A 144,179-nucleotide genomic window follows, 5' to 3' on the forward strand; every position below is an offset into this window, starting at 1 on the left:
AGCCGGTGCCAGGTTTTGGGGCGAGAGTAAACCAACCCAGCTCCTCCACCTGTGTGATGCTGCAGTTAATAAACTCTGTTCGAATGGCAGGGCTGTGATCCCTCTTACCTTGAACGTGAACTCACAGGCGGATTAAAGTGAAATAAAACTTACCATTTGAGTCACATTCTCAGATGATTGGAAACATGCATTACCTCCCCATGACCGGGCTGTGAGAAGGGAAGTTATTATCTTTCTTCAGAGTTTGTAAACTCTTTATGGCTGAGGCAGCTTTAATCCTGCTGGAAAAAAAAAAAAAATGATCCGGGAATAAATTGCTCTCATTTACCTTTGTTTTCCAATCACATGCTCCAGTGGGAACAAAACATCCTAAGTGAGGGGATGTGGGAAGCAAGGTGATCCCAGACAGAAGAGTTTAATTATTTTTTTCTTTAGGCACATGAGTTGAAAGTGCTTTCCAGTGCCGTTTGGCATGGGGCTCGCTCCACAAAAACGTGCACTCCTGCGCGATGCCAGTACTCCTCAGCTCTTAGTCTTCTCTGCCTCTTTTCCCCACAGCACCCACTTCTTTGGCGCTGGGGGGGGGGGGGAGGGTGGGAATTGCAGCTACGATGCCCAGCTCCAGGCATTTGGAACGGCCAGGAAGGAGTCTGAGAAAGGACAGATGTGAATAAAAATGAAATCACAGCCCTGGAAGGAAGAAGAGACCTTGGGGTTTGTGTTTCTGGAGGGGTTTTCTTTCCTCCTTTGTTATTTCTGTTCCCTAACCCAGAGCTTACATAGAGCAGATCCCAAGCAAAGCCACCAGGTCGCCCACTCGAACTGCTGGAGGGAGCCCAGCTGAGACGTCTGCCTGCTTTCCTTTAAAGGTGCAGAGGCAGGGGTTGGGGTGGGGAATCTTCAGAAGAAAGCAGAGACTGGGGCCTTTGGAGGGAGAGCTCAGTCAGGCAGCCATCCCTGGGGTTTTCATAATTGCATCTCCGAGCCTGATAACATTCTTCCAGTCACCTGCAGTTTGCTGGGCTAAGAAAATGGACCCTATTTCATCACCTTGCTTGGGGGGTGGGGGTGGTGTATCAGTCAGGAAAACAAAAATCACTCTAAGTATTTCAAAAGTTTAATTCAGGGCATTGGGTACACAGGTGATGGTGTCACTCAGAAGCCACACAGACAATGCAGTTCAGAGATCAGCCAGAAGAGGAAGTTGTTATCCTTGCCCATTCCCACCCCTGGGGCTGCAGGGGCAATTGAGAGAGGCGGTGGCCCTCGGAGGCAGAGGCCCGTCCAGGGGGAGCTGGTGCAGCTGCTGCCAGAGGCTTTCCGAGGCAGAGAGAGAGAGGGAGACAGAGAGAGAGAGAGAAATACCCTGGCCTCTCCCCTGCCCCACACCCCAGTGGGCTCCTATTGGCTGAGCCAGCCAGAAGGCAGCTAACAAACAGCCTAGGCAATGCAGCCTGGAGGTGGGCTCCCCTGCAGTCCAGAGCAGAGGAGGGAAGGGAGAGTGATGGGTCAGAGGGTGAACAGTCAAAGCCAGCATAGGGAGTAATCTCACTTCAGTGACCCTCAGCCCCCACCTGGGGCCCTGGGGTGGCCACCCAACATAGAGAGGGGGGCACAGTGTAGAGGACTCCACAGCCCCGAGGCCTCCTGAAGACAATAGGCCAACACAGATTTTCCCTCCACCAAGGACATCCCAACCCATGTGACCTTCGGTGCCCCCTACAAGGACAAGTGCCATGCAGTGAGGTACAGAGGAGAGCTGGGTGCACGCTGGCCTAGCCCACACAGCCCCTCCCACTGGGACACCTGCTTTGAAAGCCCCTCCCCTCACTTCAGAGATGGAGCAGCGGAGCAGGACCATATCCCCTCTGCTCTCAACTTACTGACTCAGGAACAGCCTTCATCTCCTGAGCCCCTGCTCCTTGTGTATTAAATGGGGACACTACTAGTTCCCACCGCGCCTCTCGAAGACCGAAGCACACCTTGCAAGAAGGAACTCCATGTGTGCACCTTGGAAATGCTCAATAAACACTAGCCATTCACCTTAACCACCACCCATCCCCAAACGTTCCTCCCTCCAGGACGCTTCCCTGACTTTTTCCACGAAGGAGCCGCTCCCTCTTAGCTCTAAGCCAGTGTTGGGATACTCGGATTTCCAGCCAGTGATCCAGGGGACAAAAGTTTCCCTTGGCTGGGAATTTGTGTTCTTGCTGTGTGCTCCGCGCCATGCTGGAACCTCCCACGAGCAGCGCCCCTGCAAGGAAGAAATTGTCGTGGACTTGGCTGGAGCAGCCACCTGGCACCCAGTAGGTCCTCAGTAAGGGTCTGTTGACTGAATCACAAGACACTGAGTTAAGAGAAAGAATTTGAGTGGTGTGATAGCAGACCTTTAGGAGGGAGGCTTTGGGAAGAAGCTCAAACCACAACAAAGCTCCTGGTTAAAAAGTTAAAATGCACTTTAAACAACTAATTGCTCAGGGTGAGAAGAGGCCAGAGTGAGTGATTTGCTCAGTGAATGGACTCACTATATGCCAGGACCGTGAGCCCAGAAGCCAAGGACAAATCCCAGGAGAACCATGCAAGGCCCACACTCCCGATTCACCATCCACCAACAGTTTTCCTGTTTTCAGATGTGTCCTGCCTCCATGATGCAGCATGACCACCCAGCCCTTCACCACTCAGAAACCCACGCACAAGGTGCAGAGCTCCCAGACTTGGAGCTCTGCCCTGGGAGGCTGGATGCTTGAGATCGAAGGCTTCCACAACCAGCGCGGGGCCTCATTATTGAGGAACACATGGTCCCCTGGGGACACTCGTTGGAAGCCAATCAGGGAAGCTAATAATCCGGAGGTTCCATCTTTCAGCTTTACGCTCCTCTTCCCCTAGGCCTGTGGTTGCTATGCAGATTTCAAGTTGAAACACCAGGAAAGCCTCATGTGGTCTGACTTCTCCTTCCCCACCCCCTCACCCCCAGCACACCAACATGCACATGCGCGCGCGCGCATACACACACACACACACACACACACACACACATGCTTGCCTCTAGGCTCTGTCAAGCACCCCAGGTAAAGTGCCGGCTAGAAAACCACAGGGTAATTATGAGCTGTGAGATTTGCTCCTCAGTTACAGAAAGAAAATAGCTCCACTTGAGATTCTCAGCACGCTTTACAAACCAGAGGGAATGTTTTGGCTCAGCTCAGGGGAAAAATAGAAGCCTGGGAGAGATCTCATTAGAGGAATGGTGGGGGGCATTTGGAGGAAGCCAGAGTGTTCTGAATAAAGAAACACCATACACCCTGGAAACAAGATCCTGGGAATGCTGGGACAGCTCTGGCGTAGTGTTTACTGATTTCCAACTTCGGTGGTGTAAATTCTCCCACCATGGTCAATTTCAAGGCACCAAGATGACATCACTGAACTTGGAGTTGGAAAGAGATGCACAGTGATCACACCATTACAGAGCATTTCCACCATACAGATATGCATGTAAACATGGGAAAGACCTCAAGAGCACAGATATGATAAAATATAGGAAAATAACTAGGAAGCTGTGAGTTTTGATTATTTATTAACTTTGTACTTTATATAATTTAACTGTAAGTTTACGCAATTTAGTTTTTAATAATGGATTGTTTAACCATCAGTTCTTACAAGACAGTGTGAGATAGCCCCAGCACACCACGGCATTGAAAAAGTCGCAGCACCTTGTGCAAAATAACCAATGTGGAAATGAAGGTGGTGCCTGCACAGAAGCCCTGGAGAGGTCAGAGTAACCATTCTAAGAAACACACACATATTTGTATGATATTTTGTTATTTAGAAGTGAATGTGTTTATATTTATAACATTAGAGATTCAAAATAACCTTATGAGGATGTTAAACCATCCCATACTACAGATAAGGGAACCAAGGCCCAGAGCGGGAAAGCACGCCCAGATTCACTCAGCCTGTAAGTGGGGGACCCGGCAGGTGATTTATGCTAGATCCTCGCTCTTTTCCTCACCCCTTCTACAAGTGCACACCTGGTGAGGAGCGGCCTACTGGCTCTGGCTAAACTTGGGTTGCAGAGCCCCACTGTCAATGCCCATCTAGAGATGTTACCAGGTAACAGTTCACAACTGGAGTGCTTGTACTTGGTCCCTGGAATCAGTCCTCTGACTTAAAACATGCAACAGGGGAAATAAGTAAGAGACCACACCCACCTTTTTCCGGGGACCTCTCTCTCTCAGAGCTAGGGGCAGTGACAGGTCACCTGGCATTTCGAGGCCACCTTCCTTCTCATAAGGAATGAAAGCACAGCTCTCTGGGCCCACCCCATCTCTCTGCCCGCTTGCACATGGGATGTTGGAATCTCTGATAAACTGGGAGCAGACAGGCTTTCAACTCAATCAGTGAGCCATAGCCAAACCCCAAGTTCTCCTGGACACTGAGAACAGAGCAGTCCCTGCTTGACCACCCAGGCTTTGTGTGAGCATTACCCAGAAGCCTCTCGGGGAGCCCCTAATAGGCCCCCTCCCCACAGCCTGGAGCAACTGGCATTGGATTCCAGACAAGAACAGAACTCCTGCCTGAGGCTTGGATCCCATACCCCAAACTCACATGTGGCTAGAAACCAGTCCCTAGAAAATTCTCCAGTGCAAAGTGAGCCCCTCTTCCACCTCCCAGTGTCCCTCAGCTTGGTGATTACCCTTCTGGCTTATGGGTCAGAGACACCCCAATGCCCAGGTCACATCCCCTCAGTCCTGTGGCATTTCAAATTTTCTGGCATATAGGTTTGGTATGCTTGGCTCTTTTATACATCACGCTTTATGGTCTTTTGCAGTGTAATTTTGTTCCTGTCCTGCCATTCAATTTGAATTAAATATCAAACAGATGTGAGTCTTTTTTCCCCCTCTTTTTAAAGAAAAGGTTTAATATTAGGGAGCATGCCCTCCTATATGATCAGGAAAGCCATTCTGAGAAATAAGCCCTTTCAAATTAAAAAAGAATCACATTGGTTAACTTTAAGATGCTTTCAAGTGATACATTTCGAAGTGCTAAGGGAAGGTGTTTCCAGCAAGCTATAAAGCAGCCAGGAGAAAAGAGGAAAAGATATACGGCCCTAGGCTGATGGGGAAATTGCAGCTCAGAGAGGGGCACCCCCACCTGGGGAGGAAGCTCTAAACTTGGAGATGAGGTTCACAGATGATGGTTGGGGGAGCCATCTTCCCCGAAGGCCTGGGGGGACTGCTCTCTGCAGCCTGTGGTGTCAGGGTGGGAGGAGAATCAAGAGGAGCTCCATTCTGTCTCAAGAGCCAACCTGACCTGCATCCCCATTCCTCACCCTCACATACTTGCACGGCCCGGTACATCTTCCCCAGCCAGCAGTCCTAAGGGTGATCTCGGATATTTGGACATGCTGAATGGCTTAATCCCCTGGTTCCTGCTGCAGGCTCTTGAGTAGTGGGGTCTTTCACCTTTTGTGAGTCTTGGACACCTGAAAATGCAGAGAAAGCGATGGCTCCTCTTTGGACACAGAAACATGCATAAACTTGCATACAATCTCAGGGGCACATGTCCCCCCCCCCCCCCCAAGATAGCCATAGCATAGAGCATTTCATCACCCAGACAGCCCAAACAACTGAGGCCCTTCTCTCACATGCCCAGCACCGTGCAGGGCCTTTGCGTGGCTGGGGGAGCTGGTCAGCCTCCATACCTCTCTGGCTTCTTGGCAATACGCATGCCTGGAGCTCAGCGTTATTGGACCTGCCGCCATTCATGGCTATGAGCCAGGGCTCCTCCAGCGCTGGCTCAGGCTAAAGTGTTTCCATGTGGTCCTTTGACTCACTGAACCTAAAAGGCAGCCCTCTTACTACAGCCAACTGACTATAAATGACATTTCCATGTGACAGGGAAAGAGGCCAGAACGCCTCTGATTCCAGGTGGTTCTGGACACTCTGGACCCTGAGATGAGGCTCTGTACACTCAAGCTTTGCCTCTAGAGATGATGTGCAAATGCCCAGAGACCCTGCTCCATGGGGAGCACAAGGCCCAGCTGATGAGAAGCAGAACTAACACTTCCTAGAATTCCGCAGACAAAGGAGAAGGCTGAGCAGAGGGAATTAGAGCAAAGAAAAGCCTAGACTTCAGAGTCAGACAGTTGAAGTCTGGATCCCAGCTCTACCACTTACTAGCTCAGTGACCTTGGGCGAGAGACCAACCTCTCCCAGCCTTGGTTTCTCCTCTCTGGCAAGCAGGGATATTGCCTGTCTCTAGGGTGTTTGGGAGGATGAAATGTGATGATGCATGTGCAGTACTTAGCACAGAGGACCTACAGCAAGGGCTCAATGTTTGGAAGTTCCCTTCCTTTGCCCTTCCCTCCAGGATGACAAGCCCCCGATCTGATGTGCTGTGGGGCCTGGGGAGCTAGGTGTTGGGTAAGAGCCAGGCTTACCCTTGGAAGTAACCACACTGATAACCACACGAGGAACAGGAGATGCAGCAGGACGGATGTGAGTTACTGTCTCAAAATCCCTGTCAGGGAGGAGTAGGGAGGAATGCAACAGAAATATCTGCAAGTGGTTTTAGAAGAGGAATTGACAGCCTGGTGGAGGGAGGGGGTGCAGCAGAGAAAGGGTGAGGCCCTGTCCCTATTCTCTAGGGACTTAGGACTACATCTAGATTCTAGAGGGGCTCTGAGCTCAGAGCAGCAAGGGCTGGGCTGGTCAGAAGAGGTTTCTGGCAGGAGGAGGACGAAGCTGTGCCTTGAATGATGGGAAGGCTGTTGAGGGAGAGGTGCCCACCCTATATGCCTTGTTGCCCAAGGCAGGGGTCTGAGGACAAGTCAGCCTGCTCTCAGGAGGCTCAATTTAGACCCCCTCCACCTCCCAACCTACACAGCCACACGCAGCCGCCATTCAATCATGCTTCGAGAAGAGCAAGAGGTCCTTTCTATAGTGCTGTTCAGGTGCTCAGCCTTGGAACTCCTCACAACAATGAAAACACTTTTCTCTCACTCTACAGCTAGATACCCCCCTCAGGGGCTCAGTTCAGAGGGAGTATGCTGGACAGAGGGAGGATGTGGGGTCATGGGCTATGACCAGCGTTCAGCCCCATTTCCCCCCAGGATATCCTACAATACCCTGGAACCTCACTGGGTTGGCACCCTCACTCTGATGACCCTGCTTCTATGTCCCCCCAGGGGCAGGGTCCCAGTCACAGGTTTTCCTCCAGCCTCTGGGACCACATAAACCCTGTCTTAGATCAATGACACAGATTCTCTCTCATCCTAGTAGGAATTTCATAACTTAGACATATTCATATCTATCTCTATTATTGAATTTTCATTTTTAATTATGCATTTAAATATCAAATAATTTAAAGAAATAATTACTTACATCTCCCTTCATCGGGATATACATTTTCCCACAGTTGTGATCAGGGTGCATAGATTTTTCAGTTATTTCCTGGGCATTTTACATGGCTTTAAACTTGTCATATTGATTTTATTAGTTATTCACTGTGACATCAAGGATACCCCTCAGTCTATAACTAATTGGTGGGCATTTTCATTTGGTTACAATTATTTTTGCTGTGTTTAAATTTATACCCTAAACCAGTGGTCGGCAAACTCATTAGTCAACAGAGCCAAATATCAACAGTACAACGATTGAAATTTCTTTTGAGAGCCAACTTTTTTAAACTTTAACTTCTTCTAACGCCACTTCTTCAAAATAGACTCGCCCAGGCCGTGGTATTTTGTGGAAGAGCCACATTCAAGAGGCCAAAGAGCCACATGTGGCTCATGAGCCACAGTTTGCCGACCACTGCCCTAAACTATTCATAAAATAATTTTTCTTTTGAGCAATTCCCTTGAGATGTTCCCAGGAGCTGGATGCCCAGTTGAGAGCTATGTGAAGATTCTTTGTGTGGGCCCAGTGTTTTAGAGATGGTATCCCATTTTTGTGTGCCAAGCCAGTAGTGTTCATTCCTATGGTTCCCATTTTACAGATGAGAAAATTGAGGTGGGTGGGGTTGGGGGTGGACATTTGCCCAGAGCCCCCCTATGTGGCTCTCTGTGCCATTTCTCAGCATGCCCCCCCTCCCTCCAGGTACTCTATGGGTTTAACAGGAGCCCAGGGCAGTGAATAACAAATGGTAGAAATGCTCTGATGGCAGTACCGGGATATTATGGGATGAGGGAAGCTACTTCTTTAGCCTCTGAAACAAGCCCTGCAGATGGCCATCTCAGACCAAGCCTAAGGCTGCCCTCCATAACCTCTCTAGAGACCCTTTAAGCAGGAAGGGCATGCTTTTTGGATCTCTAAGCCCTTCAGAAGATGTGAAAATGGGGGCAGGTCAGCCACATGAAGTGCCAGCTACAATGTGTAAACACTACCTCAGGGCGCTGCTAATCTCCCAGGTCAGGCCCTGGCGCCACTAGCTGCCCACTGCAGGCACGGAGGCTGCGGTGGCCTCGCCCAGTGGCCTGTACAATCTTGTGTCAGTGGCAGATGCTCATTGGGTTCCCGGGGCTAGGCAGGGGGCCATTTGTTGGTACCTCTGTCTGTCCTGTCATAGCCTGAGTGCCCTGCCCAGCATTCTCTAGATGCAAAGCTGTGGCAGCTGCAGGGCCAGAGAGGCCCTGAGCTCACACAGGCATCCCTGGCCCCCAGTTGTGCCCCTGGGCGAGGTGCATGGGGCTAACCAGAAACACCTGTGTACATGGAATTTCCTGCCCCAGTTCAGCCTTCATTTCCTCCGCCAGTAAAAACCCAAGGCGTGTGAAGGTGAAAGAAACCAGCCAGTCAATCACCCAGACGACGGCCACCAGGGCCGCAGAGACAGGACTTTCTAAATTAAATTTTAATTCCCACCCGATGGCCTGGCCTGGACAGCCATGATTCAAAATGTGCAACCGGTCGCCTTGGCCAGGCAGATTCCGCCCCGGTTCTTGCAGGAATTAACCTTCCCACTGGGCCAGCGGACAGTGGTGTCTGCCTTGGCCATCAGATTGTGGAATGAGACCTAAGAATAAAAGGGACCCCTTTCCCTTCAACCTCATTGTGCAGCTGCAAGGGCTGCCCAGCTGATTAGCTGCTCACTACCCCAGGCTATTTGAATTATTAGGTGCTGGAGAGATCAGAGCCCGCCAGTGACTCGGGGACATTTACCAAGACAACATCAAAGCCGGGGGCACCGGGGGTCCAAAGCGTAGGAAAACGGTCAGAGCCCCAGGGTCTGCGCTCTGTCCTGGCCCAGCACGTTTAGGTGAGGAGAGAGTCGTAAAAGTGCCTCCGTTTTTTCCAGAACATTTTCCCAGAGATTTCTGCTGGTTAGAGGAGGTGGGGCCTAGAGCAAAAAGAAGAAAAATACTGAATTGTCCATTTTCTGGTCAAACCAACTAAGGCATAGTCTGTGATAATGACTTGCTTGACCACACAGCTGGCTGAGTCCATCACTGGAAACTCAGTCATGACCCCCACCTCCCCATCTCAGCCAGCGATGGGAGGGGCAGGGAGGTGGCCTTGAGAGGCGAAACTGGGTCACAGAGATCAGGGCTTAAAGCCCAGCTTGTGCCCTTTTGCAAATTAACTTCTCTCAGTCTCAGTCTCATAGTGCCTAAGATGGGAGCCCGTGGAAGCCCCTCCTTTATAAGGTTGTTATGAAGAATAAACAAGGACATTATATTAAGGAATGTGACAACCAGGGGACCAGATGAGGCAGCCTTTGTGGGAAAACTTCTGTTTCTCTGCCAGGGGCATGTCAGCAACCATCACCATGAGAACATCCTTCCTTCCGGGAGGGTCAAGAGGTGAAGACCCTGGCTTCAGGAGGACCTGACCCACCCTGGACACAGCCCCACTTCCTGGTCAGCCGTGTGCAAGATGCACACATGCCCCCCTCTGCCTGTCTATTGGTCTCCTCATCAAGGGGCTCAACCACAAATACCCATCAGGGGTGAGCCAGGGGTTGGTGGAATCAGTACAGATCCTTCCTCTTCCTGGAGAGGCAACTGGGAGAGGCCAGGCAACCTGGCTAGAGGCCAGGACCAGCTCCCCAGCAGGACTGGAGTGCACTCATCGGGAAATGGAAAGCATCCCGGTTTTTAATAGCTGCCATCTGCCATCTTTTAAAAATAGCTTTATGATGTTAAAAGTAATATATGCTCATTATGATATACTACAACTCCACACCATAACATAGATGAATCTCACCGACAACGCTGAGCAAAAGAAGCCAGACACAAAAGAGTTCACATGACATGATTCCATTTATATATAAAGTTTTTAAATGGGCAAATGGAATCTCTGGAAATGGATCATCCTTGGAGGGAGAGGGTGACTGTAAGGGGACACAAGGGGAACTTCTAGGAGGGCTGGTAATGTCCTGTTTCTTTTAAAAATATATATATATATTTTAATGATTTCAAAGAGGAAGGGAGAGGGAAAGAGAGAGATAGAAATATCAATGATGAGAGAGGATCATTGATCGGCTGCCTCCCGCATGCTCCCTACTGGGAATCGAGCCTGCAACCCAGGACCGGAATCATACCCAGGACCATTCAGTCCGCAGGCCAATGCTCTATCCACTGAACCAAACCAGTTAGGGCTGATGTCCTGTTTCTTGATCTGCATGTGGTTACACAGGTATGCCCACTTAGTGAAAATACACTGAGCTGTACATTTAAAACATGTGTACTTTTCTGTGTGTATATTATATTAAAAAATAAATTTTCTTAAAGTAAATTTTTGGATCCACAGCAACACTGTATGTAAAAACAAATAAAACTTGTGCACACATCCTTAATAATTCTAGAAAACTCTCCCATGACTCCAATCTGCCCCCATATGGATATAATGCTTTAACCTAGTGCTTCACAACCAGTCGGTTTTGCTCCTCCCTCAGGGCATTTTGCAATGTTTGGAGACATTTTTGGTTGTCATAGTTTGTGGGGAGTGGTGACTACTGGCATCTAGTGGAGAGAGGCCAGGGTGCTAAACATCCCACAATGCCCTGGACAGACTCCACAACAAAGAATTATCCTACCCCAATGTCAAAGGTGTTGAGGCTGAGAATCTATATATATAAAACCCTAATGTACAAATAGACCGAACAGTGGAACAACCGAACAACCGGTTGCTATGATGTGCCCTGACCACCAGGGGGCGCGTGTGAAACATGGCGGGCATCAGCAGCGGCTGTGGCGGGATGATGGAGCAGGTGTGTGGGGGTGCCAGACCAAAGTGGGGCGCTGGTTGCTGTCATCGGGGCAAACCTCTGGTGGTTACTGAAAATTCTTTGCTCCCACACACCGTAGTCCTGCCTGGTGCTCACACCTGCTGCCGGCGTCGCCTGGCCCCACTCACATCCGCTGCTGGTTTCCCGGCTCTGACCCTGATCACTTGGTGCCATCAGCGGGTGCCAGCAGTGGCTGCTGTCCCAAATCGCCCCTCAGGGCTTCTCCACCTCCCCCTGCTCCTGAGGGGTGATCAGGGCTGGCAGCCACCTCTTGCACCTGCTGCCAGTGCTTGAGCTATCACTCGCACCCACTGTTGGCACCGGCCCTGCTCCCACCCGCACCCGGTGCCCAGCGCTGGTCCCGATTGCTCGGCACCGTCAGTGGGTGTGAGTGGCAGCTGCCAGCCCCGATCACCCAAGGGCTTCTCTACCTCCCACTGCTTCTGAGGGGCGATTGGGGCCGGCAGCTGCTGCTTGCACCTGCTGCTGGTGCCGGCCCCAATGGCTCCACTCTGTCATTGGGTGCAAGCAGGGTCAGTGCCATCAGTGTGTGGGAGCGGTGGCCGCGGGAAGGGGGCTGCCGGCAGATAGGGGCCTCGGCGGGAGGGGCCGACCAGGGGCCTCAGCAGGAGGGGCCTGGCCAGGGCACAGAGGATGGGCCGAGATCCACCCCTGTGCCCAGCACAGCCTTGCAGCCCACAGTTCATTTCAAGGTGCACAAATTCATGCACTGGGCCCCTAGTCCATATGTAATCATATCCTTATTGTTATTCATGCAAGCTACTCTCAGCTTTTCCTATTATTAATAAGGTAACAACAAACCTCCTAGATAAAGCGTTCTGTGAATCTTCAATTCTCTCCTTAGCATTGGTTTCTGCAGGCAAGCTTAATGTTAAAGCCACTTTAAAGCTTTTTACATACAGCTAGACTATCTTCCAGAAAGTGGTCTCTGTTTACCCTCCACCCCCAGTCCTTCCCCCTCCTTCTCCAGGGACGGGCTCTGGCCCCTCAGCCTTTTAGAGGCTCAAGGACCTCCCATCCCTGAAGACACTCTTCTTTACCTGGACCCTCTCTGTCTCATGCTTTCTCCATGGAGCTTCCTGAAGAGCTGTGCATCCCCCCACCCCCCGCATCGCCCTGGGCACCGCAGGACTCCCACCACTCCACTGACACAGCCTCAGAGCTGCTACAGGGCGCCCTGAACAAAACGTCAAGGTTGTTTGTCACTGCTTGACCTGCCCTCAGCCACATCTGCCACAGGCAAGCTCCCATCTCTCAGAAGGCTGCCAAGGACCTGTGTCCCCACCCCTCGGGGATTGCCACCTCAGGGTCAGACCCCACCCTTTTCTCACCCAGGAAGATAGATATGATTTGAGCCCAGCATGCTTTCCTGAACTCCAGACCCAAGTTTCCAACTAAAACAATGTAACTTGGCCTATCTTCCAAGCCAGGAGATGAGCCTTCCTGACTTCACCTTCTCTGGTGCTCTTCCTAAAACAAAAATCACAAATGCAGTATGTGTTTCTTAGCCTCTATCACCAAGTTCATACAAATCAATCTTGAAACAAATGCATTTGGGGGATGACCAGGGAAATTTGAATATGAACTTGGTGATAGAGGCTAAGAAATTACTGTTAACTATGTGAGGTGTGATAATTAATGGTAGTATAGTTGTATAAAAAAAATAGAATCCTTGTTTGTAAAGCATGTAGTCTGAAGTTTCTAGAGGGGAATGGTTAGGATATCTAGATTTGCCTTAAAATATTTTAGATAGAAAGAAATACATTAAGCAAACTTGAAAAAACATTAGTAATTATTTAATTTAATTTTGGGTTCATAGATGTTCACTTTTTTTTTTAACCCTCACCTGGGGATATTTTTCCCAATGGATTTTTAGAGAGAGTAGGAGGGAGGAGGAGAGGGGGAGAGAGAGAGAAAGAGAGACACATTGGTTGGTTGTCTCCTGAACTTGCCCTGATAGCAGTTGGGGATTAAGCCTGCAACCAAGGTATGTGCCCTTGACCAGGAATCAAACCCCTGACCCTTTGGTCCACAGGCTGATGCTCTAAGCACTGAGCAAACGGCCAGTGTGGAGGTTCACTTTTTAAAAGTTTTTTCAGACATTCAAAACTCCCACAAATCTGACTACACTGCTCCTCTGTTGGGAATTCTATGGTATTCCCTGCTGCCTCGAGGATCCAGTCCAGACTTGTAAATGTGTCATACCACCCTGAGGGCTGGCCCCCTCCCAGGGCCCCAGTCTCCATCACCCAGCACTCTCCAGACTCATCTCCCCCTCACCTCCTCCACTGCCCTCCCTCCATCATCTTCACTGATTCATGCAAATGGACCATCATCTTCACTCTGCTTGCAAAGCAGGGGAGCCTAACCCTGTCCTCTCTGCCTCCAAAACCTTATTCATCTTTCAAGAGTCTCTTCAAAGTGTCCCCTCATTTCTGAACTCTTCCCTGAGTCCTCTCATTTCTGACCCCTCAGATCAAGCCACTGGCCTTTTCTCTACACACCTGCCCTGCCCCAAAATGGCCACAACTATTTTATAGTTGCCAGTTTTCATTTCTTCTCCACTCTCTCCAAGCCCCCCCCCCCGCCCCCCCCCGCCACATACACACACCCTGGACTGGCTTCCTGTGGGCACAAGCAGTGTCTTGTTCACTCCCACTTCCCAATGGACTGGTGCAGATGTAGCACCTGGTTGAGATTCAATAAAAATCAGTGGATGAAAGAGTGAGCCTTCTTCCTTCCTCCTCTTTCCCTTCTGACGATGGGCAGTCCTTATATCTGAGTTTCCAAGCTGGGCTTTTCCTGTGCTTTACTTTGGATGGGACCTATTGGAACAGTTTCTGAAAGTCAGTCTTAGGGCATCAGCATGGAGGAGTAAACCAAGGTCAAAGAACATCGGAGTTGCTAGGCAAGTATAAACTCTCAAATATCAGCCCAGAGATGTTTTGTAATTGTCCAGGGTCATTCTCCTTACTAGCAATTTGCTTACTTATCTGCAAGGAAAGATGTATTAAAAAAACACAGTAAATTGTATCAATCATCGGAAGGATACCAAAAGTGAGATCAGGTACTACTGATGGAAGAAGCACAAACCTGACCCTGGCACTGGGAATATTAGGGAGAAAGGAGACAGCATGACCAACTCCAAAAAGTGGTCAGGACCCGAAGTCACCTCTTGCCTTTGGCCTTTGCTGGACCCAGCAGAAGAGCCTGTCTGGGGGAATGCAGGCCGAGAAGAATGCAGGACTGTGCTGACATAGAGCTGGGTCAAAGCCCTGAATCTCAGGGCCACAGGATGCCCCTGCTAGTACTCTGATGCCAATACGGCCACATTCAGATGCAGCCTGGGTAGACCAGTGTGCCCTGGTCGACCTTACCTTGTCCCAACCTGTACAGTGTGAATGTCCTCTGTTTAGGACATTAAAAAGCACTGCTTTTTTGTTTTCTTGCTTTTCATAAGAAACGCAGTTAGCATAGCTTATGCATATCTGCAATTCTAAACCACGCCCCTGGATTACCCACATAAGAGACACTTGGAAAGCCTGTCAAAGGCACTTCTTGGGGCCCACCCTGGACTTACTGACTCAAGTCTGGGAGCAGATCCCAGGAACCTGCATTTTTTAAAAATTGTGATAAAATATATATAACATAAAGTATGACATTTAAACCATTTTAAACTAACAATTCAGCACATCAGCACTATTGTGCAAGCCTTACCATTATCTATTTCCAAAACTTTTCCATCATCTCAAATAGTTAACCCTCCATTTTTCCTAGCCTCTGGTAACCTGTAATCCACTTTCTGTCTCACGAATTTGCCTATTTTAGATAGTTCATGTAAGTGGAATCTTATAATATGTGTTATTTTATGTCTGGCTTATTTCACTTAACATAAATGTTTTCAGGGTTTATTCATGTTGTGGTATGTATTAGAACTTCATTCCTTTTCAAGGCTGATGTTGTTCCATTGCATGAATAGACCACATTTTGCTCACCCATTCTTCTGTTAGTGGACACGGGGTTGCTTCTGGCTTTGGCTATTGTGAATACGCTGCTATGAACATGGAAGTATGAGTATCTGCTCAAGTCCCTGTGTTCAGATTTTTGCTGTTTATATCTGCGAGTGGAATTGCTGGGTCATGTGATAAGTCTATGTTTTAACTATTGAGAAATGCCAAAGTGTTTTCCAACAGCTAGATCGTTTTACGTTTCCACGTAGGAGGGCTCCATCCCCATCTTGTCAACACTTATTCTTTTTCCATGTTTTTTATTACAACCATCCTGATAGGTGTGAAGTGGTGTCTCATTGTGGTTTCTTCAGCTAATTCTCATGCACATTAATGCTGGAGAACTCTGCTGTGTGTGTAAGGAGAAAGAACATTCAACAGAGGGAGACAGGAACTCAGAGTAAAGGGAAGGGTTTTTTTATTTTATTTTTCAGAAAGTAAATCTCCTTCCCCTCCTCCTCCTCCTTCTCCTCCTCTTCCTCTCAAACACTGGTTCTTAGTGCTGAGTTCAGTAGTCCATCATGAGGACCTTATAGTTCTGGAGTGAATTTGAAGAGTTTGAGAGTTGCAGGGCTGGGTTGAGATCTGAGAAGACTGGGCAGATGAGTGTGACTGAGGTGGGGGCAGAGGCCCAGGGTTGATGATAATGATGCTGTGGAAGCCTACAGTCTGGGGCTCCACTCTCATGAAGCTTTTGCCAATGGAAGGATTAAGTCCAAACCTCTCTCCAGGGTCTAATGATTTTAACGAGCTGGCTTCATAGGATAACTTTGCCTTTCAGGAAGAGCTATAATGAGAATGCACAGTGGGAAAAGTTCCATCCAGCTTTTTAATAAAAACCCCCACAAAAGCATGTGAGTCAGGGGTGGAGAGAGTAACTTCTCTGCCTTCCCACCAGTAGTGTCTGTGGAGTAGCACTCAGTGGGCAAGGTATCTGGCTTTGCATCTATCTTGACAGACATCCAATCAGAGGGGTTTCTTGTGTTCCAGGATTTCAGTCCAGGCTGAGTGAAAATCTCTCTAGAGGCAGGGGATGCCCTTCATGACCTTCCATCACCCAGATCAAGAAGCTGCTGCTCACTAGCTGTGGGGGTTCTGAAAGGGTTGGGTGGGACCCAGAGCTGACCCCTGAGCCCCCAGAGAGGCTGCCTCTCCCCAATGCCAAGTCCTGGCAGAAGTAACACTCATTGCTTTAGGTGGAATTTTGTTTCTCTGGCTACACCGAGCCAATTAGCCTAGCAGAGCTCTGTGGGTAAGCACACTCTCAGTGGGACTTGTAGGAGCCATAGTCAAGAGATCAAATAACCCACTTGCTCTCTGTGCAACAGGCCTGGACTCCATCAGAAGGACATGCCCAGCCAGCCACGACGTAACTTTGGTGCAGACAGCAGGGCAATGAGGAGAGCAATAAAAAGGCCTAATCTCTTAAGGCAACATGAATTGTTGGCGAGAACATAAGGGGAAAGCAACATTAGGCAAGGATCATTTTTTCCTCTTGTTATAGATGCCTGCTGACTCCTTGGAAAAAAAGCAAAGTGGGAAAGAATCCTATTAACACCGGTGGGCAGCAAGATGTAGTTTAACAGAACTTGTTTTCCCCAAATTTTAACAGCCAGCAGTTAGTCTTATGGTGATCATTCGTGACTACCACGGACTGAGCGCTTCTTCTGTGACAGGAATCATAACTTGCCTAATACCGTGATCCCCCAAAATTAGCAGTATCATCATCCTGTGCCAGTTTTGGTGCAAGAAACCAAAGTTATTCTACGTATTTTGAGCAAAAGGGGATTGTTGTATAGGGAATCAAATGCTTACAAGGTTATGGTAAGGGCTGGCGGAGCCCAAACAAGCGGTGACAATGAGCTATGTATAAATAAAAGCATAATATGCTAATTAGATCGGACAGCCAAACGACCTTCCGGATGACCTTCTGGACAAAGCCAGGGCTGTGAGGGCCGAGGCAGCCGCATGGGCCAAGCCCCTTGCACGAATTTTGTGCACTAGGGCTCTAGTTGAATATAAGGGCCATTACATAGCTGAGCCATCAGGAAACTGCTATCACTGCCACTATAGCTACTGTCACAACCACCTCTCCCACTCTGAAGCTGGTGACGATCTTTCTTGGCTGCCTATTAACTCACTACAACCAAGTTTGCCTCAGTAGGTGGAGCTCCACCTGCCAAACCTCCCATGAAAACCGCCAACTAGTGGGAGCTTTTTCCCACCCAGAATTTAGCTGCAAGAGTCTGCAGAGCTTTCCAGGCTCTCCAAGGAAAGAGGGTAAAATTGAGAATATGAGTGGCTCGCACATGCCTATTTTTTAGTTGGGTCCAGAGAGGTTAAGTCACGTGCACAAGGTCACACAGCTAGTGCACTGGAGCCATTACTTGAGCCCAAAGATGCAGGACCCTGAAGCCTGTTCTTACCCAGTGTTTTCAAGGGACCAAAGGAGAAAAATCACTCCACATATTCTAAGCTCTCTTATTAGTTACAGTTACATTGATGGTGATTATTAGATCTTTAACGTTTAAAGGAGACGGCACCATAGCCCAAAGGATGTGCTAGCAACTCAGTGTCCTGAGAATACCCTTCCTCATCACCAAGAACTCCCCACATACCCTTTCTTGTTGACTTCTGAGTGTTAAGTTTTATCTCTTGAATTGTGTAGTAGTCACATACCTATATTGACCCTGTGAAAATTCATTAAGCTGATCAGTTATGGGCTCTTTTTTTTTTTCATTTCTTTACATTATGTCAAACTTCAAAAAAAGCTTATTAACAATAATGTTGGCTAATTAGACCTCCCCCAGGACCAGGAAAATATCCCACGTTTTAATGGAAGGTAAGAGACTGACGCAGTATATCTAATGCTGCTATCAACTCAGGGTTTGAGAAAACTAAGGAATAAAAGAGCCAAGAAGGTCTGAGGGTTCTTTAGCAAAAGCCTTTTACTTCCTCTTCAGAAGGTAGAAACACACACACACAAATGAGACCTGAGGCAGAAACTTGTAGCTGTTCACAAACTATTTATGTATTAATTCTAGGCAACCATTAGGCTACACTTCCCAGTCTCCCTTGCAGGTAGGTGCAGCCATATGACTGGATTCTGGCCAATGGAATGCCCAAAGTAGGTATAAGTGATGGAGACAAATTTCAAGTCTGGTCCATCAACCCTCGAATGTGCAACCTTTGATTAGGATTTGCTTTCTACTGGTTAATTGGAGAGTTCTCTGAGAGCCTAGCAGAGGGAGGAGCCATAAGAAAGAAGGAGCCTAGGTCCCTGGGGCATCACGTCGCGAGAACCAAGTAGAAGAGTCACCCAACCAGGAAAACCTATGATGGGACATTGCACAAGAAAGGAAATAAACTTCATTGTGCAAAGCTCATTTGTTTCAAAAGTTAGCCTATCTTGAATAGAGCCACAGTAAAATCTCGATATAATGGAGATTTGGGCAAAGGGGGGGCCGTTAAAGCCAAAAGTCCATTACATAATAAAGCAGGTTTTCTGAATGCTTGTTACAAAGTTGAAAAATTAATTAGTTTATCTGTTTTTACTTATATAAACACGTTTGTGTAATTAAAATTAAGTACGTATGAAAAGTTTAATTTCACAGAAGAGTTTTCTATATTATTACAGTAATTTTAAATTTAAGCTAAATAGATCTAGTAAATGCGTGCATTCACCAGTCACCATGAGTTAAATGCACACGGATGGGGTGTGGCTTAGTGCTCGGAACATAGGCCCCCACGGACTAAAACTGCTGCAGAAAGTCAAGCCACATGACATCAGAACCAATTACTGCACACAATGCGGTGTGATCACATGCTAATCTTTTGCCAAACATTGTTTATGAGCATTGACTCTTGGATTTAAATATGTAGACTATAGTTGTAGCTATGTAATATTTATTTATGTCAGCAAAATTACTACAGTGTTTTTTCCAACACATGGCCTATTCGCTAAAATTTCCTAAAGACAACAGTGAATTAATAACCACAAAAAAAATAACCTGTTAATTTAATTATAAGCAAATCTTGGTTAAAAGCATTTTAAAATTAACAGGGTGTTAATTTTCACATATGACATATGGACCAGAAATTTTGTCCATTAAATCTGAAGTCTATTAAATTGAGGTCCACAAAATTGAGGGTTTACTGCATTTTGAAATTAGGCAAATCCTGGTCTCTAAATCAACTCTACCTTCTCAACCTAGAGCCAGCCCCCTTAGTTAGCATTTTAAAAAAATATAAGCTGCCCTAGCCAGTTGGGCTCATTGGTTGGAGTGTCAATGTGCAGACTGAGGAGTCACGGGTTTGATTCCATTCAAGGGCATATACCTTGGTTTCAGGCTTAATCCCAGGCCCTGGTTGGGGCTCATGTAGGAGGTAATCAATTGATGTGTCTCTCACGTTGATGTTTCTCTCTTTCTATCTCTCCCCACCTTCCTTCCACTCTCTCTAAAAATCAATGAAAAAAAATATTCTCAAGTGAGGATTAACAACAACAAAAATCCAAGAAGCCAAAGTAATCTCTTGCCTGTTACCTATTAACTCTTAATTAAGTTGTAACAGGTATGATTCACAAATTTCCCAGGTGAGATAGGGCAAAAGATCAGGGAGACAGACTCATTGTTATAAGATGTGTGAGTTGACAGGCCTTTTAAAAAAAATTGTTCTGTCTCCTCCTTTGTTGACAAAGAGCTCAAAACAGCAGCATTCTGGGCCCATTTAGTACAGGGGCTAACAGTTCTGTACCACCAGAGGGCAATACTATATAATAGCTGATGCATATAATTTTGAATACTCATGAAAGGGAGAAATGGAGTCAGCATTTGTGGAAAGGGGTAGGAGGCAGACACCAGGACTGCAGAAAGGTCCCTGGGTGATGGGATGGAGGACAGGGAGGAAAGCATCTATGAGATGCATGCCCCACCTCCATCTCCCTTGCAATTGTTCCAATGCTATGTCGGCCTGTATTTTGTATTTTTCCTACATGTATACAAAGTCTTCAGCTGAGCCCAGGCTGAGTGGCTCAGTTGGTTGGAGTGTTTTTCGTGCACCGAAAGGGTGTAGGTTTGATCCCAGGTCAGGGTCAGTGTGGGTATGGGAAGCAACCGATTGATGTTTCTCACATTAATGACTCTCTCTCTCATCAATAAAAACATATCCTCGAGTGAGGATTTTTTAAAAAGTCTCCAGCTGTAAGATCCAGCTGCAGGAAGTAAGGAAAAAGTGAGCTGAAATTTACATTCACAAAAACATTCAAAATGTGTAGAACTGTTACAAAAGGAAGACAATGAAAAACACAGAAATAAAGAGAGAGGTGGTAAGAGGACAGAGCCCATTTTGTTCTCTGTAGAGCTGGGGGCCTGCAAGAATCTATAGGAAAACAGCAGTTTCTCTAGCAATACCCTGTGGTTTCCTATTAAAACCCAGGGTGGTGAGTTCTGTTTCCTTGAATGGGGAGCTAGCTTTATTCCAGACCCAGCTTGTAGATGAAAATAACCAAAAAAAAAAAGACAACTGTATATCTTTCAGTTGCCATTAAAGAGCAACCAAGGATTTCTAGATGCAAGATCTCAGAGAGAAGGAGAACCCAGGAATCTGAGCCCAATCTTTGGCATCCCTTTTCTCCTTGAGATTATTTGCCAGTTCAGACTTTTTAGTGGAATAGCTCATCAGAAAGTGGCAACTGAGAAGCTGAGCAGAGCTTGTGACAACTTCTCACCAGGTTGCAGAAATAAAAATTGGAGTTTGAGGACTGCCAGTCAGGAAAGGTTATGATGAGCAGCTCAGGTTTCCAGTTGGATCTCAAAGATCCATAACCTAGAATAAGAGAGCCTTTGCCCAGACTTCCTAGAAGGCAGGTCCAGAGGCAAAAGCTTGCATGCTGACACTTTCCTAGGAAACACAATGGCAGGTAAATTGGAGTAAGGAAGAAAGGGGAGTGATTTAGAGCAAAGGGGTGTCTCTCTCTCTCTCTCTCTCTCTCTCTCTCTCTCTCTCTCTCTCTCTCTCTCTGTGTGTGTGTGTGTGTGTGTATGTGTGTGTGTGTATTCCCCTACTTTCTCGCATAACAAGATACCCGGGTTCATCTTGTATAGTCCTGGCTCCTTTGAGTAGGAAATGGTATTAGAAACCAACATCTGGGTGCTAGATGTGCTTATTGCTACAGGAGTGCTTTTTCTTCTTGGCATCTTTCAGATAGAGCTAGAAAATGTCTATACACATATATATCTAAGTGTGAATATATATATATGTTTTAGAAATGAGTTCACACCAATACCTCCAATCCCAGTTCACACCCATAGGATTCTTTCTTGCCTTCCTCCATTCTGTATTATATGTCCCTTCTTCCCACAGTCAGAATGTGGGATAAAACCTATAATAAATCCAAAATTGTTTTAGAATAGATTTTCCTGTACCACTACAAAAAACAAATTCAATAAAAATGGTTCAGGATTTGTTTGTAATTCTTCCCTAATTTCCTTTCTCAGCATAGACTGAAAGTATGAAATACTGTGCTTATAAATAAAGTGGATTACCTCTTTGTTGCAGATTATGGTATTCATTTGAAATACAGTAGGGATCATTGGTTTCAGTTTGAGTTCAGTTTTAGGAATTTTCTTCTTGCCCATTCTTATAGATGCAATTTCAATTTTTGAATATGTAGAACATCAACATGCTTTCAATAGCCAAAAGTATGCAAAATATATATACTCAAAGAAATGTCACTGTCTCCCTTTCTTTCTTTCCCTCACTCCTTATAGGTAACTATCTTCATTATTTTCTATTTGTAGAGATGTGTGTGTGCTGTTATTTTTCCTTCTTTCTTACACAAAATGTAGTGAACTATGCTCATTTTCACTTTACATTTTTCACTTAACAATAGCTCCTGGAAATCACTCCTTAATCAATTCATAGAGATCATCCTTCATTTTTATAGCGTATGGTACTTATTGTGCATATGTATCATAGTTTATTCAACCAATCTCCTTTGCTTAAATATTTAAGCATTTGCCAATATTTTGTAATTACAAATAATAAAGCAATGAAGAATCTTGCAAGGCATGTATTTTCATATTATTGGGGTGCATTTTTAGGATAAATTCTAAAAGCAGAATTGCTTGGTTACAGGTAAATGCAGAGAGTTTTATTGACTATTGTGAAATTCCTCTCCATAGAGCTGTGCCAGTGTATACTCCTACCAGTAATGTGAGAGCCTGTTTCTTACAGCTTTGCCAACAGAGTGTAGTTTCAAGCTTCTGAACTTATGCCAGTCTGATAAGTTAGAAATGATATTTAGGTATAGTTTTTTTTGTACTTTTCTTATGAGTGAAGTTAAACATCTGTTCACATTTTAAGCACCATTTTTATAAAAATTCAGTATATATATATATATAGGAAACACAATGGCAGGTAAATTGGAGTAAGGAAGAAAGGGGAGAATATATATATATTCTGAAATATATATATATATATTCTGAAAATATACTTATCTGCTATGGACTGAATTATGTCCCCCAAATTCATATTGAAGCCCTAACTATCAGTGAGGTCATAAGGATGGGGCCCTAATCCAATAAGATTAGTGTCCTTATAAGAAGACACATGGGAGAGTGCTTGCTTGCTCTCTCTTTCTCTTTCTCTACACACACACACACACACACACACACACACACACACACACACAGGCACAGAGGAAAGGTTCTGTAAGGATAATTGGCCATGTGCTCTGGGAGAGAGCTTTCATTAGACACTGAACTGTACCAGAACCTTGATCTTGGACTTTTCAGTCTCTAGAACTGTGGGAAAATTCTATTATTTAAGCCACCTGTCTATGGTATTTTGTTACAGCAGTCGAAGCAGATTAAGATATTAACTTTTACCTGTGTGATATTTTGCTAATATTTTCTTCCAATTTGTCATTTGACTTTCTTTTAAAAAAATCTTTGTTGAGAGTATTACAGATGTCCCCCTCCCCACCTCCATTACCCCTCTCCACCCAATATCCACCCCACCCCAGGCCCTCACCACCCTATTGTCTGTATTCATAGGTAATGCATATATACATGTAAGTTCTTTGGTTAATCTTCATTTAACTTCTTTATGGTGTTTTTTTCCTTCATGCAAAAGTTTTGTTTTTAATGTAGTCATGGTAGGAACATAACAATAACCGTTGCAGATAACTGTGGTTATTGTTCTCTGATTCTACACATTAGAAGTAAGAAATATCCAAACATGTAGAGAATTTTTATAAGAGTTTATTTGAGCCAAACTGATGACATATATTGGGGAACAAGATCTCAAATGCTCTGAAGAATAACAGTTTTGTAGCTTCTTTTATGCATTTGAAATTAAGGAAGGAATGTAAAGAAGATTACATGGAGGTGGGGGGAGCAAGGTGGGGATTGGATTATAGGATGGTTAATAAGACTATGTGCTCTCATGACAGTGGTTATTTCAAAGGTGTGTTAACCTAGATGCACAGAGACAATGGACAAGAATTGGTTAAGGCAAAGATAAATCTTTTACTAAAGATGTTATGTGCCTGAGCCGTGACTACTCACCATGACCTGTCAAGTTAGGAATCTATGATCAGATTCACCCTGTGAGGTTACTTTCCATAGAATACTTTGTTTCATTCACAATGCCAAAACTTGTCAGGAGTTAATTTCTTAAATATTAGTAGTTATGTAGAATATTAAAATATATCACTGAACTTCTCATACTCTGTGGCATTAAGGTCATTGGTTTATCTTGCACTTTGAATGGATGTTTTAGACCTATGCATGATGTTGTAGCATCATACATTTTATATATATATATATATATATATATATATATATATATATATATATATATGTTTTATTACACAACATCAAAAAATACTATTAGTTAAAACTACCACCAATCTCATCAGGAAAGTTTTTAAATATTGAGAAGCTGTCAAGCTCATGGTGGCAAATACAAGCTTTCAAAAATTTTAAAATCTGCTTCATTAAGGACATTTAAAAATTCTTAACTGAAACTAGCTGTGTGTGTGTGTGTGTGTGTGTGTGTGTGTTACAGTTTATCCAGCAATGCAAATGTCAACACGGTGAAAAAGGCAAATACAATCTTAGTATTATGATGATGAAAGTAGTTTAGGCCCACAGGCCCCATGAAAGGATCTCAAGGACCCCACAGCCAAAGTACCTCTACTCTGTAGGTAGTCTAAATCATTTAAACTGCATTTTCAGTTCAGCTCTAACTTTAGGGGAAAAAATATTTCAATCTGGAGGTGTCTCTAGGGCTGAAAATTGTAATACAGACCCTCCTTCTTCCTAGGAACACCCTAGGATTGGTTCCTTTGTTATTCCTCATCAATGGTAAGTATTCACCTGCTCTTCTCCAGAGGCGGGCATTAACTACTTAACAAAAAAGGGAGGGGTTGAGGGTTGTTGCAAAGGAGGAAGTGTCAGGTGTCAGATGTTTCAGCCAATTGTACATCAAAGAGAAAGAACTTATCTCTGAAGTAATCAAGTCTAGAAGAAAAGAAGAAAGGCTGCACCTGCTGAGGTGACCCAAGGGTCTGTCCCATGGAAAAGAACACATCTGTTGGATTGTGAGGCAGGGATGATAGGGAAAGGTTTACCAGGGGCTTTCTTTCCTGGAATCCCTGAACTCCCTCACATAGACTCACTCCTCTTGGCTCGATGTGTGTTGATCAAAGCTTAGGAACTAACTGGAGACCCATTCCCTGCCCTTCTACAAACAAGGTCAAGCTAAACCAAGGGACATGGTGACACCTCACTGTTTGTCTCTCAGATTATCAAAGGTCTCGAACATCACTCAGGGTGGGGCAAAGAGGTGCTGGAGAAATTCGGGAATACTGGGGTCTGCCCTGCCCACTGGCCTTGTCTTGCCCTGACTTCTCAGGCGGGGGTGGGGGGATGGGTGTTGGGGAGAGGCGGGAGGGGTTGTGTTAAAGCTTTTAAACTTTGACCCAGCAGTTCTACTTCTAAGAACTTATCCTCAACAGTCAGATGTCCACAAATGTGTAACTCTAAGAATATTCATCAGGTCTTTACAATAGAACTGAAAATAGCCTGAAAGAAAAACGACAACAAGGAGCTGGTAAATAAATGATGGTACAGCCCCAGGATGTTTGGAACGTGGTTCCCAAAATGGGGTCTGAGGACCCTCTAAGGTCACTGAAACCCTTTCTGGGATCCACATGTTCCAAAATGTTCACAGTAATGCTAAGACATTACTTAGCTTTTTCATGGTCTTTATCTTTGTACCAATGGTGCAAAAACAAAAGTGGAAAAAACTGCTGGTGAATTGGCACAGATCAGCACTGGCACCAATGTGTACTAATAAGGATTTTATCCTTTATTGCCAAGCACTTGCAGAGGTAAAAAAAAAAAAAATCCAACAGTTTCCCTCAAGAATGTCTTTGATAAAGCAGAATTAATTTTATTAATCATGGACACATTTTAAAATATTCTATGTGACCACATGGGAAGTTTGCATGGAGTACTTCTGCTATGTAACAAATAGGATGGCTGCCCTGAGAAAAAGCATTTGTTGTGACTGCATTGTGGGCTAAAGGTCCTACTTTTGTCACCCAACATCATTTTTACTTGAAATGGCAAGGCTGTGTTAACACTTTCTTGGGCCCTAGACACTTTTACCTTTGTGAGCCCTTTCCTCTATAACATGATATAAAAATTATGGTTTATGACTGCATTGGTATAAAGACAAATATATTAATTTAATTAAATTATTTTATACGATCTAAAAGCGTTACCAGACAGGGAACCTTGCCTTGAGCAGGTCTGCCGAGGGCCAGCTGGTAGTGTGTGTGTTGTAGACTTAGTGTAGGAAATATTTCACATGTGACCATGTGGGAATGTCTATTAAAGCTGGGGACAGTGAAACAAGGAAGGGCTTAGCATAAAAGAAGCAACGGGAGAGTGTAGGCTGGGCTGCCTTAGCTCCCTGGGAAGTTAGAGAAAAGGAGGTCTTGGAGACAGGTTCAGGGGGTTGGTCTGGGATGAGCTGCTATTGCCCATTGCTCCCCTGGTTCCAGTCTCCTGGGGTCCCTTAGAGTTTAGGAGATGTGTGCCTGTGGGGGGAGGGGGAAGGCATGGGTGTGCTTCCCCAGAGGGAAGAACAGGCACTGGGTCCTTTGTCTTGAGGGTTTTTATCTCTCTGTTGCAGGTGGAAATCTTAAGGGAGATCTCAGGGGCGTGTTTCAGCAGAATACTCATCAGTTTTCTAGGTATGCTCTTTCAGGTTCGTGGTTGCTACTTATTGGTCAATGTTAGGGCAGGGGTTAATTAGTCATTGCAGCGGGTCCTGGTGTCATCCATCTGGTTTTGCTACTTTTCTGGGCCTGGAGCTGAAATGTAGGCCTAGGTATAACTTTAGGGCGGTGATCTTCTGTAACTGCTGTAAATTGCTCGGCCGGTTTGTTCAGCTATCTGTCTCAATTTCCCCATTCTACTTGCCAAGGAATTTTCCTAGCTTCTTACTATCCTGCCTTAGTACCAATGCAGGTTTTTTGTTTGTTGGGCTGTGTTGTTGTTTTTTTTAATGGAGGATGGGGCCCATGAAGGCAAATATACCTAAGGCCCATGGGTGGTGAGGGGTGGGAGTTGGGGATGGGAGGGTGGAGCTTTCCGGAGAAGAAGAGACAGGGTCTCTGCATTGAACAGTTCCAGGGGACAATATTACTAGTGAATTCTATGAGAATGACACACGGAGGAGGGGCAGGGGGTGGGCAGGGCATCAAGATCAGCTCTTGGAGGAGTGTGGAGTCTAACCCAAGGACAGTGATGCATGACTGAGTTGGGGGTGGGTGGGGGGATGGATACTGGGTGCAGAGGAAGCCAGGCCCCTGGAAAGGCTCTCTTCAGTTCTGAACCATGAGAGTTCAGGACGCAGATGAACCTGGGTTTGAATCCTTTCAACGGCCTGCCCTCTCTGTGATGTCAGGTATATTTCTCGGTTTTTCCGAATCTGTAGTGTCTTCATCTGTAAAATGAGGATAGAAATATGTCAGAAATAGCCTGCCTGCTGAGGCTGTTGAGAGGGTGAAATGATGGGACCTATGTGACCTGGTACATGGTGAGTGTACAATAAGATGGAGAGCAAAAGCAGCCTTTTGAACATCACCTACTTCTAAGTCACCATCAGAAACCAATGCTGGGGTGGAGGTGAGTGAGTTCCTTCGTGGCCCCCTAGGGTTGCAGATTGACATTTATTGGACAATCATCCTTTGTGTCTGGCCTTGGCCATTACTGAGGACCTGGGGAAGAAGAAGCCTCAGGTTTGTCCATCACCAAGGCACCAGAAGGCTGCAGGCATCTTCTCCTCTCCATACAGGCCTGGCCTGACAGCACACCTAGAATGTTGCTCTCCCTAGGAAGGAGCCTGGCATGGGCCTGGCGCACAGTAGTGCTCAGCAAGTGTCAGTTGAGTGAATAAAGGAAGTCTAGCATCCTCCTGACTTGCTGTGGCCCACAGAAACCTCCCCTGGTGGCTGACCCCTGCAGAACTGAGGGCCTGCTCAAGGACCCAAGGAAGGACATAGTAATAAGGCAGGTGGTCTCTGCACCTTCCTCTGACATCCTTCTGCAACTTCCCTGGTGGTGGGGGGTCTCACACATCCTTAATGCATCATTTTGGGACACACAGCATGATTTCCCCAGATTCATCTCTTATAACTCTCCCCTTCACTCATTCCATTCCAACCTCACACCCACTATTCCTTTTTAAAAATCAAAATATTACTGACATAACACTGTAAGTTTAAGGTGTACAACATGTTGACTTGACACATTTATGTATTGCAATGTTTATCCCTTTCCCTTTAGTTAACACTGCTATCATATCACATAATTAACCTTTATTTTTTGTGTGGTAAGAACACACTATTCCTTTGCCTCAGGACCTTTGCACTTGCTGTTGTTCCTCATGCTTGGAATACTCTTCCCCCAGATATCCGCATGGCTTGCTCCATTAATTCCTTCAGGTCTTTGCTTAAATGTCACCTTGTCAGGGAGGTCTTCTCTAACATTTGAAACTCCATCTCACTTCACACTCCAAATCCTCCATCCCTGCCTTATTTTCCCCCACAGCATTTATACCATTTACCACATCATCTCTTTCGCTGATTGTGTTTCTTTCCCTCCTAGACTGCAACCTCCAGGAGGGCAGGGAAATTTGCCTGTTCTGTTCACTGCTTTATCTTAATCACCCAAATTGGTGCATGGCCCAAAGCATGACTTCCATACTTAACTGAATCAATGAATGCATGAGTGGCATGGATTGGACACTGCTTTGCAAAGTCCAGTGCAAAACACCCTGGTGATGGGAAGAGGTTAGCGCCCCTGCTCTAGAAGTCAGCCTGAGGGCGGGAGGGATTTGATGCAAGGGGACGGTACCTTAAACAGCACATCAACCCTGCTGGGTGTATATTGTTATTTAAATTTGGTCTGCAACCAGGTGCTCAGGTGGCTTCCCCCTCCACACTTTGGCAGTAGGGATAGGGCCCTATCTACCCAGGATAGGGCACTACCGCCTTCGCGAGAGAAACCCAATTTAGAGATTCACAGGTGGGCCCCTCCTCTTTCTGCCTGTCTGCAGTTTTTAAAACACGCGTGTGGTGATAAAGAACCACTGTTTACATTAGTGAATCCCAACTGGGTTCAATTGTGAACGTTTGCTCAATGGAAGAAGTAGCTAATGGCTTCCGTGTGCAAAGCAGGTCCAAACTTCTGGTGGTCATGATGAAGCAGGATAGTTGGTCAAGGGGCAGAAAATTCCGGGGGCTTTTATCTAAAGACAGCGGCGGGGAGGAGGGGGCTCTGAGGTGCGCGAAAGGCTTGCATTGGCTGGGAAGGGAAAAGTGGTAACAGCAATTGTGCCTCCTTCTCTGGGTTAATGGGAAGGATTCCAGAGATGAGGCAGCGCAAGTCCCATGCTGAGGGCCAGGAACACAGTAGGCGCTCAGTAAGTGCCACTGGAGACACACAGCCTGGGACGTGCGCTGGAGAAGCACTTCTGCCAGGGCATCTCTGCTCTGGTGGACCTGCGTCTGGCGTCCAGCGTTGGTGCGCGGTGCCTGAGGACAGAGGGCCGGACGCTAGGCCCTCGGTGCAGCCGGGGACAGACCGACCGACGTCCGGCGGCAGAGCGAGGAGAGCCGCCGCGCGCGTGGCGGCGAGGTTGGGGTCAAGGCCGGGGCGGCGCGGGAGGGGTGGCCGGACGCGCGCGGACTGGACGGGATGTGACGAGCGGCGCGCTGTGCATTGTGGGAATTCTGGGACCGCAGCTACTGGTTCCAGTTCACTCGGCAGCGGAGCCGGGCGGAGGGGGCGAGCGCGGGGTGTGCGGGCGGGAAGCGAGGGGGCGGGCGGGCCAGCGAGGAGCGCGGAGAGAAAAGGCGCGAGCGGCCCAGAGGGCACAGACCGAACACCTTGCTGCCGCCGCCGAGCCGCCCGTAAGTGCCGCGCGGAGCCCTCGCCGCGCGCCCGGTCCCGGCTGCCCGGTCCGGTCGCGGGTGCCTGGGAGCGGCCCGGCCTGGAGCGCACCGGGTTGCGCTGTCCGGCTCGAGCCACTGGGCTTGGCGCGGCCCACGCCGGGGTCTCCCGCGCACGGCGCCTTCCCGGGCCATACCGGGGCCGCGCGGGATTCCCTTTGGTTTTGTTCAGAAAGCAAACCCGGAAGCCAACTCCTCACAACCGCGTCCTCCTGCCCGCGCGCGGGCGCTTTTGTGCGGAGGAGACAGTTGGGCCCCTTTCCCAGCGACCCTTCCTTGGGCTGGCGGGCAGACGGCTCGGCCTGAGTCCGGAGGAGGCCCCATGGCGCCGGTTGGCCGGCCTGGGCGCCCAGGAGCGGTTGTGCATGGAGTTGGACTCGGCGAGGCCCCACCGGCCCGCGAGTTGCCGGCCCCAGCACAATAATCGGGCCCTAGAACCGGGTAGCCGCGGTATAGGCGCCGGGCTCTATCTGCTGGGAGGGCGGGTGGGGTGGGGGCTGTTGGAGGACACTTGCGGGACTGGAGCCGGGCTGGGCAAGAGGGTTGTCCAGAGACTGGCCTGAGAAGGGGCCACGAAACCCCCGCTGTTCTTGTTGGGCTCCGGGCCTTTTGTTTGCTCTAGGTTGCGAGTTTTAAAGGTAACTCCGGAAGGCTGCAGACTCCCCTGGTGGAGAAGGCCAGGAGGGAAGAGACTCCTCGGGGGTGGGGTGGGGTGGGGTGGGGCGGAGTTCAGTTCCAGGCGAGTTCTAAGGATGCTACTGCCGGGTCACCTGACAACAGGTGTGTGGATGGTGCGCCCCACCTCCACTCCTGCAGGGACCACAGATCACTCCAGGATCTTGTTAATAGATTGCTTGGAAGGTTCTTTTAGACAAGATGTTAGGGAAAATATCCCCGAGTTTGAAAGTGAAAGGCTTCAACCGAGACAGACCTTGAATTCAGTAATTACAATGACCGTGAAGTCCCTGTAAGATTTTAATGATTTAATAAACAGCCTATAAGAATAGACAATTAGAGGGGCACCCCTGCTAGCTTCTCTTTTTCTTCCACCTTTGTGGTTTGAGGTTTTACCGTTAAAGGGGGGAGCAGGGCAGTGCTTTGTTCCAGGGCGCTCTGCTCCAGGGCCTCAGGGGAATTTTGAACAGCTTTAGGTTTGCGTGGGAGGCTCCAATTCTAAGTTAGGTGGAATCCACCTACTACAGGCCACCTTTAGAGTGCTCTGCGGTCAGAGCTCCGAGTTATTAGCTCCGAAATGGACACCTCATGCTGCAACTGGAATTCATACCCCTGTACACAACTAACCAAAGTTGGGCAGTAGCATCTCAACCTTGCACAAGAGGCTAGTTGATAAATACACATATTTGTAAACCTATTTTTTCTTTAAACAAGCACCGCCAAGACTTTAAATTTTTCCCCCAGAAAAGTTTTAGTAGACTGGAAAATCTCTCCAGTCATTTTGTTTTAACCTGTCCCCACTGTATGGTGATAAAGGTATTAAAAAGGATAGAAGGAGTTAAAGTAAGTGAAGGTAGTTTGAGGCAGGGCCTTCAAAATGAGGAAGGGATAGTTCACATTTTGTTAAACTTTGAGAGTTGTCTAGAACAGCGGTCGCCAACCAGTGGTCTGCAGACACTGGTGGTCCATGAGGCCCGAAAAGTTGGCGACCGCTGCTCACAGTGGTCAGCAAACTACGGCTCGCGAGCTGCATGTGGCTTGTGAGCCGCAGTTTGCCAACCACTGGTCTAGACCATCACATGCACAACTGTAAGTCACTGGCTTCGTCTATACCAAATGGCCAGGGAGTGGCGCATCTTAGTCTGCCACTTCTTCTGGTCCTGGAGATGGCGGAACTTGGGGAGGGCCCTCATTCCTTTCCCAGAGAGAGGCTTGAAATACATGTATTCTGGGACGTGCCTCTTGTCCCGCGCCAGCATGGCCAGGTTCGGTGAGCCTGAGAGAGGGCAGTGAAGGATTAAGAAAAGACAGATGAGAAGAAAGCTGGGTCTGGGTGGGACGCTGCCCTCTCTGATGGCGAGGCAGGGCCAGGACCTGCACGCCGAGTCTATTTTATAGCCAGATTCCACGAGGCAAAGTAAGGGCGTGGTTACAACTCCTGGGTTTCGAATCTACTCATGCACCTGATCAAGCTTTGTTTACTTGCTGCACCTCCCGAAGCTTATATCACTTAGCCACGTGGGACCACAGGTTCGGACCATAACCTGTCCAAACACTGTAGCTGCTCTTTACAGCTTCTAATATTGCAGAGCTAATGCTGCCCTAAGTCATTTAAAGGAGATTTATTTAAATTAACAAAAGAACACACTGAAAACCTAAAAATCTGTATGTGGTGGTCATCAGAATTGCAGCAGCCTCTAGTTCTTGTTTGGGCATGCCTTTGGATTTGTGTTGGGTTTTTCAGAGCTCCATTCTTGGCACACGGGCTGGGGAGGGGAAGGGGTAGTGGGGGGTATGCTGGTCCTATGGGTTCTCCTCACTTTCTGTAGCTCTAGAAGTACATTGGGCCTCACCTCAGCTCTTATGAGTGAGCCTGAGTGGGTTAGCTCTTCATACCAAAAAGTTGTATAGGTTGTTTGCTTGGATTAAACCTGCCAGATCAGTGTCTTTCAATAAATATTTCCTGGGAATTAACTCTGGGTCAGGCACTGGGGACAGTTACCATGATCAAGAAATGCCCAGTCCTTTTCCTTGGAAAGGTGACATGTTGAAAAGACAGGCAAGCGGCTGTTGTGAGGTCAGTGCAGGAGGCCACAATTGCTCCCATAGGGGCCCCCAGGACGGTAACCTAACTGGAGCAAGCCTTTACCAGGCACAGAAAGGCCAAGTAACAATTGGCTGGGCAAAGGAGGGCAGGGCAGGGTAAGTGTTTGAGGCCTGGGGAACCACATGTGCAGAGTCTTAGGATAATGAGAAAAAAGACCATGTGGGGGAGCTGCCGGAGGTTCAGGATGGCTGGATCCAGGAGGAGAGTCAGGTGAAGCTAGAGGGCCAAAAGGGCCAAATCACAGAGAATCCTGATCAGAAATATGCTGAGGGATTTAGACTTCATCCTAACAGCAGTGACTGAGCAGGAGAGAGATGTGGTCAGAAATTCTTTATTCTTATTGGGAACTCTTCCTCTATTCAACAAATATTGAATGGTTTCTAGATGCCAAATCTGACCGGGCTCTGCCCTGCTAAAGTTCACCTTTTAACTTGACCTTTGATAGTCTTCCATTGGAGTGGTCATCTTAGTTTGACACAGCCTTTAAAAGGGAGAGGAGGTGTGAAGGAAAGTTTCCTGGTAAAGCAAGCAGACAGTGCCTTGCTATTGAAATACAGAGTGAGGCAAAAGTAGGTTTACTGTTGTGAGTATGCAAAAGTTTATTATTGTATTATTTTCCATACAAACAACTGTAAGCCTACTTTTGCCACACCCTGTATAGTGGTGATTCATTTTTTTAAAAATATATTTTTATTGATTTCAGAGAGGAAGGGAGAGGGAAAGATAGAAACATCAATGATGAGAGAGAATCATTCATCAGCTGCCTCCTGCACGCCCCCTACTGGGGATCAAGCCCGCAACCGCAACCTGGGAATGTGCCCTGACCAGAATCAAACCCCTGGCGCTTCTTCAGTCTACAGGCTGACACTCTATCCACTGCGCCAAACCGCTAGGGCAGTGGTCGGCAAACTCATTAGTCAACAGAGCAGCAAACCGCGGCTCTTGAGCTGCAGTTTGTCGACCACTGGGCTAGGGCAAGTGGTGATTTTCTTCGTGCAGCTGAGGAAGCAGACCATGAAGAGGAGACAGTTGGGCCCCTTGTGCGTGTAGTTGGACTTGGTGAGGGTTTGCAGAGGTGAAATCTTGATCCCAGACTAGTTTCCTGCAAACTGTTTCCTGCTTATGGTGAATAACACTTGTGTTTGGGTTTTGTTTTTCCCCTGCCACTAAAAATCTAACATGTCTGCTGGAGCAAGATGTGCGGTTTAGGATTTATTTACTATCTTATTTATTCTTTACTCCCTGTTTGCAGTTCCTTGGTTCCCCCAGGGTAGATTAAATTCTTTAATCATCGGGCTCACTTTATGATGTAGTGTTTTATGAATGGAGAGAGATGTTCTTTCTGATTGGCTAGAGTACCCGAAGGTCCCTGTTCTGAACCAATCAGAGCATAGCTTGTGAACCCCAGCTCTGTGAATGATGCTTGTGTAGTATATCCACAGGCCTCTGGGGATATGACAGCAGCAACATCGTTAACCATTTGATGTGATAGGAGTAAACAAGAGAATGCTGTAAATAGGATTAATGTCCTATACTTCAGAATTAAGTATCTCAGGTTAGCCTTTGTGATTGGAGTTGATGGGAAGGTGATAAATGCATGTGGACACATGGGCATTTATCCAGCTGCATGGAAAGGATGGGGCAATCTTCCCTCAGCTACAGTGACTTGAGCACTGATAGCTCAGATTCCTTTATCCTCAGGTACTGAAGATAGGGATGTCTGACTAACAGCTTCCCAGCAGTTATAATATTCAGTCAGGATCAATATGCATGAATTCATTGCTTAGATAATAAAAGACTTTATGACTGATCATTTCAGTGGTTTTGTGAGTGCCCTATTTAAGATTTTTTTTTTCTGCTGCATCTTTAACAGAGGTCAGTCTCTTATAGATGTGAGGAAGGTAAGTACTATCCTCTAATCCAGGGGTGGGCAAACTTTTTGACTCGAGGGCCACAATGGGTTCTTAAACTGGACCGGAGGGCCAGAACAAAAGCATGGCTGGAGTGTTTGTGTGAACTAATATAAATTCAAAGTAAAGGAGCGGAGGGGAGAGCAAGAGAACCGGATAGAACAGCCGGATCCGGCCCGCGGGCCGTAGTTTTCCCACGGCTGCAGTCTAATCTGTGTTAATGAGCTGGTCCGGTGGCAAGAAGAGAGGTCATTGGAGCCATAGAATTGTCAGGGAGTGGAAGGCTTCTGCATGGCTCCCACCTCAGGTATCAGGACAATAGTGTTCCTTTCCTGGGGAATCCCCAAAGTAGTTCCACAAGATCCCTGGATTTCCACAGGGATTAGCCAGGTATGTGTACATGACTGGTCCTAGAGAAGGTCCCCAAGTGGTGTCCCACTTCCATATCTCTGAGCCCCGTGACCTTTGGAAATGCTACTCTCATCTTTGTCAAGAGACTCCTCCACAGTAAATGCCAACTAATCAACAAACATTCAGCCAGCATTTAAGAGTCTTCCAGGTAGCAGGCAGAGATATAGTAGTGAGCAGAGCTGACAAAAGATAAGGAAATAGGCAGTGATGATACAGGGTAATAAGTGTTGAGGGTGAGGTAGTTGGTTTTAGAATGTTTATATAAATTGGATCTAGAGGGGCAATTAGGTTGGAAGGAAGGCCTGGGACTGTATTTGCAGAGTACTTTATATAAGATTGAGAAAGCAATTGAACATATTAAAGAATGGTGGCAGGCCTAGGGACATTATAAGGGATTTTTAGCTGGGTTCAGGGGCTACAGCAGGAATGTCCACTGAGAAAACTGGGAGCAATCCAGCCTGGTGGATCCCTGGTTGCTAGACATAGGGAAGGACGTAAGCAGGGCCTTGTGTGCAAGGCTGGAGCTGGGTATGGGCTGCCCCAAACTAGACTCTGATTGGGGGACAAGGCAGGAATGTAGAAGAGAAAGATCCTTGATAGGTCTGCATTAGCAGAGAAGGTTTGGGAACCACTAAGTAGGATAGTCCCAGGCAGAAGGCGGAGAGAGCGTTCCAGCCTGAGCATGTACCAAACACTGTAGATGGGAATGAAGGTGGTTTGCTATGCAGTGAGAAGCCTGTTAGGGTGTCCTGTTGGGGAGGAGTAGAGTGGAGTGGTGTGGTAGGTAGGATGGCCCTTTGCCCTCCTCAGTAGTAGAGGGCTTGGGGTTTTCATGTCCATCTTACACATCCTCACAGCCAGGCTTCTAATTAGTCTGTGCTATGAGAACAGATCATGTTTTCCAGAGACTTGCATCTCCCTCATGCCTGGCTCATCTCTGTAAAGCTCCTCTCCCAACAGTGTATCTCTGAGTAAACTTTGGGTTTCTGCAAACAAGGTTCCTGTCTGTTGTGATTGATTTATAGTTAGAGGAGCTTCAGAGATAAATACCACAGAGATACCTTCAGGATCAACCGCAGAAGCTTCATTTCCTGACCTGATAACAGTAAAAATGGTAGCCAAGCTAATGTATATGAACATAATGTGATGTACAGATGCTAAGGTTGCCTGAATACCTTTTATTACCTTCAGAGCATGTGGGGCCCTTTACAGGGGTAAGGGCTTCTAGTTTACTGAATGAGGTGTCCTGGATGATGAGTCCAGGAAGGAAGGACACAGCTTTGTCTGTTGATAAGAGAGTGTTGGTGTTTCTCCTGTAAGCAACGTCTGTCCCCTGAGGAGAAGCTGAGTGCATCAGAAGTTACTTTTTCTATGATGAGAACTATCCATTTCTCAGAAGAGGCTGGGTGTAGGACATGGGTCAAACAGGGCTCAGCAGGCTTTGGTTGGTCATCCAGACCTGGTTTCAGGGTCATCTTTAGTTGGTTTGTCATGTGACAGGCTGACTGTTTCCTGTTTTCTTCTGAGCAAATAGGTAGAGGACATTTCTCAACTTCTCTTGCAGTTGCCATGTGATCAAGTACTAGGTGATGGATCATGGTTAGAAGTAGTATGCCTCACTTCTAGGTCTGGGCCCTGAAAACCTCCATGTGTTTTCCTCCATGGCCTTTTTCCTTCCATGGTAACCATGGGAATTGTGATGGATTAATGGGAGTGTGGATCCATGAATCATCCTGTGGAGAAGCATTGGCTAGTCGTTGAAACCCACTTGGGACTTTTCACGAGTGAAAAATAAGCTGTAGGAGCTTATTATAGCAGCTAGCGCTGCCCTCATCAATACAAATATCCAATTCCAGTTCTTTGAGATGGTCTTTTTGCATCTTATGCACATTGTCATCATTTTTATTAACTTTACTGAGTACTCAGTGGGTGACAGGCCTTTACCTGCATGCTTGTATTTAATTCTCTTATATTCTTACTAGAAGCCCGGCGCACGAAATTCATGCGCAGGTATGGTCCCTAGGGCTGGCCTGCAATTTAGACCATCTTCCCCCGCTACCCGGGGGTGGCCCCACCCCCTGCCGCCACCCACCCCCCGGTTCCCCGTTCACCATCAGGCAATCGGAGCCTGCCGGCCAGGGAAAGGGACCAAGAGTTGGTCAGTGTGCCTCATAGTGACTGGTCGAGCAGTCATTCTGGTGGTTCCGCCGTTAGGGTCAATTTGCATATTACCCTTTTATTATATAGGATATGCATGCTCTTATTCAACTCTTTGAGGTCTATTCTATCATCATTTCCACTTAACTGATGAGGAAATAGACTCAGGGGCTATATCATGTGCCCAAGGACACATAGGCTGTAAGGAGCAGAGCCGTGACTTGAACCAGATCAGTCTGATTTTGGAATTTTAGTTACTAACCTCAGTGCTCAACAGCCACTATCCACATTGGAGCCTGGCCATAGCTGCCCATATCTCCTTCCCCTCTGAAGAGCAGGATGGGCCTGCACATTCATGGGTTTATCTGGAGACTGCAAGCTACAAGTTGATATTCCCACATATTACTGGATGTCATGAGGCTGCATGGCTTCGTCAGAATTCTCATAGCTGTGGCTGCAGCTTGGGGATCTATAGTTAGAATTGCAGAAAGAGCATGGGGAGGGATGAGCAACAGAATCTTGCAGGATAGCCTCCCTTGGGGAAGGAATAATGACTTAGCTCTGCTTTATCAGAGAGAACTGGACTCAAATGAGACATGAAGATCATTGAGCAGAGTGGCACTTGAGGGTCCATGAATTTTTAGATCTTTCCTGGGACCCAGAGAACTAGAGATGAATTAACTACAGTGCCTGGCATCAAGCAGCTTGCAATTCAGTCAAGTTGGGGAGGGAGGCACACAGATATGTGCCAGGATATGTGCTATGGGAACATGAAGCAAATAGCAGTTCCAGTCCATGGCCAGGTCCAAGAAGAGGGTTCGTGTGGGCACAGTTCAGGTTGGCAGGAGGATAGGCAGAAGAAACAGCATGTATAAAGACATTCTGGGCACAGCATCACAGGTCGGGAAGTCAGGGGCAGCCTGGGGCATCTGAACCCAGGCAGGGTGGCAGGAAGCAGTGCTGCAGAAGCAGTTGAAGGATGCTGTTTGTGGCTGGCTTAGGCGATGAAGAACTAGCAAAGTGGGCAAAAATCCTCTAGTGTCTATGGGACCAGACTGGTGCTGGGGAAGTAGGTAAGTAGTAGAGCTGAACCAAGGTGGGGTGGGGTAAAGAGAAGGGAAGAGGCTTGAAAAGTTACGGAGGTGGGCTCAGCAGTTTGGCTAACGATTGGGTGCTGGGAGGTGAGCAGAGAAGTGGGGCCAGGTTGACTCTCTCTTGGTAGCTTAATGCATGATGTTGCCAATGATGGAGCTGAGAAACCCAGAAGAGTTTAAGGCACCTGTGGGACTTCCAAGTGAGCCCTTGCCACAGGCAATCAGAACAGAGCTCTGGGACTCAACAGCCAGATATGCACTGGGCTGGAGGCCTGTGAGTTACCAGCATGTGGATGATGTAATGACTCTTTTTAAAAATCCTCACCTGAGGATATTCTTTCCATTGATTTTTTTTTCTTTTTATAGGGAGAGAAAAGTGGAGAGAAGAGGGGGAGAGAGAGAAACATTCATGTGCAAGAGACATATTGATTGGTTGCCTCCTGCACGAGCCCCTCCCAGGGCCTGGGATCAAGCCCACAACCATAGTATGTGCCCCTTGACTGGGAATTGAACCTTAAACCCTTTGGTCTGAGGGCCAACGCTCTAACAACTGAGCCAAACTGCCCAGGGCGATGTAACCACTCTTGGCTAGATTCAGAGGGAAGCACCAGGAGCATCACTTTTAAGGAATAAGTGTGTTTAGAACCCATCAGGTTTCTGAGTGCTAATGGCTCCTCTGGGGTAGGACAGGGGCCGCCCCAAACAGGGCCACCTGGAGACAAGAGCTGAAGTCTGTGCTCCAATAAGAACGGGGCTGAATTGCATTAATCATCGCTGACCACAGGCCTCTCCTGAAAAAAGGGGAAACATTCAAATATGAAAAGCACTTAGTCCAAAAGTACAGAGTTGATCTGTAAAAAATGGTCTGTGAAACACATTTGTAGTAAAGCAAAAGACTGCTAGGAAACTCAGTGACAGCTTTCCCTGCAAACACACATGTGTATACATACCATTTTCTGCTCTGAGTGAGCACAGGCACCTGTTTGCAGGGGATGTTTTAAATGGAGCTCATTACAGCAAGAAATGGAGCCAAGTAAATGTTTCAGAATAACTCAGACCCTTATAGGACTCTTTAGCACTCAGTGATCAATTAAGATTTGGCGCCCTTTGATAGGGTGAAATATAGGGTTCTCTTCCCAGTGTCTTCAGCCCCCTCCAACATCTTCCAGAATCAGGGCTTGAGCCCCTTAATTCTATTAGGCCTATTAGTACAGCTGCCTCAGAGTGTCCAGGAATGCTGCTCTCAGCTGTTTTGGCCATCTCTGTCAGGCAGCCAATTTGAGATGATCTTGAGGGTTGGTCACACTGATGTTAGGTACATATCATGGCATGTCCCAAATACAGGTTTGGCCATCAGAGTAATAAGGACGTCTAACTCTGTGGCCTCTACGATCATAGAGTCATGGACTGTTGGAGTTTTAGGGGCCCATGGAACCTAACCTCAGTTTACCCGTAAATGGGAGACCTGCCCATTTGGTTCAATGGTCAGAGCATACTAGTAAATGTCCTCTAGGAAAAGCTTGCCTGGTGCCCCTAAATAGGCAGAGACCTCATCACAGCCTCTCTCCTAGCACCCTGCACTGGCCTTTCACACTACCATTTAAATGACTGTAGGGTTTTTTGTCTCTCTTCCCCACCTGCTCTGCGAGAACAGGGATCACACTGTGTTGTGCACTGCTATCTCCATTCCCCAGCATAGTTCCTGAAGAGAATGCATGGTGACTTGAATGCTGTTAGCAAGCATTTCAGATTTTACTGTGTGGTGCTACACTAGCAGCACAGTTATGGGCAGACTCAAGAACTTGCAGTCTGATGGGAGAGACGGGGTATGTGCCTATCATGCATGAAGCACATGGGAGCCTAGAGGGTGGAGCATCTGGATTCGAGTACTCAGAGAAGGGTTGGCAGAGGGCAGAAAGCAAGTGTGAAGGATGGAGGAGATCCTAGCCCAAGCACAACTACTGCAGAGGAAGGCATCTGGGGGGACTACACACCAACCACAAGAAGCACAAAATAAAGCTGGATGGGTGTGCCAGGCCTAGATTTTAGGGCACTGCTTGACAGGCCAAGGGTCCTGATTTTATCTTGTGAATTTGGCAGCCAGGGAACACTTTAAGACCAGGGTTATGATATATTCAGATTTGTGTGTTTAATGATAACCCTGCCCATGGAAGGAGGTGGATTACAGGAAAGGGAGCCAGTGGTGGGAGACCTTTTCAGGAGACATTTGTGATCATTCAGTTAAGATAGTGATGACCTGGATCTAGTCATAGTTGGGGTGGAGAGGAGAGGACCCCACAGAGGTGCTGAAGAGGGGACATCCTCTGGACTGAGTGTCATTTGGGATAGGAACGGGAGGAGCAGGGAAGGAAAAACACTTTTCTAAGGGCAGGCCTGTTCAGCAGACTGGAAGTGTCCAGGAGCCTCTTATTCCAATGTGGCCACCCACTGAGCTCCTGTGAGCTGTTCCTGCCTCTCACAGATTAAGGATTATAAGGTACAGATGCTGCTTTCATCAAAGAACATAGGTAACTGGCTTTAAAGCTTCATTCTAGGACAGGTGACATCGTTTTTATTTTCTTTATGAAGACTTCAGCAAATTTATTAGTTCTGGTCTCCAGTATATGAGAATGCAATTATTAAACAAGTGTGTAAAACACAGCCAAGAATTCCCATTTTCTTTTACATCATGCAGCATAAAAGCAAGACACTTAAGGACAGTCACTGTCAAAGTAACCTTTAAATGGAAGGGGCTGATAAAATTGATGTCATGGTATAAAATGTAAAAAGCTAAGCCATTCTCTCTTCAGGGGCTGCAGCACCTCAGTATAGAGCAGGGGTGGGCAAACTTTTTGACTCGAGGGCCACAATGGGTTCTTAAACTGGACCGGAGGGCCAGAACAAAAGCATGGATGGAGTGTTTGTGTAAACTAATATAAATTCAAAGTAAAGGAGCGGAGGGGAGAGCAAGAGAACCGGATAGAACAGTCGGATCTGGCCCGTGGGCCGTAGTTTGCCCAAGGCTGGTATAGAGTATCAACAGGGCTCGGAGGGCTGCTGCTGCCAGGACCTATTTCTCCCAGGGGCCAGAGTATAAGGGGAAAGGGAAATGGCGCTGTCCCAATGATCCTGATGGTGTGCCTCTTGCTTCCCCAGTGTGCTTACTGATCCAGCTCCAGGGCCACCGCCATGTCAAGCCGGGGCGGGAAGAAGAAGTCCACCAAAACCTCCAGGTCCGCCAAGGCAGGAGTCATCTTCCCTGTGGGGCGGATGCTGCGGTACATCAAGAAAGGCCACCCCAAGTACAGGATTGGAGTGGGGGCGCCCGTGTACATGGCCGCTGTCCTGGAGTACCTGACAGGCGAGTACCCAATTCAACTGTGACACCACTGGCAGTTCTGACAGCTTTTTTGTTTGTTTGTTTCTTTTATTTTAAAACTTTTCAAACCTATAATAAAGTTATAAGAATAGTACACTGAACATTTTTCTCTAGATCCACCAGTTGTTAACATTTTGTCCTCCCAACTCGTGTGTGCATGTGTGTGTGTGTATGTGTATGCACGCGTATGTATACATTTATTTTAAAAAAATATATTCTTATTGATTTCAGAGAGGAAGGGAGAGGGAGAAGGAGAGAGAAACATCAATGATGAGAAAGAATCATCAATCGGCCGCCTCCTACACGCCACCTATTGGGGATTGAGCCTGAAATTGGGCATGTGCCCTGACCAGGAATCAAACTGTGACCTCCTGGTTCTTAGGTCGATGCTAAACTACTGAGCCATGTCGGCTGGGCTATACATTTATTTTTGACTGTTATATATTATATGGTTTATTTTGAAATTCCCTTAATTGTCCTAATAATCTCCTTTATAAATTTATTTGGCTTTCTTTCATGATCCAGGATCCATTTCAGGATCATACATTGCATTTGGCTGTCTGGTTTCTTTAGTCTCATAATTTTAAACAGTTCCTCAGCTTTTAAAAAAACTTTTTCATGACAGTGACCTTTTTGAAGAGTCCAGGCCAGTTGTTTTGCAGAATGTCCTTCAATCAGGTTCATCTCACGCTTGGATTCAGATCAAATGTTTTAGTAGGACAATTGTATGAGATGTTGAGTCCCTCTCTGGTGTCATGTCAGAAGGCACCCAATGTGGCTTTGTCCTGTCATTGGTGATGTTCAGTTTGGTCATTTGATTAAGATGATGTCTGCAGATTTCAGCACATTCTGGATCACAGTCTTTTACCAAGTAGCTTTAGCATTTCCTGATGATCTTACCTGAATCTGTTATTTCCATAGTGGCTAAAAAATGGTGATTTTTCTATTTCTGTCATTTCTTCTGCATTTATTATTTGGCATTCATCTGTAAACAAGAACTTCCCTTCTGCCCTTCCCTTCTTTTTATTTTATGTACTATCAATGTCGGTTTATGGATTTTTTTAATTTAGTGGATTACGCACTATCGTGTCATTACTATGATGCTCAAATTTCTACTCTCAAGCTGGTTCTTGTGTCCATTTGCCATGTCTCCATCAGTTTCTATAGATTTCCTTGCTTTCTGACATCATCAGGTATTCTGGTCTCACCCTGGACTTGGTCTGCCCCAGTCTTGGAATCAGCCATCTCTCTTTGGACCCTTTCATAGATAAAATCTTATTAGTCTTATTGGTGGCTCCATAGCAATTGTGGGAGGCCAGCTAGAAGGGAAACCACCCCCATTTTTAGTGATAAGAAAACATGAAAGGACTCGCCTGGGGTGGCATATAATCAGTAAGTACTCGAGGAGGGTCCCATATCCTGCTGTCCTGTTGTCATGCTATTACTTATTGTTCCATACTCTATATCAGCGTAAGTGGTAGGAAGAGGCACCTGATTCTTAGCAAGAGAAGGTACCTCTTCCAAAGTTTACAGTCAGGCAGCAGAAGAGCTGTATTGCTTATTACTCTCCCAGGTCTCTCAATAACACCAAGGGTTTCCCTATGGAAAGCACTGTCATAATTGGTGTGTTAATAGTTAGGTTTTGCACATATTCTGGGACTTTTGACTCTCTGCTTATTGGAGACTCTTACAGGTGACATGCCCGATAGCGTGAGCTAGGCATGATTCTTCTCACTATAGAGATAAAGAAACAGAGGTCCAGAATTTATGTGGCACATGCAGGGAGACCACAGAAGTCACTAGATAGGAATCAGAAGACATTTTCTAGTTTTGGCTTGGCAGTTTACATCCTGTAGGACCTAGAGTGAGTCAGTTAACGACCTGGACCTGTTTCCTTACAACTCAAATGGACACAAGAGTCCTGCTCCACCAACTCCAGGCTGCCGTGAGAGCCAAAGGGGCTTTGACCATAATGGGAAAGCCGACATGATGTGCAAACCAGCCAGCCTGTGTTTTCTGGTTTCCAAATGCCATGGTACCCCTATCACTGGAGTTTTCATAGACACTGTCATTAGGTCAAGTACAACCTCAGTTTCATTTCTTCCATCAAGCTTCCTCTTTTTAGTTTTCAGGGCGTGGGATGGGAGATGCCACTGCTACATCATCTCTGAGACAACTATTGTCCACACAGCAAACCTGTACATTTTCCTTGTCTGTGCCTGGCTGGCTCTGAAACTGAGCAGAGTTTATGAGGTCACAGTCAGTGGGTCCGTTCTCATGGTGGCCAGAGACCTTGATCCTGTTTGCACCCACATCCATCACACCTGTCCCAGCTACCATAGGTGTTTGGTAGTGGTCACATAGGGGAGTGGGAACAGCCAGGGAAACCTGTTACTAGAGCTGGAAAAGTAGCTTACGCCAAATCCTTACTCTCATATTAGTCAAGTTAACCCCTTGTACATAGTTACTAGGTGTACTGGTTAATAATGCAGATTTTGTAATCAAAGAAAACATGATAATTTCAAGAGAAACATCAAAAGTGCTTTATTCAAAGTAATGTCCATCACTAGCTACACATTTCCCCATCTTTCAGGTAATTTATGCATATCATCCCAATAGAACTTTTTTTGTTTTGAGGCAAACCATTCAGAGACCCAATTTTCCACTTCTTCGTACATTTTGAAGTGCTGCTCAGAAAGTGCATGTGCCATCAATTGGAACAAGTGGTAATCTGAAGAAACAAGATCTGGTGAATACAGCGGGTGGGTTAATACTTCCCAGGCAAGATCTTTTAACGTGTCTTTAACTGGTTTTGAAGTGTGTGATGGTGCATTATCATGAAGCAAAGTTACTTTGCTGTGTCTTCCGGCCCATTCTGGTTGTTTTACAATCAAAGCATGGTTCAAATTGACCTGGACGTTCTTTGTCTTTCACATTGAAATCATCACTTAAAGTGTTTAAACCAGCTTTTACAAGTATCTTGAGATGGAGCATGTTCACTGTAAGCTTCCCGAAGTATATACGATAACTTTCAGCAACACTTTTCTTCAAAATAAAGTAATGAATTAAAACTTCCCGCAAATGCTCTTTTTTTGGCATGAAATTTGACATTTTTAAGCGAAAAATATCTATGATGTTAACACCTTCAGAAAATTTGACATAATGAAGTTTTGAAGCTTGTTGTCAATACAACAAAATAGCATACATATCAGATTGCATATATATCAACATATGTGTAACTCCATCTATTGAAAAAAAAATCTGCATTGTTAACCGCTACACCTAGTAAGTTTTAGCAAGACCTTCCACAAAGCTATAGTTAGCTGAATCTGAACCATTTTCTTTGTCTGCACACAGTGGTGAGTCACTGGCATGACCATTGCCTAACGCCATTTCCCAACATGGTGCCGGGCCTGCATGACTGGCACCTCGAGAGACATCCTGAGCTAGCAGTTCCGTGTCTGGTCACTGCTGTGGTTGCTTATGTTCTATGTCCAGATGATGGGATAGGAACTGAGGTCTGGGGCCACGCCCAGTAAAAACACTGCTCCATTCTGCTTCTTAGAACAGTGCTGCACACCCACACTCACTGTTCTCAGAAGGTGACCTACCCTGAGCCCCTTCAGCTAGAGCATGTGGATATTTGGAAGTCCTGGGCATCTGCCCACTCAGAACTTCGGTTTTGGTCCTTAAGTAAAAAGGAAAGGTGACCAAGATCTCTATTCTGCTATTTGCTTTTGCTTTATTGAAGACCCTTTCCCATTCATTCCACATATTTATTGAGTACTTATTGTGTTCCAGGCACCATGCTAGACTCTGTATGAGAGCTTAGGAATGTTGGGGGAAGAAATGGTCTCTGCTTTTTGGAGTTCACAGTTTAGTTGGGAGAAAGAACCAACCAACCCAGATAGTTACCGACTTTCATAAGTGCAGTGAAGGGCAACCAGCCCTGTGAGAGATGGGAGAGGGGCTCTGCCATCTGCTCATCTGTGTTGGATACACCTACTGGGTGCCAGCCGGCCTCTTCTGAGAGCTTGGGGAAGATATCAAAAGAGGGGGAAGCCAGGGTACCAGCCCCTAAGTAGCTCAGGGCCTAGTTAAGATCGTGGCCAGATACAAGGCATGTGAGGGAAGTACCATCATTTAGCAGGTCCTCACTAAGAGTTGTGCCTGGCACTGAAATATAAGCCCGAACAAGACCTATCCCCACCCCAAGGAGGCGTCTGTCCAGGGATAGGTCCAGGCAAGAGAAACTTGGTGATGATGCAGGACCACCTATGCCAGTGGTCGGCAAACTGCGGCTCGCGGGTTTGCCACTCTGTTGACTAATGAGTTTGCCGACCACTGACTTATGCCATGAGAAGGTGTCAAGAAACATTTCCTGGAGGATGTGTATTAATCAGTTAACCAGATTGGCCTGCTTGTCTAGTTTTCACCCAAAGTGTGCTATGGAGGGATTGTTTTCTTGTCTGCGAGGCCCAGACCCTTACAGGTGGCAGACAATTGCAGGCATGGTGATGGGGTATGCAACACAAGGCTCTTTTGGAATGGCTGGGCCAGGTCTCCTCCCTTCAGAAGGCCTCCGTGGAGAGATGAGTGGGGGTCTGGATGCTCAGGGGCTTCTAATAGGACTGCTGAACTGCAGGGCCCACCTAGGCCTAGGCGGCTCTGGAGCAGGTGGCCAGCCCTGGGGAACACTTGGGATGCCATGATGTTCAATGGAAATCAGGTAGAGGCAGTGGAGCTCAGCAGTTAGGAGTGTGGACCTTGGTGTCAGAGCTGCCATTTCTTAAATTGTGGCTTCAGGCAAATCACATCTCTGAGCTGTGGTTTTATTGTCTGTCAACTGAGGATAACAACAACTCATAGAATTATTATGAGGCAGAAATGAGAGGATGCACGTGAGTAGCTTTGCCTTGCCGGCACAGTGTACATGCCCACATGCTATTACATTAGGGTTAAAGCAAAGATAGGAAGAAGTCCCTAGTCATCCTGCTCTGGCTGCTGAGGTGAGTAGGGGTTGCCCACTTCCATTAGGGATGGTGATGGAAGCTGTCACTGTCCACTCATGTGTGTTGTCCTTTCAGTTGGTCAGAAGCCACTGGGCCTCACCAGCACCTACAGAATATCTTGGCTGCTTTAGGACTACTCCTTCTGGTTTGCTCAAGCTGCCTCTTGACACCTCTTCCTAAAACCTGTATCTCACAACCAGGATGCCCTGTTATCAAACTCTTCTGTCTGGTGTCAAAGTCCACTTCTCACCTGAGCTTCTGACATACTCATGGAAACCTGGAAGGATTTTCCAGTTAGCTGGAACCGAGCATACTCAGCCCTGGGCCTGCATTAGGACAGAGCTGAAGCCAGACTAGCATGAGAGTGTCTGAACAGGCAGCAGTCCTGCATGCCTGGGGCCACCAGTTACACACTTCCCTGTGCAGAGCATGAGTTCAGGGCTGGGATCATGGAAGTGCTCCTCCTTAGGGTCTGGTCAAGGCTGGGGTGGATGTAGGGAGGAGGCACTGGAGGTTGCCCACTTCCCTTAGGGGTGGTGATGGAAGGGCTTGCTTCTAGCTCTGAAACTTGAAGCTGGTGTCTTTTTCTCCTCTTGGGTCCAGAACCCAGTCATATACTGAACTTAAAAGGAAAAGTCAACATTTGGAACAAGGTTGAATCTGATGACCAGACAGCTCCTTCCCCAAATCTCTGTGTGCCTTGCTCTGCAGCACTGCTGGACTCTGCCCAGAGCTCTTCCTGAGGAATGTGATGTTGTCTGCTGTCTTTTCAGGCCTAGGACCATGTGGGCTTCATGCCATTCTCTACCCCCTTGACCTCTGACCTTCTAGCCTAAGGGATTATAGTAGCCCCCCACCTTGTGGGGTTGCTGTGCAGATTAATATTGCATCACATAAATTTAGCCAGCAACCATAGTAAACCCTCAATAAATGATAGCTAAAAATAAGTGTCATGGGGAAACTGAGGCAGTTTCTTTGAGGAATCATCTTTGCCTTCATAGTACTATGGCACTTTTTTCTTCACTGATGTTTAAAGACAACTTGATTTAGTTCAGGCCTCTTTGAGTCGCTCCCTTGTGCCTAGCACAGCACTGCACAATGCTGGAAGATGTAGGAGTTGTGAACTAAGAAACATGTGACATGGCTTTTGCCCCAGTGAAATTTCCATTGATGATGATGGACATACATTCCCATAGAACAGCAAGGGAATAAGCAGATCTGAGCGATAAGTTAAGAGTACTTGAGTCCCGCCAAAACCGGTTTGGCTCAGTGGATGGAGCGTCGGCCTGCAGACTGGGGGGTCCCGGGTTCGATTCCGGTCAAGGGCACGTAGCTTGGTTGCAGGCACATCCCCAGTGGGAGGTGTGCAGGAGGCAGCTGATCGATGTTTCTTTCTCATCGATGTTTCTAACTCTCTATCCCTCTCCTTTCCTCTCTGTAAAAAATCAATAAAATATATTTAAAAAAAAAAAAAAAGAGTACTTGAGTCCCAGAGTGGGGAAGTGAGGGAGTGGAGGGGTAAATGAGAATTGTGTGGAAGAGGAAAGAGCAAGCACATTTGTGATCTAATACTCTCAAGTCACAGGTCCAAGACACTCTGAGTCAGTATTGCTCAAATTATATTCAACAAAACCATGGTGTTTGGTGAAATTGAAGAGGTAGTGCACCAAAAAATAGGGCTCTATGGCTGAAGTGAGGAGACAGCGAGATTCTCATTCCTTCTTTTGAGATGGATATATGAATGACTTTGATAAGTTCCTCAGTAAAGGTACTTGTTTTAGTTTGTGATTCACCAAGAAACAGCTTTTCTTACTGTAGGACTTTTCAGAGCCTTTAACAGACTGGTGTCATCCTGAATCTCCAAGGAAAGGAAATGTGATATGTTGTGGTTCCCAAACTTATTTCACAAAAGCCTTTCAAGAAATACCTTTAAACACCATGCATAGTACAGTGTAGGGGACAATGTTGTGGGTTAAGCTCATGAGGAATGGCACTATGAGCAATGCTAATGAAGAAATAAAATTGAGAGAATGAATTTTGGTCTGGCTTCTTGTGGCAGAGGCACAGAGCTTGACTCATAGATAAGGAACCTCAATCTTCCTCCTCCATCCACAGCTCTAGACACAGAAGTCACTTCAATATTTGCTAGGGGAGGTAGAGACTTAGGGAAGCTGTGCATTTTTTCTGGTAGGCTGAGTCGCTCAGGCACTGACTCAGGGAGGGCCTACCACCCTCCAGGCCTGTGCTGGACACTGAGATACATGACAGGAGTCCCTGCCCAAGGAACTTACCTTGGGAGGAAGTGCCTTTGGAGCCATTTTACTCCTAAGAGAATAGGCCTGGTTGCCATTCATCAGATCCAAAAAGGTATGTGATTATATCTTTTTCTTTTGGGGGGGTGGTCCAGAAACCCTGTTACATAGCCCGATCACACACCTTATTCTACAACTTGCCTCCTAGGACTTAAGCCTGCTTGCAAAAATCAAATCTTCTTTCAGAGGATTTCTCAACCTTAGATGCCCTGGCTACCAGCTCTCAAGGCTGAATGTCTCATATATTGTAATAAATATAAGCCCTCTCATGGTGATCACTGCAAGAGGTCTGCTGATTTGGATACCTAAGCTCTGGTCTGTTTGAAAACCTAGTATCACAGTAGTTAGTGCATTTCTACCTCTCACAAGCTAAGGCTACGGCTAGAGTTTTTTCTTCTGTCTTCTTTGGATCTAATCCACAAATGATGATGACATTGGGATTTGTGTATTCTTAACCCCCTACTCCTTTTCCATTTTCCCAAGCCCTCCCCCTACGCATCCCCCATATTTTGAACCTTGGTCTTCTCTCTCCTGTCCCTTGTCTGTGACCAGAACCTCCACAGTCTTCCAGCAGACCCTTGGCATCCTGTCACAGCAGGCAATCCTGTCTGTAGCTGCTTGTGTGTATTTCACTAACTGGTGAAGTTCACAGGGCCAGCTCCTGACCTGAGGAACAAGCTGGGTCCCCTCCATGACCTTTACAGACTGGATGAGGCCCAGCCCTTATGCCTGACTGCATCCTGCAATAAAACCCCAAGTAAAAGGGTGGTTGTTAAAAATACACCTTGCTGCCTGGTTTTGGCTAATAAAAGAATCATCCTCATCCCAAGTTTCAGCTTGTTTGATTTCTGATCTGTAACTCAGGTCGGATGTTGCATATGCCTTTGGTTAGTCACTGGGCCACACTCCATCCTGCCCCCATCTGTAAGTGCAGCAGAGCCTGCAGTTGGCTCTGTCACTTACCCGGCCTCTTTACCAGTTTCCTATCCAGGACACTCAAGTGTGTCCTGTACTCACACAGCTAAATTTAGGGCAGGAAGAGAACAGTCAGGCTGCTTCCTTGATGCTCGAGGCCCTCTGAATCCTTTCATCTCTTGCTAGTTTCTATGACACCTCTATGTTAGATTAACTAACACTAGTTTCTATGACCACCTCTATGTTAGATTAACTAACACTAGTTTCTATGACCACCTCTGTGTTAGATTAACTATGTTAGATTCAGATCAGAATCTAACCGACACTTGCTAGCACCTTCTGGAGCATTCATGCTTCCCTGGGGCTCTCAGCACCCCCATAGTTCTCATTGTTCTGGAAAGCCCTTCACCAGCTTCATTTTCTTTTAAAAATAAATACCACTAAGGATTTTAATGAGCCAGAGGGTTGCAACTAGAAAAACGTTGGAAACACTGAAGTTAAAACTCCAGTATGCTGGGTACTGAGTATGTGCACACTGTATTTAAATGCATATTCCATTTTGTGGTTATAGGAGTAATTTGTCTTTGAAAATGTAAGAAGCTAAAACTCACTATAATTCCGCTGCCCAGAGATATAACAGTTGGCACCGAATGTCTTTTGTGTGTATGTGTACATGCGTGAAGGAGAGTTAGATTTTAATATAATTATTTGTTTTATTAATATCTGCTATTGTTGATATTCATTGATAGCCAATCACAGAAAATCATCACTGTCAAAGCAAATCATGACACAATTAAAATATGTTACATTGTCTATCCTCCTTTAGTCTCCCAGGAGGAATAGATGACTCCATGGTAATGACTTCAAGAAGTGCTTGAAAAAGCAATGGTTTAGCATTTTATATGCCTTTGACATTTCCCTGATGGTGTGGTGTCAGGTGGCTAACCAGTTAGCAGACTCAAATGGGTCAGACCTCAGGGTTTGAGGCTAGAGTGTGAAACCACCAAAGGGTGGACTTCCCTAGGACCTCACCACCCTACCCGAGATGTGGAGGTGGCATCACAGCTTGAGGGGCACTTCTCCCAGGGGCACACGGATCTGCTGTAGAGCTAAAAAACTGAGTTTTTATCCAGTCCTTCTAAAAAATCCATGAGATTGTCCAGGACAGCGTGTATATGACCTGGGCCCACTTCGTGAAACAACGACCGCTCTCTCCCCGCTCTCCCAGGGCCAGGGTTGCACTGTATCACTGGGATCAGAGAAAAGGAAGGCCTCAGTGCTTTCTTTGGCAAATATTTTCTCCTAGTCTGTGACTTGTCATCTTATTCTCTTAATAGTGTCTTTCACAGAGCAGAAGTTTTTAATTTTAATGAAGTCCAAATTAATCAATTCCTTCTTTCATGTATTGAGCCTTTAGTGTTGTATCTAAAAAAATCGTTACCAAACTGAAGGTCATGCAGATTTTCTCCTCTGTTATCTTCTAGAAGTTTTATAGTTTTGTGTTTTACATTTACATGTGTGATTCATTTTAAATTAATTTTTGCAAAGGGTATAAGGTCTGTGTCTAGATCCACTTTTTTTGCATGTGGATGTCCAGTTGCTCCAGCACCATATGTTGAAAACCTTTCTTCTTTCTTGAAGATAAACTGTGTTGCCCAGGAATCCTCAGTGGTCAAGGAGTCTCTCTGTTGCTTCACAATTTCCCTTTGAAGGATAAGATGCAACTTTCTGCCATTGGGGTCTGCACATATATAAACAAGTTCCATATCAAGGGTTCTGTTTTTGCTTGCTCCAATAGAAAAGTACACAGCACTATAAAATCTGTTTCTGAGTTTAGGAAAGGAAAAAGATGTGACCAAGACTAAGTATGCCTCCTTTATCTCTGACCTTCCATCTGGGATCACTTTACTTCCGACTGAAGTACATCACTTAGAATTTCATTTAGTGAGGTCTTTTGGTGATAAACTTTCTCAGGGTCTGGTTTTTAACATGTCTTTATCTCATCCCTAAAGTTTTAAGCTGTTATTTCTCCAGTGTCTCTATACTAATCCCTGTCTCCATATGAAACATAAACATATGTTAGTGTTTCAGCCTATCTTCCTGATCTATTCATCTCATTCATATTTTTTTATCTTTTTGACCTTCTTTCTGGATAATTACTCTTTTTTGTAATTATTTTTAATTTTTTAGTTTTCATTTATAGTTGATATTCAGTGTTACGTTAGTTTCAGGTATATACCCCAGTGATTAGACATTATATAATTTGCTAAGTGATTATCCCAATAAATCTCACACCCATCAGACACCATACATAGTTACTAAAATATTATTTACTGTTTTCCCTGTGCTGTATATATTATATATCTTTCTAAAGATAATCTTTTTTCCCCCTTTTCATTTCCAAATAAATCTAGAAAATATCTCAAAAAATAATAAATCAGGATAATGGGTACATGTGATATGCAGAGACTGACATTTATATTTGAGCCAAAACCTTACTTTGGAGAATCTGGGGATCATTGATCTGCCCATAACCTCCCCCAGCACCCAGTTTCCTCTGTCACCTTGAGACTAAGGTCAAGCTTGCCTGGATCTTGGGCCTTCGTGGGGCTGCTTTCGCCTGGGATGACACTGCCTGCCATGGTCCTGAGTGTTCTAATAAGTGAAACCAGGCCAGTGCCTTGGAGGATCTTCCTGCACTTCCCTCCTTCATCACTGCCTGAATGCTGTGATGTCTGGTTCACTTGTTTAGAGATTCTTCTGAATGACCTATTTGTGAAAGAGTTACCAAGCTCTGACCATGTGCAAGGTGCCAAGCCGATGTTGGGAGTCGAAAGAATCATTGTTGATTTCAACAGATTTGTATTCAGTGTCTGTGGTGGGCCAGACATATCAGAGGCCATATGAGTGACCCCAGGGCTGGGGCTGCACTTTCTCTACCCCTCCCTCACCATTCTGTACTCAGCTCCCGCATGAGGACTGACCTTCCACAGCTGCTCAGTGAATAAATAGTCTTTTATTGAAGAACTAGTGACCCGGTGCACGAAATTCATGCACATTAAAAGGGGATTAATTAGAGGAAATAATTTAATATTGCTATTTGCCCTTTCTCTATAATAGAAGTGTCAGAGATGAAAGAAAATCAGTAAAATGTATATGAAAACCTTCCTCCTGGCAGAGTCTGGGGCTCACCATGGGACCCAGAGTCAAGTCCCCACCCACCCACATGCACCTCAAAATCACATGAGACCCAGACCTGGCTGCCCACCCCCCTGGTGGGCTAGATCCAGACCCAGCCAGTCCCACCCTTGTCAAGCCCTGCCGGGAAGGGGGCATAGCCTCAGGTTCCCTGGCCCGGTGCCAGGACGGGGGGCGTGGCCTGAGGTCCCCCAGCCCAGACCAGGGCGGGGTGTGTGCCTTGAGGTCCTCCATCAAGCCCCACCAGGTGGGGGACATGGCCTGAGATCCCCTGTGAAGCCCTGCTGGGTGGGAGGCATGGCCTGAGGTCCCCTGTCAAGCCCTGCTAGGCGGTGGGGGGGCGCAGCCTCAGGTCCCCTGGCCTAGCACTGGGAGGGGGGCGCAGCCTCAGGTCCCCCATCAAGCCCTGCTGGGCAGGGGCATGGCCTGAGTTTCCCCGACCCAGCACTGGGGGTGTACCTTGAGGTCCCCCATCAAGCCCTGCTGAGTGGGGGGCACGGCCTGAGGTCCCCTGTCAAGCCCAGCCAGGCAGTAGGACTCAACCTCAGGTCCCCTGGCCAGGTGCTGGGGTGGGGGGCACGGCCTGAGGTCTCCTGTCAAGCCCCACCTGGTGTGGGGCGTGACCTGAGGTCCCCTAGCCCAGCACCAGGACGGGAAGTGCACCTTGAGGTCCTCCATCAAGCCCCGCCAGGTTGGGGGCATGGCCTGAGGTCCCCTGTCAAGCCCCACAGGGGCAGGGGAGGGCATAGCCTCAGGTCCCTGCTGATTGCTCATTAAGACTCCTTATGGGAACTTGGCCTCAGCTGTGGGTGCAGCCATTGTTGTGACGGAGTGATGGTCAATTTGCATATTCCCTCTTTATTATCTTTTATTGATGAATAAGATCAGTTAGAGGATGAGTTTCAGGAGGAGGAGTGTTGCTAATGTTAGGAAATTGATAAGAGTGAGGGCTGAACCAGACCCTGGATTTTTTAATGAAGTGTAATTAGGATTAACACCAGGGCAGAGTGGGCCAGACCTGCCTGAGGAGAGGCAAGTGGAAGGGCAGCATTGGTGGCAAACAGGATTCGTTGGAAGTGCCACAAGAGCCACTGAGCATGTCTCAGCTACACTTTGGGAAGCAGAGGCCAGGAGCCGCCCACCTGATTAAAATAACAATACCCTGAAGTCCCTCTGTGATGGCCATCAAGAATGGCTTTAAAAGAACTAACTTACTGAGAGGAGAAGGAAATGGGTAAGAATTCTACAAATATCTTCTCTCCCAGTATTTTCCTGGATAAAATATCAGCAACTAATAAAACATTTATAGTTCTCTAGCTTTCTTTCCCTGCCCAAAAGGGCTTCTATGTCTGTCTAGTCAACCCATAATAAAATATGAAAGTAAAAAGCCACAAATCCAAAGGGCATTAATGACAGCTAGGCTCCCTCCGCCTCCCTGTCTCTACCCTCCGCCTCTTCTGGTTCTGGTGGCCAAGAAGATGACAAAAACTCTCCTCAGATTTGCCAGGCTGCTCAGCCAGCCTATAGCTCAGAATCCGGCTCCCACCTTTTTCCCCTCCCTCCTTTTCTTCTTCATTTCCCATCCCACCTTCCTCATTTTTAAGCAAGTGCCTTCCATTTAGTGGCCAGAAACCGTGTGTTTCCTGGCACTTCAGAGGCTGGCAATGACACCTGACACTGAGGGGTCCTTTCCTGGGACTGACAACACTCCCATTTGTCTAGATGGAGACATTTGTCGAATGGCCTCTATATAAGACATTTGTAAATGTCCACTTTCTAGAAGGAAGCTCATTCCCTGCCAGAGCTCACAGTTCTTGCTTGGAGGAACCATTAGGAAATCCAGGGCCTCTGGAAAAGGCTAATCCATCTGCTTCCCTGGCCATCGATAATCCTGATAGATGCTCCCTGTGGTAACTGAGGTAGCCTTTGGTTAACATTTATCTGCTGCCTCTGTAAAGCTGGATATTGACTGCTGTAAGTCAGTATCTGCTGTTCATTCAGAAAATGAGGGTATTAAACTTGAGCAGCATTGTGGGGTTTTTTTTGCTTCCCACCTCCACCCCAGGTCCTGACAGTCTCTATTCCAGATTCAGGTTGTGGCTTATAATTGTGACAGTGCTTTAAGGGCTAGGCAAAGCAGAGCAGTTTAACAAAAGGTCTGCCAACTATTGAGCACTTACCTGTGCCAAGCACTGGCCGAGTGCTTTACTTTTGGTAACTCACTGAACCCTCAAACCACCTATTTTGTTTAGGAGGAAATTATGGTTATGAGAGTTTAAAGAACATCTCCGTGGTCACTCAGCACAGTAACCCATCTCTCAAAGAGCATTTCCTGCAGACTTTCTACTGGAGCTGACACCTTAGCAGTTAGGAGGAGAGAACTGCAACTCAGGTTCATTCAGCCCACTTTGCATCTCCCTTGTCTTCAGTGGACCTCTCAAGAGGATGGCATGTGTCTAGTCTCCAAGCCTGTCTCCTGTCCAAGATGGAGCTGCAGCCTGGCTGTGGAGGCCATATATTCCTGAGAGTGCAGGCCCTGAGGGCCCCAGAGAATCACCAAAGGGCACATGGTATGATCTGTAAAGGCTGGAGACAATCTGTGGCCTGGCGTGGGCAAAGTGGACAGGGGCCTCTGTCCTGCAGGGATGGGCCTGGAAGGACAAGTAGTTACTGACAGAAAGGAGGAAAGTCAAGGGCTAACAGGAATGAGATGGGTATGAGCATAGGAGGGGTGATGGCTGTTGGAGTGACGTGTGCTGGCTGTAGGAAAGAGGCGGTCTCATCACTATTGGAAGTGCTGCTATAGTGAGGTCCCAGGAGGAAAGCACTCATGGTCAGAGGTGGTCTGAGGGCTGCCATCAAGAGCCACAGAGGGCAGTGCCCAGTGAGGTGTTGAGGGGTTGTATTGCTCAGTAGTACTGAAGGTAGACTGCAGGGCCAGAAGCTTTTTGCCTGATGTCCCTTCGTTGTTCTTTTAGTGAAGGGAAGGTGAAATTCTGGGTGACAGAGCTTAGGCTAATCCTTAGAAAAGTGGCCCTCGGCATCGGAATGCGCTTGGACAGACAAGGCCTGGCTGGACTGGTACGGATGACCCCAGGAGTGGCAACCCCTTGGGGACCTCTCTGACTATAAAACACTCAGATTATTCTAAAAACAATCACCCATGAGAATAACCTAAAAAATCTTCATACGCTTAGAGTCTTTTTTAGAGAAGCAGGATTAAGCAGACTGGGACAGGTGTCAGGGCAGGAGGGTGCTTGTGACATGGAGTTGAGAAGGCCAGTGAGGTAGAATGTAGCATAGCTGCCTCTTCTCATTTACACTGTGTTTTCATTTCACATTTGGAAGAAATAAACTGTGCACAAGATAAACTCAAACAGCACACGAGAGAGTAGAGCAAAGTGTCCCCTCTGATTTAGTCCCCAATCCACTTCCAGGAGGCAAAGCATTGCACGTCCCAATGAATTTGTGTGTAAGTGTGCATGACAGGCATTGCCTCTGCTCCCTACACCATGGCAGCCCACCACAGAAGCTTCTGTTCTATAACTTGTTTCCCCCTTAAACATCCATCTGGGAAATGGCACTATGTCAGGGCTCTTTAAGTGAGTTCCTCTTTACATTACACTCTTCAAATCATTTCATTTCAACAGACATCTCTGATTGTTCACCCCTTCCTGAGATGAATGAAGAACAAATGGCTATGATTTTCCATATCAAAACAAACATTCCTATTAACCATTTCCTTGTATTTTAATTTAGAGACCTTGAGAGCAAGTGACTCATGGGGCAGAGGGCCCTGCCCAGCTGTTAGCCAGGCCCTAGATTGGAACAGGTTTCTCCAATCCAGGCATCTCCTCCTCCCACCTTCCTTCCTGGGACCTTGACTTGTGCTGTCTCAGCGGCTGGCTTTGGTCCTGCCCCTGCCATAGCATACTCTGCTGGGTTAGACAAAAGCCCTAGACCCCATCCCATAGCAGAGACTGCCCGTGGGGCCACCCTGGGTGCTGCATTCTATCAAGGCAAGTCTGGCAGCACTGAGGTTAATCAGGTTCAAGTGCATTTTTCAAGCACATGTAAACTGTTAAGTGTAACAGCAGAGTAAACTATTGGGGGAGGAAACACCAGGTTTTCTATGTTGCTTTTTCCTCTGCTTGGCTGTCATGCACATCCATCTATCCATCCAGTCAGCCAGCCATTTATTTTTTTAATCCTCACCCGAGGATTTCTTTCCCCATTGATTTTTAGAGAGAGTGAAACGGAGGGAGGGAGGGAAAGACAGAGAGAGATTGATTGATTGGCTGCCTCCGGCATGCCCCTGATCTGGGATCAAACGTGCAACTCAGGTATGTGCCCCAACTAGGAATCAAACCCAAAACCTTTTTGGTGCACAGGACAATGCTCCAACCAACCGAGCCACTGGCCATTTTGATAAAGGAAACTGGGGAAAATCTAGTTTTCTTCCCCTAGAAAACAGCCTGCTATACTTTTTAAAAGATCAAGTGTCCTTGTAGCCTCAATTATAGTAGCTTACATGCAAGTAACTTGGCAACTCATTAATCCTTACAAACCTAGAGATAACCTCAATTATCATCCCCCATCTATAGAATGGGAAACCGAGGCTCAGGTATGTCTTGACGTGTCTCACAGCTTAGTGCAGGAGCTGGGATATATATCAAAAGACCCCAGCTCTAACCACAGTGTGCTGGTGGCTCCTGCCCTTCACCAAAGACAGACCGAGGAGGTGGCTGACACAGAGACTCTTGAGATTTGGGAAGGTAGAGGAAGGCTTTCCGGAAAGGGAAGGTATTCATGCACTGGGCTGTGTTGGTGGGTTAGAAGAAGGTAATGTTTGCCAAGAATCATAATATCTCTTTGTTAATGTGTATAATGCAATATTTTTTTTTTACTTTGAAATATGAAAAACAATTAGCTGACTTTAGAAACTCCCCAATGAAGCTGTGTTTCTGTCTTATTGGGAGAATTTGTGGGGAAGGTGAGAGACTGGACAGATGCTGTGACCTGGACCCTTAGGCCCCCTGATGCTTATGAGGGGCCTGTGACGTGGGCTTAACAGTAGGACAAGTTTGTGTCAGATTTGGAACATCTGCAGAAAAGCAACAGAATGACTCATTCTTATAAAATACCTTATACTCTGCACAGAAAACACCACCTTCAATTACTGCTGTAGATTTTATTTTCTCTGTGGAATCCCTGGTTCCTTTTGAGGCTCCTGGGATAGGCAGATCTGGAGAGCTTTGCTGTGGCCACAAGGGAGGCCCTGGAGCTCGGGGTCGATGGCTCAGCAGGTTTCAGACTCTGCCACTCATCTTCTGAAAAGGTGGGATGTAAGCCAATGGACTCTGGGCCGTGGAGGGAATTGGAGGAAACTGGTGCAGTCAGGGTGCAGGAAACCCTAAGCAGCACTCTCCAATTGGGGTTGATGGGTTAAGGCCTTCAGGGATGGAATAAAACAGTTCTGAACTCAGCGAACTGCTGATGGAAGCCTGGTGACTGGGAAGAAATGACAATAAACAGATTCCTTTGTCATGTTGTTGGCTTTGTAGCAAATATCTTTTTTCTCCTTGGGATTACATGAACATTGGCTTTTCTTTGATTTCTGGTTGTTGTTCTCAATATTTCTTTTGTTCGAGGAGATGCTTCAAACTGCTCTGTAGAAGCCCCCAACTCTCTGCTTTGCAAGGCTTGTGTTTAGAGTTTGGCGCAGCCTCCACACATCACCTGTTAGCTGTTAGGAGTCTAATTCTGCAAACCATGACTTCATCTCCCTAAAGAAAGATAGACAGAATGCTTCAATCCAGCAGATATGGTTCAGTTCAAGATGTTTGGAGGGAAAAAAAAAAAAAAAGACTCGAAGCCTTTGGTCTCTGAGTGAACTTGGAAAGTAGACCTGTCAAAGGTATTCATGTTCAGACAGCTGGTCTGTAGCTGGAAAGGCTGCCAGATAATTCTGTTATTCAAGGCTGTGAGAATTCTGTCAAGTGGCCTTAAAATGATCGTGCTCAGTGAGGCTGGGGAAAGTTGGGCCCAAAGGTGCCTTGCATTGCTTGCTGCTCTCAGGAGAGAATAAGGTCCAGGCCAGCAGAAAGGCTGTAGAGTGGGAGCCAGAGCTGCTTGGGTGTCTTGAAAACTAGATCTTCAAACAAATAAACAAAAGATCTTTAGAAAATAGCACATGAGCTGGCTGGTGATGTTCATTCAGTATGTCCCCTTTGTAGTGTTTATAATTAGGGAGCCTTACCACACTTAGGGTTATCTCCAGAGTTGACCCCAAGTGCTTTGGGCCCCAAACCAGAGTTGGTCAGTGGTAACAAAACGAAACTGTCACTGGCTAGGAAGACATGACTTGAGGGGTGGAGAACGTGGTAAGGGGACTGTTTATTCTCCTAACTGCTCTTTCCAGTTTCCTCCTGTGGTTTCTTATGGATTCCATTTGTTGTGGTTACAGCCCCAGAGCTGTGGCTTCTGAAAACTCCCTCCAAGAGAGGGTGCAAGCACTGAGCTCCGGTAACTGTGGAGGAAAGGAGTTGCATCTGTAGATCTGGTGTTTTCTTGGTTCTCTTTCTCAGAATTCCTTTCTTCCTGAACTAGCAGAAGTTAAATTTTTTTTTTTTTAGAATTTCCCAGAACCTTCCAAACCACAGGCTGCATCAAGGGCAGGAAACCTTCCCCTGTGGGAAGGTGTGGGGTCCATTCAGCTGATGCTGGCTCTGCCCTAGCCCAGGAGGAGGCAGCCAGTGTGTGTAGGGGCAGGCATCCCTGTGGCTCAGGGTGTAGTAGCAGGAATCCATGCCTAGCTGAGCTGGGCTTCCATGATTTAGCTTTTCTATCATTTGCAAAGCCCAGATCACTTACTAGGAAGGAAACCTAATCAGGAAATCTCCTGGTGGTTCACACCCTGCCCCAATTCCTCCGCAGCGGGCACCCTCTCCTTCCCGAACATGCCCTGGAGGGCAGATGGGACCTGTTCCATCTTGTCCAGTTGCTGTCATTTTACACCTCCCCTCTCCCCTGCAGCAGGCAGCCTTCTCTTAGCCAGGAAAGCCCTTTGTGACTGGGCTTCTACAGTCAGACTGAGGACAAAAGGATGGGTTTACTGAATACTTGGCCAGGGGAATATGTGCCCTGGATTCCTACTTTTGTTATCAGATTTCTTCCCCTTCTTCCTTGGCTGTTGTAAAATGCCTAGCCCTCTGTGAGCTGCAGTGTAGGGGTGGGGCAGGGCACCCACTTCTCATAAAAGGTGTGTCTCCCAGGTGCTCTGTTTTTTGTGTCCCTTGATGAAGGGGTTACTATGGTAACTGTTCCTCTGGCAAACGGGCAGGAGTAAATGGAAGATAAGGCTTTTGCTCAATTCTAGCTGGGGTGTGGATTTCTGCCCCTCTTTGTTGTCCCCACTTGATACAGCTTCCCTCCCGCCCCACAGGGCTGAATTCAAAGGTGAGCTGGAGTTTTGCAAAAAGGATGGAGTCCTGGATATTCTGGTTCCTTGGTGAAGAAGGCAACAGAATGACACCCCTGCCCAGCTCTTTCTAAGGAGCCCAAACACTCCTCATTCCACTGCACACACCTCCCCCAGGCCCTCCACTCCACCTCATTGTCACTCTCAGGTGGATCTAGTCTGGCATCACAGAATCCATTGCTTAATTAGCAGTAAGTGAGCCCAGTCCTTGCAATTTCCCAAGTACAGAAGCTCAGGCCATTGGAAATTTCATTCACAGTGTGAGAGTTCCTGGGGGAAAAAAGCTTGTGGAAGTCAAGGGGAATTCCTGGAGAACTGATCTTCGGATTTTTCAGCCATGGGTGCTACTTAAAAAGTCACTCCATTCCTTTATTTCTCTGTTATACACTGCCTGTCCCCTACCCAAATCAGACCCCTTCCCACCCTCAGGGCTTTGCATTCATCACCTCCATCTTCCCTGCACCAAGAGAGCAGCACTGCCAAAAATAAAAAGACCACATCCCTCCCGCCCCGCCCCCCCCCCCCCCCCCAACGGCCTCTGTGCCTTCTCTTGGGGAGAGCCTTTCACTAACACTCCAGGTAGGAAGAGGAACTAGCCCCCTCCACTTTCCTGAGAAACCGCAATTTCAAACGATCTTCTTGCCAAAGGGATGGGCTTAGGACACCACTGTGAGTCAGCCTCTCTCTCTCTCTCTCTCTCTCTCTCTCTCTCTCTCTCTCTCTCTCTCCAGGTAAAGACTTCTTAGCACATTATGGGGAAAAGGTTGTAATCCACCTGCCTCCTGTATATGCTGGATCTGCAGACACTGATGGCTTGTGCTTCTCTGTGGCCGTGGAAAGTGGGGGCAGGCTGGGGAGGGGAAGGGATGGTGGAGGCCAGGAAGCCAGCCAAGTGGGCTATAGCTCCATGCTGCAGCTGCCCCTCTTCAGCCCTCCTGCTGCACGGGCTCCAGCCCAGCAACAGCTGTGACCAGCTCTCCTTCCTGTGCCCTTACTCTCAGGGTCTGTGCTCAGGTCAGACTCCTGCTTTGGCTCCCTCCCAGGCCGTAGTCAGGGCAATAGCTCTGTAGACGTGCCACCCCCTCCAGGAACATGGGAGAACAAAGGGCAAGCTAGGCTGGCCGGGAAGGCAGTTGTGCATTCATGGCACCTGAGGCCTAAGGTCATTTAGGCTTCCCAAGCACCCTTCTCCATTTAGCCAAGATAGATCCATCTGCGCTGGGCATTAGCACTCTTTTTAAAAATATATATATATTTTTATTGATTTCAGAGAGGAAGGAGAGAGGGAGAGAGAGATAGAAACATCAGTGATGAGAGAAAATCATTGATTGGCTGCCTCCTGCACACCCCTTATCGGGGATCAAGCCCACAACCCAGGCATGTGCCCTTGACCAGAATCAAACCTGGGACCCTTCAGTCCACGGACCGATGCTCTATCCACTGAGCCAAACCAGCTAGTGCTGGCCATTAGCACTCTGGATGGCCTCTGTTTTAAAGTTGTGCTAATCATTGATTTCACCAGCAATAAAAGAATTTTCTCCTTTGTTTGTTGCCTGAGACACACTTTTTGTCATGCTGAAGTATCAGCATGAAAGGGTTATCAGGTGGAAAACTGAAGTTTGGTTTGATAACAGAGACTTTTTTTTTTTTTTTTGTGAACAACTTGGTCAAGACTGAATTGTTCAAGATGGGAGACATTTGAGAACCAAGGTTTGACAGTATTTTTATGATGTTGACTTTGTAAAAAGTCCAGTCATCTCCTTATAGTTTTGAATCTGAGTGTGCAGGCGGTCAACATCAACTCCATTGACAGACTTACTAAGCACCTGTAAAATGCCACTGCCCCCTGAAGCCCCAAAACCCATGCGGTTCACTCTTAGGGACCACACCATTGGCTTATCAGGGTTGGTCTTGGTGACATCTGAATGCTGACTGCAGGCAGCTCTGTTCTGGCAAATAAGTTCAGATCTCAGCTCTACCACTTCTTACTGAGTGACCTTTGACCAGTCACTTCTCCTCTGTAAGCCTCTGTCTTCACCTCCGAAACAGCGTTGGACCAGGGGTTGATTCAACACCTCTGTGACTTAGCTCAAAGTGTGCCAGGCAGACTGCCTGCATCTTCCCACCTCAGGGTAGCTGCTTCGTGAACTCATATCTGTGTCCATTCCCAGCTCCATGAGTGGGGGTAAGGAGGATGCATGTGAGCCTCTGATGCTCTAACGCAACCATGTGCTCTTCCTTACAGCGGAGATTCTGGAGCTGGCTGGCAACGCGGCCAGGGACAACAAGAAGGGACGGGTCACACCCCGGCACATCCTGCTGGCTGTGGCCAATGATGAAGAACTAAATCAGGTACGGGGCTCTCCTAGCCAGCCTATCCCAGACACCTGAGCAGCCAGTCATGCTGCCTGAGAGACAGAGCTGTCTGTGCAGAGAGAGGTTGGCATGTTGCTGGCTTTCAAAGGTGTGGACTGCATTTTGGACTGTAGCAGCTTCCCTGCCCACCTTGGATGTTTTTTCCTGAAGGCCTTATTGGGGGTGGGGGGCAGGGATAAAACAAGGTATTTGGCTCTCAAATGAATCCCCCTCCCCCCGCAGTGAGGGATTCTGAGGACTTGTTCCCTGTGTAGTGAGCCGGGTCTGTCAGCATCCTTGTAGATGCCATGGAGGGAGGAACTCTACCAACCAAAATTGAAAGCATGGATGGGCAGGGCTGACTTCTTGAAGGTCGGGGGCAGGCTGGTCTAGCTCACCATCTGCTACTTTGGTTTTCCTGCAAGCTGCTAAAAGGAGTCACCATAGCCAGTGGTGGGGTGTTACCAAACATACACCCAGAGTTGCTAGCAAAGAAACGAGGATCCAAAGGGAAGTTGGAAGCCATCATCACGCCACCCCCAGCCAAAAAGGCCAAGTCTCCATCCCAGAAGAAGCCAGTGTCAAAGAAAGCTGGAGGCAAGAAAGGGGCCCGGAAATCCAAGGTATGTGATTTGGCAGGGGCATGTGGGGTAGGGCAGGGCAGTGCAGATAGGTGGTTGTCAGGAGAGCCCCCTTCCTGCTGAGCGCTCATCCCTCCAATGGGGTGCAGCTCTACAGAGGAACATGTGGGAACTGGTTACAGAGGGGCTAGTCCTGCTCAAGCGGCCAGAGTCTGGACACAGTTGGGGGACTGGATTCCTGCAGGCAAGGAGTATGTGAGGTGGGTGCCGGGAAGATCAGGATGGAAGGACCTCATGCCTGGTCTTTCAGGGGGATGCCCATGCCTATGGGAAGTGACCTGTGTGTACAGGATCTTCCTGGTGCTTAGACAGCTACCATTGAGTCCTGCCCGGAGGTGCCAGCTGCCCACTTGCTCGTGATACTCTTAGAACTGATGTTGCATTGCCATGGCTACTTGTCCTACTCTGAGCATGTTCCAGCAGGGACAGTCCAGACAGTTTGCTTTTTAGAGTGATTGCCTCGTTAAGGAGTAAAACAGACACATTATTTAGGCCCTCCTGCTAGACCCAACTTGGACTGAGACTAGGTCCTGGGTGCTGATCATTTTGTGGTGAACGAAATCCTCTCATTAGTGTGTTCCTTCGTCACTGGGCCCTGCCTCTCAGCAGTTGTTACAGTTGGTTTGAGACCCAACAAATGAGGCGCAGTGCAGTTAAAGCTCTGTCTTTAATAAATGGAATTTTAAGGCTGTGCTAACTTGCGGTGCCGCCCAGGAGTCATCCTTCTCCAGCCATACTGGAGGAAATTACCTCTGGCAGAAGGTGATCTACTTGTTTTGTAAGACCCTCAACAAGAACTCCTTGGAAATGACTCTTGGGTTCTGATGCAGTGTAAGGACATTTTTTCTACCGAGCCCACACCTCTCACCAGAGAGATGGTGAGGTCACCTCCTAGGATGGGCTCCAGGGGCCCCTGACCCAGAGCCACAATCCTGCATATCCCCTCCTCTGACCTGTCCAAAGGTAAGGTCCCTGGCCTGTTTGTGCTACAGCCAGATTGGCTTTCACCACATGGGGGCACCTTTCTGACCTCTTAACCTCCCATCCACACACTTTTTTTTTTTAACATGGAAAACAGAAACTTTATTTTTCTTTCTATGATTAAACATAGTAAATGTTAGACCTTGCCAAGGCAAGTCACTCAGTAAAATAAGCCTTTAGATAGTAAAGCAAATAAAAATATAAACATCGATTCCAGTAAAAATTTTCTATGATCTACCTACCACCGTAATTAAATTTGTTGTTAATTTCTGTATTGTATTTGGCAAATTACTATCTTAGAAATATTTGTTTTGTTTTACATTTCATGCCAATTATTTTTTTTATTGCTTAAACTATTACATATATTAGTACATATATCTCCTTTTTTTTCCCCATTGACCTTCCCCCAGCCTCTCCTACCCCCTGTCGCATGCCCTCATCCCACCACCCCAGTGTCTTGTGTCCATTGGTGTGCTTGTATGCATGCATAAAAGTCCTTTGATTGATCTATTTCCCTCCCTCCCCAACACTCCCCTGCTTTCCCACTGTAATTTGACAGTCTCTTGGGTGCTTTACTGCCTCTGTATCTATTTTTTTATTCATCAGGTTATAATGTTCTTTATTTTCCATAAATGAGTGAGATCATGTGGTATTTTTCTTTCATTGCCTGGCTTATTTCATTTAACATAATGCTCTCCAGGTCCATCCATGCTGCTGCAAATGGTAAGAATTCCTTCTTTTTTATAGCAGCGTAGTATTCCATCGTGTAGATGTACTATAGTTTTCTAATCCACTCATCTGCTGATGGGCATTTAGGCTGCTTCCACATCTTAGCTATGGTGAATTGTGCTGCTATGACCATAGGGGTGCATATATCCTTTCTGATTGGTGTTTCTAGTTTCTTGGGATATATTCCTAGAAGTGGGATTACTGGGTCAAATGGGAGCTCCATTTTTAGTTTTTTGAGGAAACTCCATACTGGGTTCCTTTTTCTCTGCATCCTCGCCAGCACTTGTCATTTGTTTATTTGTTGATGATTGCCATTCTTATAGGTGTGAGATGGTACCGCATTGTTGTTTTGATTTGCATCTCTCGGATAATTAGTGACTTTGAGCATGTTTTCATGTGTCTCTTGGCCTTCCTTCTGTCTTCCTTCGAAAAGATTCTATTTAGGTCCATTGCCCATTTTTTTATTGGATCATTTATCTCCCTTTTATTGAGTTGTATAAGTTCCCTGTAGATGTTGGAGATTAAACCTTTATCAGTGATAACATTTGCAAATATGTTCTCCCATACAGTGGGCTTGTTGTTTTGTTGATGGTTTCTTTTGCTGTGAAAAAGCTTTTTAGTTTGATGTAGTCCCATTTGTTTATTTTCTCTTTATCTTCCATTGCCCAAGGAGCAGTATCGGTGAAGAAATTGCTTCGGCATATGTCTGAGATTTCTCTGCCTGTGGATTCCTCTAGTATTTTTTATGGTTTCCCGTTATGTTTAAGTCCTGTATCCATGTTGATTCTACCAATCCATGAACGTGGTATGTTCTTCTATCTGTTTACGTCGTCCTCTCTTTTTTCAGTGTCGTGTAGTTTTCCGTGTATAGGCTTTTTACCTCCTTAGTTAAGTTTATTCCTAGGTATCTTAATTTTTTTGGTGTGATGGTAAATGGGATTGCTTTTTTAGTCTCTCTTTCTGTAAGTTCACTATTGGTGTATAGAAATGCCATAGATTTCTTGGCCTTAATTTTGTATCCTGCTACATTGCTGAATTCATTTATTAAGTCTATTAGTTTTTTGATGGAGTCTTTTGGGTTTTTTATGTACAATATCATGTCATCTGCAAATAAGGACAGCTTTACTTCTTCTTTTCCAATTTGGATGCCTTTTATTTCTTCTTCTTGTCTAATTGCAATGGCTAATACTTCCAGTACTATGTCAAACAGGAGTGGTGAGAGTGGGCATCCCTGTCTTGTTCCTGTTCTTAGGGGAAATGGTTTTAGTTTTTGCCCATTGAGTATGATGTTAGCTGTGGGTTTATCATATATGGCTTTTATTATGTTGAGGTATGATCCTTCTATTCCCACCTTGTTGAGAGGTTTTTATCAAGAAAGGGTGTTGGATTTTGTCAAATGCTTTTTCTGCATCAATTGATATGACTATGTGATTTTTATCTCTCAATTTGTTTATGTGATATATCACACTTATAGATTTGCGGATATTGTACCATCCTTGCATTCCTGGGATAAATCCTACTTGGTCATGGTGTATGATCTTTCTGATGTACTGCTGGATCCGATTTGCTAGAATTTTGTTGAGGATTTTGGCATCTATGTTCATGAGGGATATTGGCCTGTAATTCTCTTTCATTGTGTTGTCTTTATCTGGTTTTGGTATTAGGGTGATGCTGCTTCATAGAAGGAGCTTGGAAGTGTTCCTTCCTCTTGAATTTTTTGGAATAGTCTGAGGAGGATAGGTTTTAGTTCTTCTTTGAATGTTTGGTAAAACTCCCCTGTGAAGCCGTCTGGCCCTGGGCTTTTGTTTGCTGGAAGCTCTTTGATGACTGCTTCAGTTTCTTCCAGAGTTATTGGCCTACTTAGATGTTTAGATTCTTCCTGATTGAGTTTTGGAAGGTTATATTTTTCTAGGAATATGTCCATTTCCTCCAGGTTGTCCAGTTTGTTGAAATAGAGCTGTTCATAGTATTTTTTAACAATCCTTTGTATTTTGGTGGGTTCTGTTGTTATTTCTCCTCTTTCATTTCTGATTTTGTTTATTTGGGTCCTTTCTCTTTGCTTCTTGGGGAGCCTGGCTAGAGGTTCATCAATCTTGTTTATCCTTTCAAAGAACCAGCTCTTGGTTTTGTTGATCTTTTGTATTGTTTTTTTTGTTTCAATGTCGTTTATCTCCACTCTGATCTTTATTATTTCCTTCCTTCTGCTTACACTGGGCTTTTCTTGTTGCTCTTTTTCTAACTCTTTGAGTTGTAGGGTTAGGTAATTTATTACCATTGTTTCTTGTTTTTTGCAGTAGGCTTGTAGAGCTATGAACTTTCCTCTCAAGACTGCTTTCGCAGTGTCCCATAGATTTTGGATTGTTTTGTTTCCTTTGCCATTTGTTGCCATGATGTTTTTGATTTCTCCCTTGATCTCTCTGGTAACCCAGTCACTGTTTAATAGCATGCTGTTTAGTCTCCATGTGTTTGATTTTTTTGGATTGTTTTTATTGTAGTTGATTTCCAGTTTTATGCCACTGTGTTCTGAGAAGATGCTTGATATGATTTCTATCTTCTTGAATTTGAAGAGACTTTGCCTATGACCCAACATATGGTCTATCTTTGAAAATGACCCATGTGCACTTGAGAAGAATGTATATTCTGTGGCTTTGGGGTGAAATGTTCTGAAGATGTCAATTAATTCCATCTGGTCTAGTGTGTCATTTAGGATTGATGTTTCTTTGCTGATTATTTGTTTAGAGGATTTGTCCAGTGGTGATAGTGGGGTATTAAAGTCTCCTACTATGATTGAATTGCTGTCAATCTCTCCCTTGATATCCTCCAGGAGTTTTTTTATGTATTTGGGTGCTCCTGTATTGGGTGCGTATGTTTACCAGAGTTATTTCTTCTTGTTGGATTGCTCCCTTAAATATTATGAAGTGGCCTTCCTTATCTCTTATTATGTCCTTCACTTTGAGATCTAATTTGTCAGATATAAGTATTGCTACCCCAGCTTTTTTTTCATTTCCATTCGCCTAAAAAACCTTTTTCCATCCATTCACCCTCAGTCTGTGTGTGTCTTTTTTTCTGAGGTGGGTTTCTTGTAGACAGCAGATATATGGGTCTTGTTTTCTTATCCAATCCGTTACCCTATGTCTTTTGATTGGGGCATTTAATCCATTTACATTTAAAGTTATTATTGATAGGTGCTTATTTGTTGCCATTTTTATTCTTTACCCCTGTGTTCCTTCTTCACTTCCTGTTTCTTTTTTTTTTTTTTTTTACAGCAGACCCTTTAGCATTTCTTGCATTGCTGGTTTGGTGGTAATAAATTCCCGTAGTCCTTTTTTGTCTGTGAAGCTCCTGAAGCTCCTGCTTTCACCTTCAATTTTGATTGATAGCCTTAATGGGTACAGTATTCTTGGATTCAGACCCTTCCTTTGCATGACTTTGTATATTTCATTCCATTCCCTTCTGGCCTGATGAGTTTCTGTTGAGAAATGAGTCGCTAGTCTGATGGGGGTTCCTTTGTAGGTAACTTTCTGTCTCTCTCTGGCCGCTTTTAAGATTCTTACTTTGTCGTTGGTATTTGCCAACTTAATTATAATGTGCCTTGGCCTCGGTCTTTTGGGGTTCATTTTGCTTGGGACTCTGTGAGCTTCTTGGGTTTGTGTGGGGTTTTTTCTTCCCTATATCAGGGAAGTTTTCTGTCATTATTTCTTCAAACAGGTTTTCTATTCCTTGCTCAGTTTCCTCTCCTTCTGGTACCCCTATTATGCGGATGTTGTTTTGTTTCGTGTTGTCCCAAAGTTCCCTTAGGCTCTCCTCCTGCTTTTTAATTTTTTTTTTCTAGAAGCTGCTGTACTTGGGTATTTTTTCCTATCTTGTCTTCTAGCTCACTGATGGGGGCCTCTGCTTCTTCTACTCTACTCTTGATGCTTTCTATTTTCTTTACAGCAGCGATGTCATTTTTCATTTCTTCTTGGTTCTTCTTAATTTCCTCTTGGCTCTTACTCATATTGTTGAATTTGTCTTCCATTCTTTTCGGCCACCTTATGACCATTTCTCTGAATTCTTTCTCTGGCAGGTTGCTTGCCTGCATTTCGTTTACTTCCTTTTCTGGTGATGCCTGCTTTTCTTTCATATGCGGGCTGTTTCTTTGTCTCCCCATGGTCTCTCTTCTCCGGGTATCTGGTTATGTAGTTCCCTCTCTCCTGCGTTGATTTAAAAGCACAAAATACAACACAACCAGGTACAATGCACAAGCCACTGAACAGAAATGTATTCATGATATTACTAACCCCAAAATAAAGGTGACCACCAGAGAAAGGCAAATTAGGGGATAGGAGAGAAAGAAGAAGAGGAAAAAAGGAAAAGAAAGGAGTGCAAAAATGAAATTGGGAAAAAGGAAAAAAAAAGGAAGAGAGAAAAGAAAGAGAATACGAAAGAAGAGGGGAACAAACTATATATATATATATATATATATATATATATATATACACACACACACACACACATATATATATATGTGTATATATATATATATACATATATATATATATATATATATATATATATATATATATATATATGTATATATGGAGAAAACTCCAATAGAACAGCCACTAATCCCAACAAATGCCAGCAACAAGTACTTGGAGATGAATACAAACTAAAAACAACAACTAATATCAAGCGAGTCGAGGTAAAACAGAAGCAAAAAACAAAGAAAAACAAAACAAACAAAAAAAGAATAAGCAAAACAATCTCACAAACAAGCATAAAAATCGATACAATCAACAGTCAAGCAAACAACAACAAAAGGACAGAGAGAAAAACAATTTTTTGGATAGTGAAGACAGAGAAGAGAGAGGTGTGTATGGACTTGAAGCAGGGGATTGGAAATTAGATATATAATTAGGGTGAAATTTTAACGGGGTAAAAAGAAAGAATAGGGAAAATCTAAAGCAGGAAAAGGGTAAGAGAAACAGGACAACAAAAGGGGAAAAGTTAGGAAGAGAGTGATGGCATAAAGGTAAAGTTGAGATAGAGTAGAATGATGCTAAAGGGAAGATGAGCCCTAACCGGTTTGGCTCAGTGGATAGAGCGTCGGCCTGCGGACTGAAAGGTCCCGGGTTCGATTCCGGTCAAGGGCATGTACCTTGGTTGCGGGCACATCCCCAGTGGGAGGTGTGCAGGAGGCAGCTGATCGATGTTTCTCTCTCATCGATGTTTCTAGCTCTCTATCCCTCTCCCTTCCTCTCTGTGAAATATCAATAAAATATATTTAAAAAAAAAAAGGGAAGATGAAAATAGAATGTAGAACACTAATCCCAAAGTAAAATAAATTGAAAATAAAATGATACTTTTTTTAAAAAAACAGGTAAAGTTGTAAAAATGTAATAATTAAAAAGGTAAAATCAAGTGAGGAAAAAAGAAAAAAAATTAGTTTCTTAAGTAAAAGATGAAAAAAAATTTAAAAAAATGTGTAGTAGTGAAGGTCATTCACTTCCTCTACTGTTCTGTTTGGCACGCCTGTTTCCTAGTCAGGACAGTATTGCAGTTCCCTGTGTTCCACTGCTCCTCAGTGTTGTAAGCCAGTCCTGATTTTTAACCAGGCAGTGTGTCTTAATTTCTTGTATTCCTTTATTTGTGATTACACAAGAGTCAATTTGTGATTCAACCCCTGGGTGGCAGTGTTTCTGGATTGACCTTCAGGTCTATAGGTCCTCTCTAGCCAGTGCTTAGATCCTGCTTTCCCTGTGGCACTCAATACCGGTTTGTGGGAGTGGGTTGCCCCAGAGCTGGTTCTCTGACGGTCACTCCCCACTCTGATCCCCAGGTTCCAGAAAAACAACTTTCCCCTGCATTCTCTTAGGGTGTCCCCAATTGGGTGATCCTATGTATTAGGCTTAGTAATCAGAAGCAAGGATTTAAAGAGGAAAAAGAAAAAAGAAAAAAGAGCCAGCATAAGTGTGTGAACTCTAGGGCTGCGCGCCAAGTCTGTGCAGTCTTTCTTTCCCCCTTGGGTCTAAGCAGCCGGCACACTTTTAAAATTTTTAGGCTGTCCTTTTGCGTCAGATCAAAATGGGTTGCTTTTTAGAGATCCCTTCTGTTAGCAGCTCTGAGGACCCCCTTCCACATTCATGGATCATGCCAGCCCCAACAGCCACGGATTTTTCTAGGTGCAGACTTCCCCGGTCCTCCAGCTCCTACAGTGCGCTCGTTTCTCTCTCCTGCTGGGACCAGAGACCTCACCTTATCCCAGGCGAAATCTGACCTTTCCGTGGTGGAGTGTAGAGCTCCTCTGAATCCGCGTGTTTGCGCCAATTGGGGACCAGTGTTTTGGGGTTCGCAGCTGTTCAGTGGGTGCCGTAGTTTTGTAGATTTTCAGGCTTCTGATAACATCCACTTTCCCCTTAAAGATGGCATGGTCTCCGCGTCCCAGCTGGTCACTCCGGGAGGGAACCCAGCAGCAGTGGGGGCTGCCCAGTCAGGGGAGCCCCGTCCAGCAGTCCCCCACAGTCTCCTGGAGTATAGCTGTCCCTCAACTCACCAACAAACACTCCCTGTGCGACCCTCAGCTATTCTTTCTATCTGCTCCGGGACAAGGTTCGGGATACATCTGTCTATTCTGCTGCCATTTTTGTTCTCTCCTCCCATCCGCACTTTTTATGTAGTTGAGGTGAAGAGGCTATATTTTTAGTACCTCCTTCTGGGTACAAACAAATGCTTTCCTGAAGACATCAGAATCTAAATTCCTCTTTCCAACAGACCACCCACCCCATCCTCCCCACCCCCATCTTACCCTACCCAGTTTTGAATCACTCCCAGCTCTTTGAGAGAGAAACCTAGTATTGAAGAGCATCCTGTAAGTTTATTTCCAGATGCTTGCACTCCACCTAGCTCACAAGTCCTGGAGAAGGCTTAGAGTCAGGGGGGAATTCACACAATGCTTCATTCTCATTCCTGCTAACTATAAATTTAGCAGATTGAACATTTTCTTTTCCCCCTTTCACGTTTGCAGCTGGCCCAGGGTTGGGGGTGGGGGGTGGGGGTGGTAGAGCAAGATGGGGAAAGAGAGGAGAAAAGCACCTATGCAACCCTTTTTAATTAATTATTAATTGATTAGTTATTTTTTAAATGCTCACCCGAGGATATGCTTACTGATTTTAGAGAGATGGAAGAGAGAGAGAGAGAGAGAAACATGCATTTGAGAGAGAACATCGATTGGTTGCCTTCTATATGTGCCCCAACCCGGGATTGAACCCACAACCTAGGAATGTGCCCTAACTGGGAATGAAACCTGCAACCTTTTGATGTATGGGACCATGTTCCAACCAACTGAGCCACAATGGCCAGGGCTGTGCGACCCTTTTTAAATGTTAAAAAAGAAGACGAAGCTGCCAAATCCATCATCTCTTGTTAATGGGCCCCAGGGAGCTGGGGACCAGCAGGGCAGAACTGCATCCTTCAGCCTAGCCATCCTCAGGCTGTGGCCAGAGCCATGCCATGGCCCTTGTTCCTGCAGGCCTGCTGGTCATTGATGTTTGAGCCTCTCCGATTCCAGTGTGTCTGGCAACCATGGGCTGAACCTTGCTATCTGTCACCCTGATTCCTCCCTGGTAGTTTTGCCAATGACTTTCTGAACTTTACAATTGACCAAACACTAAGAAGGTTTTTTTCTTTCTTTTTGGAAATATAGCAGTGTGTGTGTGTGTGTGTGTGTGTGTGTGTGTGTGTGTGTGTGTCTTTAGCTCCTAGTAGCTATATTTGGAACTCAGTGTTTCTAATAACCATATGCCAATAATCACTCGAACACTCCACTTTTCCCTTGATTACAAAAGCAGGAAATCTGTTATGGTGGTCTGTTTTTCTTCCATACAATAAAACACATTGTCTGCTTACTGTACGAATATTTGGCTAACATTAAACCCTGGGGGAAGCTGAAATTGGAACTGTGAACAGCTAATTTTCAAAACATTTGTTTAATGTAAATTGTGGTGTCAGCTCCCAGAAACAGCGGAGAACCCTGCAACTCCAGGTTTAAGTGGAATGTTCTGAAAATAACCTTTCCAGAGACAGGCAGAGAAAGCCTTAGTAACATGCTAAAGTACTTGCAGTGAAAGGGAGTTGGTATTTTTCAAATGTCAACATTTGAATTCCAAATCATAATTTTCTTCCCAATTCTGTATAATTGGACGTTTTTTAAAGTCTCCAGTTGTGACAGCTGAGTCAGCTATGGTGGAAATAGAGAAGGCAACAGAACCCACCAGGGCTAGGAGTCTGGAGCCTTGGAACTGCCTTAGGGCTTCTCCTTCCTACTTGGGTGGCCTCAGGCAAGTCTGTGACTCAGTTTACACCCCTCCAATAAAATGATGGGGTCCATCCCAGACTTAAAATTTAGTGACTCAATGAATATTTGCATAATGTATTTTTGACTAGGTAATATGTGTAAGAATTGGGATGGTGCAAAAGTATGCAGTAATATAATCTCAATCCCACCAGTCCCCCTACATGCCCCCAAATGTGTCTCTGTAATTAATCTTTATGTATCTTTTCACAAAGTCTATGCACATAAGAGCATATCTATCTATCTATCTATATAAAAGCCTAAGTGACTGTTATGACGAAACTACTGGAACGACTGGTTGACCAGTCGCTATGATGCGCACTGACCACCAGAGGGCAGATGCTCAATGCAGGAGCTGCCCCCTGGTAGTCAGTGTGCTCCCGTGGCCCCTTCCTCCAGCCAGCCGGCCTCCATCGGCCCCTGGTGCTAAAGCATTTGTAGAGACCTGCTTCTGGGTCAGGGTTTCGTACATAGCAGAGCGGCTCCCTCCCTGCGATCTATTGAAAGTCAGCCCTCAACACAAGGGTTTGTCTCACTCCCGTCCTCTTCCTTCCTTGGGGACCTCCCGCCCCCCGCGTGGGGGCGGTGCGGTGGCAAGGGAAGGAGGAGTATGGGAGGCAGGGAACTGCGGGGTGGTGGGATGCCAAGGGCTGAGGCAGCATCCAGCATCCATTCCTTCTGTGCCCTGCCCAGCAACTGTTGCCTCCTCTCCCTACCCCGCCGGGGCCTTTGGGTCCAGGTTGGGATGGGGAACGGGGGTGTGGGGGGTGTGTAACTTAATCCGTCAGGCCCCTTTCCCAGGGGGGCCGAGGGTCGGCTCCCTCCTCGGGACCGGTGGCCAACCTCCCATGGTCCCTCCCCCATTCTTCCCCCCTGCCAGCCAACCTCCCATGGTCCTGTCCTCCCCCCCGCCACCCTCCCCTTATGCACGAATTCGTTCACCAGGCCTCTAGTAGATATTTAAAGTCTTCCCCCTCCTACCTACCTTTAAATATAACTATAACCACAACTATAACTATAATATCTAATCTTGTTACCCACTGTTTAGGTAGTGTTACTTAGTGGTTAAGGGTGTAAGAGTGCCAGCTTACCTGGCTGTATATTCCAATTCTGTCATTTTCTGGCTGTGTGATCTTGGGAAGTGATTTAACCTCTCTGGTATCAGTTCCCTCATCTGTAAAATGGATGATTGGGAGGTTTAAAAGAGAATTCATGTAAGTGCTTATAGCATTGTGGCACAAATGTTAGCCGCTGTTATTATTAACTTGGCAGTGCTTTCATATTGGTGCATGTAGAGCTGCTTTAGCATTTCATGTATGATTCTAATTACTTATATAGTATGCAAGACCAGTGTACCCAGATCTCTATGAATGGACTTCCTGTTTGTTTCTAGCATTCATTCTGACATACAGTAGCACAGTGATCATCACTGTATGTGGATCTCTGTGCTCAAGTGCAAGAGTATCTATAGGATAACATCCTCAAGGTGAACTTGCTGAGATAGATTGTATTTTTTTTTTAACTTCAATGGCAATTGCTCATATATAGAGCATTTTATCCCATTAAGAAATTTCAAAAGCTGTCTCATTCTTTCAACTTTTAACACTGGACTGTTAAAGAAGATATATTCATGTGATCGATATTGATCAAGTCTGCATGTGCTTGTTACTATTCTCAGTAGCAGTGAATGAAAGGCCCTTGCCCTCCCTCCATGTTCAGTGAGCTTTGGTCTAGTGAGAGGGGCAGTCATTATAAAAGGTTGGGGGGGACAGAGCAGGTGCAAGGACAAAAATAAAGTGGAACGATGGCATGGGCAATGTAATTTTACATAGGTGGTCAGGTGAGCCCTCTCTGGTAAGGTGACACTTGAATGGAGACCTGACAGATTAAGGCAGGGGTCCTCAAACTTTTTAAACGGGGGGCCAGTTCACTGTCCCTCAGACCATTGGAGGGCCGGACTATAGTTTAAAAAAAAAAAAACTATGAACAAATTCCTATGTGCACTGCGGGCCCGGGACGAGTCGGCTGCTAAGCAGGACAGGCAGCGGCACCCGGCGGGCCGGATAAATGTCCTCGGCAGACCGCATGTGGCCCGCGGGCCATAGTTTGAGGACCCCTGGATTAAGGTATCCAGCATTCAGGTGACTGGAAGGAAAGCTCCTAGCAGAGGAACAGCAAGTGGGCCCTGAGGTGGGAGCATGCCTGGCTTCGCCCAGAGAGAACTTGACAGAATCTGCATTTGGGGTCCCTGACATGTCTATAATGGATGCCTTTTGCAGTCAGAGAAGCCCAAGATCCTTCTAAGATAAGGTTACAAATGCATAAAATACCAAAGATTCAAAGGAAACCATTTAAAAAAAGAAAAAATGTGTTTTTCCTTGTGATGAGAAGAACTCTTCGGATCTACTCTCAACAACTTTCAAATATATCACACAGCAATGTTAACTATAGTCATCATGTTCTACATTATATCCCTAGTTATAAAATAACCAGAAGATTGTACCTTTTGACCAACTTCATGCAATTCTTCTCCCAACCCTTCACCTCTGGTAACCACAAATCTGATTTCTTTTTCTATATGTTTGGTTTGTTTTTTTAAGATTCCACATATAAGTGAGACCATACACTATTTGTTGTTCTCTGTCCGACTTATTTCACTTAGCATAATGCCCTCGAGCTATCTATGTTGTCACAAATGGCAGGATTTCCTTCATTTTTATGGCTGAACTATAGGCCCAGTGCACGAATTCATGCACATTGAAAGGAAATTAATTAGAAGAAATATTTTAATATCGCTTTTCATCCTTTCTCTGTAATAGAAGTGTCAACTAAATTTGCGATCAACAATGACAGATTGAAACACATGCGTGTGATTGGCACACCAGTGAGAGCTTTATGTGTATTGCACATGCACCAGTAAACTTAGCCTTTTATATACATTGAATAAACTTGCTTAATTAGACCTGCTTTCTGATGTAGCTAAACTTTTTCCAGCCCAGTAAAGCACCCCAACTTCTCTTTCAGGTAACTGTCAGCAACACAGCAGTAAATACCAACACAAAGCAGATTATTATTTTAGATCACTCAGGGAGAACAAAGAGTAAAATATTTAACTGCAGCAGTGTTTGACGATATTCTGCACAGTGAGAAAACCTGAAGTCATTTTCAAGGTCCACCATTTCTTACTTCTTTTCAGTCAGGTCAAGTTTCTAAGCTCTCTAAATCTCCATTTTCCGGCTAATGAAAAGAAAATAGGATTCCACCAAGTCTCCTATCTACCTACTTCTGTGAGGATCAAATGAGATGAGGCATGGGAAAATGCTTCACAGACATTTGGTTAAAGTGTGAAATGTTTGCACCTGGCTATAAATCAAGTCGTGTTCCTGACCTGGAGAAACTGCAAGGAAGCTAGTCGTCACTAGGGAGAGGAAGCCAGGTGTTGCTACAGGATGTCATTACCTGGTGCCCACAGCCACCATTTACAGGCTGGGCTGTGGGCTGCATTTTGTGCCATGGGGTCTCAGCAGTGATTTGGTGGGCTGTCACTCCAGGGTGGTGGTAGGGCCTGTGTTCCACTTAGGGGAAGCCGAGTGTTGCTTTGTGCGCCCCAGGTCTGCGGTGCCATTTCTCTGTGTGCGTCATGGCAGTTCCTGCATTGAGCATCTTCCCCCTGGTGGTCAGTGAGTGTCATAGCAACCAGTCAATGGTCAGACACTTAGCATATTAGCCTTTTTTTTTTACAATATTTTTTTTATTGATTTAAGAGAGGAAGCGAGAGGGAGAGAGAAATAGAAATATCAATGATGAGAGAGAATCATTGATTGGCTGCCTCCTGCACGACCTTCACTGGGAATCGAGCCTGCAACCCATACATGTGCCCTTGACCAGAATTGAACCCGGGACCCTTCAGTCCACAGGCCGATGCTCTATCCACAAAGCCAAACTGGCTAGGGCCATATTAGCCTTTTATAGCTATACTAGAGGCCCAGTGCACGAAATTCGTGCACGGTGGGGGGGTGTCCCTCAGCCCGGCTTGCACCCTCTCCAATCTGGGACCCCTCAAAGGATGTCCTACTGCTGGTTTACAGGGATCGGGCCTAAACCAGCAGTCGGACATCCCTCTCGCAATCTGGGACTGCCGGCTCCTAACCGAACACCTGCCTGCCTGCCTGCCTGATTGCCCCTAACCACTCTGCCTGCCAGCCTGCTTGCCCCCAACTGCCCCCCGCTGCCGGCCTGCTCACCCCCAAATGCCCCCCCGCCAGCCTGATCACCCCCAACTGCCCCCCCGTGCCAGTGTGCTTGCCCCCAACTGTCTCCCCTGCTGGCCTGCTCACCCCCAGCTGTCCCCCCTGCTGGCCTGCTCGCCCCATCTTTTCTCCCCACTGGCCTGCTCGCCCCCAACTGCCCCCCTGCTGGTCTGCTCACTCCAAACTCCCCCCCCCGCCACTGTCCTGATCACCTCCAACTGACCCCCACTGACAGGGTGAGGGGCTGAGGGCTGTTTTCAGGCTGGCCACATCCCCTTCAGGGTGGAGGTCCCCACTGGGGTGCCTGGCCAGCCTGGGTGAGGGGCTGATGGCTGTTTGCAGGCTAGCCAAGCCCCCCAGCGGGAACCCTCACCCCATGGGAGTGTGGCCAGCCTGGGTGAGGAGCTGAGGGCTGTTTTTAGGCTAGCCACACCCCCCAGTGATCCAGGCTCCCAGCCCCTCCTTTTTTTCTTTTCTTTTCTTTTTTTTCAGTGCCTCCTTGAGCGGAGGCCAGGGCCAGCTGGAAGCAGGTATCTGGGATTTATCTTCTATAATTGAAACTTTGTAGCATTGAGCGAAGGCCAGGGCCAGCAAGGGCGGGCAGGAAGCTTGGCTTCCTCCATCGCCAGGGGCAACCCAAGCCCCCTGCTCACTCCAGCTCCCTGGCCGCCGCCATATTTGTTGGGTTAATTTGCATACTCGTTCCTGATTGGCTGGTGGGCATGGCTGGTGGGTGTAGTGGAGGTACAGTCAATTTGCATGTTTCTCTTTTATTAGTGTAGACTAGTGGCCCGGTGCATGAAATTCGTGCATGTTAAAAGGGGATTAATTAGAGGAAATATTTTAATATTGCTATTTGCCCTTTCTCTATAATAGAAGTGTCAGAGATGAAAGAAAGTTAGTAAAATATATATGAAAATCTCCCTCCTGTCAGAGTCTGGGGCACACTGCAGGACCTAGAGTCAAGTCCCTGCCCACCACCTGCATGCACTTCAAAAATGCAGGAGACCCAGCCCTAACCTGTTTGGCTCAGTGGATAGAGCATCAGCCTGCGGACTCAAGGGTCCCAGGTTCGATTCCGGTCAAGGGCATGTACCTTGGTTGCGGGCACATCCCCAGTAGGGGGTGTGCAGGAGGCAGCTGATCGATGTTTCTCTCTCATCGATGTTTCTAACTCTCTATCCCTCTCCTTCCTCTCTGTAAAAAAATCAATAAAATATATTTAAAAAAAAAAATGCAGGAGACCCAGACCCGGCTGGCCCCACACCCCTCAAGCCCCTCTGGGTGGGGGGGGTGCAGCCTTAGGTCCCCCAGTCCGGTGCCGGGCAGGGGGGCACAGTCTCAGGTCCCCCATCAAGCCCCGCTGGGTGGGGGCCATGGCCTGAGGTCCCTGTCAAGCCCCTGCAGGCAGGGGGCACAGCCTGAGGTCCCCCGGCCTGGCACTGGGGTGTGGCCTGAGGTCCCCCGTCAAGCCCCGCCGGGTGAGGGGTGCGGCCTGAGGTCCCCCATCAAGCCCCACTGGGTGAGGGGCATGGCCTGAGGTCCCCCGTCAAGCCCCGTGGGGCAGGGGGCACGGCCTAAGGTCCCTTGCCTCAGCCAGGCTCCATGCAGCCTCAGGTCCCTGCTGTTCGGTCGTGACGTTACGGCATCCCGGCTAATTGGCATATTCCTCTATTACATATATATGCCTAAGCAACCGTCTGACTGGTAGCTATGACACACAATGACCACCAGGGGGCAGACACTCAATGCAGGAGCTGCTGAGCTGTGGTGATGCACCCGGAACCAGAGAGAGAGGAGGGAGCCCGATTCCAGGGTGCATCACCCAAGAACCACACTCTTGCAATCTGGGACCCCTCGGGGGATGTCTGAGAGCCGATTTCGGCTCAATCCCCGCAGGCCAGGCCGAGGGACCCCACTGTTGCGTGAATCCATGCACCAGGCCTCTAGTATGTAGATAATATTTCATTGTGTATGTGTGTATATATATACCACAACTTTATTTTTGTGTACAGCATGAGGAAAGATGAGAATCATGGGGGTCTGAACAATTTTGAGGACCCCATTTAAATAAAATACAAAATTATAAGTATAAAATAAATACAGGGCCTTAGATATAATCTGCACAACTTATTAAAGGACCTTTGTTATCTTCATAGTAAATTCAATTCTGCAAGGGTGTATATTTTCTTTTTTTGTCTTGCTCTATCACTTAACATTGTGTTTGAGAGATTGATCTAGGTTGTTGTTTGTAGCAGACAGCACCAAGTCTGTGCATTTCATTGTTTGATTTACCACAATATGCTAACTACTGTTGAGAGATATTTGTTGTTTCCAATTTGAGGCTCCTACCAATATTCCTGCTGCAAAAGTACATGCTATTGGTGCACACATGTTGCATTGTGTTGGGAGTATACCTGTGAGTGGAATTGTGGTATCTTGGGTATTCATATGCTCAGCTTTAGTAGATAGTGCCAGGTAGCTTTTCCAAGTGGTGGTAAAAGTATACAGTCCAAATTTAGTGTATGGGAGTTCTATTTCTACATGTTGCCAAAGCAGGGTACTTTGTGACTTAAATTTTAGCCATTCTGGCAGGTGTGTATTGTCCTGATGACCAATTAGCTTTAGCATATTTTAAAATGAATTTTGGCCCTTTGAATATTTTCTTTTGTGCAAGTGTTTTATGCATTTTTAAAAAATTGAGTTATCTGTCCATTTTAATGACTTACAGTTCTTTTTACATTATGGATAAATTCTTTTTTATTGTGATTTAATTGACAAAAGATATTTGTTTTAGGTATACATAATGACTTGATATTTGTATATACAGCACATACTTGAATAATGTTTTGTTGTAACATTGAGAGATGCCTTGGAACTTAACTTATGTTTATATATAGATTAGTCTACCGTAAAATTGTTATTATTATATGTCATTTCGCTGAAGTTCCAAAACCCTATTGATGGTATTAAATGAGGACTTACTCTGTTGTGAAATAATCAGAAGTCTAGTTATCATCCATCACCATACACAGCAATACATTTTTTTCTTATGATGAGAAATTTTAAGATATGATCTCTTAGCAACTTTAAAATATGCAGTACATTGTTACTAACTATAGTCCCATGCTGACATTACATCCCTATGACTGACTGACTTGATAACTAGAAGTTTGTATCTTTTGACCTGCTTCAGCCAATTCATCTATCCCCCCTGGCAACCACCTATCTGTTCTCTGTACCTATGAGCTTAGTTTTTTGTTTGTTTTTATTTTTTTAAATATATTTTTATTGATTTCAGAAAGGAAGGAAGAGGGAGAGAGAAATAGAAACATCAATGATGAGAGAGAATCACTGATAGGCTGCCTCCTGCACGCCCCACACTGGGGATCGAGCCTGCAACCCGGGTATGTGCCCTGCCTGACGGAATCAAATCGTGACCTCCTGGTTCATAGGTCAACGCTCAACCACTGAGCCACGCCAGCCGGGCTCTTAATTTCTTAATGATTCTAGTCATAGGTTTGTCAATTTTGTTTCTTTTTAAAATACCAGGTCTTAATTTCATTGATCTTTAGTGTCTGTCATTTATTTCTCTCTGATCTTTATTTCCTTCCTTCTGCTAACTTTGGACTCTGTTCTTTTTCTAGTTCCTTGAAGTGTTGTAAAGTTTAGTTATTTGAGATTTTTCTTGGTTTTTGATGTAGGAATTTGTCATTAAAAGTTCCCTCTTAGAACTGCTTTCACATCTTATAAGTTTTAGCATGTTGTATTTCCATTTTAATTTTTCTCAAGGTATTATTTATTTTCCCTTTTGATTTATTCTTTGACCCATTGGTTTACCAGCATGCTATTTAATCTCCACATATTTTTTTTAATTTCCCAGTATTCTTCTTATAATTAATTACTAGTTTCATACCATTGTGGTCAGAAAGAATCTTGATATGATTTCAGTCTCTTAAATTTATTAAGACTTGTTTGGTGGCCTAACATATGGTCAGTCCTGGATAATGTTTCATGTGTATTTGAGAGGAATGTGTATTCTGTTGCTTTTAGATGGAATGTGTTTTGTACATATCTGTTAATTCTCTCTGGCATAACGTGTTGTTTAAGGTTGATGTTTCTTAATCCTAATTAATTTTCTGTCTGGATGATCTATCCATCGATGAAAGTGGGTGTTAATGTCTCCTGTTATTATATTACTTTCTATTTAGATTACTTCCCTTTAGATTTGTTAATATTTGCTTTATATATTGATGTGTTCCTGTATTGGCTGCATAAATATTTGCAAATATTATATCTTCTTGTTGGATCAACCCCTTTGTCATCATGTAATGCCCTTGATTGTCTGTTATTGCAATCTTTGTGTTTTGGTTTCCATTTGCCTGGAAAATCTTTTTCTATCCCTTCACTTTCAACCTGTCTGTGTCCATGAATCTCAAGGGAGTCTCATGTAGATGGGTCTTGTATTTTTATTCATTCAGGCACTCTCTCTCTTTTGTTTGGAGAATTTAATTCATTTACATTAAAAGTAGTTATTGATAGGTATGTACTCATTGCCATTTTGTTGTTGTTTTTTTGGCTTTTTGTAGTTCCTTTGTTCCTTTCTTATTCTCTTGCTCTCTTTGTGATCTGGTATTTTAGTGGTATGATTAGATACCTTTATCTTTCTCCTTCCAGTATCTACTATGGCTTTTGCTTTATAAGTGATTAATCCACTACTTTTACTATATATTTACCTTTACCAGTGAGATTTATGCTTATCTTTTTGTGTTACTGATTAATGTTAACATGTAAAAAACAACATTCAAACCTATAAAAAATTTTTGTGAGTTTATCTCAACAGATTGGGATAGTGCTCCAGAGAATGGTGGTTTCTCATCTATTTTTATACATTGCAATGAAAGGAAGGGACGTAGGTGGGTTATATGAAATCTATGGGTGATAGATTAGAGAGGCAGGAGAAAGCAAAGCGGGGAAACCCCTGGGATTGGCTAAAAAGTAAAATGATAGACACATACTTAGGTTAGTGCAGGAACAATTAACATGATAACAATGAATTTGTGGTGTCTGTCCCGGCACCAAGGGGTCCGGAAAAAGGGAAGTTACAAATTACCCAGACATTTCAAGGGTATGTTATTATAGATGCAAAAAGACAGATATACTCAGTTAAGGTAAAGGTTGACCTTGTCAGTGAAGATACCGGCCTAGGATATAACTATCCACCATGCTTTTAGTTAAAGTTTAATTTCAGACCATCCTTTGTGGTTACTTTAGGTCTCTGAGTTTGCAAGACTGCCATGCAGGTCTTCCCTGAGCTTATCAGGTTAGCCTATGGCCCCTTTCTCCACATTAGCGCCCTTTCTTTTCAGCTTAATGAAGTCCCATTAACATTTCTTGTAAGGCTGATTTAGTGGTGAACTCCTTCATGTCCCCTTCAGTTTTGAAGGACAGCTTTGTTTGGGTGGTAGAATATTCATGGTCAGAAGTGTTTTGTTTTTTATTTTTTACTTTCAGCACTTTTATTTTTTACTTTCAGCACATGCCACTCTCTTCAGGCCTGCTGTTTCTGCTTAAAAACCTGCTTATACTCTTATAGGGATTCCCTCATATATAAAAAGTTGCTTTTCTCTTGTTGTTTTTAAGATTCTTTCCTTGTATTTCACTTTTCCTATCTTAACTATAATGTGTGTCTGTGTGGATTTGTTTGGCTTGATCTTATTTGCAATTCTCTGGGCTTCCTGGCAGGATTTTCTTCTTTTTTATGGCACACACACACACACACACACACACACACACACACACATACATACTGGAGTGGGCAAAAGTAGGGTTTTTCCCTTGCCATTGTGACATTTCTTTTAAGATAATAAAGCAACTGTAATAATCATAACCTGCATGTCTTTCAGTATGAACAGTTGTAAACCTACTTTTGCCTATTCCTGTATATACTGCTGAAAATCATCAGTATTATCACAGATTAAGCCTTATAATCTGCCTGCATAGACAGCTGCTGACTTCTCTCAGGACACATGGAAGCTCTCAGGCTCTCCTCCTCCCATAAAACCAACTCTAATGCCCAGACCTGAAATTCTGTTAGTTAGGGCTTTTCACCTCTTAAAATCCAAGTGTCCTTGGGCAGAAGTGCTAAATCCTTATCTACCTATCAAGTGCATCCCTCTCTCAGTGTTTGCTGAGCACTTTCTGTATGTCTGGTATTCACTTGATAGAAGAAGTGAATACCAGTGATTTTCAAACGTTTTGGTTGCATACCTCCTTAAATAGTTTTGAAAATCATTGTATCACACACATTCAAAATTGACAGCTAGCCCTGACTGGTTTGGCTCAGTGGATAGAGCATCGGCCTGCGGACTGAAGGGTCCCATGTTCAATTCGGTCACGGGCATGTACCTTGGTTGCGGGCACATCCCCAGTAGGAAGGGTGCAGGAGGCAGCGGATAGATGTTTCTCTCTCATCGATGTTTCCAACTCTCTATCCCTCTCCTTTCCTCTCTGTAAAAAATCAATAAAATGTATTTTAAAAAAATTGACAGCTAAACTTTTAATAATAAATATCTGCAAAGGGTATAATTTTAGATATATAATAACATTTACATTTATAAAGAAAACTGTTTCATCACTCATTTAAGTGTATCCAAAGAAAGCTAAATAGCTGTGATGGTTTGAGCTACCATCATTTTAAAAAATACACAAACAGGCTTTTTTTTTACATTTGGAAATTTGACCCTACTTTTCTCCTTAAACCATTATTTCCCTTTCATTTCCCCACAAATTTTATCCTAATGTTACACATTTTAATGCTTCTAGTATTTTATTGATCTTCACAACAATAATAATGTACATACATTTAAATTTATTTTGAAAACATTTCATAGAAATACTACATGTTATGGATTTTATAGGCTTGGATAATTATCACATCTATAATAATAAAAGCGTGATATGCTAATTAGACTGGACATCCTTTTGGATGTCCTTCCGGACCAAGCCGGCGAGGGAGGGATCCAGGCAGCTCACCGAGGCTGCGAAGGCCTACTCTTGCACAAATTTCTTGCATTGGGCCTCTAGTTTATTAATAATACACAATTGATCAAAATGACAGATATGTCACAAATTTTAGTAACTTAAGGAAAAAGTAAAATTTTCTTGGAACTGCATGGGATAGATGGAGATAGTTTTTCAATTAACTCAAGTATTCTAAGATGAATGTTACTTATTGCTAAAATGAGATGATTTAGCATCCTATATTTTTATATTTAGAGGTATAAGTGCCTGGAAAAGCTTGTTCACAAAAATAATTAAATAGGAATGGAAAAGATTTTGTAATAGCAACACCACTCAGTCCTCTGAACTCTTTCTGAGTTATATGCCAACAATCACATAGTAATCTGTCATCAATTTGTTTTAATAAATGTTTTATTTTAGAGTCGTTTTAAATTACAAAAAAAGTTACAAAGACTGTACAGAGAGTTTCTAAATGTCTCTCACCCAATTTCCTTGCTAACATCTTACATAACCCTGGCACATTAGTCACAACTAAGAAACTAGCATTGGTCCATTACTATTAACTCCATCAATCTGTTTTTTAATGATCTATCAGCTGTTAACTCAATTTGATATTTCTTCTGTTTTGTTGAAAGCACAGAATTAGAAACATATGACATGCAAAAGGATTTGTCATCCAGCCTTTCCCTTTCTTGTTTCCTTGGAAGTGTATAAAAAAAGCTTTACCAAAACTTACATGTAATTGTTGATTATACCTGTTTCTCTTTTACGTATCAAATCTGATATTCTTGAAGTATTAGGAAAACCAAAATAGTAATAACTTTAATATATCCGTTACCATATTTCTTGATAAAATGCTTTCTGTCTTATCATTTATATTACAACTTTGGAGCTTCAGATTTATCTCATTTAACTTACGGAAAATATTCCAGGTTAGCCACATAACCTACATGCCAAAGCCGTCCTTATTGTTAAGAGTTCAGTAAAATTAGTCCTAGATGGTTTTCTCAATGGTTAGAGAGTCGGTCCATGGACTGAAGGGTTGCAGGTTTGATTCCAGTCAAGGGCACATGCCTCATTTGCAGGCTTAATCCCTGCCCCGCTCTCACATTGATGTTTCTGTCTCCCCCACTCCCTTACACTCGCTCTAAAAAACAATGGAAGATATATCCTCTGGTGAGGATTACAAAAAAAAAAAAAAAAAAAAATCAGCAAAATGAAACCTATTTTTAAAAAATATATTTTTACTAGAAGCCCGGTGCACAAATTCATGCACGGTTGGAGTCCCTCAGCCTGGCTGGCGGTTGGGACCAATGGGGAGGCCACCCCCCTCCCCCGCATTGGGGTGATTTGGGGGGCCAGCCGGCCAAGGGGAGGGACCACGGGAGGTTGGCCCCAGCAGCAAGCTAACCAATGACCAATTCCTCAAGGAATCAGGCTCATTCCTCCCTGCTGTCTGGGTCCGGGGTATGGTTGAACCAGATTTGGGGCTGTTAGGGCCCCAGCAGCAAGCTAACCAATGGCCGATTCTGCAAGGAATTGGGCTCCCTTCTTCCTCCTGTATGGGTCCAGGGTGCGGGTGAACCAGATTCGGGGTTGTCAGGGCCCCAGCAGCAAAGTCTGGGTCTGTGTGCATCATAGCTACCGCCGGTCATCCGGTCATTCCAGTCATTCAGTCTTAACCATCGCTTAGGCTTTTATATATATAGATTGACTTCAGAGAGAAAGGGAGAGGGGGAGAGAGAGAGAGAAACATCAATGGTGAGAGAATCATTGATTGGCTGTCTCCTGCATGCCCCACACTGAGGACTGAGCCTGCAACCAGGGCATGTGCCCTGACTGGGAATCTAACTGTGACTTCCTGGTTCATAGGTCGACACTCAACCACTGAGCCACTCCGACCAGGTAAACATATTTTTTAATGTAAACAAAAACATTAACGTGTTAATGAATTTGAATACTAAATGGGCAAATGGATAGGGTATAGGTCTTACACTGAGTTTACTGTCCAGACTCATCCTGCAGGAAGGCATGGCCATCTGTAATATTTCTTTACCCCTACATTTTTTTAACGTTTTTTTTCAATTACAGTTGACGTACAATATTACATTAGTTTCAGGTGTACAATATAGTGATTAGACATTTATATAACTTATGAAATGATCACCCCAATAAGTCTAGGAGCTATCTAACACTATACAGTTATTACAATACTAGAGGCCCAGTGCACGAAATTCGTGCACAGAGGGGGTGTGTCTCTCAGCCCAGCCTGCACCCTTTCCAATCTGGGACCCTTCGAGGGATGTCCAACTGCCCGTTTAGGCCTGATCCAGGTAGGATTGGGCCTAAACGGGCAGTCGGACATCCCTCTCACAATCCAGGACTGTTGGCTCCCAACTGCTCGCCTGCCTGCCTTCCTGATTGCCCCTAACCGCTTCTGCCTGCCAGTCTGATCACCCCCTAACCACTCCCCTGCCAGCCTGTTTGCCCCTAACTGCCCTCCCCTGCAGGCCTGGTCACCTCTAACTACTCTCCCCTGCAGGCCTGGTCACCCCTAACTGCCCTCCCCTACAGACCTGGTCCCCCCCCATCTGCTCTCCCCTGCAGGCCTGGGTCCCCCAAAACTGCCCTTCCCTGCAGGCCCAGTCGCCCCCAACTTCCCTCCTCTGCCGGCCTGGTCACCCCTAACTGCCCTCCCCTGCAGGCTTGATCGCCCCCAACTGCCGTCCCTTGTAGGCCTGGTCCCTCCCAATGGCCCTCCCTTGCTGGCCATCTTGTAGCGGCCATCTTGTGTCCACATGGGGGCAGCCATATTGTGTGTTGGAGTGATGGTCAATTTGCATATTTTCCTTTTATTAGATAGGATTAGATAGGATAGAGGCCTGGTGCACAGGTGGGGGCCAGCTGGTTTGCCCTGAAGGGTTTCCCGGATCAGGGTGGGGGTTCCTTTGGGGCATGGGGCAGCCTGGGTGAGGGGCCTGTGGTGGTTTGCAGGCCAGCCACGCCCCCCAGCGATCCAAGCAGAGGCCCTGGTATCTGGGATTTATTTATCTTCTATAATTGAAACTTTGTAGCCTTGAGCGGAGGCCTGGGCCCATCAGGGCAGGCGGAAAGCTTGGCTTCCTCCATTACCGGGGGCAACCCAAGCCTCCTGCTCTCTCCGTGGCTGCAGCCATCTTGGTTGGGTTAATTTGCATACTCGCTCCTGATTGGCTGGTGGGCGTGGCTTGTGGGTGTGGTGGAGGTACAGTCAATTTGCATATTACTCTTTTATTAGATAGGATCACTTACTATATTACCAATCGATGTCAATAGAGTACTAAAGTCCCCTACTATGACTGTATTACTATCAGTCTCTTCCTTTATGTTTATTCATATTTGCTTTAAATAATAGGTGCTCCTAGGTTGAGTGCATAGATGTTTATGAGAGTTATGTCCACTTTTTGGGTTGATCTCTTCATCATTATGAAATGCCCTTTGTCTCTTGTTATAGCCCTTGTTTTGTCTGATAGAAGTATTGCTACCCCAGCTTCTTTTAAATTTGCATTTGCATGAAATACCTTTTTTCATCTCTTTATTTTCAGTGTGTGTGTGTGCATCTTTTGATCTGAAGTGGGTCTCTTGTAGCCAGCATATGCATGGTTCTTGTCTTTTTATCCATTTAGTCATCTTATGTCTTTTGATGTCCATTGATATTTAAAGTAATTATTGATAGGTATGTAGTTCTTGCCATTTTGTTTTTAAAAAACAATTTTTAAAAATTGTTTTTGTAGTTTTTCTCTTCCTTTCTTACTCTCTTGCTGTCTTATGTTGTATGTTAATGAATTTCTTTAGTGTGTGTGGATTCCTATCTCTATATTTTTACATCTCTTGTGGATTTTTGGTTTGTGGTTACTATGTGCTTCCTATATAAAACGTTATGTTTACAACAGTTTTAAATTGTTGGTTGCTTAAATTTAAACATGATCTATAAGCACCAGATATTTACCCCCTTCATGTTTATGTTTCTGTCTTTATTTTTTACTTCATGTTTATGTGTGTGTGTGTATGTCTATCACTTAATTTATTGTTGTAATTACACATGATCTTCTTACTTTTGCCTTTTAACCTTTGTACTAGCTTTATAGTTGGTTGATCCACTGCTTTTATTATGTGTTTGCCTTTGTGAAAATTTTTCTTTCCTATATTTTCTTACTCATATTTTCGATCTTTTAAATGAAGTCCCTTTAACATTTCTTATAATAATCATTTCATGGTGATGAACTTTTAGTTTTTTCTTGTCTGGGAAACTCTACTCTCTCAATTCTAAATGATAGCCTTGTTGGATAGAGTGATCTTGATTGTAGGTCCTTGCTTTTCATCACTTTGTATAATTCATTCCAATCCTTCTGGCCTGCAAAATTTCTGTTGAGAAATGAGGTAACAGTCTTATGGGAGATGCCTGTATGTCACTGGTTTTCTCTTGCTGCTTTTAAGATTTTCTCTTTGTCTTTAACCTTTGACATTTTAATTATGATGTGTCTTGGTGTGGGGTTCACCTTGTTTGGGACTCTCTGCACTTCCTGGCTTTATATGTCTGTTTCCTTCACCAGGTTAGGGAAGTTTTCAGTCATTATTTTTTCACATAGGTTTTTCACTTTCTTGTTTGCTTTCTTTTCTCTCGGGTACTCCTGTGATGCAAATGTTGGTATGCTTGATGTTGTCAAGAGGTCCCTTAAAATATCCTTATTATATTTTATTCTTTTTACTGTTCTAATTGGGAGTGTTCTACCTTGTCTTCCAGATTGCTGATTTGATCCTCTGCTTCATCTAATCTGCTTGTTAAGTCAATCTAATGAAGTCTTCATTTCAGTTATGATATTCCTCATTTCTAACTGGTTCTTCTTTTACAGTTTCTATCTCTTTATATAAGTTTTCACTGAGTTAACCTATTTTTCTCCTAAGTTCTTTAAACATCCTTATAACCAGTATTTTGAACTCTGTATCTGATAGATTGTTTGCCTCCGTTTCATTTAGCTCTTTTTCTGTAGCTTTTGCCTGTTCTTTCATTTGGGACATATTACTTTGTCTTCTCACATTGTCTTCCTTCTCATTTGTGTCTATGTATTAAGTAGATCTGCTGTATCTCCCAGTCTTGGCAGAGTGGCCTTACGTAGTAGCTGTCCTGTGGGGCCCAGTGGCACTGTCTCCCTGGTCATGTGAGCCAGGTGTCCTTATGTGGGTTTTTTGTACCCTCCTGTTGTAGTTGAGCCTTGATTGCTGTTGGCACATCAGTGGGTTGGATTGACCCTTAATCTGACAGACTGTGAGGACTGAAGGTGACTACAGCAGAGAAGTTCTACTTTTTTTATTTGCTCCCACTGGACCCTCCCTTGGGAGTGATATACTTTTTGATAATAATTAGGGGAAGGGAAAAGGTTTAGTGTCTAAACAAAAATTGCCATTGTTTCCACTGTCCTCACTCTATAATATATCTGAATGCAAAAGGTCAACTGACTCAAAATATCTATTTTTTAAAATACAATCCTGTCCTTAGCCAAAATATATAAAAGACTTGGAAAGACACGCATTCCTCCTCCAGGGGTGTGCCATGCTAATATTGAGTCTGGGAAGTGGGAGAAGGGTGGTTGTGCAAGGAGACCCAGCATGAAACCTTGACCACAGGCATAGATCTCTCTTAGGCATAGACCTCTCTTTTGGGAAAAGTGCATTAGAAAATTGAGGATCTGGAAATGGATTTAAATCTCTCCATGTAACATACACATTGAAAGGCTCTTGGGAACCCCAGAGTACACATATTTCAGATTGAATGATGCTGAGCTTGCCAAGATCATACACACTATAGGGGGTTGGAGTGGCATCTCCAGGGTTCACCAGTACACACCATATGGATCCTCTCCAGGGCTGGTTTTAATGAAGGAGAGTTGGAGAGTCTTACCTCCTGGGCTGGGGAGTGTTGGAAGATTATGGTCCTTGGTCTGCTTTTTGGCGCTTTGAGAATTAATGACCTAGAACAATTTGTTTTGCCCCTAATATTTAAATAATGTACAGACATCTAGAAAGTGAAGACCCTCAAGAGACATTTACTTGGTCTAAATATATGAAAATGGTTCTGTTCTAAATTATCACAGTAAAGTTTTGCCTTTGAATAGCTAATTTTGAGTATAAAGTGCTGAAAATACAATTTAACCTTTTCTTGTACTTCAAAATAAGCCTGTGGCCCCCATTTTGAGAAAAGCTGAGATGTGCTGGGGGTTAGGTTCCTGTTTTAAGTATTATGGGCAAGGCCTGTGAGCTGCCTTTTTGTTAGAAAAGCCCACATTTTTGCCATCTTTGCCTGTGCAGGCCACATACTGACTCTTCTATTTGTATAAGAAGAAGCAGGGAGAAGTCAGCAAGGCAGCCAGTGCCGACAGCACGACCGAAGGCACTCCCGCTGACGGCTTCACAGTTCTCTCCACCAAGAGCCTCTTCCTTGGCCAGAAGGTAGGCAAACGTGTGGCCTTGGTCTGCTCTCAGGCCCTGGGAAAGCGGGGTACAGGCCACCTCCACCGGAAGGAAGGCCTGGGGATTCCCAGAGGCCATTCCTGGTTTCGTGGGTGTGGGTGGAGAGAGTGGAGTGGAGATGGTGGGTCTTTCAGAGTGGACTCTAGGAGGACATGGTGGGAGTGCTGGGAGGAGACTGGCAGGCAGGAAGAGGAGGTGGTGGTAAAGACAAGGGAAAGGCTTCTGTGGGGGTGGTCAGAACCTGGTTAGTCTTCAGAAGGAGCTGCTTATGTGGGATAACCTGGTCCTCATATAGCTCTGGCCAGAAAAACAGTCAGAACTTAAAACTGGGTCTTGGAAGTATGTAAGGGGGGCACGGAGCCACCTGACGACTCCTCGAGCCAATTGTTTGCTTTTGTTAACAATGGGCAATATATTTTCAGCCGCCCCAGTGATGCAACTTTGCCAGGATGCCATGGTTTTGTAAAAAATGATTCACTTTTGTTGAACATAAAAATGATGCATAGGCTTTTAAGACCTGAGAATGAGAGTTAATTAATCTTTCTCTATTAACACTAAAAAAAGGGGGTGGATAGAGAGGGAATTAAATTTTTCTTAATTTTTTAACTCATACATTTTAAGAAGCTAAAAGCACAAATTTGGCCTTTTGTGTAAATTGGTGTAGTTTGAATGTGGTTAACAACTTGGTTCTGAAGCTGCATCATTTTTAAAACCTCACTGTCGATTTTCTTTTGCATCTCAGTGACACAGTCCTCCTGCTCACGTCATTCATTGCAAGTGCTCCTTCCCTTCCCCCTTCCTGTCACTCAGTGCACTCAGGCTCTCATGGTGCAGTTCCTGTGGTGGACTCTGTGTTCCAGCAAATAACCATTTCAGCTTACATTCTATAACCATTGTCTATATTTTGTATGCATTTTTCAAAGGAAAAAATAAGCAGCACTAGTTGTCATCTTAAGGTCTGGGGCTTTGAAAGTTTTTGTTTAAAATATTTTTTATGTATTTAAAAATTTTCAACTCAGTAGTGAAGGCAACCACCTGGGTCTTCATGCACACCCTTGAACACTTTTGGGTAATATATTGAAAGTTAATGTGACCTGTCATCCAAATTGCATAGGTTTGAATGAAAGTGTGAAAACCCCTGTAAGTAGGACCAGCTCATGTGTGCTTCAGTTCCCTTATGCAGACAATTAGCCAGGACTTGGAAACCTGTTAAGCAGGTAGGATAGTTCAGCCCCTGGAGTCACCCTCTCCCTCACTCCTTCCCCTACCCACCCAACTCTTGGGTGCCCTGACCCTGGCATCTCCCTTTCTAGTGTTGTTTTTTTTTTTTGCCCCCCATCTTTATCTTCCCTATACCATCTTCCATGTCCCCCCATCCTCTCCCCCACTGCAATCACTGTCCTGTTGTCCAGATCCATGAGTTCTTTTTTTTTTCATCAATCCCTCCTTCCTACCCACCCCAACCCCTCCACCAGAGCTGTCTGCCTGTTCTCTATGAGTCTCTATTTTGCTTATTAGTTCAGTTTGTTCATTAAAATCCACACATGAGTGAAATCATATGGTATTTGTCTTTCTCTGACTGGCTTATTTCACTTTAATGTTCTCCAGGTCCATCCATGCTGTCACAAAGGGCAAAATTTTTCTTCCTTTTTACGTCTGAGTAGTATTCTGTTGTGTAAATGTACCATAGCTATTTTATCCACTCATCTAGTGATGGGCACTTGGGCTGCTAGCTCCTGTTGACTACCCCAGAGCCAACCTCAGATCAGAACTCGTCACACCCTTTGCTGGATGATTGCAAATATTTCCAAAATTGCAGCACTCAGCCCTACAAATGGAGATGCCTTTCTTGGTCTGGGGATCTGGATCTTGTCTGGGCTCTGCTGCATGTGAACCCTGTAAGGGAGGCAGCAAGGGCTATAGACACCTTGCTGGCTCCTCTGTGACCGAGCAGTGCCACCTTCTCCTCCATTTGGGCACACCTGGTCTCAGGCCTCAGGACCAGGAGCCACAGGCACAAAAGTACCAGAAATCCAGCTAATACTGACTACACCCCACTCAGGGTCAGAGAGGGGGAGTCCAAAAGCTATAAAGTATTGATACTCTAATCATTTATAGACATGTCATCTGATGTTATGACATAGAGGAAAATTGAAGAAGTAGGTTTGACAAATGGAACTAATTTGCCTGTTTGATATCTTGACCTTTGGAGGGAGACTCTGAAAGGAAGGTTGAGCTGGAACTCAGTGTAGAATGGTCAGCTGTAGGAGAAGGGGCTGAGTGCAGGACCAGATGGACCACCAACTTCTTTCTCATAGTACGTAGTTACGTGTTAGTGGTGAAAACAAAACCATGAGACTGCCCTTTGTGTTAAATGTGCTTAATAACTCAAGACTCCCACATCCAGGACGAGGGACCCCCTACTCCATCACTGCAGATGCCCTTTAGCAGAGTAAACTGTCCCCTCCAAACATGGCATCACAGAATAAAGTGGCACTTCAAGTCAGCATGGGCACCAGTGTTGGAAGCTAGTGAGCTAGCAGCTCTTCCTGGCACCCTGTGGCCCTCCCTGTAGCAGGAGATGGACAGTTTATAGTTCGGAGCACTATTTTGAAGTAGTACTTTTGGCCCATTATTGGCTATTACTGCCAGGTGAAAGTCATGGCGTATAGTGCAATAGAGGCAAGAGTCACAAAACTGACATGAATTTTTACACAAAGCACAAGAGCATTTTATACAAAAGCATGTTAAAATGTTATTAAAGATATTAATTTTGACTTGGATTTTAGGAAATGTGTCAAAAAGCATACTTGAGAATGATGACTATATGGTACCCCATATCCTATGAGTCTTTATTTTTCCATCTGTGGCAATTAAACCAAGGCTTGAATATTGCAAGCAAGTTGGAATGGAGAAAGATGATACTGTGCTCCCTACAACTGTGTAAGGCACAGTTGCTAAGCTACTCACAGGAGAAGCTGCTGGTTTTAGGAGGCTGGGATCTAATGGTTGTTAACAAGGAATTTCACAAACTGAAGTTTCAAGAGTCATTGCTCTTATTACTCTGTGATTTTACCTACTATTCACACATTGTTGAACTGTTTTCAAAGAGAACACAGTGCTGGGAATCTGAATCAGCTAAAAGTTTTTTCTTCTGCGATTCAATGGAGATTTGCAGCCCCTTTTTAGAGATATAAAAACCTGATTTTATTTAAAAGAGAATACTCCAGTATGCATTTCTATAAATCCGGGTCAGTGGTAGTAACGATTTAGGCTTCCTGGTAGGGTCAGTGTTATCTGAAGCAGTTTGGAAGGCAGTGTAAGGGGGTATGAGTGAGTCTTCAGCCTCCCTAACTATCAGCATGGCAGCTGCCGCACTGTAGGTCACTAAGGGCAGGGGGATTCCAGGGTTTTGCTCCCCCAGAGCCAGACACCCTATTCCTGGGGCTGGAAAACTGTAAGGAGATGAGCTCTTGAAGCAGCAACGAGGAGTAAAGGGCCGTTCCCATTTCCATACTGTGGCTGATGATTGGCTTCTAAGAATCCAGAATGAGTGAAAACTGACAAATTCATGAAGAGGGGGCACTCAGCTCCTGGGCCTCCAGCAGTGCCCACATGTATCCTGATCTTTGTGTGACACATTCTAGCCTGAAACATACCAGAAGCCACCACTAACCCTGAGGCTTCTGGGGAAATTCAGGCCAGGTTGCGTGCAAGGTGGACAGCATAGTAGAGATGAAGTAGTCCTTTTATCCCATAAGCAAGGGCAGGGGTGTGAGCCACAGAGAAAACATGGTTCTCCATGAGGAATTTAGAAGCAGTTCTATGGAAGACATTGCTCTTTCCATCCTCCTTAGTTTAAGCAGACTTTGGGGACAGAAAAAGAATTGCATTTCATGTGACTAGCACAGGGAAGTAAGACCAGCCAGTTTTCTCCTTCCTTGTCCATTTTGAGGGAATGAGACACCAAAAATTGACAATTACAGTCTAGACTAAACATGTCACTCATATCTTTAACAATCACTTAGATTTCCTAAGATTGAATTTCTGATCATATCATGTTAAAAAAAAAAAAGGATTGTACTATTTCCTATAGCCAAGTAGGTTATGTCAAGCATCCTGGGCGTCTAACCGGTAGCTCCAAGCCACCAGCTCCTTCCCTATCAAAGTCAGGCCTGATGTTCCCTAAATAGTGGGCACCAAGCTCTCTTCTAGATGGCCAGGTTGGCTCTGCCTCTGCCTGCACAAAGGCTCTGGCCTGCCAGGCCCTGTGGGCTGCAGTCAGTAGGTCTGGGGCACTAACTACTCTGGGGGCTCTCAGGCATTGCTGTTTGCTTCAGCGTTAGGAATTTATGTCACTGAAGAATGAGCATCTTGAGAGAGAGACAGAGAGGGAGCGTGAGCTAGAGCTGGCTTTGCTGCAGACACCTGTACCTAAGAACAGGAAGGGGAAGAGTATAAACCGGACAGTAGTCCTGAGCCACCTAATTTAATTCCTTTTGCTGCTTTCACAGCTGAATCTAGAACTTGGGATTCCTCTCATACTGAAGGTTGCTATGAAAACAGAATAATAGTGGGGAGGGGGACATTCAGTGACTCTTTAGAAAGAGCCAGTTAGTTGGGTGCTTATAAAACTCAAGGAAAATGCTCGACTCATGGGGGCTCAGAGTAACCTCACCAGCAAGGCGAAAAACATTTAAAAGACACATTGTCTCGCTGGAGAACTGCCGTTTTCTTCCTGGGCTTCACCAGATCTTCAGCATTACACGACTAATGGACATGTCAAATTAGATGTTACTGAGCAACAAACATTCTCCTCCTTGCCACCCCTGAGCAGGGCAGGGGAGCCAGCCAGCAGTAGTCATGGTGATGGCGACAGCCTTAAAGCCCATGGCCACTTGGAGAATGGCAGAGCTACTAGGGGTTTGTCCAGACTAGCTTGGGCTTCCACACCACCCCACTGCTCAAAGAAGAAGATAGTCACATGTAGCCCCCACCCAGCAATGAGCCCTCTGATTCTGGGTCCTGACAGCTGCTTTTCTTTGGCCCACAGATCACAAGTTCTTTTCAAAGGAAGTGGATCCACCAGTCCGATATGGCTCATGCCTTCCTTTTGCCCTAAGCATCACCTAACAGGTTCTGGACCCTCAAGCTAGCTTGCTTCCTTTCAGCATCATTAGAGACATTTGAGTCTTTTGTTAGAAATGGATTTGTTTTAGCCAGTAACTCCCTGTTCCCCTTTGTGCCAGTGCCCTTGAAGTGTTCACTGCCCTTCATCTGTGTCCCAAGGCTCACTTCTCTGTGACTTCCCGGCTGTCCTGTTATTTCCCACCTCATGCTTTTCTTTTCAGCTGAACCTTATTCACAGTGAAATCAGTAATTTAGCCGGCTTTGAGGTGGAGGCCATAATCAATCCTACCAATGCTGACATTGACCTTAAAGATGACCTAGGTAATTGGGAATGGGGTTTGGCGCCGCCAGCTGTCAGATGAAAAGTTATGGAACCCAGAATTTAGGCTCTTCATCTTCTCAAACTTAAGATAGTCAAGTCAAATTCCGCAATACAAGATGAACTTTTGGTTGTAGACATTTAATGTCTACTTACTCAGAGCCATTCCAAATGGAAATGATCTGATGGTGTTTCGTTAAGTGCCATTGGCTGCTTTCTTCTCCTTGATAGTAAATATATTGCAGTCTAAATTCTCTTCCATAATGATCACACTGACTGCTGGTTACTTGGGGGGGATTTAAAAAAATGTATTTATTTTTTTTTTAGAATGGAAAAATCTCAGGTAACTACAAAATGATAGTTTCTCCATTTAAGCCTCAATTAGAAATGACACTCAAAGCTTCAAAGCACCTGAAAAGGGAGACAAGCTGCATCAGTATACAATTAAGCTGTCTTTAACCCACCCGCAAATTGGTTTTCCCCAAATTTACTGCCTATTGTCACTTGTTCAACTGTTTTTTACAACTGAAAACAGTATATGGCTGAGAGCCACCGTCATGAATTATTTGGCTAAAATATATCAGAGGGACAATATTTATTCCCAAGTGAGTTCCTACAGAGGAAGGCACTGCCCCCCCCAGCCACAGGGTCTCCCTGCTCATGAGGATAGGGGGTTCAGAGCCATCTGAGAGTGACCTGCAGGTGTCCATCTGTGGCTTCATCTTTGCATAGAGGAGCTGTCAGCTCAGGGGCCCAAAAAGGCTCCTGTCCTCTTAGCTGTGAGCCTTGCCAGGGGCAGTGGACTAGCACATGTCCACACCAGGCATCCTCTTGCCTGATGCTGACTTACATGCGTTTTGTGTGCCTTTGCCCCCACACTGGGCAGCAGATTTCCTGGCTGGGAGAGATACTTGTTCCAGAGTGCAGGCCCAACCCACACAACCTAGGTGCAATAGTGGGGCTGAGGACATGGGACTGGGACTCAAGAATGCCCTGCTTGAACTTGTTTTCCAACTGCCTTTACCAGATACCATCTCTAAAAACAACAAAGGCCCCAAGCTAGAAAAAGCAAGGATTCTATCCTATTTTATATACTAATACATATAAATAAGATTACCTTGAATAAGAGGCAGGCCTAGAAAAATATTCTTACTCATTGAAGCAGAAAAATAAAGACAGTCCTCTATGTATACCTATACTGTTTTCTCAGTTTTCAAGAAGGTAGATAAACTGATGAATGTCACAAGAATGAATATCAAACCTGGAAAGTTGACTGCTGCTGACAAAATGGAGAAACTGATTGTTTTGGTTGGCCTGATAGTCCACCACTTTTTTTTAAAAAAAAAAAACAGATGCCATATTTTAATAGCCTTTTCAGTGGGGTTCCAGTTACACAGGTTTTTGCGAAGTGAAATGGGGCATTCGTTGTTTTGTTATTTCTTTTAACTTTGAAATGATCTCATCTGTGTGTTTCTCTTTTTTTGGGACTTGTCATTCAAATGTTTAATTTCAACATGTCACATTTGATATTCCTCCTCCTCACCCCCATCCACGTGTGCGCACACTTCGTGGACTGTGCCCCCTGGGCTCCTATGTTGGAATCGACCAGGTAGGCCAGCCCTGCCATGGGGCGTTAGTGAATGTGCCTGTGCGTGGGTCTCGGTCCAACACAGTTGATATACATTTGTTTACCTGTTATAGTTGCAAGTTGTACAGGCTGACATTGCCTCGATCGACAGTGATGCTGTCGTTCACCCGACAAACAATGACTTCTACACCGGTGGTGAAGTAGGTAATGCCTAGCTGGGTGCTGCCGAGTGTGTGTGTGCATGGTCAGTCGGCCGCCGCAGACAGCTTGATCTTTGACAGCTATGCAGGGCTGCCTTCATTTCACACTTCCAGCTGTCCTGACCTTCCCAAGGTCTCCCATCCCCGGGTTGTGAACATGAAAAATACAGCTAGCTGTCAGCCAGGTGTATCTTGCAGCTCACCAATGGGCACACTTCTGGTTTAGAAACTGGTTCAGCAACCTCATTTTTTCATTTGCTTCATGAGGCACAGCTTTGATGGAGACTGGGTTCACACATGACTTCAGCTGCAAGGGCAATGCAACCAGATAGGCCAAGGTGCATCCAAGACCTCCCCTGTGCACCAGACACACAGGGAAGCTGTGCTCAGGTCTCCGTGCCCCCAAGCCCCACCTCTCTCTCTACATCAGAAGCACACTCCTTCCTGAAAATGGCCTTAAAGGCTCAAGTGCCCACTGGGGCAGTTTCAGAATACTCTCCATACTCAGGGGTTCTCAGACCTTCCAGGAACAAAAATCACCTCATTCTGATGTGTCTTGAGAAACACTCTCCTAGACCCAGAAAGCCCCTTCTCTCCCCAGCAGCTGACACAAATCATCGGTTGGTTCTGGTGCTAAATAGCTGAGAATGGGGTAAGGCAGAGAGCACTGGAGGTGCTGAGCCTGTGGCTGCCAACATGTTGCCACAGTGGGCCCTGCTTTAAGAATGTGCTGAGGCATTTATGTGATGAGGCATCGATGGCAAAAAAACAGCAGAATTGGAGCTAAGTACAGGGGCTTGAATCTTAATCTCACCATTTACTGGTTATGAGGCCTGGGCAAGTCACTTAACTCCCTGATGCCTCGGTTTCCCTATCTTAAAAATAGTGCTAAATAATGAGAATTATGTTAAATAACTAATAAGCAAAGCACCGTGTTTTGTGCCTGGCTCATGATTGGTGCTGACCTATTGGTGCTCGCTCCCGTGTGTGTGATTTTTACAGTAGATGTGCTGGTCTTGAGAGGAGCATTCTGAGTGTAGATTCAAACACCAGCTTCCAGAGAGAATGGAAGCAAAGGTGAGGTCATCCTGAAGGATGAGGCTCTCGGGATTTTCATGAGTGTCCTGGATACTGGAGGCACCGCAGTTAGTGGTCTGGTGGCCCAGCTCTGTTTCGTGTCACTAGCAAAGCCTGCTGTTCAGCCTACTCTAGCCTCGGTGATTTGGGCTAATTGCTCTCCTGGGCATTCTGAATTTTGGACATGGATGGAAAGACAAACCGGATGGAAAGTCAGGATTTGCCAAGTCTGCCAGGTCAAAATGAAACCAGACTGTAGGTAATTAAACATCCCTTTGACAAGATTTTAGAGGAGTTTAAGAGCTCCTAAGTCAGGCAGCTTAAAAGAGAGATACTTCCTTTCTTAACCAAATGAAAACTTGGTGGGAGGAAAATACTGATTTGGGGGAAAATAAATAAACCAAACAGCTGCCACCCAGGAATTTTAGTGAAATGGAAATTATGATACTTCCTGGGCCCAGGGAGAGGAGAGTTGCTGAGCTGCTGGCAGTGGAAGGCCTGTTACAGCAGGATCAGGGTCCAGGAGGGGGGGCTGGGGGGGGGGAGGAGGTAGAGTTGGAGGCTTTGAGAGGGTCACAGGCAGTCAACTGAGCCCTGTCAAGAGCCCAGTCCTTCCTGAATAATGACAGTGCCAATCTTTTCCCCCTGGCCTGCTTGTCCTCAGCCCACTGGTGTGCACAGAGTAAACATATGATAGCTTCAGGGACATGTAAGTAACTTGGGCTCAAGAGCTTGCCCAAGGTCACATCACTCACTCACACTGTCACAGCTGGGAAAGAACCTCAGCAGGTCCAGACTGCCTGACAGACTGAGGAGAAATCCGAACCCAGGTCTTCAAAAGCCCACCTCAGTGCTTTTTCTTGGCGAACCAGTTCAAACTAGTACTGAGCCCAGATTTCTTTTCTAATTCCAAACCAATGATCAACCAGATTCACACGTACTCTCAATTGGTTCCAGCTCCCACTTTTGATGTGTGAGAGGGGAAACAAGGAAGCTAGGACACAATCACTCCATTTCTCATATTTGGTGTGAATTCCTGAGTCCCGAGACCGCTGGAAGAAGGAATGCGAGTGCAGGAATGCTTAGCCCCAGTGATTAACTTTACCCATCAAAAGTTCTTTCTAACAGTGAAATAGACCACAGGCTTAGCCTGACATTTGTCCAAGCCTAAATTTTTGCTTAGGCTGTTTTGAACACTGATACTTATGCCTGCTTTCTAAGCATGAAAATAATGTTCTTGTTCTCATGGGAGTAACACATGTTTATGCTTGGGGGCAAATAAGCCAATTGCTTTATGATTAACCCTGAAGTTAAGCCTAAAAAGCAAGAGTCTGACATTGAGTGTTGACAATACAGTTGAAATGGGCCTGTTTCTTGTTAAAAAGTACCTGTGTGTCTACATGAACATGTGCATACATATGTGTGTGTAGGAGTCAAGTCCTGACTGGGTGGATTGCCTGCAATCTAGGGTTCAGTTTTTAAGTTTGGGTATTAAGTGTATTTTAACTCGCAAATTTCACTTCTAATTAAAGCAAGATTTAATTATAAGTAAAAATTTTAAAGTAAACGCTCTTCCTAAGATAGAACACCTTTAATTGTAAATCAGCCCATTTTCTTAAATATTTTGTGTTTTAGAAAGGAGTTGGTAGTATTAATATAGTACTGATTTTATTTTCCATTCCAAATTTACCCGCTGTCCCAAAGTGTGAATAGGATGGAGAATGAGGACCTGAACTAGTCCTGCCCAGAGTACATTTGTCTCCCTCCTTCAAGCTGGAGCTTAGGATGGAGGCAGGGCTAGAGCGGGTACAGCTAGGCAGCAGCATTTTGGGATCCAGCAGATTCATTTTTCTCAGTGGCACAGATATTTCAGGTGAACCTGTAAGTGAGCCTCACTCACCTGGGTTGTATCCTCAGAGCCTCCACTTCCTGGTGGGTGGGGTCTCTGAACCATGAGGCCTGAACCTGCCCCCTTAAGCCCATTCAGCCACTGTGTCTCTGATGCTGAACTTTGTCAGAAACATGTAGAAGTTGCCACTTAAATGCCTACTTCACTGCTTTCCAAGACACAGAAAGGCATGGGGGCAGTCTGGGTTAATGAGGAGGGATGCTGGATCCCTCCTCAAGGATCCCAAGTTAATCTCTCTGAAAGCCAGGCCTCCTTATAGTAAGCTGAGCATGCCTGTGGGTGATGGCCTGCATCACGTTCATTCATGCACCCCGGACTTCTATAGTCAGATGGCTCACAGGTCACTACCTTTCATTAACCCTGGGGCTGTCTTATTGGTGACAGTGCCCAGACCCTCTGATTTTCCTTCTAGATACTTCCTGGGGTCAGTTCGCCCCTCCAGAACAAGCATTCAAATGAGGCAGATTTCTCTAAGAAAACCAGCCCCAGTCATTACAGGGTAAATCCCAAGAGAATTTGGGCCGGTGCGTTCCGATGCACCTGACTGACCCATTCTTGAATTTTCCAAGATAAATGGTGAATCTTAAGGGGAGTATTTTGTCCTCTTGTGAGGAAAAGTACTTTAAAATGTGCAAAACTGAGGAATCAGAGCTTAAGGAAGACGGAGACCCCATTCTGGCCAAACTTTAAAGGGTGGTGTCGTCTCTCATTTTGGTTGCTTCTTGCTGTCCCACATGAGACATTTAACCCACAGACCTTACCGGTGTGGGGATCTTGTTTGAGAGCTTGGCTTTCATAGCAGAAATTGATTAATTATTATATACCCTAATACACAAGAAAAAGTGCTTCCTACCTCCTGAACAGTGATGTCATCCTCCTTTCCCAGCTTTTGTATAATTCAAGTTCATCTCTAAGCTCTGATGTTGCTCTCCTTTACCTGAAATGATTCTGAATCATAAGTGTGATTAAGGAAATTCTGTCTGAGGCCATTTTTTTTTTTTTGTATTCACATATGTCCAAGCTGCAAAATAAGAACTAAGCATGGTAATAACATTGGTCCAGAAATGACCAAATCTGCATGCTTTCTTCTGGGCCTGCTGCCAGGAGGGGAGCTAGCTGCCTGATGGGAGCATGGTATGCTTCTTCTAAAACCTCCTTATTTGGGGGTTCTCTCCGAGAGACAGAGAAGAAAATCCAGGGGAGGTATCAGCCTTGGAAGCCATCTTGTTTCTCATGCCGACAAAAAGCACGTAGGACAGATTGCTCACAAAGAACAGGCATCTCCCATATCGAATCTCTGGCTTATCCAGGATAACCCCAAGTCACCCCCAAATAAGGGTCTGCAGTGCCAGAGTGGTATCTGGCCGATGGTGAATCCCTTCTGCATCTCACTCTTTTGACTCAGCCGAGGCTTAGCTCCTGTTTTGCAGCCATATGGGAATTTAGCTGGTGAGATCATATAAAGTATGTAGTCACCTGACATGCTAAGTGTCTGTGTGTGCCCTGAGACACTGGAGCGCAACCTGAGCTTGCCCTGTCCTTGTCTAGGAAACACGCTGGAGAAGAAAGGAGGCAAGGAATTTGTGGAAGCTGTCCTGGAGCTCCGGAAAAAGAACGGGCCCTTGGAAGTGGCTGGAGGTAAGGGCAGGAAGCACGGGCATGTTTGGGTGTGGCGATGCAGGGGGTTAGGGAAAGCAGTTAGGAGACAGCTTGGGATTCAGAGGTGGCAGTGCAGATGTATCTTTGAGATGGAGGGGGAGCCTATTGGCTTTACAACTTAGACTTTTGTCGCATGCAGATTGTCAGGGAGCTTAAGGGTTGTGGAAATCGCCTTTCCAATTTTTTTCTTTATGCTTAAAATAGCTTCTAGATGTTTGATGTCAAATTTTAAGGAATTACAGAAGTTGAGTTTGGCAAATTTACGCTCTGAGAATTAGAGACAGTGCTACTGAGCCATCTGTAAAACTGCTGGTGAGAGATGCAAATTAATCACTTTTATTCAGCCATCTGTGCTTTTAATGGGAAAATATAAAGACACATTTCTCACTTACCAATTACGCTGTTCCTGATATAGGGGAAATATGATATGGGGAGGAATAGTGCTAAGTAAGGTCTGTAGAGGCCAAGTACTGGTTACTGCTGCTGGCCTCGATGTTGGAATTTCAGGTGGGCAGAGGCCTCCTGAGGGCCTGGAGTCCACAGGGGTGCGGCCTGGTCAGCCCACAGCTGTGCAAGGATAGGCTCTGATTTCCCTTCTTACTAGATGGTCCCCAATGCCCATTCTGTCTTCAAATCCTGCTTTTAAAATGAATCTTAATTAAATACGGGTATCAATAACTACTGTGTGTCCATAGAAGCCCTTCTCAGAGGGTCCATCCATCATAATCCCTTTCCCCCGCCATGGACTACATCTGGCTTGCTAGCCTAGGCTAGTCATGAGTCTCTGATCTGCCAGTTGTTTGCCTACAAGGGACATGGCATTGCACAGGGGCACAATGATCAAGCTCTCCCAGCCAGTTCCGATGAACAAGGGAAGACACACACAGCATAATCTACCTGGCCAGGGTTCCTGACCTTTCTTCAGCCCCTGCCCAGCGTCCTCCCATTGGTGCTCAGTTTGAGCCTATTTGGTGGCCCTGGTGCTGCCATGCACCAAACTCAGCAAACCCATTAGCTTTAGTATGGATTTAGTATGAAAGATCTGTTTGCTTGTTTTAATAACAAAAACACACTTTGTTCTTGATTTTAAGATTTTAGAAAAGGTTTTAAAAAGATAATCACTGTTAACATGTTTCTCTCCACTCTTTTACATGCATAGTTGAGCAGTGATGAATCACATGGACAGACCAATGAACTAAACCCAGTCTTAGGTTTTAGGTCAACATTTCAGCTCAGATTTCTCAAACCAGTCAGTAAGCCTCGCCAAGATGCACACTCACACCCGTGAATCTTGGTCCAGAGCTATTTCTACTGTACCATGAGACAATACCCACAAATCACCTACTAATGACATGTTCCTCACAAAATGGGTTCAGGAAATACTCTGTCAAACCAAAAAGTTTGGGTGTCTTCCTGTCGCAGTGGTGTGAGGACTCAGGTGCTCCAGGATAGAAGCGTGCAGGCAGCACTCACCAACCCTGGGACTTAGAACCACCTCCTTTGCGTCGCATCTTTGGGCACAGGAATCCTGAAATGTGCTCTGGGAGACACCAGGCTGGCTGGTTCCATTTCCTTGTGGGGCGGGGCGGGGGGGTGGGGAACGGGAGCAGAGATGGAGCAGGTCTGCTATGTGTAGCTGGAGAAAGGCTCCTTTTTTGGCAAAAGAAAATAGTTCCATCCTAGAAACAGTCTAATTCTGTCCAAACTAAATAGTTAGGGAGAGGAACAGGGCAGCAAACATGCTAGTCGGGTTGCTTCCCTCATAAGTTTGTCCTGAACTGTGTCTGGGAGACCTGTAGATACATCATAATTATATATGCACATGCATGCACTTGAGAAAAGGGGGTTAGAGACCCCAAAAGGCAATTACTCGGAGGCTGCAAACATTCTGACACAGTCGGTCACGTTAGATGGTTAAGGCTTTGCCTTCTGGGAAGGTAGAGGAAGAACTTAACTACAGTCTTGGCTAAAATTCCTTGTGGTGATGCAGCCAATGCCAACTTTCCAAGGCTGGGTCTTGGCTTGGCCTCCCAGAGTGAGAGGACTGAGGAGCAGTTTCCAGCTCACGCTTATGTAGGAATCCCAACTCAGCAGGCAGTAGTGCTGTGGCTGGAGAATGGGTCTGTGTTTGGCATCTAGTGCCGTGATCTTTGCCGAGGAACAAACTCACTGTTCCTGTCTCATCCCCTCCAGCTGCTGTCAGTGCAGGACATGGCCTGCCCGCCAAGTTTGTGATCCACTGTAACAGCCCCGTCTGGGGTGCAGACAAATGTGAGGAGCTGCTGGAAAAGACAGTGAAAAACTGCTTGGCCCTGGCAGATGATAAGAAGCTGAAGTCCATTGCGTTTCCATCCATCGGCAGTGGCAGGTAAGGGCACCAGCCTGTTACCATGACAACCATGGGTATATTTCTCTGCATATTTAGCCCATAATTATGGAGCTCTGACTGTGTACAAGCACTGGCCTTAATCTAGGGGAAGAGAGGCAAAAAATCGGGAAGAATGCACACATTAAGCAGTGGTGAGAGACAGTGGAAGAGACAGAGTGAGACAGGAAGCCTGGGACAGTATAGAACTTATGTTGCAACAGCAAATGTCATCACAGAGGGTAACTTCAGAGTGTACTGGGACTGTCTGAGATGATGGCTCAGAGAGTGGATGTGGAGGACAGGGGAGGTGTGGATGCAGGGATCTAATTAAAGGAGGACCCCTCCCAGAACCATTCTGGGGTAAAGCCCTCTGTCTCTTACCCATGTGTTCCCAAGCGACCTTCACCTCCCACACCTGCTTGCTCTGCCTCATCGCCCTGCTAATGAGGCTGTGGAACCTGCTGGAACTGAGTGGGCAGTTAGGTGAGAGTGAAATGGGGCTGGACCTACCGCACCTCTCAGCCCTGTATCATCCCCAGGTGAGCGCACCGAGGCTGTGAGGAGCAGCACAACTGCCCCTCAACAGACACACTACCCAGAGAGCCAGCATGGATGTGGGTCGTCCTTGAAAAGCTGATGGGGCAGCCAGGGTGTCGACCACCCCACCTCCCTGTGCTCTGGGCTGGGGGAAGGCCTGGAGTTGAGTCCTGGCACACAAATTGACCCCCATTCTGAGCCCAAATCCCTTCTCTGTAAAACAGGCAATCCCTCATGCAGCATCCTAGGCCTGCTCTGGAAATGAAGGAGAGGGCTGTGAGAACTCTGTGATGAAGCCATGAGCGCCTGTAGGAGCCATGCTACCTCTGAGGTCCCACTGCCCCTCACATCACCAGGGGGCTTCCTGCGAAGGCTCATGGTATGAATTGGGCCCTGAGCAAAGGGAGACTGGCCTTCAGGACTGCAGCTGTTGGCATCTTGGGCCCAAGTGAGGCCACAGTCCAGTGCTCTGTATCAGCAGGTGGATGCACCTGAGCTTCGCATTGAGATCATAAGCCTGCTTGGGTTTCTGCCACCAGCCCTTCTCAGTGCCCAAGGAAATCAGGGCTCTGCAGCAGCAGCCGGCTTCATAAGGTGCCAGCGGCAGTCCCAGAGTCAATTCAAAACTTTAAAAAATCCTATCTAATAAAAGAGCAATATGCAAATTGACCGTACCTCCGCTACATCCACAAGCCACACCCACCAGCCAATCAGGAGCGAGTATGCAAATTAACCCAACCAAGATGGCTGCAGCCACAGAGAGAGCAGAAGGCTTGGGTTTCCCCGGCAATGGAGGAAGCCAAGCTTTCTGCACACCCTAGTGGGTCCAGGCCTCCGCTCAAGGCTACAAAGTTTCAATTAGATAAGATAAATAAATCCCAACAAAAATGGCGGCAGCCATGGAACTGGAGAGAGCAGGAGGCTTGAGTTGCCCCCGGTAATGGAGGAAGCCAAGTTTCCGCAGCTCTGGCCTGCCTTGGCCTCCGCTTAAGGCTACAACGTTTCAATTATAGATGATAAATAAATCCCAACAAAAATGGCTGCAGCCACAGAGCGAGCAGGAGGCTTGGCTCTGCTCAAGGCTACAAAGTTTCAATTGTAGAAGATAAATAAATCCCAGATACCAGGGCCTCTGCTTGGGTCGCCGGGGGGAGTGGCCAGCCTGCAAACCACCACAGGCCCCTCACCCAGGCTGCCCCATGCCCAAGGGAACCCCCACCCTGATCCGGGACACCCTTCAGGGCAAACCAGCCAGCCTCCACCTGTGCACCAGGCCTCTATCCTATCTAATCCTATCTAATAAAAGAATAATATGCAAATTGACCATCACTCCAACACAATATGGCTGCCCCCATGTGGACACAAGATGGCCGCTACAAGATGGCCAGCAGGGGAGGGCAGTTGGGAGGGACCAGGCCTGCAAGGGAGGGCAGTTGTGGGCGATCAGGCCAGCAGGAGAGGGCAATTTGGAGAGACCAGGCCCGCAAGGAAGGGCAGTTGGGGGCGATCAAGCCTGCAGGGGAGACCAGGCCGGCAGAGGAGGGAAGTTGGGGGCGACCAGGCCTGCAGGGAAGGACAGTTTGGGGGGACCCAGGCCTGCAGGGGAGAGCAGTTGGGGGGCACCAGGGTGCAGGGGAGGGCAGTTAGGGGTGACCAGGCCTGCAGGGGAGGGCAGTTAGGGGTGACCAGGCCTGCAGGGGAAAGCGGTTAGGGGCAAACAGGCTGGCAGGGGAGCAGTTAGGCATCAATCAGGCTGGCAGGGGAGTGGTTAGGGCAGCCGTGGGCAAACTACGGCCCGCGGGCCGGATCCAGCTGTTCTATCCGGTTCTCTTGCTCTCCCCTCCGCTCCTTTACTTTGAGTTTATATTAGTTCACACAAACACTCCATCCATACTTTTGTTCCGGCCCTCCAGTCCAGTTTAAGAACCCATTGTGGCCCTCGAGTCAAAAAGTTTGCCCACCCCTGGGTTAGGGGGTGATCAGGCTGGTAGACAGAGCGGTTAGGGGCAATCAGGAAGGCAGGCAGGCGAGCAGTTGGGAGCCAGCAGTCCTGGATTGTGAGAGGGATGTCCGACTGCCCGTTTAGGCCCGATCCTACCTGGATTGGGCCTAAATGGGCAGTCGGACATCCCTCGAGGGGTCCCAGATTGGAGAGGGTGCAGGCTGGGCTGAGGGACACACCCCCCCACCACCCCATACACGAATTTCGTGCACTGGGCCTCTAGTTTTTTATAAAATGCTTTTGTATCAGAGCATAAATAGCCAGCTTCTCCCTAGAAGGTCTGTTCTTTGACACTGCACTGCTGTGTGACCTTTGATAAATGAATCACCCTCTCTGTCTGGGGGCTGCCCTTCCTTATAGGCAGTTCTGAGGTTCAGTTAATTAGTGCTTTGGAGGCACTTTGATCTACTCTGATGAAAGGTGCTTCCGAAGAGAGAAGCAATAGGAGCCATTATTGGAGGTAATAATTTCATGCTCTTTCATATGGCTGTTGGGGAATTTCTAATTGAAGCATAAAAGTAATTCTCATAAAAGAGCATCTGTTATTACAAACTCATTTACATTTTTCATGGAGTAAAAAGTTTTAAGAAATAATCAATTGAAAGCTTTTAAGAGGGTGGAATTCCTAAGGTAAGCACATGTGCACAGCCGCCCACATCTGCCAGGCAGACCTTGCCCCACAGCACCGTGTAAACAGCCACCCTCTCTTTCATGAGTAAAGAATGGGATTACACCAGAGCTGGCCAGTAAATCACAGTGGGTTTTAGGAGGGGAAATAAAACAGCTTGTTTGTGGCATCCAGTGTCCCTGGCATAGAAGTCATGTTGGAACTAAAGCGATAGAAATACAAATATGTTGGTAAAGTGGGCTCACTTTCTCTCAGCCGAGGCCCAACATCCCAGGCAGATGGAGGATGACCATGACCCTACACTTCCTTCCTCCAACCTATTGGCCCCCAGACCAATCTCTAAGCCACTGGGTATAAATGAGAGCTGGGGGTGTAAGCCAGCCTCGGGAAGCCACCTCTGGCATCTGGACATCCTGCCCTTGGGCACTCAGTCACAATATTTATGGACACCTCCACTCTCTCAGTTCTGGCTGACATTAGGGAGTGACCCCTTTCCGGAGGGGCAGTCCATAGGGAATAGCTAGTTTGGGGCTTTGATTAAACTCTCCTTAGGTTTATGAGCTTAAACGGAAAGCCAGTTCGTCTTTTTCAAGCTACCATGTATGGTATTCGTTGAGCCCCAGGCATTGTGCTAAAGCCTTCTCTGCATTCTCTCACAGCAACCCCAGAGGTGCACACTGGTATTCATTCCACTCAAGGGGAAAGAAATGGAAGCTTAGCGAGGTTAAGTCCCTCACCTGCGGTCACACGGCTTGCGCCTGGGAGGGCCAGAATTTGAGTGAAGGCCCTTGGTTTCAGTGCTCGTGGTATTAGTCACATGGAACCCCTGCCTCCTTGTATGCCACTAGGCTCGCCCCACTGCTTGTACACTTATGTGAGTGGGTCTTAGGAACTTCTGAACCACCACTTGGACTTCCCTGACCTGCCCAGGCACATCCTTCAGCCTCCCTGCCCCCTACACATGAACCTTAGTCGAGAAATATAAAGGACAGAAACCAACTGAATTAGGGAGAATTACTTATCAACCCACCACATGTGAGCCCGGGCCCCTCTCTGGCCTTGGGGGACAGAGGCCCATCATCATCCCCTCCTGAATTTTGGCTCCTCCAATTTGTAGCATCTGGTCTTTATCTCTGGATGGAGTGGCCTCTCGCTGGGCAACTTCAGATAGGCAGTTACTCAAAGCCAGACAGAACATGAAAAAATGGAGGGGCCCAGGATCACAGTGTGAGGGAGACCTAATCCTAGCAGATGAGTATTCACATTACCCAAACTTCCAAGATATCCAGCCCTACCCATCTCCCAAGCAGCAAAGCCAACTGGACAGGTGGGCTGGCCCAGCAAGAAAACGAGACTCAATCTGAAATCCACGTCACTGCTACACAGGGCAAGCTCCCAGTCTGTCTCCTCCAGAAAACCCACCTGGACTTCCCCACCTCCAGGGCACAGCCTCTCCCCCTAAGGAGTGCCTGATTGGCCTCCTTAGCACAGTTCTGGGCCTGCCCTGCCCAGCACTGGAGGACAGCTCACCAGGAACAGGGATGCTTGGCGATGCCCCATGCAAGGAGCGGGATCTTCTGTGAAGTGGCCCTACAAACGCACATTTCTGCCATCCGGTCCCCAGCCATCACTGAGCAGGCTGATCCAAGAGGGCACCAGAAAGATAGTCCACAGGGTCCCTTTGCACCAGTCTAGGGAAACCGAGGCCCAAGACATTTAGGAAAGGCTGTCCAAGACATAACTGGAGTGACTTCAGAGGAAGCTCAGGTATCTGTTCCTTGGTCTGCTCAAGGCAAGATCAAGAAAAAAAAAACAAAAAAAACTCAGAGTTTAAGATAACTCTGCAGGATGTGAGCACTTAACCATGGAGAAACTTAAGACACATGCCATAACCACAGCCACTGAGTCAGGCTCAGTGGGAATATGAGGGGCGCTTTCACTTTCTCAGGGCAGTAGCGTCCACATCACCACCATCCTGGTCATCACCATGTGAATCCTTGAGGTACTTATTTTCCAGGGAGGAAACTATTGCCTAGAGAGGTTAACGCCCATCCAAGTCAGATTCAAGCCCGACTTGTGTGTCAGAGGAGGTGCATCTGGTCTCATCCAGAAGGCAGGCACAGTGCAGCAAAGGACAGAGTGACGGTAACAGAGGCAGTAGGCCTGAGATGAGGGAAGAAGGCGAACGGCATGGCCAAGCAGCGATGGTGTGCAGAGGGGCTGTGCCTATGCAACCAATAGGGGGAACCCCTCGAAAGTCGAGGGAGACGCCTTAGGCAAGCAGCTCTCCGGAACCTGGGCAGTACCACACCAAGGAACCCCTACCTGTGCCCCTGCCAAGCTTCGGCATGCCAACAGCCATGGCCAACAGCCCTCCAAGAGGACTGGGGCCTGATGCCACATTATTAGTACAGGGTAATTACAACAACAGCAGCTGTCACCCGTCACTATCATGGGGTCTGGAGTGGGGAGGGGATTTTCCACTGGGTGAGCCCTTAGACCTTTGGGACCACGCGCTTTACAGACACACCATTGGAGGAGGACTCGGTGCAGCATCTTGCTCGTCCTCACAGCCTCCTCAGGGAACAGGTCCTTTGATTACCAACCCCATTGCACCAGCGAGGAAACAGGGCACAGAGACAGGGCCCAAAGTCAAATCCTGTGTGGCTCCAGGTCGCCGCGTGTGCCACAGCGGTCCCTCTCAAGGGCGCAGGGCTCTGTGGAAAGCATTCCCGTGAGAACATCTACTTTTATGTTCCATTTCATTACATATTCTCTAACTGTGGCTACTAGGAAACACTGGGACCCTACCTGAAAACATTAGGAAAGCCGTTACCTCCATTCCTGGCAGCTGGGTGCTCCAGTGTGGCCACCTCCCGTGGTTGTGGCTGTCCAGCGCAGAGGGACGGGTTCAGCAGCAAGACGTTTTCCTGGAAACAAATCAGGTTCACTTTCACTCAACAGCCACCCTGAAGGACAAGGCCAGACCAGCCCGCACTCCATCAATAGGAGGGCATGCAGGTGTGGACACTGCACCTTTAAACCCTTTGATCCCTACCTGTGTCCCCACTTGCAGGCTCTTCACCTTTGTGCCCACCCTGCAAGCTCAGATGAGAAAGTCCTGCTGGCTCCACAAAGAACAGTGGCTCCAAAGGCAGTGCCACGCCTGCTGAGTCAGCTCCCTGCGTGGAGCCCAGCAGCCTGTGTTTCCACAGGCCCTCCTCAGCCCTGACTAACGTTGAAAATATCCCCTTGCTGAGATCACAGCCCTTTTCAAGGGTCCCAGGTAGAGGAATGGAAAGCTGTGGGAACAACAGGCAGGGTCTGGTGCCCCAGGAAGACCCTTTCAGCAAACACCCTGGACCATCAGGCCACACAAAATGATCCTCATGGAAGTCCCACAGGCCCTCACCTCAGCCCAGCTCCACCTGTGCAGGTGTGAGGCAGAGACAGGCAGGAGGGCACCCTCACTAGGGGAGCTTGGAGCTTGTGGAGAATGATCTTGGGCTCCCAGCTCTGCTCAGCCCCACCCAGCCAGGTCACGTCCATAGACAGGGCTCTGCCTGGTCCAAAGCCCTGGAGCTCCTGGGGGCGAGAACAGTTGCTCCCAGTGGTGGGCCAGCCCCTAGGCTGCCGCCTCCTCAGGCTTTTCCCACCAGGATGAAGCTAATAGGATCACTGTCATCTGACCAGTCCTTCAGGTAGCAGCTATATGAACAGCAGGAAAATAAACATTTGCTATTTGTGAGACACTTAAAATGGGCCCTTATTCCAGTGATGCCGTGACCTGTGCCTGCACACCGCTCCCTAGAGCTGGCTGGTCCCTCTCAGGAGCGGAGCTGCCCTAACACAGGGGCGAGTTGGGCTCCCCACGACACTGATTTGCACGCATGCCCCTGAGAACATGCTCACCAGAGAGATGCCCCCTGAAACAGAAGGTCGGGTTGACTTTCTCCTGCACTTTCCAGATAACCTGTCCTCCGTGTTCAAGTCCTGTGAGAGTAGTCAGGGCACCTGTGTCAGATGTGCTGAGAACAGCTTCTTCCTGGACTGAACTTGCCAGTCCGAGAGTGGGGAAGGGTGCAAGGGGAACGACCTGCCACATGGGGTTCCCATCTCTTCTCACTCCCTGCAAAGCCCTTCTCCCTGCACTGTCCCCCCTTCCCTTCTCCGCCCCACCCCCCACCACCGTTGGTCACCCCGACTCTGGTAGTAGACAGAGTCCCTGGGATCTCCTCAGGAGGGCGCTGTGCCTATCTGACACTGTCCAGGCTGGAACAACTCTGAATCTGTTCATGCAGCCTCTGACCCACTGTCCTCACCCAGTCATGTATGTACTGGCTGCCTGCAGGAGTGCCTGTGGCTGAGGCTCTGACTCTGGGTGGCATCCCACTGTCACCAGTGGGCTTCCCTGTACAGGCTGGAAACATGCCCTGGGTGACACCCGTCTTGTAAGAATAGGCTTCACTTCTGACGCATCCAGAAGTTACAGGGGTCCATCGCCAAGCTGGGTAAAGCCCTGTTTGATCAAAAGCAAGTCACAGGGATGGTTTTCTCCTGTGCATCAGAAGTGCTCTGAGCACTGACAATAGAATGAGCGCAACTTTCCAAGGGAACAACTAAGGTGGCCAGAACCCCGGCTACCAATGAGTGGCGCTGGAGTGCTCTAAGGCATCTCTCACCTGGCGGCAGGTACCCAGTCTGATGGAGAGTCCAGCTGAAACTGGCAGGCTGATCTGGCACTTTGGGTACCAGTGGATCCACAGGCTCAGAGCAGATTGACAACTGTAGATCTGCTGATGAACAAAGAAATCCTCATGAAAACTACCTCTCGGTGTCCTTAAGTGTAAACCGGGGTAAGGGATTTGGATCTAGGTAAGACCAATGGCTCCAAAGCCCACAGTATTTCCACTAGACTAGGCAAGTTGCTATGTTACTGTCCCCCTGGGTCACTGGGTCCTGCATGTGCAGCGTTGACCATGAACAGACTTGGACTCGAATGAAGCAAGGAGTCCTGATTTCAGATTCTTGCTTAAGTTCTGAGGCCCTACCCCCCAAATTGCCATGTGACATTTACTTTAAATGGAAATGCATGTGAATTCACACCAGTCTGGCTTAGAGACTTGGATGCTGTCCCTTGAGATGAAGAGCCCACTTGGCCCAGCATTGTTCCTCTGCACCCACAGCTCCCTAATGCCCTGGCCCTTGGGGTGCTACAGGCTGCTGTGTGCTTGGAGTGGGTTCCTGGCCAGCAACCCAGCACCCATGAACCTAAGGACCAGTGTGAAGGGCGTGACCTCATCTTGTGTGGATGGAGACGAGAGCTTCTTGGAGAAGCACCAGCCGCCAGCCGTCCTCTGGGACTGAGATCCATAGGGAGCCTTTGAGAGCCTGGACTCTGTCCCAGGCCCCTTGCTGGCCACAGTCATGCTGAAAAAACAAACATGGGAGCTCGCGCTGCCCAGGGGAACTTTAATGCACACCACGTGCCACAGAACACCGATCTGTCTGCTTGCTCATTGTCTCTCAGAGACTTCTGGCATGCCTTCTTCCTCTGCACACAGAGGACGATCTCCTGCGGGTCAGTCCTCTGCCCACTCGTCCTTCCCTTGTCTGGTGGGCACTGGGCTTCCTCATGCCTGTCTGTGAGCAGCCACAGGACCCAACACTGCTTGTGGAAACGGTGGCACACGTGGCCTTGAGAGCCTCCTGGGGGGCAGGGCGGTGCCAGTGCCCCTTGGCCTCCCTAGTTGCTGAGCCCTGTCCTCTGTCTTGCAGGAACGGTTTTCCGAAGCAGACAGCAGCTCAGCTGATTCTGAAGGCCATCTCCAATTACTTCGTGTCAACTATGTCCTCTTCCATCAAAACAGTGTATTTCGTGCTTTTTGACAGCGAGAGTATAGGCATCTACGTTCAGGAAATGGCCAAGCTGGACGCCAACTAGGCTGAGAAACTACGAACCATACCGTGCCCCCTGCCTCCAACTTGAAAGAAAGAAAGAAAAAAAAAAAAACCCTTCACTCCTATTGGGAGGCGGGAACCCTTTTGTTTTCAATTTTGCTCATCTAGGGAAAATAAGGTTTTGGTTTCCAGTTTAATTGTTTCGACTTTCTAAAATGTTTTCACGTTAGCACTGATAGTTAGCATTACTGTTGTTAAGCACTGTGTTCCAGACTGTGTCTGACTTTCGTGTAACCTAGGAGATTTTATTGTTTTATTTTAATGAAACCCTGCTTGCCGCAGAGCAGCCGGGAGAGCAGTGTCCACCACGGGTGGCAGAACCCAGGAAGCCCGCTTTGTAACCGTGTGTCGTGGTGCTTTATTGTACACCCAGTGGCGTTCTTTTACTATAATGTTCCTTTTTTCCCCCCAAGAAGAAAAATCATGAATATACCACAGACTTAATTTTTGTTTACTTTTTGTCTTAATGATGGATTTGAAAATGAAAGATTTAAAAGGCAGAACAGAATCTGTTGCCCTTAAATATATTTGCAATTTGGAATTTGTGTGAATTGATTTAGTAAAATGTTAAACTGTTGCTTAGCGTGTTTGAAGTTATTGTGCCCTTGAGTCCAAAGGCAGCTTCTCTCGTCACAGAAGAGAGGGGGGTCTTGGGTGCGGCAGCCCACCCCCAGGAAACATCACAGTGGCCGCTGCAATGGGATAGGCAGGTGGGGCATTTTCAGGCCCTAATGGCTGGTAGAGGGAGTTTATAGAAAGTCTCTGCTTTCATCCTGGTGACACTTGGGCAAGGATGTTATCCCATTTCATAGATGAGGAAGCAGATATACTGCAAGCAGGTGGCAAGTGGCAGGCTGGTACCAGAGCCCAGGTGTTCAGACTCTGAGCTCAGCTCTCTCTTGCCACCCATCCACTCCTGCCGGTCTCTCGGGCTCATGGCTGGACCCCATGCCCCTGGCCACTTACCAGATGGAGCTGCAGAAGCCTTGAGACCTCTGCCAAGGCTATGCTGAGCCTATTGTTCCTACAGGGTGGGGTCCCTGGTACCAGGAGCTTTCTGAGGGCAGTGTGCCACCACCAAGGTCCCCAAGATGTGCTGCCAGTGTTTACATGCCTCCCCCCAGCTGTGGGTGTTTAGGGATGTGGATTATTTAGAAAGATCCCAGCTGGACCAGAGTAGCTAAACTCTTATTACCTAAACTCAGCAAAACACAGACACTGTTTGCTTCAAATGTACTTTTGCCGTTACCTAAATTTGTCTAAAATGCAGACTGCTTCTATCTGTTTAGAAAGAAAAGTGCCTGCTTCTAAAGCACACTTTAGCCAGGAGCCATGCATCACACTGCGTATCATGGGTGAATATAAAGGATCCTTTCTGCCTTCCAAACTGTGACTATGGAAGTCGAAACGGAGTCCTAAGCCATCGCACAACTAGCCTCTTCAATGAAAAGGCAACTACTTCTAACTCAAACCTGAAATACAATCTTCCCAAGTTCCTCCTAAATGTAAGGTGTTATTAAGACTTCGGATTTTTTCCCCTCATGATCGTTACTGTGTTTAGATTACATGTTTTTACTTCTTGATTAGAAATCTGGTATTTTACTGAGTGCCAGGCACTGTGTTGAGTCCCCTATGGGTATCACTTCATTTTGTCCATAGGACAGGTTCTGTTATTAGAGCCATTTCACAGCTGGGAACACAGAGGCCGGGAGAACTGAAGTGACTTGCCTGTGTCAGAAGTAACATTGCTAATCAGTGACCACCAGGTTTAAACGCGGAGATGCCAACCACCGTGACGCAGGGCCCCTGGGCACACTAATCAGCAACCAGAGAGTCATTTGCCCTTGGTGGTATTTCTAACTCAGAGGCAGAAACACAGATGGCACTGAGGTTTAAAAGGCTTCTAGGCGAGTGGCATTTCCCTTGCTTTGGAGAAGGGACACCAGAGAAGCAAATCCTGTGCCTAGCACATATCTCCACTAGATGGCGCTAATAGGACTGGGAAGTGAAAAAGGGATGGCTGGTTTCTGCTTTTCCCCTGCGCTGGCACAAAAGAATAAATTGCATTGGTCAGGGTCTGCGTGAATTATTTACCATAATCACCTAAATGTTTCTAAACTTTCAATAATCCAAAGTGCATCGTGCCCCTGAGCTGTGGGCTCCTTGAAGATACTCTTTTCAATGAAACCGAGGGAAAGAGAGCCAACCAGCTGCCTGGGATTCCCATCATCTCCAAACCACCCAGTTCGTTTTAAAACTGGGATCAAAAATTGTTCTCTGATGTCAGCCTCATGTTTACGGGAAAAAGAAAACAGCTCATTACTTTGAAAACTGGGGTAGCTGCAAGGAACCGCTTAAAAGGCCACATGCCTCTCCAAAATATACATTTACCAACAACGAAGTGATTCTTTGAGGGGGAAGCCAGTATGAAGGTTGTCCCCACCCTCCCCTCTGCTGTAAGTTGTGTCAATGAGTCCCACTGCCAGTGTGCTGTCCCCCAGCCCAACTGTGGTGAGGCATCCCGTGATCCCACTGTGGCACAAGGCAGACGGCGTCCCCCCACCCGCACCCCACACTTGTTTCTGAAAAGCAACCCTGCCTGGGCAGCAGGGCTCTGCCCTGAATAATACAGACAGTCTCTGCACTGCTCCTCCCGGAGACTCTAAATGGCACCCGAGACCTGACACTGCACCAAGGCTCTAACTAGATTAAACTGACAGTCATAACCGTGTGTGTATGCAGGCACACACACCAGTCCTCTATACCCATCATCTCGTCTGCTTCTCCTGGCAGCCATATGAGGTCGGTTACACGATCCCTATTTTACAGATTGAAAACTTCAACAGAGAGGTAAGCATATTCTTCAAGGTCACACAGCTATCGGTAGTGGAGCTGAGATTTGAACCCAGCTGTCTGACTACAAACAGCTCTCCCACTCCGCCCCCCAGGGGCTGGATTCTCCTTTGGAACGCAGCCCTAAACTTTGCTCCAGTTAGGCAGAGCCTCTTGTCTATTCACTGATAGGTGTCCTGTGTGGTCAGCCCTGGCAGCATAAACAACCTATTGGACGAGAGGCGAACAGAAAGTGTATTTAAAGCAACCTAGTGGCCAACAGGATTTATTGGGTCTTCCTATGAATGCAGCCTCAGATCAGGGCCTCTTACATAGGCAGGTGAGATACAGCTTCTGCCTAGCAGAGTGAGGACCCCGATAGTGCTTGCTGAACATGCACTCAGAGGAGGGAGTATGCTCACCAGTTCGAGTGCTCAGGGAGGGTTTCTTGGAGCAGATCAAGAGCTGGAATTCGTAGGAACATTCGCTGGAATGTTCTAGGCTAAGAGAGCAAGGTGACAGGAGATAAGTGGCAAGATGGCACCCAGGCATCTCAGCCCCAGCTTGGGGAGCTTCCCCTGAGAACCCAGGTCTCACCACTCGCAGCCAGGCCAGCCCCACTGCCCTGCCCTCTGTTCCCCAGCCCTGTCACTGGCAAGTGTGTGGAGCTGTCCATACGTGGATTTGTTTATCTGGCAGAATTCTTCCCTCCTGTTCAGGGTCAGGTGTCTGGTCACAGCTACAGTTAGCCCCAACAGGGAAAAGAAGGCAAAAACAGAAAAGAAACCAGAGATAGGCAGTAATTTCCCTCTCTCATCCGCCCCCACCCGGTCCCAGGACCGCTCTGTGCTCGCACAGCCTTTGGAGGAGGGTGAGAGGAGGGTGGAAGCCCAACTCAGCCAGTCAGTGCTGGCACAGGCACTCCTCTGTTCTCCCGTTTATCACTGGGGCTGCACAGTCACCCCGAGCTGTCCTGCTCTCCCCCTCCTCAGAGGCAGCAGTGGATGGGAGGTGGCCTGGCCAATTTATTCATTAGCAACTGCGATGTTAAATTTTCACTGCCAGATGCCACACGCTAATGTTATCTTGGGAGCTGGCCTTGGTGCCGCTTGGCGTGATCAGCCTGCAGGCACTGGCAGTGGGAGGAGGGTCCTACCCCTCACACACACACCCCCACCCACCTGGACTGAGAAGAAAGGGAAATGCTCAATGGCCAGGGTGAGGCCCCCTTTACTTCTATGTATAACCTGGCCTGTTGTGTTTACTTTTGAGGCCCCCATATCAAAATAATATCACATGACCCTCCTGACAAGCGAGGCAATAAAACTGCTCATTAATCCCAGCCCCCATCACTACCCCTCCATGCTCCTCAGCAAAGGTGTGTAAATAGATTGGCCTTTCCCTGACCCCTAAAAACTAACCCAGCCGGGGCTGCTTTGTCAACTCTGAGGAGAGTCTCAGAAACACTCTCTCCACAGAAGGCACTTTCCTCCTCACTCCTCTTCTCCCCACAAAGTGACTCCCACACCCCACACACACGCCCATGCACACACACACGTACGCACGCTCATGAACACACACCCATGCACATGCACACCCATGCAAACCCCATGCATGCACACACCCCCACACACATATCCATTCACACATACACACCCTCCCACACCTATGCAAATCCATGCATACCCATATTCTCACACACACTCATGCTCACTCATACTCATGTGCACACACACACACATACACACATTCACGTACACCTAAAGAGACTCGAAGCCCACTGTGTCTGAGTGTAGAATTGAGGCGCATGCAAAGAAACATCCAACTTGAGCAGAGTCAGCCTGAACTCACCTACCAAACAACTGACCTTTCTCCTGGGAAATGCCCTCGTTAGCCTGTTTCACCCTGTGAATGTGGATCTGCTAACAGCCCCCTTGAAATGCTTAGAGGGGGAGCCCAGACCACCTTCTAAAACCTGCAGGGGTCTCACCCCACAGTGGGGGATGGGAGCACTGCTGATATGCCCTAGAGCACATGCCACAGGTAACGTGCTCACTAAGAAAGAGGCCTCAGATTGCCCTGCAAACTGTCCCAGTGTCACAGGTTAAAGGTCACTGCCTTGGCTGTGGGCGATGACCACACTTCACAGAGGGCAGAAAACTGAGTCTCAGAACAGCATCCTCCAAGTCCTCTTGTGTCCAAAGCCCAGAAACCAGAGCTGTGACCATAGCACAGAATAACTCAGCCCTGGATGCATGTAGGCAGGCCACATGTGCCTGGCTGGCAGAGTTCCCCCTACTCCCACATGCAGCCTTCCCATCGACGAGCCCAGCCTCCTGGGCAAGAACCCAGCAGGCCAATGGCACCTCCCTGCTGATCATCATAACTTGACCTTCTCGATATGTCTACCTGAGCAGACCCTGGCCAGGCTGGTTAGGAAACTTGATATTTCTGTACCTAAACATGACGCGGCTTCCTAAGCTTAAGAGAATAAATTAGAGCAGAGTTCACATAGGCACAGCTGCGGCAGATGGGCAAATTGATTTGCTCCCCATCTGGGAGATTAAATTCCACTGCCCCCAAATGGCAGCGGGGTAATGAGCTGTCAGTCAAACGGCAGAGAGCCCAGGCTGGGCGCATAATTGAGCCCTGGCAGCTCCTCATTAGGCCCACATAGTTCTGGCTACAGATTCCCACCTGAGGCGGCCTCCGAACCCCAGCGGAGAATGCACTGGGCCTTGCGACACATCCTCTGAAGGGAAGTGCCACCTTGGGCCAGGCTGGGCCAGCTTGGAGGAACTTCCACATAACCAAGGTGCTTATGATATATTTGTCAACAGCCACTGATAGCCCCTCCAGGGCTTAATTATGGGCAAATCCAAACAATTGGAAGGATATCAATGACTTCCTTTAAGATGACACCCAAGGGACCTTACTTCCCAGGGAGCCCTTGCTTGAATCTTTGTGCCTCACAGGTCTCCAGTCACCCCAGGGCTTCTCAGGGGCAGCACCCCAAAACCATCACCACAGCCCACTCAGGCCTGTACAGTGTGTAAGATACACGCATGCATGCTGCCGGTTCAGTCCTCACAATGCCCTGAGACGACATTTGTGTCTCCATTTATAAAACCGGTAAGAAAACAGGGCCCGTGGAAGTTCAGAGCTGTCTTCTGAGGTCTTCTTAGGCCTGGGATTGGAGGAAGGCTGGTCATTTTCTCCAGCCTCATCGTCCCCTCTGCCCATCTTTCCACCCCCTGTTTGGGGCTGCTCTGGCCTTGCTTTCAGGCCTTTCCACATACCAGTTCTTCAGCCTGGAACATGATGCTGCCACCACTTACGTGCACTCTTGCTCATCTCCTCAGGTCCAGGAAGGCTTCCTTGCTGAGCCTGCTGTCCAGACTGTGTGCCCTCTATTGGTGCACACTGCATAGTCCTGTCATAGTACTGTGCCTCCTGGACACTGCTGTGTGCTGACATGGCTGTCTACCCATCAGACAGTGAATGTCATTCATTCATACCTATTCCCTGAGCCCTCTGGGCTAGGCCTTGCCCTAGGCTCTGGGCAAATAGCTGTGGGCAAGCAAAGGAGACCCTGCCCTCCCCCAGGCCAGGAGCCACAGCTCTTGCATTCTGTGGCACCCTCAGCACCTCATCCAGAGGGCCCTGGGCAGGAGAGGAGCACGCTCTCAGTGGCTGCATGAATCCCTAGTCAAGTCGAGCCTGCCAGGTCCTCAGAGACCAGTCACCAGGCAGAGTGCCTGACTCAGAGAAGGTGGCAGGGAAGTTAGGGAGAATGTGGTCATTTCTAACATCAGCCCTGGAGAAGTCAGCCAGGGGTGACAACTGCTGATCACTGGCTTCATGTGGGCACATGGAGGCTTCAGAGTGAGTCTGCTGTTGGCACAAGGTCCCTGCTCGGCACCCTCTTGCCACACTGCTAACCACAGTCTGGATCTCATGGCATCTGGTGCTTTGGCTCTCCCTGGCTCCTGATTCGAAAAGGGCATGGACATGGGACATGGCTAGAAGCTAAATCCACAGTATCAAGAAACAAGGAAAACAGTGGGAAATGTTTGCAAGAGAGACCTGTGGGTTAGGGCAGCCGGCGAGCCCTTAAGCTTGGTGCACAAATTTTACAGGCAAGGCACTGGCCACAGGGTAGGTGTCCTTGGGGGTGATGCAACAAGCTTGAGTCAGAAAACCTCCCCTTGCAGCCCCAGCCCGGCTCAGAGGACCAGGTTCTGCTGCCAGCGCAGTCCAAGGCCTGGTCCGGGTCCCGTCAGGCTCCTACACCAGCAGAAAGAGGCCTGTGGTACAAGGACGAGCAGGTGGCCCTTGTGAATCTCCAACATGCCTGCCCCTGATGGGATATGTCCAACCCCCAGAGCACAGGAGCACACTCACAGTGGTACAGGGCCTTTGAGATGCCATCTGCCACCTCCATGCTCGGGTGGAAAATGACAGTAACCGTGACAGATCCGTGACCGAGCACCGACAGCGACAGTGGTGTGAGTACTCAGTAGACTAAGGAGTCTGCTCACATTCTCTCAGCAAATTCGCTTAACGATCCGCAAAGTGAACATTAGTATGCCTGCTCTCTTTGTGAGGGAGCTTGGATCAGAGAGGTGAAGCCACTTGCCCAGGCCACACAGCAAGAACCTGGCAGAACCACGATTCAAAGCCAGGAATGGGTAACTGAAGTCAGCCCATGCGTTCTGGTATTCTGCTTCCCAAAGGCCGCCAGAGGCGCATCCTCCCATTTCACAGATGAGGAAACCTGGTGAGAGGACTGGCCCCGTATGCAAGGCCACAGAGCTGGGAAGGCACGCCGGGCTTCCTCCTGGGCTTCCTGGGCGGAGACCGAGGAATCCAGAGAAGCCTAAACAGACACAGGCTGGGGACTTGGCCCAGGCCTTCCAGTAATTAGTGGGCTTTTGTTAAGACCCAGTCGCGCCATTCTTGGGCCAGGACTTGTTTGTGTTCCCATGTGGAGGCCCTCGCAGGAAGGCCAGGCCCACGTGCGCAGCCCCATAAATCCAGCCGGCGTCGCTCATTACAACGTTCCGCTTCACGACTCCGCCAGGCCCAGCCCGCCCGGGCCTCAGCGGCCGGCCACCTCCCCACAGCAGGCCCGGCCGCCCCGTGCCTCAGACATGAGCTCATCCAGCACCGGCGTGTGAGGAAGTGGCCGGGCGGCACTCTCGGCAGCGAGGGGACAATGTGCCTATTAAGACTGTCAGCTGTCAGCCCCCCCATGCACCCCGCCCTGCTGAGGCAGGACCACCCCACTCTGTGCCCTACGAGAGTGGCCTGTCCTCTCAGAGAGTGGCCCCAGGAAGCCCCGGGGAGGACATGGGTGGAGGAAGAAGTGGGCTTAGAGACAGCCAGTCCCTGAGCTCCGTCCTGGCTCCCGGAGGAATGACCAATGTCCCCTGACCCCTCGGAGCCTTCATTCCCACAGCTGTAACCCCTGCCCTGGCCACTCATTGTCAGAAACAAATGACAGGACAGAGGCGGGTGTCTCATAATCGGGGAAGCACCATGGACGTGGCCAGACAGAGAGAGGGGCCCTGGACTGGAAAAGCCCTGCTCTGCAGCCTGTGACTTGGAGCCTCTGTCCTTTGGCATTCCATCAGTATGGAATCCAGCTGGTCTTTTATTTGGGGGGTCCGAGGGATTGGTAGGAAATGAAGAGTGAGGCAAGTCACCCCACCTCTTGAAGGTGTCTCCTCGTCTGCAAAATACAGTTGGGAGCACAGCATCGGAGACAGATGCTTAATAAATGTGAGCCATTCCTTTCTATTGCTCCGATTCCCATCAAGGTTAGAAACCATGGGCCTGCCATAATTAAAATAGGGCTATGGTCAGTGTTTGCGAGTAGCCAGCTCATCTCCACGCAGGCCAAGTTCAAGGAGACCCGGCCAAGAGGTTATCGGCACTGTGAGTCATTCCAACGCAGCCTCTGTTGTATGTGGCTAAGGGTGCTGGAGTGGTCAGCAGCCCTTCCCCATCTGGTGCTCTTAAACCCTTGTGACAACCTCAAGAGACTGGCAGGCAGGGCAGGGACAGCCCCCCAACTTAACAGATGGGGAAACTGAGGCTTGTAAAGCAAATGCAGTTTCCCAAAGCCAGTCATGCTTCCAGGGGCTTGCCCACAGGGCTCAGCGCCTGCTCACCAACTCACTCCTTAAAAGGAGGATTTTATTTTTTATTTCTTTATTGATTAAGGTATTACATATGTGTCCTTATCCCTCCATTACCCCCCACCTCCCATGCATGCCCCCACTCCCCTGTTGTCTGTATCCATTGATTAGGCTTATATGCATGCATGTAAGTCCTTTGGTTGATCTCTCCCCCTTACTCCCACCCTCCCCTACCTTCGCTGAGGTTTGACGTTCTGATTGATGTTTCTCTGTCTCTGGATCTATTTTTATTCATCAGTTTATGTTGTTCATTATATTCCACAAATGAGATCATGTGATATTTATCTTTCTCTGCCTGGCTTATTTCACTTAGCATAATGCTCTCCATCTCCATCCATGTTGTTGCAAATGGTAAGAACTCCTTCTTTTTTACCGCAGCATAGTATTCCATTGTGTAGATGTACCACAGTTTTTTAATCCACTCATCTGCTGACGGGCATTTTGGGCTGTTTCCAAATCTTAGCTATGGTGAATTGTGCTGCTATGAACATAGGGGTGCATATATCCTTTCTGATTTGTGTTTCTAGTTTCTTGGGATATATTCCTAGAAGTGGGATCACTGGGTCAAATGGGAGTTCCATTTTTAGTTTTTTGAGGAAACTCCATACTGTGCTCCACAGTGGCTGCACCAGTCTGCATTCCCACCAGCAGTGCACGAGGGTTCCTTTTTCTCCACATCCTCTTAAAAGGAGCATTTTACATGGACAAGGCACACCGTGGGCTCTGTGGCTCAAAGGCCAAACAAGAACACCCGAAGCACAACATCAGGTGCCCTCCTCTCCATCAAGGGCTTGGAAGCGTCTTCCTTTTCCCCACAGGCCACCCCAGAACCCATGTCACCAGGGAGGATTGCTGAGCTCACTTGGCCACATACTGGGGACTCAGGACACGTCCTCTCGCTGGCACCTGATTGTTCAGAGACCCCTGGATCTCATTCACCCCCGCAGGTCCCGAGCAATGTTCCTGGGCAAGGGGAACGCTCTTGATCTCACAGCCCCGAGGGCCATGCAGGCCACCAGCCTTCACCGGGGACTCACCGAAGCAGCCTGCAGGCCTCGGGCAGCTCTGCATCCGGAACCCTCTGCCTGCTGGCATGAGTCCACGGTGGTCGTGCCAGCCAACCCAGGTGCCAGGCTCCAAACTGAAGCCACATCCTAAATGGGCTCACACCTCCGTACCGAAAAGTGGAGGGACTGACTGCACCCTCCCCCAGGCCCAATTCTACGTTTGTCTCCCTGAAGCCCTAGGACTCCAGTTTAAGAGCCTTTTTATAGACTCTTATAAAGGAGAAAGGGAACTTTTAACATGTTTACACTCCACTAAGTCAATACGCATAAAAGGGACAACAGCTGAGCTTCCTCTGCCCAGATGTGGGTCCAGCAGGCCCGAGGGCAGCATTGGTGCCATCCCAGCTCCGTGGGCACCTGTGGCCACTTCCCATCACTATGGGTCTGGAGCAGGGCCCCCAGTTAGCAGGTCACTGTCCACCAGGCAACGGGCACGCATGAAGCCGGAGAGTTCTCCCCTGGCTGAACTAATGGGTGGCTCCTGTCCTCACTCAGCCGAGACGACCCCCCGGCCACACGATTTTCATGGGAAGATTTAGAGGAGGGGAAAGGCGGAAGCTGTAAAGTTTTACTAGGAATTCCCAACCATCCTCCTGTGGCCCCAACACGCATGCAGCCCTGCATTTTTAAGAGAGCTTCCTTTCTGCTCTGAACTTACCCCTTAAATCTAAGCAACCCTGCGTCCGCCTCCAGGACCCAGATCTGGGCTCAAATTGCAGAGATGCCCGCCCACCCAGGAGGAAGAGGAGGAGACTGCTCAGGCGCCCAGAAGGGCTCTCCTGTCCAGCCTCACCTTGGACAATCCCCAAGGGCGCTATCTGCCTGGCCGCCTTCATGCCAAGGTCATGGGAGTCCAGCTTTCATGCCTAAGAGGCTCCATGCTTCTCAGGGCCAGGTGTGCAGACATCATGCACAGCTCTCTCCGTTCCCTCCTCTGCACTGAGCACTTGCCGTGTGCAGAGCATGGACCAGGGATGCTCACACCAGTCCCTGCTGACTGGGCCCTGCTATCTCGGCGGCTAAGAAAGCAGACAGGTGAATCAGTATCTGGGTCTGGTCCCAGCTGGGCCACTTACTGGCTGGGCCACTTCATCTCTCTGAGGCTGTAGCTTTCCCATGAAATAGGAATAATGATACCCCCCACCCCGACACTCACACAGCATGAGGTGGCTATGAAGGTTAAGTCCCGCAGGGCATGTGCCCCGCATATAGCGAGTAAATGGTAGCCTAGAACCCTAGCACCTCTGAGAAAGATACCATTCTCCCCTTTTTGAAAACAAGGGAACGGAGAAGGTTAAGTGACTGATCCAAAGTCACCGGGAAGAGAGAGAGAGAGAACTGGGTTTAAATCCCAGTCCTTTCAGAATCCAAAGCCCACAGCCATAACTGCTATTGTGCAAAATACCCTAAGCTTGGGAGCAAAGCAGGCCCCAAAATCAGTGAGAAAAGCTCTATGTCAAGGAACTTACCTAAAATTTTGCAAATCAGCAACAGCAAATCTCCAAAGGAATTATTTTAATTTCAGCATCGTTTTGTGTGGTTTTTTTAAATCTTTATTGTTGAACGTATTACATATGTCTCCTTTTTTCTCCCATTGACCCCTTCTAGCTTGCCCTCGCCACATGCCCTAGGCCTCCACCACCCTAGTGTCTATGTCCACGGGTTCTGCATATATGCACACAAATTCTTTGGTTGATCTCTTCCCACCCACTCACCCACCCTGCCTTCCCTCTGAGATTCCACAGTCAGTTCCATACTTCTATGTCTCTGCATCTATTTTGTTCATCAGTTAATTTTGTTCATTAGATTCCACATATGAGTGTGATCATGTGATACTTACCTTTCTCTGACTGGCTTATTTTGCTTAGCATAATACTCGCCAGGTTCCTCCATGCTGTCTCAAAGGGCAAGAGATTCTTCTTTTTTACAGCTGCATAGTATTCCATGATGTAAATGTACCACAGCTTTTTTATCCACTCACTTACTGATGGGCACTTAGGCTGTTTCCAGATCTTAGCTATTGTAAATTGTGCTGCTATGAACATAGGGGTGCATATATTCTTTCTGACTGGTGCTTCAGGTTTCTTAGGATATATACCTAGAAGTGGGATCACTGGGTCAAATGGCAGTTCCATATTTAATTTATTAAGGCAACTTCATACTGTTTTACATAAAGGCTGCACCAGTCTGCATTCCCACCAGCAGTGCACGAGGGTTCCCTTTTCTCCACATCCTCAAGTTCTCAGTGGGAACCCCCCACCGCTGAGATATCCCTCCGGAACTGCAGCCACCGTCTGTGGGAGCCTGGCCAGCTTTTTCATGCCTCTGCACTTCCTACCAGTCTCTATGCAGTCTCCACTTCTCGTCCTTGGTTGTCAGGGTTCTCTCCAGCTAGTCTTCAGTTGATTATTAAGGAGGTTTTTCTGTATTTTAGTTGTAATTCCAGTTTGGTCCTGGGAGCATGTCAGTGTAGCATCCATTTACTCTGCCACCACTTTGGAATCTCCCTTATGTTCTTTCTTAGTTTGAGTTGGTGATAGAGATGGGGTGGTATTATAACGTCTTCCGTGCTTTAGGGAGTCAGTCTAGTGTATGTGGCCAATTTCTTATCTGCAGGTAACTAATCATGGCTCTTGAGTGCTGGGTCCAGTGGCATCACAGTCCACAGAGGGCCAGGCCAATGGAAGTCCTTTGGCTGTGCACGCAAAAGGGGGGCAGGACAGGGAGGAATTACAGGCAGGAATAAGGGCCACTTGGCATCCCCCTCAAAGAGCTGCCATCTTCCAGCCACATCCTGGTCTGGAATTATCTGGAAAATTAATATCTCTTTGCAAATTCAGAACACCTGTCTACTAACCACCTTTGTGGAGTCCTTACTTTCTAGGAGAATATTTTGGACTCATTCATGAAATAGTTTCTCCTTGTTTTGAATGGACCACAAAGTCTTCAGTGTGAAGTCATGTAAAGAACAGGCCTGGGGTGATGTTCAAGCCTGGAATCAACCAGTGGTACAGGTCACAAGTGGATGAACTGTGGAGAACATCTGGATGGCAGACGGGGAAACCAAGGCCTTGGTGCAGAGGCACTGCTCAAGAGCCAGTGACGAGTCTGGTGTCACTGCTGGGAAGGGAAGCATCATTGTCTCTGTCTGTCTGCCTTTCTGCCTTTGCCTCACCCTCCTTTGTAACAGCCTTGAAATGCCCAGATCCCATGGTAATTGTCTGTGCTGGATTCCTCTTTGGATAAAGAGCTGATTTGTTTTTCTCAGTTGTTAAAAGGTCCAGGGAAATGTGGATCATTCAGGCTCTGGGAGGAGGCCCACCACAAGCGAAGGCTGGCCTGTTCAAGGAAAATGCCTCAGGCCTTAAAACAAGCAAAACACCAGAGATGATTGCCCCATCGCCCTGCCCTCATCCATCACCACAGCCTGACAGCTCCTCTCAACAAAGCCAATCGCACACTCTCTTCCTGTAGACGTAGTGGAGATGTTAGTTTAGCGCTTGCTTTCTGAGTACAAAGCCAAAGGTATTTTTGAAGAAAGCCCACAGATCCCAGCACAGTTTGGCTTCTGTACAAGCCAGGCTCCTTGAGGAAGCTATGGGGAGCACCCCCCCCCCCGCACCTGTTTACCCCCCTCTGCCTTTCAGGTGCCTTCCTCCCAGGGCTGGAGGGATGTCACCTCACCTATCTCCGCATCTCAGTTTCTACATGACGCCCTGGGTCATTGGGCTCCTTCTACTCACCACACACCACTCAAGAGTAGAGCCAACGCCACCAGCACTATGGACTCCGCGGTCCCTTCAGCATCAGCATCAGCATCATCAACAACAACTACTGCTACTACTATTGGGTGGGAAGACAGAAGTCCAGACCCGTGTGACCCTTGGGAGTGAATGCCGATTTAAAAAAAACACACCAGAGGACCCTGGGCCAGGTGAATCCTGGCTGGTGAGCGTTTGGGAACCACTCACCAACATAGCAGCTAGTCTCTCCACTGACGCTGGCGTGTGGCCCAAGCCCCCCTCCACGCACACACCTGTTTCTCAACCCCAAGTGTTCACACTCGAGCCTCCAGAGACCCTGGATGCCAACTTTAAAGAAGATGGAGCCATGGCAGGTCTTCCAGCCCCAACCACACCACAGCTCCATGCCCGTGCACAGCACCCCATTTAACAGGTTACTTGTCTGTTCCGTTTGATGTTCTACAACCATCATGAAAAGAGAAGCAGGGGAGCCTCAGGAAGCCCCCACTTGTTGATGCCTACAATCAGCTTGCACACGCAACCTCAGACACAGCTGTGCAAAGGAGGACATGCTGCCTGGCTATGCAGAGGGGTACATGCTGTCAGGCCCACCTGTTTTGTTTTGTTTTGTGTTTATTTTAAATGTATTTTTATTGATTTCAGAGAGGAATGGAGAGGGAGAGAGAGAGAGAAATATCAATGATGAGAGAGAATCATTGATTGGCTGTCTCCTGCACACCCACTACTGGGGATGTGCCCACAACCAAGGTACATGCTCTTGACCGGAATCGAACCTGGGACCCTTCAGTCCACAAGCTGACACTCTATACACTGAGCCAAACCAACTATGGCCCGTCTGTTTTTTGAAGAAGCAACCAAGGCACACAGCAAGAAAGAATGCAGATCCACAAAAACCAATTTAAAAAAACTTTTTAAAAAGTAGCCCGTGACCATTCAGGGGTGGGACAAACAGAGCCACATATCTGAGGGGTTCTGATTTGTAGCACAGAACAAGCAAGGGCCGGCACTTCATCTCATGCAAATATAGCTTTTAAAACTTAAATTATCTTTTCAATTACAGTGTGTTTTTTTTATAACTTTTAAATTTGAAACAATTTTAAGGAGTTAGCTTGTGATTTAATTATTATAGTGACTGCTAAATAGAGATTTCTCTTACCCTACCATTCCTGATCAGTTGACATGCTGCTGTAATGAAGGCTTTCTCCTCTTCCACATTTATTTATTCAAACCAGTGTGGACTCATGGGTCTCTGTTTAGTGGGTTTTAACCCATTACTATCCATATATATTTTACTGCTCAAGTATCCCAGATTGAGCCAGTGGGAGCCCCTTGAAGCTGACCTTCATGTTCTCTTGGTCCCATTTAGCAGAAAATAGTAATAGAAACCATTACCTGAGCTACTAGGTGCTATTTGCTATATAGGTGTTATTGGTTGCTCGGCCTTCCTAATGGAAAGAGCTCAGGAATATTTGTGTGTATCACATTTACATAAATGCTAATTCCCATACTTATCTATATGGAAAACTATGCATTTACACCAATATCTCCAATTCCAGTTCAACAATACTTTATCTGTAATTCCCTTCTCCAATAATGAGAAAAATGGCCTCCATTATCCTCAATATATGTACTTATTTGCTCAATCACTCATGTATCTGGTATAACCAAATTCTTAAATCCATGTGGCTGCCACCATACTCAACCACCTTTCTCACGTGGCCTTTGATCTCCTCCAGGCAACATTGTATGTTGGAAATGTTTAAATGCTTTTTCTTCAAATAGCTTTAGTGAATTGTAAATTACTTACATAAAATTACCACTCTTTAAATGTACAATGCAATGATTTTTTTAGTAAATTTATAGAATTGCGTAACCATCACCACAATTCAGTTTTAAAACACTTTCATCACGCCAACAAACTTTCCAGTGTCCATCTGTAGCCAATCCCCATTCTCCTGTCTCTGTAGATTTGCCTCTTTTGGAAAATTCATATAAAGGAATTCTATAACCTATCTTTTGTACCTGACTTATATCACTTAGCATGATGTTTTAGAAGCTCATCCAGCTTGTAACATGTATCAGTAGTTCCTTCCTTTTTATTGCTGCATAGTATTCCATTTAAGGATATAGCATACTTTGTTTATCCATTAACCAACTGATGCACATTTGGATTGTTGCAGGTTTTGGAGCTATTGTGTTTAATGTTGATGTGAACATTCATGTACAAGTCTTTGTGGACACACATCTTAATTTATTCTGGGTAGTGTGATAAGCAGAATAATGGCTCCCAAACATGTCCAGCTTGCTAATCAGCTGCCTTTAAGAAAGCACTATTATCCTAGATTACTCTACACTATGTCCATATCCTACTCCCCAGAACCTATGAATATGTTATGCTATGTGGCAAAGGGGAATTAAGGTTACAGATGGAATTAAGTTGCTAACCAGATGCTGTTAAGAATGCAAGATTATCCTGGATTATCTGAGTAGGCCTAGCATACTCACGAGGGTCCTTAAAAGTGGAAGAGGCGGAAGAGAAGGTCAAAGTGATGCGATGTGAGAAGGACTCAACCCTCTGGTGCTGGCTTTGCAGATGGAGGAAAAGACACAGGAACCAGGAGCGGTGGGCGGCCTCTAGGAGCTGGGGAGTTTCTCCCCCAAAAGGAACGAACCCAGAGACCCTGTTAGACCTCTAACCTCCCAAACTGTAAGATAGCTCATTGGTGCTGTTTTCAGCCACTAAGTGTGTGGTGATTTGTTACAGCGATGATAGAAAACATACAGCAGATACCTAAAAGTGCCTACTGGGTTGGATAATAAGTTTATATTTAACTTTTTAGAAACTGTTTTCCAAACTGGCTGTACCATTTCACATTCTTATCAGAAATGTATGATTTTGGTTAGTCTCTAGAGGCCTTACTTGGTTTGGACAAGTTTGTGCGGTTTTATTTGGGGAGAGGATTTGCCACCACATAGCACCCAGTGCCTTTTTGACTGAGTTACTGAGGAAGGAAGGAAGGAAGGAAGGAAGGAAGGAAGGAAGGAAGGAAGGAAGGAAGGAAGGAAGGAAGGAAGGAAGGAAGGAAGGAAGGAAAGGAGGGAAAGTGGGCAGACGAGAAGAAAGTCAAATAATTTTAATGAACTTATTGGCAACATAGAGGACAATGGATTTTAGGGGCTCAAAACTCTACTGCACTTCTTGTCAGCTGTATGATTTGGGGCACGTGGGCTCACTCTTCTGAGCTTTAGTCCCCTTACTATAAAACAGCGTCTCCTAGGTTTGCAGTGAGGGTTAAAGAAAATAACACAGGTAAAGCACATGTTCAGTGCTTGGCCTCTAAGAGCTATCCTTGTTGATAATGTTTATAATGGCCAAGCCAACAAGAAGTAAATGTCGCCTGCTTTGCTCCATTTAGAAGATAGAAGGATGTGGAATTAACTGCAAAAACACAGAGTGTGGGTTCCAAGTAATGTAAACACTCACTTGCTTGGCATACTTTCCAAGCCCCGGATAGAGCTCAGAAACCTAAAATTTAGCTACAAAAATTTACCCATCATCTGTTGCCAGTGATTACCCATACACCACCGTGTTCTCCCATCAATAATGACTCTATATTTATACAAGATTCTATATATTTGAACATCTTTTCGGTACATATTTTCATGTGGTCTTCAAAACAGCCCAGCGAATAGACAGACTAGGAATCATCCGATTTGACAGACTAAGGAAACTGAGGCCCCGAGCTGTCAAGGGGTTCACTCGATGCTCTGAGAGAGTTGGTTGCAAGCTGCTGCCACTTCCTTTGCTGTGCTGCCTGTCCCTGGTTTCCCGCCGCGGGCATGTGCCCACCTCCCTTTCACTGACATCGCTCACTCATGGACCATAGACGAGATTAGAGTTTATCACATCCAGAGATGCTAGTAACACAGTCAACATCCATGAACACATGCTGATTTCATTACAATCCTGCTCATCTTGCTGGGAGCCACCATGCATGGCTTGGTGGAGATTCAAAATGCCAATACAGAGTTAAATTGGCATTTGTTCTGAGCCCAGTGGCATTATTAATGTATTTGTGAAAATAGAAATGAGTCGAGGCACCCAAGGCTGATCTCGCAGGGTGCACTGAACTCCCCCAGCGCCCACAGTGAAGGCCTTGCCAGAGCCCTGCCAACAACTCCCCGTGCCATCCTCCCAAGGGCGAACCTTCTGAAGGCCTGTTTTCCTCCCACCCAGCCTTCATGCCCGTCGTCTCAGACAGGCCTGCACAATGGCCTCAAGACATAAGTCCTCTCATTCCTGCATTTCACAGATGAGAGCAGAGGCTCAGAGAGGTTAACTGACTTGCCTAAGTCACACAGCTGGCAGGTGGTGGGACCAGGCTCAAACTCAGGTCCCCGAGTCAGAACTCCATGAGCTCCTCATGTCTCCCCGATCCCTGGCCAGAGAGCCTCCTATTCCCACTTCTCTGTGCTCCCTTGGCCATTACACACTCTGAGCTGAGGAACACAGCACACCGGATGCATAACCACAATGCTGTCCCTTGTGGCCTTGGGCTGCTCCCCACAGTTCCACTGAGAGCCCTGCCCTCCGGGGCAGCTCCCCACATTTCCCAGGGGCAGGGGCATTAAGGAGGTGGAGAAGGTAAGCAAACAAGACTCAGCAATTCTATCTTAGAAGAGGGGTTATTCAGATTAATTGATTAATTCATCCATCCATTTATTCATGGCCACCTCTGGCAGAGAGCATGCTAAGAGCCGATGACTAGCATTAGCACAGCTCTTCGCAGTTTCCAAAACCATTTCACAGACATTCTCTTGGGTGACTCACACGAACACCCCTGTGAGTCACAGAGTAGATATCATGCCCATATTACAGATGAGAAAACTGATGTCTAAAAGCTACCTGCCCAGGTCTCAGAGCAAGAAGTAGCAAAACCAGGCTGGGAAAATCAGAAGGGAGGCACGTAGGTGGACTTCCCTGTCCATCCCCTCGGCACTGGGACGGCCCTTCTCTCACCAGCCAGTCCCTCACACGTTCCCAGAATAACCCTGACAACAGGCCTGGTCTCATGCCCCAGCTCCACCACTTTCAGCCTCTCCTTCCTGTGCCTAACTGTCCTTTAAAATGGGCACAAGAGTGGCTACCTCTTGATATCTCTGCAGGAACCAGATGAGCTGCGCTTTTCATGGCACCTGTGAATGCCCTACAGATGCCAACCACTCGTTTTATGGTGGTGCCTCGGTGCCCTGCCTGGCACACGGCAGGGGCTCAGGACCCTCGCTGGGCCCCGAGGAAGAGGGCAGGGGCTGGAGGGCAGGGAGGGGCTGTCAGCAGGGCTCTGGGCCCGCCTCGTGGCCAGCGCTCCCGGTCCTCGCCTTTGTCTGCACCCCTGTAACTGAGAGGTCTGTCTAGACTGAGCGGCTACTGGAAGTAATCCCGGGAAAATCTCCCTGAAACCCGATCCCTGCCCTTATCGAGGTGCAAGCAGATTAGCCTGATTGATTCAACAATGGACGCCTGGCCTTAACACAATCTCCGTGTGTCTGCCGTGCAGAGGGGCTCGTGGAGGAACCTGTCCTGAGGGGTCAGCAGGCCAGTGGGCCTCCTCCCAGCCTGCGGGAGGAGGGGGCTGGGAGGACCCACTTCTACCAGCACCAGAATAGTAGCCCACAACCACTCCCAGCCCTTAGGGGCTGCTCTCCATGACCCAGAGTCCCTGCCAGGGCCATGGGTCCCACGCTGAGGGTCGATCACAGCATCATCTTCCCTGCTTCACAGGTGAAGGCACTGAGCCTAAGCCCTGCCTCAGGCTCACACAGGAGATAGAGCTGGACTCTCAGCTCTTGGCCACACTCCACTCCTCCCTCTGGGCACTCACACAGCCACGGCCAGCAAGCCACCGGCCCCGGTCATTGTTCCAGATGACCTCCCGCTGTCCTTCAGCGAAGAAGCCAGGCCGATGGGCTCTTCAGTGTAACCGTGGGTGTGGACAGGCTCTGTAAGCAGCAGCCTGCACCCATGAGCCAGTGTCATCACCAAAGGGATCATTTGCTTTTGTCTTTACTGAACCATCCAGCTGGGGAGCTAACTGTAGACAAAGCAATGCTGCCCTGAGCTGCCTCCACCAAGGGCCCTCCAGAGTAAGAGTGACGTGCAGAGGGCAAGGCCATCGGTCATCCCAGTCATGCCTGGGGCCATCAGGTAGAAGGTAAAGAACAGAAGGCCCATCCCCACCACAAACTGCCAGTCCTCACCAAGGGGTGGATGCAAAGAAACGTGGTTGGTACATTCTGTGACCGTGTGCGCCGAGAGGTGCTGGGAGAGAGGACAGATGGGCAAGCCACAGCCCACTGTCCCACGATGCACACCTGTAAGACTCCTGACTCTGTCCCACGTGGTCAGAGCAGGGCCTGCTGGCACAGCAGCCAGGGAAGGAGTGCTTAAGTGAGCCACGCCCGATTTCCACCCTCCCTCTGCCACTTGCCGATGTGACCTTGGGACAGTCACCTGCCCTGTCTGAGCCACGTCGACTCCATTTTACAGATGAGACTACCAACCTCCACCCCTGCCCTGCTCCGTGCCATCTGTGCCCTGCATATAGGTTAGGCATGGCAAGAAACTCCCCCACCCCGCCCCGAGAAACTCTCATAAACACTGAGTTGCTATAACCGGTAATAAAATGTAACTGTCTGCTAGTCGTGCTCTATCCTGTCCAGAGTGCCTGCTGATGCCACAGATCCAAGAACGATGCACATTCGGGCAGCCCTTCGTCACTGCCCACAGGGAGGAACAGTCTCTCCCCCGGCAGCACCGCCTGTGTGGCAGCAAAGCTACAATGCCAGGACCTCGCACCTCAGGCGAGGAAACTGAGGCCCAGAGACTTCCCCTTAGGGCCTGGTGAAAGGTTCCCATGGAAGCACTGTCAGCTCATTAACTAGAGTGGGTAACACTGATCCCCTGATCCCCAGTAATGCCTCTTTGAGGTCTTTTGCAACCTGAATACTCAGCTGGGTCCTAATTCATTTTAGCAAATGACATCCAATGCATTTCTGTCTCTGTGATCTCACATTGCATAATCCCTGCCCCTCCAGTTTCCTGTCGGCCAGGTAACACCTGTGCTCCCAGAGGTCCCCTCACCTGTCCTCTCACTGAGCCCTGTGTGGGTCTGGTGTCCATGCCTAGCCATCCCCATATGTTACCCTGACATCTCCCATGTCTGTCCAGAGCCAGCCCGACCCTCAGCCCAGGACCTTCTGGAAGTTGGCCCCTTGGTTCGTCTTTCTTTTTTCGCTTCAGCCTGCCAGCCCATCGGCCCAGAGGCAGTGCCTTCCTCACAAATCACCCACAAATTTCTTCCTGTGACTTTACTTCTAGGGAGGAAGAGGCCCTCAGTCCAGCCCTCTCTCAGGATGAGGCCCCTGCCAACTGGGAGAGTCCTGACACCACAAAGCACCTTGGGTACTAAGGATAAAGGGGCAAAAAGTAGGTTTTTCCACATAAGCCATTATAACAAGCATTAGCAGAACACCCACTATATGCCAGTTCCTGTGCAGGCAGCAGAGTGGGAAGACACACAAGATACATCCCCTGCCCTCTGAACCCCATCTGATCATGCCAGGGGCCAGAAGCAGCTGGCACAGGACTTGTGATTGGCAGGAGGAGCCTCCAAGAGATGAGCAGGAGGCCTGGGCTCAGGTGTGACGGGAAGGTGTGAGAGAGGGGGATGGGAAGGTGTGAGGGAGGGGAGCCCAGGATGGAAAGGGCCCAGCTCAATGGGACTCTCGCAGGAAGGATAAGTGGAGCTCAGATCAACTTGAACTTTGCCCTGTGGGAAAAGGGAAGCCACTGACGCCAGCAGAGTGGGGCTGGGTTCCAAAAGGACCACTCTGGTGACAGAGTAGCTGATGAATTAGAAGGGTGCGGACAGAAAGAGGAGAGGAGGGGGCTACTGCAATAGTCCAGTGCGCGAGGGCTCCAGGGCCCACACGCTTTACCATTTATAAGCTGTATGACCTCGGGCAGATTTCTTACCCTTTCTGAGCCTTAGTCTCCTCCTCAGTCAAATAGCTGTCATGTGGACCGAATAATGCATGAAAAGCATTTAGCACAATGCCTGGAACAAAGTAATTGCTCAATAAATGTTTGCTCAGAAAGAAAAAAAAAAAACAGAAAGGCAAAGGCTGGCTTCTAGAGCTCCTTTCCTTCTCCAGTCTCCCCAATCAATAAAAGCAGCCCTTTTATCTAAATCCCTGGGACCGAAGGGAAACCAAACACAGCAGCTGCAGCTCTGCCTCCCAAGACCTGCCCGCCTGGGCTTCTCCCACTGGGGCCCCGTTGCCTCTGCCGTGGCCCAGAAAAGAATGCTGGAGCGGTGACCTGGCCATGAACTTTCCCCCAGCCTCAAGCACACACAAAAGCATTTCTTCTGCTCGGCAACAAGCACCACCCAGGCCGGCACACCCTGCCCACGGGGAGCCCACGGTGATCCGTGCAGAATTACACACCTGCCTGGTTTTGCCGCCTGTTACTGTCACTGGGGCAGCAGGAAAAAAATGAAAGACAAATTTGCTCTTAATATTCATGCCTCTGGTGCACAGGGCTGAATTTCCGCCTAAACAGCAGGAATTCTAACCAGTGTAAAATGTGCCTGAAAGAGGAGGGGCAACACAGGCTCCGGAAACCCTGAGAACTTTCGCTTGGCCTTTTCACAAGAAACTTGTAGCATCTTCCAGGTGGGCTGAGAGGTTGGGAGGCACACATTCTGCAAAATGAGGAGGAACCAGATCAGGCCAGACTCTTGGGGACTCCAGAGACAAGTCCTGCTGGCTGTTGAAGGATGGTGATGTGGCAGTGGCCTTTCTCCAGCTGTGGTCCTCAGCCACTCACGTGCCATGGAAAATGCAGCCAATTCGCTGCAGACAAATGCAGGCAAGAGGGCATTTCCCATCTCATCAAAGGGGGACTGTTTCCTTGGCCATCTTTGGATCATAATTATTTTTTATAGTGACATGTAGCAGAAAGATCAGGTGTTTGGGGGTCAGTAAGCCCCCAGGTTTGAATCCAATTTCACAATTTAAAAGCCACATTGCTGCCAGCTGGTGTGGCTCAGTGGTTGAGCGTTGACCTATGAACCAGGAGATCATGGTTTGGTTCCCGGTCAGGGCACATGCCCGTGTTGCAATGATTCTCTCTCATCATTGATGTTTCTATCTCTCTCTCCCTCTCCTTTCCTCTCTGAAATCAATAAAAATATATTTAAAAATAAATAAATGAAAGCCACATTGCTTACCCGAGCTGACTCCCAGCCACAGGTGAAAGATGGAGATTATGAGAACTGCCTGACATAACCGTTGAGAAGGTAAAATTAAATAAGATGCCCATGAAGCACTGAGCCCTGTGCCTGGCACTTCATAAATATCTGCCCCCCACTCTCAACAACAGGGTCCACTCTGGAATATAGCACACCTACACCCCCTCACCCCCAAAGTGGGCCAGAGGATCAAGTACCTGGATGAAGCAAAACAAATTTTTTAAAATTACACTCACTAGATCATTAAAACAAGGAATTTTTCCCCATGGAAATTATCTAAATGGCTTCAAGTTTCTTGTGTGTGCAATAGACATGGACTGATAAACAAGGGACTTAGTGGCCCAGGATGAAAAGCCAGCCCCTGGTCATATTTCCAGGAGTCGGAAGGACAACCTTGCCTTTGCAGAAAGCAAGGTGAGTACTTAAAACTAAACATGCAATTCCCTGTTCCAGAAGCACCGCTCAGAACAGGGAACCAACCACATTAAAGAGAGTCCCCAGAGTGGCACAAAATTCATGTCAAAATAGTAGTCATGAGAAGTCCTCATTTCCCATACATTTCACTGTACTCATGTGTTTTATGTATAAATACATGAAACAAAACTTTCATAAAACCATACTCCTACTATTGTTAGGCACTATGAGGTATTATCTTCATGATACAAAGTCAGGAAAGATGTGATATGCATTATTTTGTCTAGAAATGTGTTTTTAGAGTTTGTTGCCTAAGAAAGTAAACTTGTATTATCTTGATAATTTATTTCAGTGGAACATCCCAGTCCTTAAAATTATTGTTGCTTATAATGATCATAATGATGACATATACAATTAGTTCAAATTCTTTAAAGTCTGCAAAGTAAATAGTATAATCTCCACTTTACAGATGAAGAAACCAAGTGTCTTAGTCTGCTCCGGCTGCCATAACAAAATATCATAAGCGGGGTGGCTTAAACAATAGAAATAATTTTTCTCATAGTTCTAGAAGCTGGAAAATCCAAGATCAGGGTGTCAGCATAGTTAGGTTCTGGTGAGAATTCCCTTCCTGACTCTCAAATGGCTGCCTTATCACTGTGTGCTCACATGGGGGTGGGAGAGAGGTGGGTGGGGAGGGAAGAGAGAAAGAGAAAGCTCTCTGGTTTCTCTTCTTATAAGGGCACTAATCCCATCATGAGGGCCCCACCCTCATGACCTCATTTAAACCTAATTATCACCCAAAGACCCCACCTCCAAATACCATCAAATTGGAGGTGAGGGCTTCACCATATGAATTGGAGGGGGGTGTTGGGGCAGGGGGATGACACAATGCAGTTCGTAGCAAAGAGGTTCAGAGAAGTTAACCTGATCAGTTAAGTAAGTGGTAGAGGCCAGGCTAAACCCTAGTTCACCTGACTTGAAAGCTCGTGTTCTCAGTAGACAGCATCTCCCATTAATAAAGGTGGGATTTGATATGGCCTTTCAATTTGAGCTCCTGCTTTTACTAATGGAGCTCATGCACCAAGAAAGCCAAAGAAGAGCAAGCAAAACCTTGAGACACCACAGAAGCAGCTGCAACAAAGTGCAGTATCTGTGTCCACACACCACACCCAAGTGCTCTATGGGAAAGCCCTCGGAGGAAGAGGTGGCAGAGATCATGGAACGAGGGTGATGGGAACAAGGACAGGTTAGGGCAAGAGGGACAAAGCAAGTGGCTGTCTGGAGCCCTCCTTTCTGGCACGTCAGGGACCACTCTGGCCTTGCTTCCCCCTGGTGCCTGGACCCCAGGCCTGCCCTTTGGAGACCCAGTGAAAACGGCCTCTCCTAAGCATGTGAGGCTTTTTGCTGCGACATCCAAAAAGACACCAGCCAAGTCTTTTTTTTTTTTTAAATATATTTTATTGATTTTTTTACAGAGAGGAAGAGAGAGGGATAGAGAGTAAGAAACATTTATGAGAGAGAAACATCTATCAGCTGCCTCCTGCACGCCCCCTACTGGGGATGTGCCCGCAACCCAGGTACATGCCCTTGACCGGAATCGAACCTGGGACCCTTCAGTCCGCAGGCCGACGCTCTATCCACTGAGCCAAACCGATTAGGGCACCAGCCAAGTCTTAACATCTGCCTATCACCAAGAAATAATTTTGTAAAATCTTATTAAATTTATTGGGGTGACAGTGGTTAATACGAGTATATAAGTTTCAAGTGTACAGTTCTATAATACATCATCTATATATTGCTTTAATCACTTCCTCCTCACTCCCACCCTAATCCCAACCCAGAGCCTCCGCATTTTAGAACCTCATATTCAGGGAATGGGAGTGGAGTCAAGGACATCAACTGTTTGCGTCATCTATAATAATAAAAGCATAATATGCCAATTGACTGAATGGCCAAACAGCAGAATGACCATCTGGACAACCTTCTGAACAAAGCCGGGGCTGTGAAGGCCTACTCTTGCACGAATTTCGTGCATAGGGCCTCTAGTTAGGTAATAAAACAAACACTGTAAGCTGAAATGTTAACATATTTTAAATGTTTTTTCTTTAGATTCTGTCAAAATGTCCCAGTATCAAAACAGCCAAGGCAACATGTCATGCTTCTGAATGGCATCACTGAATGAGCCATGTCAAAATGCCAGCCTAACACTTCCCAGGGTGCTAACCAGCCAGTATGCCGGACACACTAATCCATCCACGGCCATGCTCCTGCAACGGGGGCCAGGGGGGCCACCCCGGGGGTGGGGAGGGTGGGAGGGAGGCTAGGGATGCTCTGGGAGGTGGTTGGAGTCATAGGACTAACAGGACCCTGACTCTGCCTGTCCTTTGGGCAAACTCAGGGAACAGTGGAGAGAGCGCTGGACTGGGCCTGATCTAGACCTGTCCCAGCTGCTGACTGCCTGGGCCTCGGTCTCCTTTGCAATAAAATGAAGATAATGATCTTGGTCCTGCTCCTCTATGAAATGAGGCAGTGCACGTACAGTGCTTAGTTCATAGCAAGTGCCCCATTCTCGTCAGCTGTTAAGTCTCACCACATCATCATCTTCTCCCTCCTTCTCCTCTCTCTCCTCCCCTCTCTCCTTCTTCTTCCAGAGATATTGTGAGCATTAAACAAGATCATGAACAGGAAAGTACTTTAAAACTGCTGTACACATAGCAAATGATTAACTTACTGTGACTTTGCAACCCTGAGCCATCAGTGAACACAGGTCACCTATTCTTCACCACAGTAGTCACAAGAGTGAACCTTTCAGTCTTGAGATATAAACAAAACAAAACCTCATTATCCCCAGTGATCTCTGCTTTCATTCCAGGTCCCCCTTTCTAGGCAAAGCCTCATATCTTCCATTTCTGGACATAAACAGGAGGTACACGCATACTAGATGGTCAGAGAAGTGAACCCAGGACTTGTTTTAAGTTGAATCTAAATGGGCTCATTGTAACTCTTACGACTGACCCTAAGAAGGCTGGCTGGCACCTGCACAATGAGGAGAGTGCCAGTCACTGCTTCACAACCCGCTGAGGCACATATACTGAGCGCTTACTAGTCTTGCTTTTAATAAATTATATCTAATTCCCACACTCATATTTTTTATCATTCACCATCCATCATTGGAATATGAGATGCACAAAGATAGGAGTTTTTGCCTGCTTTTTTTTTTCTTCATTACCATAGGCCTGGTGCTTAAAATAATGCCTGGCACATGGCAGATACTATATAAATAATTCTTAAACGAGTTAACAGCCTTCAAGCCAGGCATTTTTATATAACATTTTATAGATGTGGAAATTCAGGCTCAGAGAAGTCAAGTAGCTCTTTGAATGCCAAACAGCCAGTAAGTGCCAGAGACTAGCTTGTATTTACTCTCTCTGGCTCTATCTGCCCCAGAAAACAAAGAGATCCATGTTGATTCATTTCTGGCGCCCTAGCACAAATAGGAACCAAAGCAACCGGCAGCTTATGAGACAGAGAACCAAGCTTGTGGGAATCTGAAGGCAAGAATATATTGCTTATTGTACAGAAGTGGAATCTTCCTTCCCGTCAGCCTGAGTGTGCTGGGTCTGCAGGAACCACGCAGGTGTAAGGGCCCACATGTGAGCGGGGAAGTGCAGAAACCACAAGGTAAGTCCCCAAAGTCCTCCCCAGAAGGAGTAAGCCTACTGCAGCCCACCCCAGTGGTCACGCCTAACAGTGCTGGACAGAATGCAGAGAAGCAGCTGCCTGGGGATCCTCAAAAGTAAGTAACAGCAGGTGAATTACTGGAGAAGCCAAAACTTCAAGCACAATCAGTATGCTGGTGATGAGTTACATGCTTTTTGTCTTTTCTCCCTGTATGTGTTGGCTTTAATGCAAGGATGAGTCAAATTGGGGAACTTCAGAGTAGTTACAGGAGCAAACACTCCAAGAAACGTCCTCCTTTGAGCCAATGTGGCCCCTGAAAGCCAGCGTGGGGAGGAGTACTCATTGCTCTGAATCTCCTTTTTCTCTCCCAGCTCCGCCCAAGGCCAGCTTCAGTCTGAAAAGTGCAGTACACACCAGTAATGGCAACGCAGGCACCAGAACCCCTGAAAGAAACCGGTCCCTTTGGGAAGGGGTGTCCTATTGTATAAAACGCAGTATTTTTCCTCTTTTCTAAACCCACTTTGCCATTTTCTATGACAGCGGTGGCCAACTGGTGGTCCGTGGACCACTGGTGGTCCATGAGGTCCGAAAGGTTGGCGACCGCTGTTCTATGAGCCAAGTCATCCAAAACTGCAACAGTGCCAGTGGCTAAAGCACTGACAGAACCCAGCTTTCTAGCCAGAGGATCAGGAAAGGGAACCCTAGAGCTGGAGAGTGTGAGGGAAATCCTACGGAGGAGAGATCAGGAAAGACAGAATTCTATGTATAAACCAACACAAACCCCAAGTGCACTTCCTCGAGCTGCACATGTGCAGAACATACTCAAAGAGCACAGAAACGCTGCCCACAGGAAGTGAGACAGAACTTGTCATTTGAATGTAGCCAGGTAATGGCCTGCTAAATAAAATCGACGTCCTCTAAGAACATTTTAACAGGACCCAGAGCTGCACAATTTAATATTCGGAATGCCCTGGGCACAATACAAAATTATTTAACATACCAAGAACCAGGAAAACCTGACCAATCTCAAGGGCAAGACAATCAATAGATGTCAACCCTGAGACGGATCAGATGTTAGAATGATCAGTCTTTAAAGCAGCTAGGTCATCATCCATGATGAGGTAAAGATAAATATTCTTGAAATGAATGGAAAAATAGACATGCTCAGCAAACAAATAGAACCAAATGGAAAATTTAAAACTGATAAATAAAACATCTGAACATTTCAAAATCACTGGATGGGTTCAATAGTAAGATGAAGATGATATGATTGTTTATCTGGTAAACTGTAAGGAATGTGTTCCCCAGAAAATCTCATACTACTAGAACTCATTCAGAAATTTTGTAAAGCCATAGGGTAAAATAAGAAATGCAAAAACCAATTGCATTGCTATAACCTGGTACCAGGCAATTGTTTGCATAATGGATAACCTATGGATACAGACAATAAGGTGGTGAAGGCCTGGGGCAGGGAGCAGGGATGGGCTAGAAGAGGTCAATGGGAGAAAAAAGGAGACATATGTAATACTTGTAATACTTTCAACAGTAAAGATTTTTTAAATGGTATTTAAAACACAATACCACTTGCAATAGTCAGAAAACAAACAAACAAAAAAACCCCACTTAGGAATCCTAATATATAAAAGCCCAGGGTCCGTAACAACCGACCAAAGGCTTGACCAAACACCAGAAGTCAGTCCTGCAGTCAGTGCTGGGTTGCCATGGCGACCCAGCACTGACTGCCGAGGGGGCTGCGGATCAGGCCCAGTGAGAGGCCTGAAGAGAGAGGCAGGGTCTGATCTGCAGCCTCTGTGGCAGCTGTTGATCAGCCATTGCCTCTCTCTTTCTCTTTGGACTTCGCCAGCAGCCGCGCCTCTGTTTCTCTCCCAGCCTCAGTGGGGGCTGCTGATCAGCCCCGCCTCTCTGATCAGGCCCAGAGATAGGCCTGGAGATGCTGACTGGCATAGAAACAGACCAATCAGAACCAAATTGGCTGGCAGGGGAGGGCAGTTGGGGGCGAGATCAGGCCAGCAGGGGAGGGCAGTTGGGGGCAAGATCAGACCAGCAGGGGAGGGCAGTTAGGAGTGATCAGGCAGGAAGAGGCAGTTGGGGTGATCAGGCAGGTAGGCAGAGGCAGTTAGGGGTGATCAGGCAGGCAGGCAGGCAGAGAGGTTAGGGGCGATCAAGCAGGCAGGCAGGCAGGCAGGCAGAGGCAGTTAGGGGCAATCAGGCAGGCAGGCAGGTAATTGGTTAGAAGCCAGCGGTTCCAGATTG

The 144,179-nt window shown here is 46.8% G+C and overlaps 1 protein-coding gene across 4 annotated transcripts; it reads left to right on the forward strand.

Moving 5' to 3' along the window:
• Positions 1-29,558: 29,558 nt before the first annotated feature.
• MACROH2A1 (macroH2A.1 histone) lies at positions 29,559-115,207 on the forward strand. 4 transcript variants are annotated; one of them, XM_080675703.1, is made up of 9 exons: positions 29,559-29,745; positions 41,295-41,499; positions 62,680-62,786; positions 63,215-63,412; positions 91,124-91,231; positions 96,604-96,703; positions 103,024-103,113; positions 105,328-105,502; positions 114,448-115,207. In XM_080675703.1, the coding sequence occupies exons 2-9, from the start codon at positions 41,328-41,330 to the stop codon at positions 114,611-114,613; spliced, it is 1,116 nt and encodes a 371-aa protein (XP_080531829.1). In that variant the 5' UTR covers positions 29,559-29,745; positions 41,295-41,327; the 3' UTR covers positions 114,614-115,207. The 4 variants fall into 4 exon arrangements, with proteins under 4 accessions (XP_080531829.1, XP_080531831.1, XP_080531828.1 ...); XM_080675705.1 differs by lacking the exon at positions 96,604-96,703 and adding an exon at positions 98,403-98,493; XM_080675702.1 differs by having other exon boundaries at positions 29,589-29,745; positions 91,121-91,231.
• The last annotated feature ends 28,972 nt before the right edge of the window (positions 115,208-144,179 follow it).

The sequence above is a fragment of the Plecotus auritus genome, assembly GCF_963455305.1.
Source record: "Plecotus auritus genome assembly, chromosome: 6".
Lineage (NCBI taxonomy): Eukaryota > Metazoa > Chordata > Mammalia > Chiroptera > Vespertilionidae > Plecotus > Plecotus auritus.

Bases quoted from the DNA above. Each gene is read 5' to 3' on its own strand.
- MACROH2A1 (XM_080675702.1), top strand. From the start codon at position 41,328: ATGTCAAGCCGGGGCGGGAAGAAGAAGTCCACCAAAACCTCCAGGTCC. The intron at 96,704-103,023 runs GTAATTGGGAAT...GTCCTTGTCTAG, and splicing joins TGACCTTAAAGATGACCTAG to GAAACACGCTGGAGAAGAAA. The intron at 103,114-105,327 runs GTAAGGGCAGGA...CATCCCCTCCAG, and splicing joins GCCCTTGGAAGTGGCTGGAG to CTGCTGTCAGTGCAGGACAT.